This window comes from Hyalella azteca, unplaced genomic scaffold, assembly GCF_000764305.2.
Source record: "Hyalella azteca isolate HAZT.00-mixed unplaced genomic scaffold, Hazt_2.0.2 contig11774, whole genome shotgun sequence".
NCBI classification, from domain to species: Eukaryota; Metazoa; Arthropoda; class Malacostraca; order Amphipoda; family Hyalellidae; genus Hyalella; species Hyalella azteca.
In genome coordinates, this window is record NW_025941759.1 from 1 (window position 1) to 144,179 (window position 144,179).

A 144,179-nucleotide genomic window follows, 5' to 3' on the forward strand; every position below is an offset into this window, starting at 1 on the left:
GTGAAATAGAATCACGGCTCGTAGAAATGGAATCACGGCTGGCAAATCCATAAAACCACGGCTCGAAAAATTCAGTCGCGGCTCGCCAAGTAGATATATTCCATACTAGTCTGCATCTTGGGCAAGTTGTGAATTGTGATTTTTTAGAAAATAGAATCAAGTTGATTTTTTACTCCTGATCTACTTCAAAATTCACAAAGTTCAGAAAATTCAGTAATTTAATGCTTTTTTTTCTCAGCCAACAAAAATCCATACAAGTTTTCATAAACCAAATGCATGAATGGATTTTCTCCTATTTATATTGATCAATACATCAAATTCTAGCTAATTTAAAATTTGCCTACTATAGAAAATATTTTTGTTAATTAGCCCTGAATTTTAGTTCAACAGTTGTTTGGTACAAAATGCATTCAGTTGATTCTAACAATGGCAAAAACTTTTGGAAAAAATCCAACAAACTTGTGCCTGGGAGGTAAGTTGTATTCTCTTGACTCATTCTCTGCTCATTTTATTTACTGACTTCTCTTACAGGTGACAATCTCAAAACATTGCCAATTGCCTTATTCAATTCCCTAACTAAATTTAGAGTTGACCCAGCTTCTGGTAATCCAAATCAGAAGCTGCACTGTCTGTAAATTTTCACTGGGTTAGGTTATGCACTGAAATCTATTAATCTGATACAGTAATTGAATAAAGAAAATTGGCCTCCCTCGAATTGTAAAAACATTTTTTGTTCCCCTCTAACTCAAGTGTGATTTAAATTGTCCTTCATATGTGTTGACTCCTGAAACAATAAAACAAGTAGATTAGTAGAATGCAATGCACTGTTTTTGATATTGTCCTTTTTTTCAGAGCTGTTTATGGAGCAATGCATCCTCCTTTAGCACAGCCTGGCAAGTCAAAGTAAGTAATTAAAGTTATTTAATCAGAGTTCCATGCAAGAAAGAAAAATTTTGCCATAACATTAAATTAGAATTACATATTTGATGTAAAATTCATCACAGATTAATTCAATGATATACCGATATTTATAGTAAATATTTTGTATGTTGTTTTAGACTTACATTCTATTTAAAACAATTGAGACTGTTTCCTATTCATATTAGTAATAATATGTAATTAAGTTTACTGGTCTTGTTTATTGGTATTTATATTCTTGCATAGGGTGAGCAGTCCTGAGAAGGAGCGCAGCAGCAGTACAGGCATCTCCCGCAGCTCTGGCCAAACATCCGACAGCTTCCGCAATTATTGGGAAAGTGTTAATGATGCCTGGGAGTGTGAGGATGATGAATTTACCAGCCTTGCTGGTAAGCTCTATAGTCTACCTATACAATTACTTGGTATTCAATCAAATCAAGAAACATAAGACTCAACATACATTTTTCCATTTTGAAGTAATTTTTGTTGAATAAATTTTGTAATGAAACTGATTTTCAGTATTTATGTATAAATAAGGTAGTCACACAGGCAATACCATGAAAACAGCCCAATGTCAAACCTTCATCAATTATTCATTGCAACTAACTCTACAACTTTTTCCACTAGATGGCAAAATTTCCAGTCACGTGTCTGCTTGTGCTGCCTCACAAGTGATAGATCGTCATCGCTCCGGACTTCTTCCTCCTCCCCTTGCAACCAAATCTACATCTGCTGCTGACAGTGTCTCCTCTGGCCACCAAGACTCGAGACAAGCGCCTATTGTGTCCACTCAAAAAACCAGATCTGTATCTGATGGCAGCATCTACGGCCCCTTTAATGATGGCATTCTTGACAATAGAAAGCATCTTCCTCAACCTGCAGGGTCTGCTAAAAGTTTGAGAGCTGGCAACGGTGTGTGAAATCTTGTAGTTTTATTGCTTCATTCACACAAGTTTTATTTGCAACAGTTGTTCCTGATGTGTTTATTAGTGAAGATGGATTTACTTTAACCAAGATACTTGCAAGACTTATGTCAGTTTTTTTTCTGATCATCATGGCATATGTAACCTAGTGTTATATCTCTTCATTTCTGAGTACTTATAACACAATTATTTGTTTTAAATTTATAGCTACTGTGAGTCCTACTTTGAGTCCTGCCCATTTGATGCTCCCCAGCAATCATCATCAGCATAACAACCTGAGAGAGAGGCTCACTCATGACCCTGGTGAGAAAATTCCTTATATATTTCCAACCACTTCTTTATTCCACTCTGCTCATAACAGAACAATTGTTAGAGGCTTGCATTCCTGTTGGAAATATCAAGGCTTACAAGCTTCGCAATGGATTGGCTACAAACCCTATTCAGCTTGCTTACTTAGCCACTCATTTAGCCATAACTTGCTGACATGAGCCTGCATTAAGGTACCTAATCTAGGTATCTAATTTTACTTGCCTTCAAGTAACAATTTATTAATTTCTACATTACTGAAAAATAATAACTAAATAGACACATATTATATCTTCAAAATGTTTTATAGCTCATAGAAATGACTTGTTGCAGATTGAATCTATTTGATAAGCTGGAGTTGTTGCATCAATGCATCCATGTTCGTTCTTGTATCCTCTTCTTGTTTATCAGATCGTGAGCGTGAGAGTGGCCGCCTGGACCGCTTCGAGGAGGTGTTGTATGGCAGCCGCAGCGCTGATGTCGCCGAGCTCCGCAAACTATCTTGGTCTGGCATCCCTCCTAAGCTTCGTGCCGACACCTGGCGTGCCCTCAACGTAAGTTGATGGTATCAGAGATATCTTGGTCTGGCATCCCTCCTAAGCTGCGTGCCGACACCTGGCGTGCCCTCAATGTGAGTTGATGGTATCAGAGATATCTTGGTCTGGCATCCCTCCTAAGCTGCGTGCCAAAACGTGGCTGCCACACTTCTAGTGATGCCTAACTCTCCTCTTGCGTGTCTTTAAGCTACCAACTTAATTTTTTTTTTCGGTTATCTTGTTTCAGTTATCCCAGTTGTCTCGTCGGTTCGAGCTGAGTAACTGTCATTTTTAAATTACGTGGCAGTTCTCCTTCCAATCCCTAGGATCATAGCTCTTTTATTTATGGTGTACACTGACTTGTCATGTATTTTAATTATATTATATTAATATTATATTATTATTATAGTATTATATTATATTTATCAGGGCTATCTTCCTGCCAACTTTGAGCGGCGTCAGGAGGCGCTGGAGAGGAAGCGTAAGGAGTATTGGAACTTCGTGAAGCAATATTACCACACTCGGCATGAAGACCAGCACAGCGACACCTTCAGACAGGTCCCATGGCCGCTCTCACATAGCCATTTCATGATTACTATATATTATGGCTGAGCCATTTCGTGATTATATATTATGGCTGTAATTAGCCGCGTCTGCTTATAACATCATTATTTATTTTGATCATTCAAAACCCCCTCATTACCTCATGATGATGAATACCATCTACGATACCTATCCTTGGCATTATCGAGATGCGTTGGCGGCGGTATAGTTCAATTTTGTTATGCTTTTTTGTATGCAAATATTTGGTGTACAATATATGAAGCTAAGTTTGTTGCAAAATTCATCAGTTCAATTTGAACCTGAAACCGTCTCATGGTTTTCTCAGGGAAAAATAACATAGATATTCTAAGAAACTGCGGAAGATTGCTAATTTTTATGAGCATTATTTATACTTCATTCTATTAACTAAGTGAGAATGACTTTACAAGAAACGTTTTTAAATGAAGAAGTTCGTTCAAAGTTTTATTTGCGATTGATTTTTGTTTATGGCGTTGCAGATCCACATGGACATCCCGCGTATGGCGCCGCTGATCAGCCTGCTGCAGCAGCCCGTCGTGCAGGAGATGTTCGAGAGGATCCTGTTCATCTGGGCCATCCGCCACCCCGCCTCGGGATACGTGCAGGGCATCAATGATCTCGTCATCCCGTTCTTTGTGGTCTTCCTCAGCGACGTCATCCCACCAGGTACGACAAGTTCTGTGCTTGCACGAGGCGTGGGATCGGACTGGGTTTTCCTTATAAAAACACTTAAAATTAAGCCTCTGATGTGCTCTTCGATGTATCACATATCAGATTAGTCGAATTTTGATCGTCGAATTTTGATCGTAGATGTATATTAAGAAGCCATAAACAGCAGTGAAATGTTCAAACCAGCGACACCAAGAACACTCTAGACGTGTATGGCCAGAGGGATTGCGGTCGTAATTTATTGTTAGTACATATACCCTTAAAGGTGATGCTAGATAATTGATACATTTGTCTACACGATCATAGTGATGCTTTCGTCGCTTGGACAAAAACGAAACCTCTGCTGTCGTCATTGTTGCGTTAATTAAAGGCCATTTGAAGGACTAAGGCGCCACTCAGACAACCCCCTTGAGGGAAGCGCACCCAAGGCGCTACGTAATACAATAAAACACTTGAAATTTAATCTTCCAATCATTCTAGACCATATTCCCAAAGTTTCTGAACGTACATAATTAAGCACGCATTTGTCGTCATGTTGAAATTATTGAAGACGAGCTGTGTGTGGTTGGGCAGGCAAGGCGGTGGACACATACGACGTGAGTTTAGTGTCAGGGTCGCTGTGTGAGGGCGTCGAGGCGGACAGCTTCTGGTGCTTGAGTCGCCTGCTCGACGGCATACAAGACAACTACACATTCGCACAGCCCGGCATACAGACCAGAGTCACACAGCTGCGCGAGCTCGTGTCACGTATTGATGGTCTGTATTGTCGCTAGTCATGTTTCACTTAATTCATTGTATGAATGATGTTGGGCACTTCTAAAATATTTGCAAATAATTGTTAGTCGTTGCATTGCCAATTGTTTCCACCTCTATTGAGCTTATATTACGTATTGATTACATGCATTACATATTGGTGATATTATGTCATTATTTTAATAAGAAAACGTTTATTTCAATGAATCGTTTTATTTTACTTTGAAATTTTCATGTGGAATGGTTTATCACCATAAAATCTACTAATACTTATTTGTTTTCAGTGATGTAATTATCGCGTGGTGCAGAGTACGCATGCACAGTATTTTTTTGAAGCAACTTAAATGATGGCTTGTTGAGCAGAAGGCCTGCACCGGCACCTGGAGCGCCATGGCATCGATTACCTGCAGTTCTCCTTCCGTTGGTTCAACAACGTCCTCATGAGAGAACTTCCTCTCAGCTGCACCGTCAGGTAGCCATCATACGTGGCTCCTCTTATTTTGTATTTCCTCACCTGCCCTCTGTTGGCTGGGTCAGGTAGGCATCAAACGTGGCTCCTCTTTTGTGTGCACTCCCTCTCCTGCCGTCTGTTGGCAGAGGCTTTTTTCCTCAGAGTAACGAGGGCATGAGACATTTGAACTAATCGATGTGATGGTTTTTACAGAATCTTGGTTGCGCCTCACATTTCAGTTGTTGTACTCGTTGATGATGCTTGGTCTCGTCTTTACTGTTGACTCTTGCACTTGTGTCTTAGTAATAGGTACCTCAGTTTGAAAGCTAAAATTATTATTATTTATATACGTTTGACTCGTGACGTGTTCAATACGAAGTTATTTTTATGTTCAAGTTTCAAATACGTAGTTTCTCAATTAATAACTTGTTCTCGAATCATTTTGGTTGTCAAGCTTTTAATTACCTTGAATTGTTTCAAATTGCTTCAATTGCCGGTTTTTTCCGTAGCTAGCAACGTAGATGTGTTCAGAGCCTCAATTGCAAATGCGAGGTGTACAAAAATAATCTAAATATTTGGTCAACTACGCTTGAATATAATCTATGAGATAAAGGTCACCGCAGGATTTTGAAGGGTAACCACCTTGTCATCGTTTGTATTGCAAAAGGTTATAATTACAGGCTGTGGGACACTCTGCATGCGGAACAAGAAGGCTTCTCCCACTTCCTGCTGTACGTCGCGGCTGCCTTCCTCAGACACTTCTCCCCCAGACTCATGCAGCAGCAGGACTTCCAGGTACTCACGCTTCACTAATCCCTATGGACAATTTTCATCATACATTTAAATTTCGGCGAGCATTACAATGCAACATCATTTTCGGCGAACATTGCAATGAATAATGTATTTTTTTCACTCTTCTGAAAGTATTAAAATTTGGGGAAATGTCTTGTTTGAATTTTGTATGAAAAAATTTACTGAAAATTGCTACCGAATTCTCTTTATGACGATTGTAGATTCCAACAAAATTACTCGTTTTCCAGAATATTTTTCCGAAAATTAATTCAAGAAATTATTAACGAGGGTAACTAGGTTTTGAAAATCGACAAACAACTTTTGTGAGAGTAAACTGATTTACGTGCCTTGCAGGGACTGATGCTGCTACTGCAGAATTTACCAACGAGCAACTGGACTGACAGTGAAATAAGTCTTGTTGTGGCTGAGGCTTTCAAACTCAAGTACATGTTTGCGGATGCGCCCAAGCACTTACTTAACCAACAGCAAGCGCAGCATTACCAGGCCGGCGGCCACAAGTGACCTTCTGAAGCTGCAAGCCTTGCACGCGGATGAGCAAATGCTGAGCGGCTGGAGCCATGGTGTTTATTGTTAATGGCGGTCGTCCCGCGAAAATACGTTTAATGAATATGCAACAGATTGCGATGTTGAGCCATCCTAACACTGATCAGTGTTAATTATTGAGAGGAGCTAACTCTTAACGAGGGTGTTGGGTAATGGTGACTGGACAATGGCTAACACTGCGCCTTAGTCAATAGACTGGGAAAAAGAAAGGTTTCCGAACTTCCTTCCCCACACTCAAGCGCTATTTCTGAGTATGTTGACCATCTGGGTATTGTATTCGATGTACGTAGTATTTTTACATTCACGCTGAACTTAATTTAACAGTGAAATATTAAATCATAGGCAAAATCTTCAGAGCCGCCAATGGCAAGCTTGATTTAAAATTATATCTAGCGATCTAGCGAGCTCAACTCTGCAATATCAGGATAACGCCAAATCCATGGAGGAATATCATGAAATAATTACAGGTAATAGTGCGTGCGAGCAATGTAGAGATGAGCCTCGCTGTGCGTTATATTTAACACTCTTTACTTGAAAAAAACATCGACTCTAGATTTAAATGCTGCCTACTTTTTTTCAAAGAAAATGAACAAGTAATCACTTCCCATCGTTTGTGGACTTTGGTTTGTTCTACTGTTGTTTCCGAGCCACTGTGCATGACGCAAGAGATCTAACTTATACCTATAACAAAATTCTGTGAGGTCCCCCGTGTTGTGGTTAATTTCGGTTGCTGCCGTACGATTCTCTTCCAATTTTTTGTTATACATTGTATTCACAAAATGTTTGATTATTAGTGTTAAGTATTCAAAGTTAAGTTATGTGGAAGATTCTTCTTGAGATGAATATTGTTAATATATTCGTGGTTTGTTTGCGGTTACTCGTCTGATATTCGTTAAGGTGTGAGCCAACTCACGTACGGTGTAATGTACCATAAAATATCTGTGATGCCCTAGCATTTGTGCCGTGACTCTGGAGCGCGCACTCCACGAGTGTACTCGGTGTACTCTGCTTCAGATTTTAACGCAGTGTAATATTCAACTGTATGCATGAATGCGAGCTTCATTACAAACTGATCTTTATTTAAAGCTATTAATTTTTCGCTTCTGTCACGGTTGTGTTAGGAAGGAGCTAATCCCCGACTGCGATATCGTGTAAAAAGCTCCACGCCTCTCGACTAGCGACAACATGCAGATCGCTAGCAATTGTCTCTAACATAGGAAAACTTACTATGACATCTTGACGCGACTTAGTGACTTTAAATACTGATATTATGCTCGTTTTGGGAATATATTCTGTCGTAGTTGTTAGCTCGCTTAAGAGGCTTGCTGCTAGCTCTGCTCGCTTCTGGCCAGGGTGGCATTGCGTTGCCAATTCCAAACTATTCTGATTGATGATTGCGTCGTGTTTCAGTGAATGTGATGAGTGCAGGGAATGATGATTGCGTCGTGTTTCAGTGATTGTGATGAGTGCAGTGATTGATGATTGCGTCGTGTTTCAGTGATTGTGATGAGTGCAGTGAATGATGATTGCGTCGTGTTTCAGTGATTGTGATGAGTGCAGTGAATGACTATTACGTTTGTAGTTTTATGCTACTTAGATGGTGCGCAAGTACCGGTGTATGTGGTAAATTTTCTAGAGTATTAAAATCATCATTTTGGTCCTAATTTCTTGATTCCAAACTATTTCATAGAAAAACATTTTCAGGTTTTTCCACAATTTTCCACTAATGATTCTTGATTTATTAGCTCGATAGATTTCTGTGCAGTTATGGATGTAAGGCTAAGTGTGTTAATTTTTTGACAGCTTTGAGTGGGCAGCCTAACTCGCTATCTATTTTCTTTGAGAGGTCAGAGGTGAGGAGTGTAGGTACCCTGTGTACTATTTGTGGCTGGTCATGGGCTTCTGAACAAGCTTACTGGTGGGACTTAGGGAATTGAAATTGCCTAGCCACTCTTGGGCGCAAGCGTTGATAATCTCGAGTTGTTATTCTGACATCAGTCGTGCTTCTGACATCAGTTGTACACGAAGTGAGCGATCGCCTGTTATGCACCAGCGCGTCTTCCCGCTGGGTTACCTACGTTCATTGGTGTTATTGATAGAATTACTCGTTGACCATAACGTTAACGCTTGGAATAACCACGTCATAACATTTTTGTATATTCTTTAGTACTCTGCCCACCATTCCCGTTTTTTTATCGCATATCTGTCCTTTATTCTCGTTGTATCATAGAGGTTCTGGTCCCTAGAAAATTGAATTCCACTATCAGGGTCGGCTTGAACTCCATCATAGACTGCGATTTCGCTCGTCTAGAGCTGTTTCTTACAACTTCCTATTTTCAGCTACGTTGTGCTCTCAAATAATTGCTTTTTATTAAACTAAAGAATTGGGCAACTCATCTTGGTCAATAGTTCTTAACACTTGCTCGATTAACAGAGTAAGCAGAATTATTTTTTTTTTGCATGTTAAATCCGATTAATATTGTACTACGCTACAATATAAAAGATCTGTACTATGTTTTTGATTTGGGTGAAATGATTAAAGTTATCACATAACACGGTCTTGCATTTGGCCCGTAAGGAGGTATGCTGCGTGTATCTTTTGCCCAATGCTTAATATCAGCTCTTTTCTCAAAGCCATGGTTCAGTTTACCAATTATTTACTACTATACTTTTTAATATCTATGATGAGGGTGAGAAACGCTGTCCGATTTAAATTGTGCGAACAGTCATTTGGTGTGCACATGAAGCATCAAATTGAAGCTCCTGCGAAGGGTACAAATATTTTTCACAGAAGTAACTTTTGTGTTGTACTTACGTACATAGAACTGATAATGGTTTGTTAGGGCATGCACATAAGCTGCGTATTTCGGTTTACTTTATTTTCTTAATAGAGTGAATTTTATTTTGGCGTCACTTGAAAATTTGCGAAGCCGTCAATAACCGAGGTATCGGCACGTCGCAGGGTGTAAATATACTGACTATATTTGCCAGTATTTAATTTTGATTGAAACAACAGGTGAAGAAAATGTGTGTTGTATGTACGAAATCTTTGTTTCCTTTTATTGTTGTGATTGTCGTTGAATTGATGTTAGTGAGTCGAACTCGGGTTCTTTCTTAATAAGAAGCATTGCTATGTTTACGTGCAGGCTTCGACACGAAGCGACGGCTCTAAAATCAATACTGCGTGTAGTATTGTAAGTGAGATTATTAAGATAATTCTACCAACTGCCAGAGAAAAGTGCAATAAATGTCAGGACATTTGGATCTATGATTAGAGTTTAAACTGCAACGTCGGTGAAAAAGATTAGTATTAGTTAGGCACGAGTACCGACTTAAGTGGATTGAATTACGATTCTTGGCAAGTTCATTTTAAGCTTAAAATGTTATCAACCTCCGATTATGATAGGGACGTAACACAAACTTGCGATTGCATGCAAACAAGCGACCATTGTTAGCAAATAATCAATTTTTTAATGTATTATCATAGCTTATAGGGGGTCGCTCTGCGGGTATAGTTATAAAACCTCGCTGTTATCTTTCCTGTTGGGCATTCTTTCGGCTTCTGCAACACAAACCAAAATTCTTACGACGGCCTTGTGGCTTGTGACGCGTCAGTTTTTCTATAGCTTTACAGACCTATAGGTATTAATAACTACTTAAGAAAGAATGAATTTTGCGTTATGTTCACTCATTAAGCAGGCTGAGCGCTATTGAAACCTGACAGTATTTCTATCAAACTCAGTACGGCGGCTAAGAAGTATAGCATCTCAGTGGGCTTCTTTCCTCATCAATTCAAGGGTGAATTGTTGTTACTTGAAGCATCGCATCTCTTCATGCAGTTATTGTTGCTATGTGCAAAGGTTCAGCACCTCACAGGCTACGAGGTCAATTAGATTTCCAACTGATATTAGTTTATTTCTATCCAAGTATGGCCCTGTTCTGACATAGCATTTCGCATTTTCTCTATATGTACAAATGGAATAATGAATTGCGAGAATGAGAACAATAAACTGCCGACTCCTCGCCTTTATTTCTCGCTATTTATTCTGGGAACGTCCCAAAGTGAATGGTTTTAGTTCATGATTAATTATGTAAGAAATGTAGCCACTATATATTCATAAGCAATTTTCTTCATAATTTTTTATACGTAGTAGAGGCTTAGATTTTTTATTGCGCGTTGTTAGATTTTCGATAGACCAGCATTGCTGTATTTAGTCGAGCCTGAGACATTCTGCGTTGGGCACTCAGGACGATGACGGTTATTGTAATAAATTGCTGAACGACTCGACTGAATTACTGCTTATTTCCATTGTCAGCGCACGCCAAGGGCTGCTCTTCTCGTTTGTTTTTAGCCTTCAATCATTTTTGGCGGATGATCTGGCTTGAGTTGTAGCCTTCTACTAAGTTAAACTGTAAACAGACACAACCTATTAGGCGGAATTAAAATGTTCCTCTACCAAAAGGAAGTTCGCATATATATATATATGGATCACGATTCATGCTAGTATAGCTTCGAACTAGTATGTTGCTGAAGGAAGACCTCCCTTGTTTGAAATTTAATAATCATATCAAATCCGCGCAGTTAACCGATGAACAATATGTTTGAGGTTTGTACCTACCGCAGATACAAGTTTCGGTGTGATGTAAGTAAGATCGATCTCGACCACTGATGCTAATAAAAGGCGGACTTTGACGAGTTTAGGGAAACCTGAGCTCTTGCCAACCAGTGCCAATCAGCCCTTCAGAATCCGCCGGCAATGCAAAAACTTGTGTGTATTACGGTATTTATTATCTAAGATTATCGTTTTTCGTTGAAAACTTTGCCGCCCGAACTGAATTCTAGTACAGTTTCCGAAAAAAGTGACTTGACGAACGGTCAGTCGAGGCTTGAAAAACGTGCGCTCACGTCTGGCGCCCACTCGTGTACGCGCGACAATAAATAATGAGGTTCCTGCTCAGTCCATCGCTAAGGCGAACGCGTGAAGAGCGTTAATGCTATAAAATACACTTGTGGTTGCCAAGAAGACTCGACCGCTGAGTGCCCTGTACCGCAGTATGCCAACGGAGCGCCAACGAAGTGCCGTGCTTTGCTCTCTACTTGCCGTGTTACTGAAAGAGACCAACAAGTTCATATTATTGCCTCGAGTTCGGATATTAATATAAGAATGCTCAATAATGGACATCAATAATTCATGGTGACAGCGCGTCTTGATTTCTGCGTGAAGTTAATGAACCTATTGATGTGGGCTTGAAATTCATCCTGTAAAAGAAATATGGACTCTAATATGCTAAATAAATGGCAAATGGGTATATCATAGATATCTAATAAAAAATCGTGGCTCTAAAACGACAAAATCTTGATGCAAGAACGAGAAGGCTTTGTTAGTTTGACAATGTTGATACTGTTCCGAAAATTTGAATTTTCAGTGGAATAGAATAGAAGTGTCGGCATTGAAGAAATAGGCCCATGGCTTATTTCTGCCGGAATTAGCCGGAATTTGATGGTGTTGAAAAAATAACTAGCCAGTTAGAGAATAGGTATACAGTTATTTACTTTAAGTGCGAATAAGTAGATTGTACTTGCTTGTTTCTGATTCCTAAGTATAAATCGTCATTGAAATACGACTTACAGGATTGTGAAAAAGTGAAGATAAATGATCCCACTGAAATCAGAGTTTGCGTTTTCGCCTGTAGGACGAAGTGAAACCTATCTATCGACTTGCGATCTAACCTCACTTGTTTCGTAAACCAAGTTCAGAATATAGGACACATCTTTCTTCTCTACAAGCAGTAAAGTGACGGATCCACATTGAGTTTCTTATGGTGCGATGTCGTTGGTTCGTTCAACTATTGAAAGGTATTGAGTTTGTGCATATGTCGTGTGTTATTCCGATATTATGTAATGGGTTCATCGTTAGTAATTTAATTTTTAGAAAAGGTTCAAGTTTTTATGTAGGTCGTAAGTTCTTCCGCTATTGCGAAGTGTGTTGGGTTGTTGACCCTTGTCGCGCTTACCCCGGCTTGTCCGATAATCGGAGACCATGCGCGAAAGTTCCGGAAGCTGCGGCACCTGCGGCTCTTACTTGAAGAACATCCTCAAGTTCCTTTTGAGTCACATAGGACTGGTGTCGCTGGTCGTGGGATACACCATCGTCGGCGCCCTCACCTTCGCCAAACTCGAGGCTCAACATGAAGTTCTCGTCAAGAAAAACATGTCGAGTGTTCGCGAAAAGGTCAGTGAGAACTGTCCCGGACAGTCTTGGACAAGCTAGGACTGGGCTAATAATAGACAATATGGTATCCTAATAGCTAATAATATGGTATCCTGGCTAACTAATAATATATATAGTATCCTGTGTCAACTAATAAGCAATATGGTAGGTATCCTGACGAAGACAAACCAGTGACAATCATAGCAACTTAGTCTTTTCACAACATAACATAACATTGTGATCTCGGCGCTGCAGCGTAGGCCGATGTGGCCTGTCGCCGATTCTTTTCCTTTTCGTGCCTTGTTCACAGAAGATCTAAAATCGTGTCATTTGACCGTTTTTTTCATGACTGACGAAAGTTTGAAATAGCTACTCTACTTCCACCGGGTTCGATATGGTGTTAGGCATTTCAAATCTGAACATATATTTTTCCATAGCTTTATCTAGTCTGTTCTTGAACTCGTTCATACTTGGAGCGTCAACGATGTCATCGGGGAGGCTGTTCCACATGTCGGTGATTCGAAGCGAGAAGAAATTTTGTCGCGTGGAGAAGTTGCAGCACGTCTTTGAACATTCTCTTTTAAATTTCTGTCCTTTTCGAATCTCGGTGACCACACAACGTTTCCAAACTCTAGACTCGGGCGTACGACGGCAACAAACAACTGCTTCATCGCTTCTGAAAGGAATGGTTTCCGCATGGTTGAACTATAGTTCAACCATTATAGGCTTTCGTCTGAAAAATTCCGAGTTATGCGACGTGAATAATAATTTCAGTATTGCTCCATGGTCCGGGTATAAGGACCAGTATTGCTCCCTGGTCCGGGTAATAAGGACCAGTATTGCTCCCTGGTACGGGTATAAGGACCATGCAGTATTGCTCCCTGGTCCGGGTATAAGGACCAGTATTGCTCCCTGGTCCCTGTAATAAGGACCAGTATTTCTCCCTGGCCCGGGTATAAGGACCAGTATTGCTCACTGGTCCGAGTAAAAGGATGTTATTCCAGGTTTTTAAATACATTGGTGGACGGTGCGCATCAGCGTAGGTCGGAATGACGTTGCGTAACTTCTATATCCCGGTTGACGAATACTTCGCGCTGAGCAGTGCGACGAGACCGCGTCGGGGAGCAATTTTAAGATGGTTACACTTCTGGTGATTCAGATTGAATGATTTCCCGATCTCTGCATATATTTAGACGGAAACTTTGCCTTAACAATTCATACAGGTCATAGAAATTGAAATTGTTAATCTATTTCCATATTCTACGTTCTGCGTCTAAATCCATTTCCTGTATATTTAGCATATCATATTACAGTGATGTCGGCGCTAAAGAAAAGGACCGAAGTGGCTTGTCGCCGATACTTGTAATTTTCGTGACATGTTCACTGCAGGAGATCTGAAACAGGTACTTGGTCCGGATATTTTCAGAACTGATGATAGTTTGAATTAGCTACTAGACTTCCACCAGGTTCGATATGGTGCTAGGCATTTCAAGTCTCAACAAATATTTTTCCATAGCTTTATCTAGTCTGTTCTTGAACGCGTTCATACTCGGAGCGTCAACGATGCTATCAGGGAGGCTGCACATGTCAGTGATTCGAAGCGAGAAGAAATGTTGTCTCAAGGATGTGTTACAACGCAGTTTTTTAGTTTATAGCCGTGGCCCCTGGTGTTGGTTCTTGTTTCAATTTCTAGTCATCCGTCGTGAAGCTTGTATAAACCATGCGTATACTTGTATCATTCAATGAGGTCATTGGCTTTTCTTTATTGATTGTACTAGTATTCGATAAATTTTTTGAGCTGCTCTAAACATCTCAAAACGTTCCAGAAACAGATATTATGAATTAACTATAATTTTCGTTTGCTTTTAAATTCTTAGTGAACCTTCGATATCGGACTAATGAATAAAAAGCCTTTTACCAGATCATAGAAATGATCCACACTGTTATGACGTATCAGTACAGTATCTCAAAGTATTCTAAAAAATAATGAATTAATTTTAGCCAGGCTCGGTAAAGTTTTGCCCGAGCGACGTTGATGACGAAGCTCTAATGAGCTTCACGACGTGACAACTCCCAAAGTAAGAAGCAATCTTTTGTGTCTTGTCAGGCCGGGCTGTAGACGTACGGGCACGTCTGTGTGGCACAATTTAGAGTATATTACGTGAAATTCTGAACCATTTTTTTATTTACTCACACTCATTTCTGACGCAATAATATACGATTTGAATGAATAGATATGAATTACAATAATTTTATTTGGGATTGTAGACAGATATTTTCTCCTTTTTTGGCAGTGTTAATGAGTGGTCCCCCCAACCCTGACACGAACACACCTCAGCTCTTTACCGTGTCATCACCGGAGCCTATGCTCATACGTCGGTAAAATCATCAGCAATTCCTTGTAGCTATTTCTACTAGATAATTTCCATTCATCCGTAATTAAGGTTTTTCATCCCAATTATAATATTTACCTCGAGATAATTGGATTTTCATGTTATTTATCTAAAGTAATACCCATGTTATTTTTCGTACACCACAGGTGACCGACCGTCTTTGGGACATCACCAACGACATGCACATGCTCGAGGAGCTCGAGTGGAGCGAGAAGGCGCGGGAAACTCTTAAAGACTTCGAGAAAAGTTTAGTTAAAGCAATTAAACAAGATGGCTGGGACGGCGTCGAGTCCAACGAACCCAAGCAATGGACTTTTGCGGGTGCCCTCTTTTACTCCATCATTCTCATAACCACCATAGGTGAGTCAGCGTAGCCTTTACTTAGATGTCATCCATTTTATTTCATCACAAATATTATCCGTTCACCACAGCTTTTTGTAACGAAAGAGTTTCGATGTCTTCAATATTATTTCCGCAAAAGCTTATTAGGGATCCTTTTGGTCTCATTTGCACCTCTCTGTCCCTGGTACGGGAGCCACAGCCACGGAGCTACGTGCTTGCAGCTCAAAAGATTTTCGTTAAGCAGTTATTAAATGACCATCGAAAGTTACGCTGATGTGACACCTGCTGAATGTTCGGGTGAATTAAATATAAAATCAAACATGATTTACAGCGAATGAAGCTCTCATGTATGCGAAGCTAAGTTATGAAAGTTAACGTATCATTCCTATATGGCCTTATTTTCTGTGCACGTAGCAGCATAAGTACGCGCAGCGACCGATTTCCCGTCAGTGATTTATTGGTTTAGCTTGAAAAGTCGTCAGTGATTGACTGGCAGAGTACCGAACTCTTAAATAATTTTTTTACTCTTAAATAAATTTTTGACAGTCGGCGCCTGCCGCATCCACTTTGTTGAGCTTTGACAGCTCTGACCTAGAAGTAATATCATCCTCCATGTGCTCAGGCTTTTTATTAAACTATCTGAAAATGACACAAAATTATTGTGATGCCAAATAGCACAGAATTATTGTAATGCCAAAATGCAAAAGAACTTCAAGTCATCGTAGAAAATTTTTGAATATTTCTTTATATCTTCAGCTTGAGCTTGATTGATCTAAGGAAGTACAGGTACTTTGCCGATAAACGTGACCTCAAACATGCTTCGTGGTAAGTCATTTCTAAATTGTGTTAAAGCTGTTTGGCAGGGATTTTGTTTACGTTGGGGAAAAAATGCTAGGCAAGATGACTCGATAATAATTTATGGATGACAAATATTCATGTTATAAATAATTTATAGATGATGCTAATGCTATATACATACAGGAAAAATTTTTAAACAACATACAGAACACCAGCTTTTACGGTAACGAAATTAATTAATAAATCTACTGCATAATTCTAATTTTTTTATATTTGAGTTGAATCTCTAGTTTTTAACAGAATTTTTTGGGGAACGCTTTTTATTATTATCGCTTAATTTTATTAATTATTTTTGGCGTCAATAGCATCTATCTGAAACGTTTTTGAGGTTACTAAATTATTCGCACAGACGATTCTCTGTATTAAAACCGAAATAGTTCAGAAAAAAAATGTTTTGCTGCCTTTTGAACTGTTGAATACTTTTCCCGTTTCTAGTAATTCTCCATTCATTTGAAATGGATTTTAACGTTATGTGAGCAAGCAGACGTTTCTAAAATGACATTATCCTTCATGTTTTCCTCAGCCAATATTGACGTATTCCGGTATTTATTGCTGTCGAATGTTATACGTAATTAAATCCTTGTTAATCGTTGACGCGAGATAATCTTGATCAATCGAGAGATTGCAGATTTATAAGCAACCTCATCGCCTTATTCAAGAGACTGCGCTACAGGCTGCCCTACTTTGAAGTTTACATCCTACCAGCCTAAATAGCCGCAAAACGCATTTTGCCTAAGCCTGCCCCGACATATGGACGCTACCATAAGTGCAGAGGGTGCTGCGAGAAACCAACAAAGCGCGAGTAATGATGACCTCCGTATCCGTGATGCTTCACGGGTGCCGGCAAACTGTGGACCGAGTGAGAAGACCCAAAGCTGCTCAGGTCATCGAATGGGTCAGAGTGTTGGTGGTGGAAGTCATTAGAAGAACTGTAGCCATCGTGATCCTCCTCCCTGTTGGGATGCTCAGAATGGCTGTCATGGTGGGAACTTCCTGAATGCCCGAACGCTTTATCGTTTCCGAAGTCATAATCGTAATCGTCAAACCCTCCGAAATCGTCTTCCTTTTGATCGTTTTCTTTGTTCTTATCACTGTCGATACCTTCTCCGTGGTGGTCTTCATGGTGACCGCTACCTCCTCCTCCGTATCCGCTATGACCATGTCCTTTCCTGCCATGTCCATGTCCTTTCCTGCCATGTCCATGACCACCGCCATGTCCATGACCATGTCCGAAACCTGACTTGCCGGAGCCGTCGTGAGGGTGATAGACGGGCGGAGGCTCCTTGAGGCTGTGGCCGAGTTGGATGACGATGCCGCAGGAAAGTCGTCCTCCGGCGTTGCCCGTCCTCAAGCTCTCGTCATCACCTCCACGACCCAGGTCGTCGGGCTTCTTGTGCACAACGAAGCTTCGCTTGCCAATGTAGGTCTGCAAATAGTAGAAACAAAATTAAAAAGTTTAACTCAGATCTACTTTTCGGTACAGATTTTTACGGTTGTGTAAATTATCTGGAATAAGTAAAATCAACGAAATTTATAAGTTCAATAAACCGTATTATCGTGTCTATGAAATATTGACTATATTTGAGCAGAGATCAAGAAGTATAAAAGTGTGGGTCTACCTTGTCATGAGGATGCAGCGAGATGTGACCATCAAAGATGCTGATCTTGGCAACGCCGTTCTTGTCGGCGTAGACGTTACCGAGATCTCCAGCATGTCGATGAAGGTCTTTGGGCCCGGCGTGAACTTTCTGCCACAAACACATGCGTACGATTTAATTTAAAGACAATTTTGAATACACTAAGGAACTTATAAGAGAATTCATGATTATTTTAGACATTTTAATCCTAATTTGCTCGATACAATTGTTGTCAATCGGATGACTATATTTCACGTGTGCCTCCCAGAGTGCCTCCCGCGAGTAACTGCTTCAGGTTGTGGTGTAGACGGTTGGTTATATTGTGTTGTGCACTACTAGAATTTTTTTTATACGGCCGGTCAGATCGGTCACGTTGAATTGTATACGGCTAGTTAGGTTGTGTTTCATACGGCTGGTCAGGTTGTGTTTCATACGGCTGGTCAGGTTGTGTTGCGTACGGCTGGTCAGGTTGTGTTTCATACGGCTGGAGCTGGTCAGGTTGTGTTGCGTACTGCTGGTCAGATTGTGTTGCATACGGCTGGTCAGGTTGTGTTTTATACGGCTGGTCAAGCTGCATTCCTAGAATGCGTTTGACATAAAATTGTTTTGAAGAACTGTCCCCTGTCTTCAATTATCGCAATTATCAATTAGTATTATTGTTATAATTAATTATTTCCATACCGGCGTGTGGGAGTTCTTCAACAGACAACTCTTATCTGACATCATACAACTATTTTCAACAAAATTATGTTCATTTTTGATAGGTTGTGACAACGACGGTATATGAGTAACGGTGCTAACTAGCTATGAAGTATAATATAAATCGATGATATTTACCGTCCTAAGAATATTCAAATAATGATCATAAGATTGTCTTTAAGATACAGTTATCTATCAAAAACATCATATTCTGTGAGAGGCCAAACTTCTCGTTCCAATATTCCTCCGTACTGTTAGCTTTAAATGAATTAAAATATATTCGACGGCATCATGTGCTCATTCCTGAGCCAAAAGTTAAAAAAAAGCCCATCCGGTGAACAAAACTAACTCCCATCAGTCAAGCTACTTCACTCGGTGCACACTCTTCCCACTTCGTAAACACTCTCATGTTGTACAAACAAAAACTTGTTAGTCTCGCGCTCCCGCTTCACGGCTATCATGCATGTAGGAAGGAGATAGCCTCTTGGCACCACTATAATGTTCAAGTCTTCCGTCACTTTGAAGGTGCACGATTAGAATAAACTTTGCCGATGCGACTTGGTCACTGCCACACAAACTTGTCTGTGGCTTCGGTCGCAGCATTTACAGCTGCCAACATCTCCCTGCTGGGACGCTCAGGAAATGTTTTCAATAACAGAAATGATTATTTGTTGTCGAAATCTGAAAATCTCTCGTTACCTCCGAGCATGCGGTGCCCTTTTGATGCGCTTCATTAAAAAAAATTTTATGTCGCAAATTTCCGTATTTCTAAGATTATGCATGTACGAGAATCACAAGATAAGAAAAAGTTATTGACACTTATCCGTAAAATAAATTCTTAATAAGTAAAGAACTACATTCAATGGAGTTTCCCATAGCTCCCATGAATATTTCTAACAAAACGTGGTGATGTGGGCCACGAGCAGCAGCACGCCAATACGTGTAGCTCAGACCGTCGTGGATGTATGTTGATTAGTGGAAGCTTCTCGTATCAAAGAAATTTTATTATAGTTTATAATAAATAAGAATTATCCATTGTTGAATGATCAGTTTATTATGACTATTTCTATTTCACGTTAGGGTCCCCATCGCTATTGTAAGTTTTGTATCGTGTGGTGTCACATCTTTATTATTGTGTTCTGGATAGTGGTTGTAACAGTGAAGGCTCCTCAATGATGGAGGGAATTATTACTAAGGGCCTCAAAGTGGGACTGATAACGCCAATTCACAAAAAAGGTCCAAGGGACAGACCCCAAAATTACAGACCTGTGACCTAAATTACAGACCTGTGACCTAAATTACAGACCTATGTGGCTGAACTGTATAATAACGGACAACATGGTTTCCGTCGAAATCGTTTCTGTTTGTCACAGTTACTGAAGCACCATCACCGCCTTGTGGCCTACTGGAGGCGGGAGCTGGCGTGGACGTAGTATACCTAGACTTTGCCGAAGCTTTTTACAAAGTTGACCATGGGGTGATCTTTTGAAAGCTGAGGCTGTTGGGGGTAGGAGGAAGCCTGTTGGGGTGGATACACAACTTCCTTACAAATAGAGTACAATTAGCCGTTGCAATTGGAAATTCGAAATCGAGAAAAACGAAGGTGAAAAGCGAAGTGCCACAGGGCTCGGTTTTTGGACCGACATCGACTCGGAGCTTACACACGCATCCACATCGTCATTTGTGGACGATAGAAGAGTGCTGATGAGGATCACAGATGACATAGACTGCTAGAGGTTTCAAGATGACTTAGCGACAATATACGATTGGGCCCAAGTGAATAATATGCAATTCAATGGCCTCAAGTTCGAAGTAATGAGATATAGAGTCTGCACAGAGATCACCGGGATGCCACAGTACTTCTTGGTATCGGATGGCACAGAAATTAAGGAGAAGCAATTTGTTTGAGATCTCGGAGTGTTGATGCATGAATACCGAAGATGTGGTTCCGTGATCACATTGAGGAAACAGTTGTGCGAGGCAGACAACGGATGGGGTGGATCTGGTGGACATTTCGAACGAGAGAAGCAGCACCAATGATTACACTCTTCAGAGCCCTCGTGCTCCCCAATCTTGAGTACTGCTGCCAGCTTTGGTCGCCACTCAAGGCGGGCGCCTCGCGGAAACTGGAGTCAGCCCAGCGTACCTTCACGTCCAAGATCAGCGATATTAGGGAGCTGCGGCTGAACTACTGGGGTAGGTTGAAACACCTGGGACTGTATTCACTACAAAGGAGAAGAGAGAGATATATCATACTGTACACTTGGAAGATGATTACCGGACTGGGTCCCAACTTTGAAAGTGAGACCTCCAAAATAGTGACATATTACAACGAAAGGAGGGGGAGGCTGCGCAGGATTCCCCCCTTTTAATAACCGAGCCGCAGACAGAGTACGGACTCTTCGTAGGGATCACTGTCCGAGGTAGGACCGAGGCTGTTTAATGACTTGTCAAAAGGGCTGAGAGGATGATGGTTCACCCCTGCGGCATTCAAGAGACGACTGGATAAGTTTTTGAGAAAGATTCCGGATCGTCCAGTTCAAGCAACAGCATCTTGCATCAGCTGGCTCAGAGGAGAGCAGATAAACGGAGCACGTTCAACGTTACTCCCGCGACCCGAGGATGGAGCGACTTGCCTATCAACGACTTGGAGTTGGAGAAGGTGGACGACGAAGGCGGCGCATCAGCGTGACCGTGGACTGAGAAGTCCTAAACTCATCATACGGTCATAAGGTTACTTTGATTTTACTTGCCTCGGGGTGGGAGCATAATTAATTAATTAACATAACTAATAAGGATTGTCGAACGATCTTACCAGGTAACTGACATAACCCACGACGAATGTAATCGATAGCGTTAGAGAATGCATGCCTCCAGAGTAAGCTTATAGATGCCGCTTGTGTCTGCAAACTTATCAAGTACAGATGTTTCTATTTTAATTTGCGGCTTACTAGAACAGAAAAGAAGAATAAACCCTCGTTCATTTCGTTAACTCCAATGGTTATACCCGAATTTGTGAAACTACTTGGGCAGTCATTCTATGTCAAAATTGAACCCAACTTCATGAAGTCTTTATTTACATTTTATAGCAATAACATGTGTTTAGAATGTTTAGTACAGTTCGCGTCTGTCGTTTTTATAACGTTATATAACATGTATTCAACGCAATTCAATTCAAGTCTATTGTTGAGTGATGATATTGACGTCACGCATATTTACTTCACTTGTCTTTGTGTGGAAATGAAAATTTTCGCCCCCTTTTTTGATAAATCAATAAATTTGTGTTGAGTGAGCTAATGCATGAGAACTGCCACCAGTGCAACTGTCATCGGTTGTTTACACTGTGGATAGATAGGACGCGTCTGCCTGGGTGGCGAAAATCAATTGCATGTAGAAAGAATTCATTAATGACCATTCAGTGGCAAGATAATGCGATTTTTTCTATTTTCAGTCCATGCCAAAATAATTTTCTCTACCGTTCTATTGATAAAAATTGGGGTTATTTAATAAATGTATTGAACACTTTAATGTAGTAATACTAATGATGCTCGATAGACATTTGAACATGTAGTTTACTGTAGCTGGTTTTCCTGATTCACTGATTATTTTTAATTATGAGCGGCTAGAGTTCAAAACATTTGCCTCTCTTTACTTTGTACTAACTGGAAACTGTCCAATCTGATGATATTGATTTGAATCCCATGCTGACAAATATCAATACTGCACAGACTACTGACTCTGCTGCTCTGCCAAGACTAGTAGCATATCTAATGATGCTGAGCAAACAGCTCTCGAGGTGTAGTGGGCGACAGGACGAACGTAATGAGCTGTGCTGAGCCCAGCGGTTGTGAGAGTAAACATCATTGACGTTCTGAGAGCCTCTGTAATATACCTGAGCGTATAGCTCAACTTGAGAGCCCCTTGTAATATATCTGTGCGCATGACTCGCTCTCCATCATCGTACTTATGCACAGGCCAACGCGACGCTCATTTCTTATGCATCTTCTCATGCCACGATGCATTTCCCGCGAAGACGTTTATGAATGAGGCGACACTTTTTATCGCTTGGCACGACAGCTTCATGCCTCGCACAACCAATCTTGTTCAAATTTACGCGGCCTCGCGCTTCATGTTTTGTGCGGACTGCGGTGCTGCCACTGACGACTAAATATTGCACTGATCGAGACGATACCGCCACGATTCTAGCCGCAATTTATTGCGACTTATTAGCGATGAAGGAGAGATTTGTATCTCTTGACAGTTTTATGTGTGGAGATAATTTTTCAGGCACTTCTCAGGGCCGGTTGAGTTATGGCGCGTCGTGAAGAGTAACAGAGCTGAACATTATTATCATAATTCATATGCATTATTAGCTTTTCCCAGTCAATTTGTGAGACTTGCCATTTTTAAAGGAACTAATTAATTTTTCTTACAAAAATTGTGTACATTTAAAGTTTGCGATGAACATCGTAATTTGTGTCAATAAATAAATCATATTTACCCGTGTCGTTGTCAAGTGTTTCATCGTAAGAATGCTCTTAAAAGGTTGTTGTATCGTTACTCACTCTAATATAGATTCCTGTACAGTATAATTTGATCTAAAATAATTTTATCTTGCATTGGCATGCATCAGGATTCTGTCCACTATTTACTGATGATGGGAGAGAGAGAACGTATTAAGCCTCTACTAACCGTTCGCAGAGTATTAGAGTGAGAGAGCGTATTAAACCTCCACTTATTATTTACAGAGTAAAGGAAGGAGAAAGCGCATTATGCCTCCATTTACTCTTTACAGAGAATGAGAGTGAGAGAGCGTATTAAGCCTCCACTTCTGTTTAAAGAGTAAGGGAGCGAGAAAGCGTGTTAAGACTCCACTTCTGTTTAAAGAGTAAGGGAGCGAGAGAGCGTGTAAAGCCTCCACTTCTGTTTAAAGAGTAAGAGAGCGAGAGAGCGTGTTAAGCCTCCACTTCTGTTTGAAGAGTAAGTGAGTGAGAGAGCGTGTTAAGCCTCCACTTCTGTTTAAAGAGTAAGTGAGTGAGAGAGGTGTTAAGCCTCCACTTCTGTTTAAAGAGTAAGTGAGTGAGCGAGCGTGTTAAGCCTTCGCTTACCGCCTATAAAATATATAGAAGTGAGAGAGCGTATTGTGTCATCGCGCGCGGTTAGATCTTTTTTCCAACGCCGCAAGCAAGTGGTCGCAATGCTGCGGTAAATTACGATCCTGCAATAGCGCTGCAAATTCATTAATTCCATTAGCGTGATTGTCTTAAAGAGAAGAATTTCAGTAAAAGCTCGCGAACAAACAGATTAAACTGCGTCTGCTAAGTTGATGCAAAAGATTGCCGTAAGAAAATAAACTTCCGCCTTTAATTTTGCCGTCTTGTCAGTCTATCCTGCCTTGGTTTTGACATTATTTTATCTTAAGTTCTCGAACAATTGTTTATATTATTGTTCCATGTTTTGCATGTAAAATAACACGGTTCTGAAATCTTCATACAAATGTAGCATACAGAATCGTTTACCTTGAGGGGGTTGAAGTGTTCGCCGGCGTCCATACATTTGTTGCCCAGCAGTCCCTTCTCGTGTACGTGGAAGCCGTGCAGCCCTGGCTTCATGTTGTGGATGACGCCTGCGCACAACATGCATTGTCATCTCCAGTTGCACGCATAAAATGCTAGATTTTTCATTGAACTAATTTCCAGCAAAATGTCTTTGAAAAAAAAATTAATATTTTTGACAACTTCATGTGCAGTTGGGAATTATACATGAACACAAATATTTACAAATTATACTTGAGCACTTTGCCGTTTGATTATATCGCAACCTTGACCTCGAGTGCTAACGTGTCATTTGCCGCCGCATTGCGGTTTAGTTTAAAATTTACGGAAGAGTTCAATACATCAAAATTGAGGTCAACGTGACATTTTCGATGAGTCACTTTCATCCAAGTCGTTAGTTCTATCCATCATTATACGCAGTGGCCGTCAAGTTCATGGTAATTCTAATAGAAAATAACTTTCCACGTATTATCTTTCTCGATGTTCTGAATAACTGCTTCCAATTTATGAGGTTGAATTTAGCGCATGAAAAAGATGAGGGTCTCTCAACATGAAGATATTGGCAATGAACTAAATACAATGCCGTGGATTAGAAGGATCCAATGCCGTGGATCACTACGAACATGATTTTCGTATTCAAGTTTTCATTCTCCGTATTGAAAGTTGACCCTGAACTTCCTGAATTATGTTCTGAGTGTATATTAAATATCATTATGTGTGAATAATGCTTATCGTTATATGCGGAGATTATTCTTCATAAATATGTGAAGATTGTGCTTATCTAGTGCAATGATACTATTTCTTCACAATTAAACTTGGTGATGAACTTATCACCGCACCACTATCAGACCTTAAACGAGCGTCGAATAATTGCAACTTCGTAGAATAACTAATCTTCAACATATTAGAATCCCAGACCCGTGTAATTGAGCTGTCAAAAATGTAATGTAAATCACGCGAGCTAATAAATATTTTATGTAATCACGTAAGCTGATAAATCCCGCGACGGAATGCAGCCTTCGAGTTCGCGTGTCACGCATTCGCCAATATTTCCTTCAGAGACGCCATTTATCGCGAGCAGGAACCGGAAGAACGCGAATATCTTCGACGTATAGATACAAGAGTCTACTCACGAACACCGGAACTCTGAGGCCAGCGAGTTTCACATTTAAAATATTATCCTACATTTTTGCAGTGCCAGCAACGAAATATATAATAAGACCCTTAAATCAAATTAATTACAGCAAATTCACACGAATGGTTCACAGACAGTATTATTTGAAGAAAGAGAGTGGCTGAAGAGTTAAGATTGGATTTAGAAGTTATAAACGGCCGTGTTTCTCGTAATTACTAGGTGTAAATATGTATTATGTAGGTTTGGGTAAACAATATGAAGGTTCGATATGTTTATTGATGGATTAAAGAATAACGGTGCCGACTAACGCTCCTTGCAGTTTTCACACCACCATGACATGCTAGTACATGACGTTAGAGCAAGACTGGCTAATGTTGCCCGCTGGCGCACTCTAAAGAGAATTCACTACTTTTGAATGATCCTATTAGAACATATAAGTATTTATGTCGTCAACTGAATTTTTGTCATCAAGATCGTAGACGAATATTTTTCATGCTTGAAAATTGATAATATTTGCGATTTATTATCGGAAAAAACTTAATGTGAGGAACTTGCTTTATTAGAATTATTAAGGTAAAATGAATAATAGTGAACATCGAAGAAAATAGTTGAATTTTAGCTAACAAGGTTACATGAAGCTACAAAAATGGTGTTCAGCGAGTTTGGGGATTTTTTTAAAGTTGACAATTATAATTGACGTTCACAAGAAATGATAGTGCGAGTTATGAATTCGAACCACTACTTATATATAACATCGCTAAGCTACGCCATTTTTACAACACTTCTCTTTAATTTCACTTCTTGTTGTTTGTTTGTCTGTCTGCTACAAATCTTATAATCGATTTTTGACGCACTTCTACCTGTCCAATCGATCTGAAATTTTGCACACTTGCGTAAAGTCGGAGACAATGCATGTATCAATTGACAGAAAAAATAAAATCAAAAAATTATTATTTTTTTATATTTCATACTAAAATTAGAAATTCATTGTACATGTGTAACACCGGAGACACTGGATTCTTTAGAAGTGTTGTCTTTAAATCAAAATAATTAAAAATTTTCAAAATTATTTTTTCTGTCAATTGATACATGCATTGTTTCCGACTTCACGCATGTGTGCAAAATTTCAGATCGATTGGACAGGTAGAAGTGCGATAAATATCGATTATAAGTTATGTAGCAGACATAATTTTTTTCATTTTTTATTATATTTTTTTTTTGAATTTTCAAAATTATTTATTCTGTCAACTGATTCATGCATTGTCTTCGACTTTACGCAAGTGTGCAAAATTTCAGATCGATTGGAGAGGTAGAAGTGCGTTAAAAATCGATAATAAGATTTTTAGCAGACAGGCACACAAACAAGAAGTGAAGTTTAACAGAAGTGTTGTAAAAATTACTTTTTAAAGACAACACTTCTGAATGTAATTTTTAAACACATATTATTTCATTCGTTGATAGGTTTGACTACTTGGTAAATTAAACACTTGATACTTTTTGTAATACGTTGATTTCTTCGAAAAATCCCTTGTTTGTTATGGTTTAGACTTGTGGAACTCAACTTTTCGTTTATGTATCGGGCGATGCACTTGAACAACATTTCGTTATTTATGCTACTAAGCTAGCGAGTTATCTATGTGGATTCGGAAAAGAAATATTCTGTAACAAATTGATACAATTCATGCACTATCAACGCCACGAGCTGCCGTGACTCAAAGTGCTTTTGAATGTACATATTATCAACCTTGACATGTTCGTTTCTCCCCGAGTGAATGGCCGCCTGGTCCAACACGGTGTTGTGGTTCTGTTTTAATTTTCCAGCGCAATTCGTGTGACTCAATTTCATAGACTGTGTCGAACTCAGTTCTACACGTGTCAATGTCACACATCGCTGCTGCCGGCGCAGCTCGGGAGAAGAAACGTTTGGGGTCTGTTGTCAGACTATTTTGTGGACAATGCTTTCGGTGTTGGCCAATAATGTTGAATCATCAGTGTAACTATTGCATAACGGAATATTAGTGATAAGATATTTGTGGTCTCGCAATCAATGTGAAGTTAATGAGTTCGTACGCACACTTGGTGCCATATGGCGTCTATAAATGGGAAGTACGTATAACGCATGCATGGAACTTGCATTTTATTGTTACCAGATCGCTTTATATTAAAATGGCTTTGCTTGCAATAGAATTGCTCTTTCCAGCGTACATATGAAGTTCCGTTGACAGACGTGCATGACAAGCAGAAAGTTGACCTGCAGCCATGCACGGAAAAAACTTGATGTGAGGAACTTGCTTCATTATGATTGATAAGGTAAAATGGACAAGCAGAGCAGGATCTAGTTAAAGAGAGCTACGCAGTTACGCAAGGTTATGCAGCAGGTGATAATTTTGTTTGTGTATATTAACAGATTTTTCCTGATCAGGACGCGTGATCCTTGAGTATTCAGCAACAGTAAAAGATATTTTCAATTTCAACTAAAATAAAATCCCATGTGAAGGTTTCTTAATGAATAATTTCTTGGCACAACATATGCATAGTATGACGAAACGAATAAACTGACTCATCAATCATGCCATTTACTCATTTGGTTACTCGGCCGTTACTCACGCTCATGGGCCAAGGCCGCCAATTTCTGTCGAATTATCCTGCATGTGTTCTCCTATAACATCAAATGTGGTGACGATGTGAGTCAACGCTCATCAAAATACGTTGAATCTTGAGCCGCAGTCTGCATAGAAGGTAATTTTTTCACAGGTCAATGTAAGATTTTCGTGGGTGGCCGCCTTCTCTTGCACCTTAGTTAAGACTAGCGATGTTCATGTTTGTTCTCCATGTTATCTGATATTTTCAAATGTGACCGGAAGCATTAATCAACGTTTGAAGATTTTTTTAAATAAAAAAAATTAACTAGAACAGTTCTTCTCCTCTTAAAGATTTAATTTGTAAAAGAAATCAGCAAATGACCAGGAGAATAACGTTACCCGCGTCTAGAACCTCGATAGCTCCACTCCGCGCCGAATATTGGACTCTGTGAGAGCGAGCCAATTACCTTGCTGCACGGTGGGCTGGTTGAGATTTGGTAGAGACGGGCCAAGTGAAGTGAAACCATTTCTTTTGCTTTACGTATTGTCAGTTGCATGGTGTCTATTGGATACAATCAAAGCATCGTTGACGCTCCGAGTATGAACGCCTTCAAAAACAGACTAGACGAAGCTATGCAGGAGCATATGTTCAGTCTTAAAATGCCTAGCAAATTACGGACCAGGCAATAAGTCCAGCAGCTATCTCAATCAATCGTCAGCTATGGAAAGATCGGGTTCCAAAGGCCGGATCCCTTGTGAATCAAGTCACGAAAAGTTCAAGAATCGGCAACAGGCCATGGGCCTATTTCTTCAGTGCCGACACTTCTATTCTATTTTATTCTAAAGTCGTTTGTCTGAGTGTGAAATTTTGAATGACGACATCCGCGCGATGCAGTTTCGCTAGTAGCAAGCGGACTGCCTTGTGTTTGACACCAGAGTTTTCGTTATGTTTTCAGGTGTAAATACATATAGTAAATCTCGTGAGGATATTTTTGAAAATAATGTTGTTATCTGTGTTTTTCTCTGGGTTAGCAAAGATTAACTCACTTCCCAGTCACAATTTTTTTATGTTTTATGTTCATTTTTAGCTGCTTTCAGGCACTTATTTATCGCGATTCATAATCCCAATAATAATAGATATAACTATATTTCATAATAAAAATTTTTTCCACATACCTTCAATAAAGACTCCTCCATCTTTTTTGTAGAGAGCAAGTTTTCCGAAGACCTTTTCATCAATGCCGGGGACCATCTCAACCAGTGCGTCCGGTTTCTGGAACAAAAAGCATTTATGCTTCATAGATACGCTGCATTCACGCCCGCTTGTGCGGCGCAAAGTACATGGATGTTTATACGATAATTCTCTTTGGCCAAAGTGATATTCATTGCTTGAGTTCAGCAAGTTACGTTGATTTCGGAGGTCCTCGAAATGAGTCACCTGGAATTGGGTCTCACTGATTTGACGTAACCAAGCAGTGCATGTGAGGAGTATGTCTGTCTGTGAAAATAGCTCACCTATTCCTATACAATTAATTCATTTTAAATTGTATAGCTAGGAGATCATTTGACGTTTGTCTCTAAACTAAATTATTGCTCTATTAATTTTTTTACTGTCAATGATTGTCCGAATAAGTTTTAAAATCTTCGAAAGTGAAACCACTTTCGAAGTTTTGTTTCCTCACTGCATGCTAATAGAAAGCTTGTGAAATATCGCGACTGCAAACTATAGAGGACAAATTTAAATTCTAAATAAATAATTAAAGAATATAATTCAAAAATGCCAGCCGACAGTTTCTGAAGAAAAACTGCAGGTCTAAAAAGTCCCTATATAATTGCTTGATCAAGCGCAGAAGAAAGCCTGTCATTGGGGCCATCACTGTCCACTGGCACAGTAGAATCCGTTATTGGAAACATTGAGCATGTAAAATAATGTCATACATTTATGAACATTGCTAACTCTGTGCCACAACAATACCTATCAATCAATTTCGAGCATTATTTTGATAAATTTCTCGCTGCCTCATTCATCGACCGTCCCCCAACCTCCTCGGCGGTATTTGAGATTACGCCACGAGTAAAATTGAAGATTTAATTCCTGGTTTATGTGGTTATATTTTTACGCATCTTAAATACTTGTAATAAGCTAGAATTTTACATCGAGTTTAAAGGGAAATCTTCGTTATATTGTCAAAGAAAATAATCTACTACTACTTGACGGGGAAAGATGAGGCGCAGCATTTCATTACAAACGAGAGGCATGAAATGATTCTATACGGAATTCCTCACTTATTTACAAGATTTAATTAAAGCAAATGCCCATTCATCCTATTTTTTTGGTTATAGTTTTGGCTTAAAGCAGCGCAAGGTATTCTCGTGCTGGGACCGTCGAGCATGACGCGTCGCGGAGCAGCGGTGACCTGCACTCTCACTTGCACCGCCTACCCAGCAAGAACAAAGTCTGCTGAGGTTCACCTTATGCTTTAATTACTTTAATTAAGTGCAAATACTGTCTCAAGTTCCCTAATAATAATTATTCAAGTGATTATTATCATTATTAGATAGTAATTATTCATGCTATCTCAAGTTCACTAATAAGATAGTTCCTCTACTGAATGACTTCGTTACTACACTCGCCCTACCACAACAGGACTAATGTCAAGTATTTGATTCAAATTTCATAAAAACAATTTAAACTTTGTGAAAATATTAAAGTTTTTACTGTTTTCACTATCTCTCATTTATTTTTGCTATATTAAATCAAGATTTTTTTTAGTTTGCCTACGAAAATGTCGCTGATAATTTGCGCGTGCTCTGCGATACCTAAACAACAAAGGCGCTGTGGCGAGATCACGTCTTGAACGGTCGAGCGAAAAAATTAAGATTAATTGAAAATGACCGAGGACTTGCTGTTTTAATTCTTTTGTTTCAGTAGGATTAAATTTTCTTATTTATCAACAAAGTCAGCCATTCATTTAATCTAGAACACTCTTGTCATTGCCCGTGGAACTCGAAGAACAGGCGCATGCCGCTGTCGCGAGATCATCGCGCCTGCAATCTCTGCTCGTAATTTGTTGAGCAAATAAGTCTGCCTCGTAATACGGCTGATCAGGCCGTCTCATAGCTGCCACATGGCAAACGTCGCAAGCTTTTTATGGCATAGTTTGTTTAAGTCGCTCGGTATCGTTGGTGCACCTAACGTTATGGCCCCTTAACGTCAGACTTGAGTCTACTCTGCAGCCTGCCAATTCTACTCTTCTCTACTCTGCATCGATGCTGCTCTGGACATTACTTTACAACACGTTAGTACCCTGCTCTGCACACTACCGTACTATGCACCATGTTAGCACCCTGATCTGCACACTGCCGTACTATGCACCATGTTAGCACCCTGCTCTGCACACTGCCGTACTATGCACTGCTTTAGTACCCTGCTCTGTACACTACCGTACTATGCACTGCGTTAGTACCCTGCTCGATATCGTGCACTACGGGAGCCTTGACACACGGCAATAAAATGCCGCTGACTGCACGCTTGTCCCGGCAGGTAATCATGTTAATTTCTAGCGCTTCTACGTATACTGTAACTTATGTGAACTACAGCTATTGGTAATTTCTAGCGCTGCTACGTTTACTGTAAGTTATGTGAACTACAGCCTGTGTTATGTCCGAACTGCTACTCCTGCACAATACTTCTCTTGAATTCTTGACCAAAATGACCAAATGGGACAGAAGTTCAAAGAGTAATACAAGGGAAGATAATCCGCACGGCTACCGGCTCTTCATCAACATTCATACTATTGTGCGTGCCATGCATGGGAACCTATAAATAATAAGAACAGTCAATAGTCGAATAATTATAGGGAACGCCAGTGGTCATTGAGACCTCGGGCAGTACGTGGAGGTCCCAATTCTTGCTTCATCACAGCTCAGGCAGATGAAGCGTGACGAAAAAGAATCAAATTAATTCTCGTGATCATATAGAGACTGCATCTTGAGTAAAAATAGGGTTAATGAAATTAAGTTCATTCCTTCGTTGGTTTCTCTTCATTATTGCATGAATTACTAAATAGTGTTGTCTGGTTAATATTTTTGGAGGACGATCTGCTCGTTCACGAACTTTTCATGGATGGACAAATCTTTAAAAAATATAACTCAGTACTCACTGCAGTGTGTGACAGAGAGCGCATTTTCTAGTCGACGAAAACGTGGTCACGAACGGACATGACGAGCACAATAGCGCCTTTTTTCCATAAATGAGAAAATGCGCTAAAAAGGAGGCACAGTCTGATTGTCTGTTGCGAGTATCGAAGCATTCACTTATTACAACTTAAATTCAAAATTTTCTACTCAGTTCCTACATGCAAATCTTGAAAACAACCGAACTTATACGCAGAAAATGCCGAACACGCAGAAAATGGCGAACAAAATTAACAATGCCGTCTATCCGTTACCAGGAATAATGCAATTCATTGCATAATTCCTGCTTTTAAATCCATTTAAATTATTGTACACAAATGAAAGTAGTAGCTCTGCCTTCATAATTTGTAGCCTGCAGGCACGTGCTGTAAATGCAATTTCTGGAGCAAAGCAACAATGGCCGGAACGAAGTTCATGAATGTGCGTGATTTGTCCACGCTCAATTGTTACAAGCTAGCATCTTACATGTGAATGAGGATGAATTAGTGACGCTCTAATGTTACCCATCAACATCTTACGTGACCTTGCAACTGAATACTAATTCCGAAGGCTGTAGGCTCAGCAAAATTCGTACGTTGGGCTCTACCAACACTCGTTCGGCGTTAGACGCATATATTTTATCCGTGATACTCAACCAACACTCGTTCAGTGTCACATGGCCATTTTTGATTTTTATTCTGATCAGAATAATCAGGAATAAGCTTTCATCGTCAGTTAATAATTTGCATGGCAGTTTTAGGTTGTGCGCGCAGCCTTTGCCAAAATCAGTTGATATTCACTCTGTTTCTATCATCTTCCACGTGATCGACACCAAAACAACACGCTAAGAAGCTGATAATTTCTGATTCAGCAATATTGTAAATATTACACTTTTTCTTTCAGGCGCCCTTCATTAAGTTCCATCCTACACTTAAAAAATTCAGTCGAGTAATATGTGACGTCGAATTTTTGCTCTTTAGAATAGCCTATGCAGGTGATTGCCTAATCCACACTTCGTTATATACTATTGGCATCAGTGTAATACTTCCTTTCGTTCAGAATCTATTTAATAGCTTTTCAATCGCAAAAATATAAATCTATTGAATTTTTCAATTACGGTTTAGCAAGATCAAGCACACATTGCAAATATATTCAATCATTTCATAGGCAGTCCACGCATAGCTGACTATCAATTTCAATGAGTGGTCCTCCTACTTTTGGGTATAAAATTAAATAGGATAAATTTCTTAACGATACCTTACCGATGTAATCAAGTCTTAGAAATCTATTAATAACAGTTTGCGTATTGCTGAACGTTCTAAAGTTATTTACGTATCATCTGAAGTATCATGAAAGATGCAAGGTGATATCTCCCATGATTTCACGCTCTGGTTACAAGTGATGAACGCGTTTTACACCAGAGACCCTGAAGATGACTAGCCACTTTCTGGTGAGCAAGCGAGCGGAAACCTCGTGCAAGGAAGGGGTTTAGATATTGCCTTCTCTAACCTAAATAAAGTAATTATTATCATTTTACCGCTCTAAGGTCATTGCATGCTAGCTGTCATTAACTAATAAGTAGGAAACTTACGCCTTTTCCTGAACGGTGGCTGCGCGTCGATGTGATGAACACAATAAGCACCAGAAGTGCCGTAGTCCTGCCATCACCCGTCATCTCAGTATATGTGATCAGACCGCGTTATACTTTCTGGTATTATGCAAAGAAAAACCGCCTACTGTTGGATTATGCGCAATTGGATTATGCTTGTGAAATTATTGAGCTATTACTACAAAGGTTTTTATTGTGGCTCTTTCTAGTAATATTAGCACCACAACGAAATAATTACTGGAAATAAGAAACAATTTAGTTCGAGCTAGAAACTTCAATTTTGATTATCTTGACAAAATTCATAAAAGGCAATGAGAAGTAATTAATATTTGTCCTGGAAATGTTTGATTTATATTCTTGTTAGCAGTTTATTGTATACACCGGTTTTAGGTTTGATTTTATCGAAGCTTTTTTATATTTTTATTGTATACAAAGTACAAAATATCGGAAGAAAATCCTAATTGCTTCTGCACCGTTTCCTTGTCTCCTTGTCCGTATATTCGACCATTACGTCTGTTAAATATTGAATATTACGGAATATTCACGATGTTAACTTTATTTTTCTAAGATTAGATCATCTTGCTTGCCAGTGACCCCAAGATAATAATCGCGATTTTAACTTTGTTATGCAAAGTGACATCATCTTGATTGCCAGTGACTGTTAAGATAACTTCCGTGGAAAACTGTAGTTAGCTTCACTAATGCTTGGTTTCTGTCCGACCTTTTATCTGCTTTAACGTGAACAGTGTTTTTTAAGCTGTGACATGCGAACACTTTAGGGGTAAGACCCATTCTTAGTTAAGAGTTCTTTACATAGAAATGTTTGCGCAGAGCGTAAGAACTGACAATGAATTGAAACTGAAGACACGCCGCCCTACCGGTCCCATGCGCCCAGTCATAAAATTTGCACTGAATATTACTGTATTTAAATTTTAAACAAAATGCAAGAAATGCTAATAATTTTTACCAGTAGTTATATTAATTGGCGGCAATAAAACGGGTACTTAAAAGTACCTTGTTTAAATAGTCACTTTAATCATTCACACATTTAATAGTTCATCAAGTAATGTACCTATCTTATCTCTATTGATCAATTTTATTGTTTAATGTCAAACTGAATCATCCCTTGAATCTTTCTTGTAAGACTTCCCTCAAATCATGAATTACCGGCATAGAGTGTTTCTGAATATTTCTCTTTTCTAAGTTTTGGAACTCGTGCAAGAGCTGTACATGAAATCATCTCTTCAAAGCCGTACAAATTGTACAGCCGTACATCAAAGCGTTGGTCGCTGTAATTGATCTAGAAGCCTCGTAATCGTTGTTAATCCACTCCACCACCTGCCCGAACGCGCGCCGCTACAAGACTAAATGTGCGAGGCGAACAAACCTTCAACTAAGCTGGAATCGCGCAATATGAGAAAAAATTGAGGAATCAATTGCTTGCACTTTGTTCAGCTCTCAGTTGCGGTTGCTTCACTTCGAGTTTTTTTCCGTATATACTTCATTATGTCAGCGGACTGTATGAATTTTGTGACGGAATAAAGGCTCCATTTACTGAGGTTAAGTCAAAAGCTTTAATGGCCATTCATGCCTACAGGCAATTATTTTGCATAAGTATAATTTAAGTAGTTTAGTACAGAGCTGTATCGACGTATCGAAAGGTTATTGTCACATTGCATCATGGAGACTGGGCAATGCACGTATGTGATCTGCCTCATGAACACATAATAATAACAATAAAAAAATAATAATAGTGGTTTCAGTGTTTCTTAGGCCGTAGGCCTGTCGCCCATTCATAACATCGCAGAAATTCGCGGCTTGTTGCGGTCTCGGACACACAACTCACTCCTTCAATTTTGCTGTACTTAACCGCCCAGCCTTCTCGCCTTTTCGTACTAGAAACTGGCTCAGAGCTGAGATCGGACCCTCACATCTCTGGTCCAATCCTGGTATTCTGGAGCTGTAACCACTGGGCTGAACTGTATCGACATGTTATATCGTCCCATTGCGGTAATGAGACTAAACAGAGCACGTGTGTGATTATGCGGCTGATCACATACAGTACGTGCTCTGTCGGTACACTGTTAGAAAAAACGGTGAAAAAACTGTCCCACTGGCATTCTAGTGGCCGGCAAAATAAACAATTTTGCCGTTTTTATCAGATGTTTTACGGATTTCTAGTGTAAAATTAGAATAAAAACAACGACACGGTGTTTCTTTTCACGTGCCGACCGGCCACTGAAACGCCGGTAATACCGTTAACGGTAATTTTTCTAACAGTGTACATGAATTGTATCGACCCGTTATATCGTCACATTGCTCCCAGGAGACTAAGCAGAATACGAATGTGATCCGCCGCATGAATACATGAACTATATCTACAGGTTATGGCCACATTGCACCCAAGACGCCGTGGGGGAAGGTGGTGACGATATTCTACGCCATTCCCGGGGTGCCGTTGATGATGCTGTGCCTCGCTAACATAGGGGATGGCATGGCGCACTCCTTCAGGTTCCTCTACTGGAAGGTCTGTTGCTACGCCTGCACCAAGCGGCCTAAGAAACGGCGACGAACCAAGAGCTCCTCGAGGCTCTCAAGAAGGTAAAACTTGTATTTTTTTAAGTAAATGCTTGCTTCCATTATTTCGATTTGTGTTTTGAAAAAAAAACATCCACAATCAAGTTTGCCTAACAATGCACGCAGGAATGCAAACGCAATAGTCTGATTTAATTAGTTTTTTGTAGCTTAGGTCCACTGCTTCCTGAAATTTTGTCTCAATCAAAACAGAGATTCTAATTTTCCTTGTATTTCCGGTGGAGCAGCAGCAGCCACCACAGCAACATGGGTCCTCCTCGAGCGCGGCCGTCGTCTCTGCGTCGGTCAGGGCGCGGCTCTGAGCGTTCTACAGACCCCCGGGAATACGAGCCCCACCAGTACCACCCCCGCGAGTACGAACCCCACCACCACGACCCTCACAACTATAACCCTCACCAGTACGACCCCACTTACCCCGACCCTGAGTACCGGTGAGCCTTGGTGAGGCTATGCAGCTGAGTGCTCAAACACGTAGGATTTATTGAAGCTTTCCTCGTCAATGAGCCGAAGAGCATGTAGCTGGTGCGATACCAACAGTTGAGTATTTCTCTAATGTGAATAAAATTTGTAAGTACGTCATAAAAAAACTCACAGTACATAATCCGAATTTTTTGGATGAAATTGAGTATGAAGGCCCTTTGGCTTAAATTCAAATCTTGCTGATTTAAATTCTAATGACAGAACCTCCGCTTTTTGCTTTCTCATTGCTAACCTAGAGCGCTAGTAAATGTCCGATCAATATACTTACTGATTCATCAGTTCTGAGAATATGAGTGGTTTTATGTATCCCCGTAAATCAAAGAAAGCAAGGCTGTCGCCATCTATATATATCATCTGGAATAGTCGCCATCTATATATATCATCTGGAATATATCATCTACACACTATCAGTATATGATAGCTGTCCTGAACAGTACGTCCCCGTCAAAATTGTTGATTAGAATTCATACAAGAAATGTGCTTCGAGCTATCTCTGCTATGTTAGTGTAAGCCACTCTATTTTGTTACCGACCAGTAGTGCATATCGCTATTAACTCATAATAACGTAACTATATGAGCTGAATTACGAGACTATAACCGATTTTTAACCGTGCTAGCTGTGAACTTCCGTAAATGACGGGACTTCTCGGTCTCAAGCCACTAGGTACGAATAGCATTGACGACGGTAAATGTATCCGAGACGCAAGAATTAAGTGCGAGAACGAAAAGCTAACGTCTCGGTAGGCCGGCTATGGTATTCCGCGATGTGTTTCACGAATTCCTCCAGTCTTCAGCTTGTCCCATTTCCATTCGGAGCTGCGATTTCCCTTAGCTTGTTCTTTTTCTCACAAAACATCCACCGCATTGTACGGAATCAATGAAGGAATTTGTGTGCAGCTGTCACCATCCATGGACCTTTTTTTGAGTTGTCGCCATACCGCTTTGTCTTGTCGGTGTCACGCGGTATCTTGCATAATCTGATGCTTTGTGAACGTCGCGTTCTTTCGCTCGCTCATTGTGTTCTCGGCCGACAAAAGTCTGCTTTAATTTGAACAAAAGCGTGCATCTTTGAAAAAATATATACTCTTCACTTCGTTCATCATGTTCCGGTTTTGTTAAAATTTGGGATTATTGAAAGGGAATATACATAGGGAACGTCTTGATTATTTGAAGCGTTCATGCTGCAGGAAGAGCGCAGCAATAATCCGTATACAACATAAAAGTTGGCAATATTTTTAATTACGAGTACATAAAGGATTTTGGGTTCCAATAAGAGAGCGATAAAGGAAATAATGATACTATGTAGACAACTCTCCGCACTGTTCAGACCAAACCAAATCTGATTCGAAGCAAAATTCGACTGACAAACGCAAAATGTCCGAGATAAAATTCGAGATCCGAGAACGAATCAATAATTTCAAAGCATATTGATTACTATAGATACAAAATGAGTTTCTCACTTCGAATCAATTGATAAAAATTGTTGAAGATTTGCGAGAACGAGAACGGGAATAATGTCAGATTTTTAGAAAGCTACAGGGTAAATTTTAATCGGGATCCCGCATCGCGAAGCAACATAGCTCCGTTATTCGTAACGTTATTTTTACAAGCGTTCGTTTTGTTTTGGTCACGGTATGTCAACAAGACACGTGCTCGTTCAGCTGCTCCAGCTTCCTTGTCTATTGTTTTAAGAATTGTTACCGATTATATCTATTTTAAAAGCAGAGAGCACACAAATTGAAAAGCAGAGAGCACACAAAACCTTGGAGCATACAAATTCAAGGCAACGACCTGTGGTGTGACTGCACTACAGCTGTTATTACCGGAACCAACACAAGAATTATATTTCAATAAGTTACAAAATACTCTCCTCCAACCTCCTCACACTCCTCTCCTGTAATCTCCTCGCTCTCTTCTCCCCAATACTAACGATTATGGGGCAAAATATTTTGAAATAAATTCATCTCATTAAATTTTTCTCCCATAGATTGTAAAATAAATTCAAACATATTCAAAAATTAAATTATAAATCCGTTATAATGCGGCTCTGCTAGTGTTGGTCGCGGCCTTGGTTCTCGTGAAACCAAGCTACCGGCGGCACCCAAGATTTATTTAAGAAATAACTTGTTTTACTTCCCTTTACTTACCCACAATATCCCCTCATAAGTAAGTCGTAATCGGCTTGCTATGGAAATAAAGGGTGGGATTAGGGTACAATAAACGCACTTCTGACTAATGACTGGAAAATCATGGCTTACTTATTCTCCTTGAACCTTGCACTGTTTTTTCGCGTAAGCATTAATAAGAGTTTTCATTTTTGAACACGAATTAATTTTTTACGCACTTATGAATTGAGCTTCGCATGAAGTAAAGCAGAACGCTGTCAGATGAATCAAGCGAATAAATCGGTAACAGAATCTAATGAATTTCATGGTTAAATTTGACCCCACAGATCGGGTCGCGCTGAGTTCGATGAAGACCGCCCCTCGGGACGCGTCTCTCGGACGGGGTCGAGGGAGCGTCGGGCTCCGGACCTCAGGGGTGGCAAGGGCGGCAGGGACAGCCACACGTCCAGACTATCCCTCGACAGAGAAGTGAGTGCACTAAATCTAAATTATTTATTTGTAAATTAAACAATTTACAGACGTGAATTCAAATTAAAACCTTTTTTCAAATGTCACCATTTGGCTAAAGATAATTCTTGGTTTCGATTAAGTTCAACGTACAATCGCCCATTCAATTTTTACTCACAGTTGCAAGTTATTTCAAATAGTATAAAAAAAACTGGAGATTATTAAACCACTAATATATATAATTCACACTAAAGTTTCTATCAGAATTCATCACGAGGTTCCATCATTACGCTGTACGTGAGTTCACACCTCACTGTGTGCACAGGGCGAGGACCAGGTATCGGTGCTGTACAACAAATACGCTGTAGAAGATAACGACGGCGGCACCTCGGAGACCGCGGCCGCCCTACGGCCGGCAGAGCGCAGCCCCGCGCCCTCCATCGACAGGAGGGACCGCAGCAGCAGGTGCTCATTTCTGCCCACGCCTTCAGTAGTTGATTGCCATCACCAGCCAGGATAAATGACTTGAATATTTAAACACAGATGTGGGAACATAATAGTATAACTTATACACATATGTGGAAACATTATAGTATAACTTATACACATATGGGGGAACATAATATTTCCATATTTAATTTGTTCTAACTTTTCACTATGGATATTCCCTGACTTACTTCTGTGGAGAAAACCAAAAAAGCACAAATGACTGGGGTTTCGAAAAGCCAAATTTTTGGTACATGAGAAGTGCGGGGATTATTAATCGAAAGCGCATTGTTTATAATTTCTTATTCGCGGCAGTAGAGGGATATTGAAATGATGGAAGCTAGTTTTATAGGAACGATTTTCCATCGGTAAACTGTTAAGGAACATGCACTATCTTCTGTTGAAATTGTATTTGATCGCTTGATTTGATTCACGATTATTGCATTAATGAAATACAGTGATTTTACGTGGCTGAATACAAAATTGAGAAAATAATCTTTGTTCTTTTTAATGGAAAGTTTAAATCCGGAGCGTGTGTGGCATACGCGGCGCAACTTGCTATATTTTCTATGATCTCATTTGCAGCATCGCCACATAAATAATTAAGTTATTTTATTCAAAATCACGGGAATATTCACTATTGCATTGTGATGCCACGTTAATTTATTCACAGAGAAGACCGCGTGAGCGATCAAACGGTCGTTGACCAGCCAAGAGGGAGCAGGAATCGTTCTCCATCAGGTAATGTCTCCTGAACACAGAATATACATCCTTTTAAAAACTAATAAAAATTAGGAAAAATTTCCTAGCAAATCTTTCGCAATTGTGTGTCTAGTAGCATCGTCGACTTTAACACGAAATTGCCTTGCCTTATCGCCGAGGAAGATATAACTGATGTATCGCTCAGATGTAAGTGCGTAACGCGCAGTAAAGCAAGAAGAGATCAATCTGAGTCATTCAAGGTGTATTATAATCTGAGCAGAATTGTCTATATATTTACAACGTAAACTTGTCTCTAATAGCATATCCATACAGTGAACCTAGACTATAGGGGAGAGGGATACCACAATGACGTACACAATACCGGGCAGTTTCAGGCTCAGTGCGACAATCTCTCCCTCCGCTAAGTCCTCACCTGCAGCCGCCGCCGCGCAGCCCGCGGCCGCCGGCCAGACCAGATCCGGCGTACCTCGATGACTACGAATATTCTGACGGCTTTGATGAGGATCCTGTAGACGAAACTGATCCTTCCGACAAGCCCGTGCCCATTTGGCTAGGAGTGATGCTCGTTGTAGCCTATATCTTGGGCGGTGCAGTTCTCTTCTCGGGCTGGGAGAACTGGGAGTTCTTGGACTCGGTTTACTTCTGCTTCATCACCCTCACGACCATCGGTAAGAGATTTGATGTATAAAGCAAGTATTATTACAAACTTGATAAACGTTAGTATTCTTCTTATTGGGTACGTTTATTCTATGATTATTACTCATGCCGACATTTATTCGACAGCTTTTCTTTTTGTCTCAGGCTTCGGTGACTTCGTGCCAGCACAAGAAGGCAAAGAGAACCAAGAGTTGAGCATTGCCTTATGCTCGCTCTACCTCCTGTTCGGCATCGCTCTCCTGGCCATGTCGTTCAATTTAGTACAAGAAGAGGTCATCAACAACGTCAAGAACGTTGCCAGGAGACTTGGAATTATTAAAGAAGAAGAACTTTATATACGAGACTGATCTAGTATGCATTAAGAATTGTTTAATATAACATTTGGACGGTTCGACTAGTCTGGTTATTCAGCAGAAACCAAAGATCATGCATGTATGAATATCACTTGTATGCTTGGTACATTCTCTTATATTTTATACTTCATTTAGAATCTAATTTCCTTCATTTTTTGACACCATTTTAATGATATATTGTCTTTTGCAATAGAAGCATTGCAATGGTTCGATTTGAGTCAATATCTCAAGAAATAAGTACAGTATTTCAACGATTGGAAGCAATGTTCAAGTTTGTTCAAGTTTCGCCCTGTTAACGTATCACTGCCTTATATAGAGAGCTATCCGTGAACGGTACATTAACCGTGATTAATTAATGTGAATATTACACCAAATCATCTTTATTTATTAAAGTATTCAAGAGGCTCCTCGCTCTCAATTTCCCTATCGACTACAAAACCAAGTTTGGATCATTCGCTGAATGAGATTCAGAATATAAATTCAAGCGAACACGTGTCAAGTCAAATCAATGTATATCAAGCCACCACTTTCCAGAACACTTGCCTAAATAGCACGTAAGAGGCATTATAAAACTGTTCCATCAGCAGTTCTTGGGTTTTGGTTGACGAATTCGGAAGCGCATTATAGGTCCGGAAATTAGCATTTCTAAGTAATAATAATAATTTCTCGCTAACGCATCGTTTAGAAGATCGCCAGATCGTCTACAATTTCGCCCGACATTATAATTCCAACTGAAGCTATGATTATATAATTTGCAGTTACTGTAAAATATTTTAAACTTCGTGTATTAGTCATATCAGTCGGTAAAAAAGTGATTGCTCATCGCTGCAAATACTATTCTCATTGGTGCAATATGAATCAATTTTGTTTGCCCTCTACATTCGCTGCTTCGAGGCACTGGGTAGGAAACGTGGAAACGCATAGCAATGAAACATTAAAACTCGTAAACTTTACTAAACATTCGATGATAGTCCGCGCCAACAGTAGTATTTCGTACGGAGTGTTAATGGTTCATCATATTCCTTTGCTCCCCGAGTTACACGATGAAGGAAAGTGAGCTCAATTTTACGAGCGTAATTTTCAAGACAACTTCAGGTTATAACATTCGCCGGCGCTCAGCCAGCAACACTTAAACGCGTTTAAACGGTCGATGCGAATTGCGAAGTCTGTATCTATTGAAATCAACATGACTCGTTTTACCTTGTAATGTTAAAACGTGCAGTTATCGTCGTCAGAATTTTTGTATCGCTTAATTTAAATAATTCCATGGAATGCTGGGTCGTTGGGTCCTAGGTCAATTTACAGTATCAGTATTTCGTTCGCCAATTCATAGTATACGCCTGTGAATATTCAACAATGTGCTGTAAAGTAGATTTTAAACAAACTGTGGTTGGTTGATGTTTTTCGGATTGACGACCACAAAAATGTTTTCAAGTCATTGAGTAATCGAGCAACTATACTCGAGTGACGCTGAGACACTGGGAACAGGCGATAGTATCCTACCCCTAAAGGGCGTATCATCCTTGCTGCTGTGCGTCAATATCTATTAGCCAAAGGGAATAGAACCGTTTATGAGGAGTGTCTGCCAGTAGAAACTTCTCTTCTCTGTTGTTCTTTTATATTGTCATGTCTCAAATATCGATTTCTGTCGTTGTATTTTAAGGATTAAGATCTTTGTGAATTTGTAGTTTACTACAGAATTATTAATTCCGACAATTTTTTAACTTTTCGGTCAGCAGAAAATGACGTGCTTTGCTCGTGTGTAATGACGTAGCACCGCAAAATTTGTGAACAACGCAAATGAAAGGTGATGTCGGCTAAAACGATCTTACTGCAGCCGCATTGACAATTTTGTATTCAAAAATTTAAATGAAAATATATAAAGCTTTGTATATTTTTCTAAGGATTCTGTAGTAGAGTTTATGTTTGTGCAAGCAGACGACGGTCGCTTTATGACTGGATTAATTTTCGTGCAAAGTTCTCGACTGGAGCCACTATAATTTTCCCACTCATAGGTTGATTCACGGAAATTTCCTGATTTGAAAGCTCAATAAAAGAAGAACTAAGCAAGATATCATTACAATATAAATTTTATTGAAAGAAGACATTACCTGAATTTTTGCATCATTTGGCTTTGAAGATAATATCGGACAAATGACGGCCGCTATAGTCAATGTTTTCAGTGAGTCGGTTTTTGAAGTTCTGTTCAAATTGCTGAAGCATACTGCCGGGGATGTTGGCGAGGGCTTGGCATATGTTGTTCTTCAAATAATGTAGGGTCATTGGACTGTCGTTGTACACAATTGATTTAAGATAACCCATAAGAAAATCAAACGGAGCTAAATAAACGTGCATACCCACGTAACAATCGTTTTCCGAACAGGATCCTGACCTGAAGGACGAATACGGAACCAAGTACGGAATGCTCGTTGATTGAGCAGCGATAATGGACATGCCGTTAGAAAAGTACGCCTCGACAGCAAACGCACGCTGCTCACTTGTACAATTAGTAGTGGCAACTGACTAGACAAGACACAAAACTTCATGGCCTTACCTTTCTTACGAAATACTTCTCGGCTTTTTCTACAACATCTGACAGCTTGGCGCAAAATACAAAACAGGAAAATTTTGTTAATCACCCTGCGAATTTAGTCATAGTCAGCTGAAGTGGATTTGTGTAGCGGTGTCAGCGCTCATTAGGCCGTTAGACATGTCGCCGAATTTCTAAGTTCAGACAGCATTATGGTTTGATTCTTTCGAGTTAATCTGAGAAGCTCCATCGCCGGAGGTAGGAGATAGGTAGGACTTCTCTTTAACTTCACTTCTTGTTTGTTTGTCTGTCTGTCTGCTACAAATCTTATAAGCGATATTTAACACACTTCTACCTGTCCAATCGATCTGAAATTTTGCACACTCGTGTAAAGTTGGAGATAATGCATGAATCAATTTACAGAATAAATAATTTTATGAATTAATTTTTTTTTTTCATTAATAAAAAAATTAAAAAATAATTTCGTCTGCTACAAATCTTATAATCCATATATGACACAATTTGACCTGTCCAATTGACCTGAAATTTTGCACAACTGCATAAAGTCAGAGACAATGCATGAATCAATTGACAGAATAAATAATTCTGAAAATTTCCAAAAATTTTGATATCATAAAAAATTTGTGAAAAATAATTTTTTTTTCAATGTTTGAAAATAAAATTAGAAATTCATTGTACATGTGTGACATCAAAGACACTGGATTGTTCAGAAGTGTTGTCTTTAAAAAGTACTTTTTTGACGCATATTATTTTATATTCCAAGGTATATTATATTTAAGTCTGCTATCATTTGATCGTTTTCACAAGCAGAAATTGCTTGTGTTCAGTTCAAGATTATAGTTATATGCCCGGTAATTTTTTATTAATTCTAGGGTATAATGTAATTAAGTCACCTATCGTTTAATCGCGTTAAGTAGAAGGTATCGCTTGTGTTCAGTTTAATATTATAGTAATAAGCCCAGTAACGATTTAGATGATAAGGTATAATATATTTAAGTCTCCTATCTTTTGATCGTGTTCACAAGCAGAAATTGCTTGTGTTCAGTTCAAGACTTTAGTAATACGACCAGTAATTTTTAATTTATTCATGGGTATATTATATTTAAGTCTCCTATCGATTGATCGCGTTAACTAGAAGATATCTCTTGTGTTCAGTTCAAGATTATAGTAATAAGCTCAGTAACTATTTTTAGATTCTAAAATACAATATATTTGAGTCTCCTATCGTTTGATCGTGTTCACAAGCAGAAATTGCTTGTGTTCATTTGAAGACTATAGTAATATGCCCAGTAATTTTTCATGTATTTTAGGGTAAATAATATATTTAAATCTCCTATTGTTTGATCGCGTTAACTAGAAAATATCGCTTGTGTTCAGTTTAAGATTATAGTAATTAGCTCTGTAACTTTTTTATATTCTAAGGTATAATATATTCAAGTCTCCTATCGTTTGATCATGTTCACAAGCAGAAATTGCTTGTGTTCAGTTTAAGACTATAATAATATGCCCGGTAAATATAATAGATTCCAGGGAATAATATATTTAAGTCTCCTATCGTTTGATCGCGTTAACTAGAAAATATCGCTTATGTTCAGTTTAAGATTACAGTAATAAGCTCAGTAAATTTTTTTTAGATTCTATAATAAAATATATTTAAGTCTCCTATCGTTTGATCGTGTTCACAAGCAGAAATTGCTTTTGTTCAGTTGAAGATTATAGTAATATTTCCAGTAATTTTTTATTTATTCTAGGGTATATAATATATTTAAGTCTCCTATCGTTTGATCGCGTTAACTAGAACATATCGCTTGTGTTCAGTTTAAGATTATAGTAATAAGCTCAGTAACTTTTTTATATTCTAAGTTATAATATATTTAAGTCTCCTATCATTTGATCATGTTCACAAGCAGAAATTGCTTGTGTTCAGTTAAAGACTATGATAATATGCCCGGGAAATATAATATATTCCAGGGAATAATATATTTAAGTTTCCTATCATTTGATCGCGTTAACTAGAAAATATCGCTTATGTTCAGTTTAAGATTACAGTAATAAGCTCAGTACATTTTTTTTAGATTCTATAATAAAATATATTTAAGTCTCCTATCGTTTGATCGTGTTCACAAGCAGAAATTGCTTGTGAAATATATTTAAATCTCCTCTCGTTTGATCGCGTTAACTAGAAGAAATCGTTTGTGTTCAGTTTAAGATTGTAGTAATAAGCTCAGTAACTTTCTTACAAGACTTCTCTTTAACTTTACTTCTTGTTTGTTTGTCTGTCTGTCTGCTACAAATCTTATAATCGATATTTAACACACTTCTACCTGTCCAATCGATCTGAAATTTGGCACACTTGCGTAAAGTTGGAGACAATGCATGATTCAATTGACAGAATAAATAATTTTATGAATAAAAAAATCTTTTTTTCATTACTAAAATAAAAATATAATTTCGTCTGATACAAATCTTATAATTCATATATGGCACAATTTGAAATGTCCAATTGATCCGAAATTTTGCACAATTGCAAAGTCAGAGACAATGCATGAGTCAATTGACAGAATAAATAATTTTGAAAATGTACAAAATTTTGATATCATAAAAAATTGTGAAAAATAATTTTTCTTTTAAATATATGAAAATGAAATTAGAAATTCATTGTACATGTGTAACATCAAAGACACTGGATTGTTCAGAAGTGTTGTCTTTAAAAAGTAATTTCTAAACGCATATTATTTAATACTATTGAGACATATTTGGAGCATGTCTATTTTTAGTGCTCGGAGAAGTGCGAGACAGTCGTCGGTGTCTTTCATATAGGCTAGTCTCTCATATCTCAAAGGCTTAGATTGTTTCTTTGTCCAAAATCTCTGAATTAGGTTTTATAAGACTTAAATGCTTGTCAGTGATCGAGCGATGTATACGGCTGTCACTTTACGAGGTTCCACTTTCATCACATAACTTAGTCTTTTGTTCCTTGGTGGATGGTTCGAGTGGAATAACAACACTCCAGGGCCAGGAAGTGACAGGTGGTTCAATGATTTTCGATGGCAACGATCGCTAAGAAGCATGCGCTACGATAACGAACGAGGTTGAGAAATAGGAGAACTAAATAGATCAACGTCATATCTAAGAATATAGATAGGACTATATAGATCAGAGGCTATATAGATCATCATAAACGTATTATCCCAATGATTACTGGTAACAGCTATATATTAAAATTAATTATGTCAAGACTTAATACCGCTAATGCTCAATTCTAATATTTCACTATAACAAATTAATTGGCCAGCTTCGCGTGGTGCACACCACCTTTTGACAGCGGTCATATGTAGTGTTATTGGCAGGCGGCGATTGCTTAACCGGCAAGTGATAATACTCCGGTGGGGTGGTAATGCTCGTGAAATCACAACAGGGCACTATGGGACAGTGTCCAAGTCCTTGGATCTGCCCATTCTTCAAGCAAGGACCTTCCAATATGAAAAAAATTGAACTTTCGCCGCCAAATATTCTTTGAATAAGATACCAGGCTCTTTGTCATCTTCATCAGCAAAAATTCCGCATTCTACATTATCCATCTAAAGCGATGGATAAAGAATTACTGTTAGAAAAAAGTTAAAAAATCATTCAAACCATTGCAGAGGGAACCAAAGTTTTATAATTACATCCCAGTAGAACTTGCTTATGTGAGCCAAAAATACATTATGTAGTCTTAATAACAAAGCCAATAGACGAAAGTTACGTTGAGACTTGGGTCGTTGAGAAAAATTTGAACATTTTGTATTTCCTAATGCAGCTGATATTATATCAGACAGTATTGAAAACGTTTAAGTCATTCTTAGCCACCCTACTAAATGCGTAATAACAAAAAGATGAAATCCTAAGATGAAATTTGACTATAATTTTGATTATATCATAATTTGGTGAAGTGTTCAAATGTCCCTAAAGTACTGTCCCATAACCCCGACAGAGGGTATTGTGGGACAGTATATTTGATTATATATTCTCAATATTTATGGTCTATAGAACAGTTATAATTATTGCTTAGCTACTTAGCAATTTAACCAAGAATGTGATGCTTAGTTTTATAAAAATTTGTATAGTTTTATAAAATTATAAACATTTGTAGGTAAAAGGGAAACTGATTAATTTTCAAATTAACTTTTTTTTTGTCCCATTGTACCCCACTTGGACCCCTAGGTATACTGTTCGAATTAAACGGTAAGGCAGATTATCTTGCATTGAGTATTGAGTAATTAACGTTGGAAGATTAGGAATGTATATTCAAAGTTTTGTTCATGTCTGTTCAGTACTTTAAAATAAATTTCTTGGTCACTGCAAATTTTGGCCCGCATTGCCGTATAATTCAGGAATGAAGGTGGAATTGAAAAAAAATCACGAGCTAAATATCACGGTGAGGTCCTGATGAATACGTGTACAAAGTTCCATCGAACTGCGTTTATTGGTTTGGGGGATATTCCTTCACTACGCATTTGGAGATTCGCCGTGAGACATGCTGCAAGTCCGGCCGTAAATTTGTCCAAGATCTCATCTATACCAAGCATGAAATTTAATTTTACATTCGAAGAAAAACTTTAGGCCTAATACAAAATTCAACTTTTTTTAAAGATACATAGTTAGATTGATTGTTTTATTGCAATAAATAGTTCGATGTAAATAAAAACCACACAAATTCTTGACATTCGTAGTCTTTAAGATTACCTGTTGGCAACTGTCCGCAACGTTTACTCAAAGTCCAAACGTTTTCGCGGAAGTTTCGGTGAACAGTAGTTACAGTACCCAATGAAGTAAGGTATTCTTACCGAGGGTTTGTTGTTCAACTTCGCTCACTTTTTATCGGTAAACTAAGAAATTATGGTAAGAGAATTAAAGTTTAAACTCTTATAATTCGAGATAAAGCTTATTTAACCCTGAAAATTATATTTGTCTTTCTATAAATTACCAACGAGACATGAGTTGCCACACGACTCTGTCAGTGTCTGTCTAATCTCTAACACTTGCCACTTGGCATATTCCCAATTAAAAAACGTACTAAATCATAATAGGTAGAAATTTCTTCTGTTACATTAGCATGTTCCCATTTAAAAATATGATATTTCATAATTGGTTAAAGTCTCTTCTGTTACATTCCATTTACAGAAAGAAATCTTATCTTGAAACCCAGAAATTTTTTTCAAAACTCAAAAGTGACTTGATTTGTAAATTCTAAGATTTTTATAGCATTTTGCTGCCATATTTTATTTTTATTGTGCTTGAGTTTGGTGCTTGTGGCCAAACAGGAAAATCAGGTAGAGGCCATTTGTGAATGAGGCTAATATGCATGTGGATGTGAATATGTGCTAGTCTGGAAAAGTCCTATTTTTGTCTGAAATATCGCGGCTCTAATATCATATAATTTCAGTAGGTATGAAATCTCGTGGCTCGAATGTCATAAATTTTTGTTTGATTAAAAAATCGCGGTTTGCACTTCGCAAACATGTCATTTCATAAAATTTTCAACTTCAGACGCGTAGTGAAGTGTTTTGAGAGTCATGTGAAGGCAACAGAACTTACGTAACGCATACGGTTTTTTTTTATAGTTTTTCATTTCTCGATGCGTCCTTAAAGTGTCGGAATATACCGCGTTTACCCTAGCAAAAAATGGATGGCTATAAAAAATACACCGTATGCGCAACTCGAGTTCTGTTTGCTTTACATCACTCTCAAAACACTGCACTACATGCCAGCAACAATGAAAGTCACAAAATGTTGCCATATTTATTTAAAAGCCTTTAGAATGCAAACCTACCAAATCCTATACCTATATTCCGACACTGTGTGACTAAATTTGGCATTTTGTGAGAGTTGAGACTAATTCCGGCAGCGCTTCAAACTCTACTAATTTGTAATGCAGAGTGCAGACATTCGTGTTTAATTCCGATCGCTGTGTGAGCTGTATTGGAATACGACACAGCTTGGAATTAGAACAAAATTGAATATTGAACACTACTTGATTAGGCTTTTAATTAAGAGCTATTAAGCTTTTAATTAAGAAAATTTTAATTTTTGCACACAGCTTGGAACGAGCTGTGTGTGTCTAATTCCAAGCTGTGTCCGAATTAGTTTTTATGTGCCTAAAACCGTCTCTTAACTTAATCATCTATTAATTTTTTTACCACCTGAAATCAGCAAATACAAGTATATGTAAAGGATTCCTAATATATTAACAGACCGTGAGAGACGTATTCAAAGGTCTCAAACCATAATATTCTTTCTACACAAACAGTTACTCACTATTTGGTAGAGCAAGGTCAACTATAACCTTTAACACATTTTTTGATGTTCACACTGGGTGATGTGCACGGTCTCTCTTTGGATCTCAAAATTTTCGTACCAGACGGCCCAGACCTAGTGTTTTGGCAATAGTTTGGCGCGCAAAAGTATGACATCACTATTTCAACCATCAACGAATGCATGGAACTAAGAAAAAGCTTAATATATAGGAAAAAATTTGAGAAGTGTCAGAATTACCCACGATGTTGGAATATACCGCATTTACCCTATATTTTTGTTATAGGGTAAGCGCGGTATATCCATGTGCTTTATAAATTTATTAATTACCAATTTGAGCAAGGCAGGATGGAATTCTAAAATTTACAGTTCATATATTATTCCCGATACACCTAGACCAGTTTCTCGATACAACATTATTTGAGGCAAAAAAATAAACTTCTTATAGGCTTAAACACGTATAGGTAAAGGTATAAAAAAGTTTCTATAAAGTAATCACTTAACTTGGAAATGTTACGTGTCTGCAGGGCAGCTTGCACTCAACAATTAAAATTATAAAAAGTACTAGTTCATTAAAGATTTGTCTCTTAATGTGACAGCAAAGAACTTTTCCATGATGCACACAATAAACACGCAATTCATCGGAGCAAGACTACATAGAACAGCTCCCGGCATGCAACTGACAGAAACGAATGACGATCGCGGATGCGGCAGCACAAGGCATAACGTTCATATGCTCAATGCAAGAGAATGATTAATTATGATATTTTTGTTAGAGGTTTGAAATATTTTCGGAAGCCTAAAACTTGAACAAATTATTTCGTTACTCTGACATGGTTGATTTCAAAATAAATATTTTAATGCGAATTCATGAGAAGCAATTAAAATATATTGAATGATGTTCATTTATATCTATAGGTGGAAGTAAATAATTACGAATCGATTTATTATCCTTTGAATAAGAATCTTTGCATTGAAACGTCTTTATGATGTGTCTACCACAATATTTGTACAATAGTATTAGTATGGGTATCACGAGTCAACGCCGTTAACCGATCATTAAATGGCCGCAAATATGTAGCATCGTTCTACCTATTAGGCTATTACGGTCAATAGAACCTAAATGAAAATATGGTACGTGCTCTATGTTTTATGTAATGAAATAGTTTCCCATGTTAAACAACGAAAATGTTCTAAAAGACACAAAACGTTCGAAAACGCGGGATGGCAGACGAAATCATTTAGAATCTGAGGTGAAGTTAATTATATAGACAATATTGACAAAATAGGCAAAAAACATGAGAAAATGTATATCTGTACGCGTATTAATTGGTATTTATAATTTGAAACAAATTTCCATCATTTAAATGTCAGTATGGAATGTGGATCAAGTCTAATTATTGTGAAATCGAACTTCACAAGACCAAAAAAAGGTGTCTTGACACCATCTTGTCTAATGTCAACAGTCAACACAATGTTGCCATATGCCGTGAAAGTTTAGCAGTTTATCCCATCATTTCGTGTGGATTCGAGAACTTTGTGGGTATCGATGAAATCGTGAGAACTTTCTGCGAAAGATGATGTAATTTTTATTTTATTTTGGAACATATTCATTACAAAAAATTTCTCGATACGCATACACGACTAGTGTTTGCATTTGGGAAGAGTCGCCGACTTTTTATCGGTTTTTGAACCACACGCAAGCGAGATAAAGGAAGCGCGGCTGTCCGGGTGTCCGCAGTTTCTGATCTGACGAGCTCAGTGTAATGAGTATCAATTGTCACTTTGGTGGAAGGTGTAAGGTGCCAGGTGGTAAGTTTTCGATACATTTTACTATGTTAACATGATAATATATTACCTATACAGAATTCCATACTGGAGCAAGGCTCAAGATTGAATGAGGCCATGCATCCCCATGTACGGTACTTCATTTGTTATTCATCCTGGAATTTCTGGCCATTATTCATCTTTGAATTGCTGCCCATACCAGGGGTGGTGATTTTTTCATTTGTAAAAATACAAAATCAATGATTTTTTAGCTTTTTTTCCTTTTTGAAATGTTATTTTTTATGTTGCAATTAGCCTACTAACAATAACAGTATATGTATGGCTAAAAAGATCAGTTATTGCCTTCAAAAATGGCCAAGGTGGTGTTTATCACTTCAGGACTTTGTGGTAAACAATTATTGATAAGTCTATTCATTAGCTTTGTAAAGATTGTATAGCGCAAGGTAACGGGCTATATATTGACCATTTAACTAGCTGCAGTATACAATAACACTTCAGGAATGCAGATCTTCTAAACATTGAAGTCACATAACAGATAGGTAGCTGAGAGCACAGTGCACAACACTATCAATAGATCTACTGGTTGTATGTCCTATAAATCTACCAGACTCTACCCTCCAAACACACCAACTAGTACCTAGTGACAGTGACTGACTGTGCTGTTTTGCAATTTGATTCAGACCAATTAACCAATACTAAACAAACTGAATGACAACCAAACAAACCTCACATGACTTGTATTTTATATATAGTTTTATAATTGTAATTGCTTTGTTTTTTAATTATAAATTCACATATTTAAAGATTGAAAATAAATATTTTAATTAGAATACCATCAAGTGGGGTGACTTCGGCCACCACTACAACAGAAACAAATGGCAGCAAAACTAAATAATAAACGTTGGCCAAAGTCACCCTGGAGGCCAAAGTCACCCAAGGCACTTTGGCCTACATTTATTATTTTGTTTTGCTGCCTTTTGTTTCTGTTGTAGGTGTGGCCAAAGTCACCCCATCTTGATGGTACTCATATAAGAGTGGAAAATCTTTCTAAATGCCTAAAAGGTCAATACAATCTCAACCAACCCTTCTTATATAAGCTAGCTAACACATGTAAATTGTATAATGTGATTAATATATAACAAATAGTCAAATAGTTTTTTAAATACTACTTATAGCCTTATAAAAATTATCTAAGCTGCTAGCTATTTTATATTGTATAATGTATTGCAACACTTGGTGCCTCTACCAAAAACATACAATTCATTGGAATGTAATACACACTAAGATTAAAGGCAACAGGTTTATATTCCAATTTGTCATAGTACATTAATACTAAACCATGAATAACAATACCTCAAAGTAAATTGAAGACTGCCACTCAATATATTTGAATGAAAAATACAAATAATAAAAAATTTTGATTTTTTTATAAAAAATCAAGTGATTTAATCACATGATTTAATCATTGCCAACCCTGGCCCATACATTCAACTAATCTTTGTGCTCAGCACAGTAATGCTCAACTAAGAAGTAAATTAGAGCAAATCATAAATGGCACAAATATTACAGGTTTAAATTAGGCCTCTTCTTGCATATGTGCAGGGTTTAGATTGAGAAGAGGGCTATGTAAAGTGTAGTGCAAGACTCGTATAAAGCACTTGTGCCAAATGAGTTGCAACCAAAAAAAAGTACACCCATTCATAATTTTTAAATATTTTACTAGGTCTCCTAACTTGCATTCAGACCTACACAATGACATGAAGTCAAAAAAGGGACCACCAAATATTTCCTTTGGTCAAAATCTATTTAGATAGTTTCACTATTTGTTCTAAATTCTTGGGTGTTGATTTGGCCATTTTTTATAATCATTGCTGGAGAAAAAACTTAAATTTTAAAAAAATATTTTGTTAGCCCCACCTAAATTTTGATGTAGGTTTAACATAATTAATTCAACATGTTTTTTTTTGTATAATTTAGCTTCATATTTCAAAACAACAAGCATATACAAGCCTGATGATTTTTGAGCATTGGCAATAATAGAGGTGTCAAAGTCTGGGAAAAATTACAAAGTGCCAAGTCCATTTCTTCCAAAGTTTCTGAAAAAAAGCTGAAAACTGTTTCAGGAAAATTTTCTGCTATGGTAGTGAGGCAAATAAAAATTTACTGGTTTGTTTTTACATATTTAGTACTTTTTATTGTTCATTAGTGGTTTTATTGTGAAATTTCTGGGTAAAATAGGGTTTGATGTGGGATCATAAACATTTATATTTGAAGTTGAAACCTCAACATATCCTGGATTATTTGCTAATTAAAATTTTAATAAGAATAACATTATGTTAATATTTATTTTAGTGGCATGTAATTACAAAAAAGAATCTTCTAGTTCTTTGCCTAAAAATTGGTAAGAAATGAATCTATTGATGTCTGCCGCTATCACTACCGTCTATGCTGCCATGCCACAATTGGTTGTTATTCCTGTAAACTAGAGTTTTATGTTGCTTCCAAGGGAATTTTTAAAACACCTCATTGAAGGCGTTTCAAGGTATAAATAATTTGTATTGAATTCAATTTAAATTGTTTTCAAAGTATGTGTACTCTGCAGGCCTCTAGAATGGGTGAAATAACTATTTCATTAGTCATGTTTTCCTACATGCAATATGTATGGCTTGTTTATCAGTGGTATGCCTTTGCAGTTTTTTCTAATTGATCTATGCATACTTTCAACTTTTTTACAACTTTTACTCAACTTGTGTACAAGTTATGTTGATATTTATCATTGTTACCAATCAATGGTAATATTTATAAACTTGTTTGCAAGTTGACAATTCATCTCCAATAATCTTGGCTCCATCAATGCCATTGATATCTTTAATAAATCTTCTAGTAAAGAATCTCTAGTAAAACTTTTGTTACTAGAACAAAATTTGAACTTTTTTTGTTCAGTGACCACAAATTGGATTAGAGTGTCGTAAGTTACACTCCTTGTTGCTTTTTATCCTAATTACTTGTATTGTTCTTCCAGAGTGCTGAAGAATCCCGTGTTAGTCCCAAGGCTTTCCCCCTTGCGGATGCTGCCCTCAGCCAGAAGTTGCTGTCACTGACACAGCAGTGCACTTCCTATCACCAGGTCCGGCGTGGTGCTAATGAGGCTACAAAGGTCAGTTCAATAGTTTCATAAAAGATCAAAACATTCCTAACCAAAATTTGTTGATTGGCATGTTGGAATGGGTCCATTCATCCATTGTTTCATTGGGTTTACGTCATCCAATTAAAATGTTAGAATATCCGTTCTGCCTTTGAACGTTACCCATCATGCTGCTGTTACTCATCACATAACTAATTGCTATTCCTTCAGGCACTGAACCGTGGTCAGTGCGACCTGATCATACTGGCAGGCGACACCGAGCCAATCGAAATTCTGCTGCACCTGCCGCTGTTGTGCGAGGACAAGAACGTACCTTACGTCTTCGTGTCGTCCAAGGCAGCGCTGGGACGAGCATGTGGCGTCACGCGCGCCGTCGTCGCCGTAGCCATCCTTTCCAATGAGGGATCGCAGCTCAAGACTCAGATCCAATCCATCCACAGAGAGATTGAAAAATTATTGTTCTAATAAGCCTCCAAATCGTTAAATGATCTCAATAAAAAAATATTGAAGGAATTCGTTTCAACTCCAGCTCCAGTACAAGAATTTGGTTTGGGAACCTTCTTGGCTACAGTGTTTCTTATTATGGAAATGTTGCTAAGTAATAAAAGGTAAAAGTCTAAGTTGCCAAGTATTATACTAGTATAGTATTTATAACTATTAAGAAATTGAGCGTTATAGTGGAATGTGCGAAGCACCGAGAAAAACTTTCACTGATGGTGTCCATCCATTTCCAACGATTATTATTGCTAACAGAACTCTAGCTTATTGCTCATATTAACTTGTATTTTGAAAATGTGTACAATTTTCGTTCCTTTAGAAAAGTTTTATTTTTCAGCATATCAATGGGACGAATCCAGGGACTAGTTGTGTTTGGAACCTCGCCTAACAACGCCATGGGTGTCATTTATACGTTTAAAATAATAGAATTCCTTTGGTCTTAGAAATGAATTTATTGCTTGAACTGGTGCCACATCCGAGATTTTGTGTGGGTCGTGTAGCCTTTTTCTCTCTCCGTATACTATTTCTTTAATAGGACCTTGTTTTATTAAGCAGTTTCCAAAAATGTATGTTCTGGTGACATGATGTGGCGGCTCATAAGATCCTAAGTTTTCTATTCTATCGATGGTAATAAGGGTGCCGACAGTCTAGCAGCTAGCAGGTCTGGCACATGTCGACAAGTTTATGATGCAATGTCGTGTAAAGTTCCATTCTTGTATCATAACGTCAACATTTGGCACAAGGTCAAGTTAATAAAGCCAAGAAACGACTTGGACTGATCAGACGCTCTTTCGAGTTCCTAGATGCAGAAGCGATGAAGCAGTTTGTTGCTGTCGTACGCCCGAACCTAGAGTTTGAAAACGTCGTGTGGTCACCGAAACTTGAAAAGGACAAAAATTCAAGAGAGGCTGTTCAAAGACGTGCAACAAGGATAATTCCGGCAAGTCCTATGAGGAAAGATTAAAGATTATGAAGCTCAGTTATCGACGTCTGCGTGGGGAACTCATTGAAGCATATAAGTATTCTCATGGGCCATGGCTTATACAAGGCCCCTGAAGGATTACTAGAATTTGAAACAAGAACCAACACCAGGGGCCACAGCTATAAACTAAAAAAACTGCGTTGTAACACATCCATGCGACAACATTTCTTCTTGCTTTGAGTCACCGACATGTGGAACAGCCTCCCTGATAGCATCGTTGACGCTCCGAGTATGAACGCCTTCAAAAGCAGACTAGACGAAGCTATGCAGGAGCATATGTTCAGTCTTAAAATGCCTAGCAAATTACGGACCAGGCAATAAGGCCAGTAGTTATCTCAATCAATCGTCAGTTATGGAAAGATAGGGTTCCAAAGGCCGGATCCCTTGTGAATCAAGTCACGAAAAATTCGAGAATCGACAACAGGCCGTGCAGGAAAGTGTTTAAAGATGTGCAACAATGATGATTCCTGGCTCAAAGGGGCAAGTCTTATGAAGAAAGATTGAAGATTAAGAAGCTCTCCAGTCTCCGTTATCGTCGCCTGCGTGGTGACCTCGTTGAAATATACAAGTATACTCATGGTTTGTTCAAGGTCCCAGAAGGATTAATAGAATTTGAAACAAGAACCAACACCAGGAGCCACAGCTATAAACTAAAAAACTGCGGTGCAACTCATCCATGCAACAACACTTCTCGCTTCGAGTCACCGACATGTGGAACAGCCTTCCTGAAGATTTTACAGCCTTCCTGGAGATATTTTTGACGCTCCGAGTATGAACGCGTTCAAGAACAGAGTAGACAAGGCCATGCAGGAGCATATGTATAGTCTTGAAATGCTATCCTACGGAACATCTGAAATCTAGAAACGTTTCTAAAACCTACCGTCCGTTGAAAAGACTTGATCAAAAGGCCAGTCGAGTCAAGAAATATACAAGAATCGGCGACTGGCCTATCCAGGCCTATACTTCAATGCCGAAGATACTAAAATTATACTATAGTTAGTAGGCTCTCGTGAAGTTCCTAGTTTTCTCGTATGGCTATAAGTATATTGCAATCTCAAAGATATCAAATCGTCCGAATCATGTGATTGGTTTCATAGACAGTTATTAACTGTCAGCTTACGATGACAGCATTAGAAAATTGTCTAACATAATTTTTATAGAATGGTTTTCGACACAGTCAGTTGGGAAAGGCATATACTCAGTGCAATTTAGTCGGCCCTATAATTACTTTCATTCTTTCTTACATAGACCAACTCGAAATTTCACTCAGCCGTGAAAACGCACCCAAGTTACACACAACTGTCCATGTACATCTTCGTTAATTATAACCTGATCTGAGATAGAAAAATGCTTTATTAATATCAATTCTTACCTACAAAAAATCAATTATGCTCTAACTAAAGAACCAAAGGCTTTTCTTTGCTGAAAATATTCACGTCGTCAAATGATATTTCATTCATTGGATAATTTGACGTTAGTCATATAGTTTTTGACATTAACGAATTACTGAAACACATTTAGTTTATCATGGAATAAGCATTGCATGATAACGTCAAATGTTCTGTATTGCAAAAAAATACATTCAACATATTTCTCAACTATCTCGACAAAACATAGAAGTTCATGTTTGTTCCAAACTCGTCCCAAACCAGTTTGCTGCGTTCTCAGTCTTCATTTAGTGCTCTGTAGGAGCGGGTGTGGTCTCGTCGTCATTCAGTTTCGTGAACTTTTGAGACAAGATGCTGTTTTTTTTTCAGGTTAATATTTATTTATCTGTGAGTAAATATTTCTCCACGAGCGTTATTTTGTTCGGTGTTACAAATTACTCTTCAAGGTGGATAAACTTAATGATACTGAAATCTCATAACGTGATGGTTCAATAAACACTGAACTAAAGTCGTAACGCCTTAATTTTTTTTTTTAATTTGATTTGAAGGCTTCGGGTATGCTGGTAGCACACCTCCCAGCCTGAGCACAACTGGGATTTTGGTCACTCCACTTCACTTTTTGGTTCTACTTAGTTTTTATTCAATTTTAGCACTTCCACCAGCCAGTGTGGCAGTAAATTGTAAAGAGAGAAACTTTAGAAATTGAACCTTCGAATGCAAAATACCAAAAGAGATTTTGAATGTTAGAGAGCGCAAATCGTACACGTGCTTTCGCAATGAACGCAACTGACTTTCTCCGTAACGCCTTAAGTTAAGGTCAATTGAAAATTAGCCATGCGTTTCAGTTTCACTAAAAATTTGTTTCAATGCCTAAGTATATACGAAAGAACATCTTTGACTGTCTATGATTTTGATTCAATGAGTGTTGATAATTTGGTGGTGGAATGACACTCAATGACTGGCCACTGGCAGTCATTTATGAGTCAAATGTACTCGACTACTTGTACTAGGTAATAGTATGACTCATGAGTCATGACTCATGACCACTATGAGTATGACTCATCGACTATGAGTAGCTACGTATGATGATTGATGAGTATGAGTATGACTATGACTTCATTAACTATCATTAACTTGCTGATAGTTGCTGTCTGCTGAAGTGCAGTCACTGCAGTGCTGAGTGGTGAGTGCTCTGACTGCTCTCCTGGCTCTACTTGAGCTGGAGTGGTATATCACGTTATATTTTTAGCTTGATGTTGTACCTTGGGTTTTGCTTGAGGGATTAAGTCATGAAATGAATGTATAGCGGCAAAGATAGGTAAGAGAATAGGTCCTATTCTCTTTGTTTTAGAGTTTAGACTCAAATTAGGCTAACACTAACAGACTAAGTAATAGTTGACTGTTGCCAGCCAACAGCTGGCATATATTTTTCCAATAGGCTAAACATTCATTTCATGACTTAATCCCTCAAGCAAAACCCAAGGTACAACATGAAGCTAAAAATATAACGTGATATACCACTCCAGCTCAAGTAGAGGTACTGTCAAAGGAAAACATTTTTTTTATTGCCCCCTTCAAGCTCATTTTTTGTGTTGTATAAGTAGACCAAGTAAGTATCTTGGATAATGGATAATATCATACCAGCATTACCATAGTTTTCATATATAAGAAATTGCTTTAAATAACGAGTGGATGAGAAATTAAAAATGAAATGATTCTAAAAAATCTCTGGTTTGCCACCACATGCCACACCAGCATATGATAATTATGGATAAGATACACTACAGTTAGTACAGTACTGTGCAAATTAGTTTGGACAGTGGTTGAAATAACACAATTATTTGCCACATCAAAGTTTTATTTGAAAAACATTTAAATGGTGCAAAATATGATATAATTAATAGGAGATATGACCTCCTTTTGCTTTTACAAGCATTTGAACATAATTTGGCATGAATTCAACCAAAGTTGAACATATTTTAGTCACTTGCTCATCAAGATACCAGGTCCTAATTACAGCACTAATTAGCTTTGCCATTGTAGAACAGTCTTCTTTCAGGGTCTTTGTTTGATTATAGACCAAGAGTTTTTAATGGGATTGATGTCTGGAGAATTTCCAGGCCAGTCTACAATCTCCAATCCACTTTCTTCAAAGAATGTGCGCATTTTACGTGAAGTATGGCATGGTGCGTGATCCTGCTGAAAAATGCCATCTCCATCAGGAAAGTCCCTTGTCACACTAGGAAGCAAATGACTCTCCAAAATAGCCTTGTATGTATCACTATTCATCATTCCCTCTACGTTAATGAGTTGTCCAAGGCCTTTAGCATTAAAACCACCCCAAAACATCTTCTTAGGCAGATGTTTGGGAGATGGCATTTTCCAGCAGGATAACGCACCATGCCATACTTCACGTAAAATGCACACATTCTCTGAAGAAAGTGGACTGGATATTTTATACTGGCCTGGAAATTCTCCAGACATCAATCCCATTAAAAACTCTTGGTCTATAATCAAACAAAGACCCTGAAAGAAGACTGTTCTACAATGGCAAAGCTAATTAGTGCTGTAATTAGGACCTGGTATCATGATGAGCAAGTGACTAAAATGTGTTCAACTTTGGTCAAATCCATGCTGGAATCCATGTTCAACTTTGGTCAAATTGTGTTCAAATGCTGGGAAAAGCAGAAGTAGGTCATATCTGCTATTAATTCTATCCTATTTTGCACCATTGGCATGTTTTTTCAAATAAAACTTCAATGTGGCAAATAATTGTGTTATTTCAACCACTGTCTGAACTAATTTGCACAGTACTGTAGATAAGGCTGAGGCAATGTAATTATTCCATGTATATATACAGATGTAATGATACCAAAATGCATTCTCTTTGGTTTCAAATTGCATAAAAGAATAAAAATAGAGGTGTTACCTCTCAAGATGCTACTATCATATAGTAATAACAAATAACAATAACAACTTTTTATATTGTCTAAAGTTATTAATAAGGTACTTTTGATTTGTTTTAAGAGTGCCCCTGGCTTAGGCCATTGATGTCCTTAATTTGGATGATTATCTTAATTGTTGATCCAAGGTAGAATTGCTGTGGATGGCAGCTGCCAATTATATATACTTTTAAGGACAGATATATATGGCCTTTTATGGTGAATGATTAATATGAATTATTAACATCAATGCTCTGCAAACAGTATGAACATGAATGCCAAGTTCAATCTAACAAATTTATATTATATGTTAAATGTTGATTAATTGGTAGATTGTTTTTGTACCTAAACTACAGGCTACACATGATGTCAATTAAAAAAAAGGTCAAGGTCAAAGGCATTAATAAAGGTCAAGGTCAAGGCATTAATAAAGGTCAAGGTCAAGGCATTAATAAAGGTCAAGGTCAAGACATTAATGTCATGACTCATGAGCTTATGATCTCCATGCTTATGAGCAAATTAAAATATTTATATTCTATAAAATTACCTTCAATTCCATTTTACTGTGCTTAATAGAATTTTATAAGATATGCTTCCTTCCTCAGATAATTTTATTTTAAATTATATTAATTTATAGGGTTTAATTGAGTAATTACAACATGAGGAACTGGGCAGACAAACCTAGGTGCTCAATATGTCAGGTAAGAGTAACTTGGTCAAATTATTAAGACATTATTCGCACTTATTTAAATTAAAAAATTAAAGGGTGTGAATGAAAAATAATTTTTTAAAGATTGTGTTGTAAAATGATTGTGTTGTAAAATAATTATTGTTCTTAAGCCTGAAGTAATTATTGCCCCAACAATGTATCCATGTTTAACCATATCCATGTTTAACCACAGCTCTATTATTGAGATATTTTCTGCCATATTGTGTTTTAGTTTACCAATATTCAACCCAAAAATCTAACAAATTTCCCTCATAGAACTAGAATGCTACTATATAGTTATATATAGTACTGAATATGTATTTCATAGCTTGGTAAATTAGAAAGAGCATCATGTTCTCAAATATCTTATCTTCATTGGTGAAAAATTTGACTCAATATAATTTTTTGTATTTGTATATGCTTGATTCATAATCTATGTACAAATTTATCTTAATTTTCAATATCAAAATCACTACCACTCTCAAAATTATAGAAAAAATTTCATATAAAGGTAAAAACTTAGATTATTTGAAATAAATTTCATATGTGGTGCTGAGTTGTTCTCACTTCCGCAGAAGGAGTTTGTGGACATGACAATGAAGGATCAACACCTGACTTCCCTGCAGCACCGGAAGCGTGTCATGCAGGTCTTCTATACCAGGCACAGGTGGGGTTACATGGGTGCAGGTGTTATACAGGTCTCTTATACACATCTAGATGTGTATAAGAGACAGGGGTTACACAGGTGTCATGCAGGTCTTCTATACCAGGCACAGGTGGGGTTACACAGGTGCAGGTGTTACACAGGTGCAGGTGTTACACAGGTACAGGTGTTACACAGGTGTGGATCTGTTGGTAGCAAGCGTCGTCCGAACCATTATGTACCTGCGGAAACTAACGTGTACAATAGTAGCAGGTCTTGTCAGTATGCATTTTACCCTTAGCTTGCATAGACCCCAAATCCGCCTCTACTGCTGCCAGTACATATGTTCCTAGCCAACTTGTGTTATATTATGTGTTGTGCTGTGGTAACACTTATACATGGTGCCTTGGTATTGAACTGCTAATAGAATGGCTCAGTATCGCGTTCCTGATTAGCTGAATTTTGATGAACCGAAGTGGGATTCATGGAGGAAACTTACGAAGTTTGTTAGTGGGGATGATGAGATTCAGCAGGTCTCCAGCCTTAAATATTGTACGAGTAATGATTAGTAAGACGTTACGATAACATTCAATCTGACAGCAGAAGAGCAGAAGAATTTTGTGACTGTTCTTGGTAGGTTCGACGAGTATTTCAAGCCTAAATTGAACATCATAAGGCCGAGGCGTCAGTTCCATGCAGCGTGGGAAACAGCTGGTAGCTGGCAAGTCCGAGTAAAACTTCTTGAAAGGTCTTTTCGTATTGGCGGAAGATTGTGAATTTGGAACAGCGAAGAAAGCGCGAATACGGGATCAGTTCGTCGCAGGTATAGCCGACCAGAAGCTGCCTAAGAAACTTGAGCACCTTTATGTCAGCCACCAGGGTGAACACACACTAGATCTTGTCATAGTATAGTATAGTATCTTCGGCATTGAAGAATAGGCCTGTCACCGATTCTTGTATATTTCTTGACTAGACTGGCCTTTTGATCAAGTCTTTTCAACGGACGGTATGTTTAGAATCGTTTCTATAGATTTCAGATGTTCCGTTGGATACGAGGCATTTTAGGACTAAACATATGCTCCTGCATGGCCTTGTCTAGTCTGTTCTTGAACTGTCATTGAATAAACGCGCTCGTAATGCGAGGTGAGAGTCGCACTACGCCTCAAGAAAGAAGACAAACGAACCTGCAGGAAATGTGTTTGCAATCCGCGAAAACCATCGCCTGCCGAGGGTTGCGCTTCAACCAGATATAGCCGGACCGGAACTAGATAGCCGCACCGGAACTAGATAGCCGGACCGGAACTAGATAGCCGCACCGGAACTAGATATAGCCGGTCATTCCGGACCGGAATGACGGGAAATGTTCCTGCTGTGGCTTTGAGCCTACACTTTCAAAAAATGTTAAGAGATCGTAAGTTCATCAGCCAATCATTGACGGCCTTTCAAGCAAAATCCACCAATAATAGATAAGAAAATAGAGCGTAAGTACTTACGTTCACTTAGCGAGTTTTGAAAGTATGGCTCTTGGTCATGAGAAGTATAAATGTGCTGCGTACTGGAAGCAGCTCGCTACCAAGAGATCCAGACACACAGGTGCAGGCGTTACAGGTGCGGGCTATGTTTATCTGTTACTATTGGGACAATTGTAATCAACATGCAAGCCATTATTGCTGCTATGTTGGTCAGTATGATGCATATGCTATGTTGGTCTGTATGGTGCATATGCTGCTAGTTTGGTCAGTATGAGGCATATGCTGGTCAGTATGATGCATATGCTGCTATGTTGGTCAGTATGATGCATATGCTGCTATGTTGGTCAGTATGATGCATGTCATAGCATGTACTGCGTGTAGTACTGCGTGTCATGCACTGCGTGTAGTACAGCATGTGATGACACGTACACGCACCACACAGGACGGCGTGGGCGGCCAAGAAGCACGCCATCCAGGTCACCACGGAGCCTCCACACGCGCAGGCCGGCGAGAAGATCAGCATCGTCGTCAGGGACGGTCAGTGCACAGCGTCGTGTTGTTGTATATTATGTCAACGTAATATTGTTCTATATTATATCTTGTATATTATATGTAGTATATTATATGTTGTATATTATATCCTAATAAGATCTTCACAGCGTCACAGCGCCACAGCCTCATGTAGGTCCTCTTCTTCATGATGACACTAATTTTATCCTACTAGATTTCTTGAACTGTCTTCCTTATGATGATATTGTCTTCCAATAGGTTTCTCCTACTGGTAGGTTTTATGGTTTTTCCTACTGGTAGGATTTATGGTTTCTCCTACTGTTAGGTTTTATGGTTTCTCCTACTGGTAGGTTTTATGGTTTCTCCTACTGGTAGGTTTTATGGTTTCTCCTACTGGTAGGTTTTATGGTTTCTCCTACTGGTAGGATTTATGGTTTCTCCTACTGGTAGGATTTATGGTTTCTCCTACTGGTAGGTTTTATGGTTTCTCCTACTGGTAGGATTTATGGTTTCTCCTACTGGTAGTTTTTATGGTTTCTCCTACTGGTAGGATTTATGGTTTCTTCTACTGGTAGGTTTTATGGTTTCTCATACTGGTAGGTTATATGATAATAGTGTTTTCCTAAGTAAGTTTCTCCTACTTAGTCTTCCTTATGATAATACTGTCTTCTTAAGTAAGTTTCTCCTACTTAGTCTTCCTTATGATAATGCTATATTTTTAAGTAGGTTTCTCCTACTTATTCTTTTTTATGATAAATCTATATCATTATAGTAGGTTTTCCGATCTGAGTCTTCTAATCCCGCAACTCAACACTTAGTTTTTACATGTATATATACAGGTTCAGGCGATGTTAGTTGACGCCAGAAATCTATCGGGTCAAAGAATTGTCTCTTCGCATATACTCGAGTCGTCATGAGTGGATTTTTGTTGTGCTAGGTTATTTTTTGTTGTGCTAGGTTATTTTTTGTTGTGCTAGGTTATTTTTTGTTATGCTAGATTATTTTTCTGGTGATGTAGGTATTCTGATTTAAGATGAAACCATCCATTGACGCCTTATAACTTAATCAATTAGCTTGCTTCCAGGTTATAGGTATAAGTATTAATAAGTATTAGATACATTATTATTATAGGTATATAATACCTATATTACCTGTACCTATTATTATAGGTATATTATTATTATAGGAAATAAGTATTAGATACATAATAAAGTTTATTTATAGGAAACTCGCGTCTCGTTGTACAGCCTGCATCAACCATTATTATCATGATGACAGCAGATAATAATGATAAGACTGATATGGTGATGACAGCCTTATTGACCAGATAGTCGAGATAGCAGAGCGTCCTTATCAGTTCAGAAGACTTGCCATAAACTCGTGCAATGACTGTTTAAATGTATAATATATTGAGCGCTTATCTGTAATATAAAGAACATTTGCGAGCGATTCTCTGAACCTTATCTTTATCAAGAAGATTAATGCACGATAACATTTACGCGTGTCATGCGTCAGAACTGTACACGTCACAACTGCCTGGCATGTGTACATGTCACAACTGCCTGGCATGTGTACACGTCACAACTGCCTGGCATGTGTACACGTCACAACTGCCTGGCATGTGTACACGTCACAACTGCCTGGCATGTACACGTCACAACTGCCTGTCAACATATGCTAGACCAGCACTCAGTTCCTAAGCTCCACGTGAGCTTAGTTATATTTTTTTAAATACGTCATTTAAAAAAAAACTTTCTCGTGCTCAGGTTTTCGTTTTCGGTTTGAATGTTGGCGGTTTGAAGCTGATAATTAATTCAAAAGGCTTGAAGTTTTCTTGTCTCGGAAGACATCGCCTGACATTGGACGTAGGGTATTACACTGATAAGTAACTCTAAAGGCTTGAAGTTTTCTTTTCTAGGAAGACATCACCTGACTTTGGACGTAGGGTGTTACACTGATAAGTAACTAAAAAGGCTTGAAGTTTTCTTTTCTAGGAAGACATCACCTGACTTTGGACGTAGGGTGTTACACTGATAAGTAACTAAAAAGGCTTGAAGTTTTCTTTTCTAGGAAGACATCACCTGACTTTGGACGTAGGGTGTTGCACTGATAAGTAACTCAAAAGGCTTGAAGCTTTTCACTTTTGGGAATACATCACCTAAAGACTTCACTAATGGTACATAATGCGAAATTTAAACCCATCGGCGTCTTACTTGCACTTAATTAAACGGTTCGTAGCTTTCCTTTGGCATATGCGAGTTGATTCTTAACAATTAAAATAAATTATTATTATTTATAATATAAATAATCATTTCCTTATCATAGCCTATTATTAATCAGTATTCAGTGTTCATTCTTTCCATATGATCACGTACCGGACTATATTGGTTAATGTGAGATAAGACTACCAGATTCCCTCATTCATTTTCGTAGGGGATATTCTATTTGTTCGAATTGCAGGTTTCTCGGTTTTGTTGTCTTGTTGAAAACAATGTTGTGTTCATCTAAATTTTGATATATGTAATTTCCCACTGCAGATAATGCGCCTCAAGTCAACATCAAAATCAAGAACGTGACTCGAGGCAACCTCAGGCTCGAGCTCTTCGAAAAACTGCACTCCTGCAGCAACTTGATACTCAAAGACCACCACGGACTTTGCTCTTCTATAGTAAAAATTGAACTTGAACCTGGTAACTATCTGTGGTTATTGCGTCTGCCTATGAATTTTAACTGGGTTGCGTCTGCCTATGAATTTTAACTGGGTTGCGTCTGCCTATGAATTTTAACTGGGTTGCGTCTGCCTATGAATTTTAACTGGGCATATGGTTTACTTCTGTATTTAGTCAGGGAAATATTTTCTGAATATTTTGCATTTCTTTGGACTCAGCTGGAAATAAATTTCTCGAGTTGGTTGTTATGTAGGCGGGCAATGCGAGTCTCGCTTGTCACGATAAAGGATTATAAAATCTTGTGATGAGTGTAATGTTATGTTACGACCTACAGATGCTGAACTTGTGATGAATGTAATGTTATGTTACGACCTACAGATGCTGAACTTGTGATGAGTGTAATGTTATGTTCCGACCTACAGATGCTGAACTTGTGATGAATGTAATGTTATGTTACGACCTACAGATGCTGAACTTGTGATGAGTGTAATGTTATGTACAGATGCTGAATACTGCATCGAGTTCTCCGCTGTTCAGCCTGGCAAAGGCTGCTATGAGGTGCCTGTGTTCCTGCAGTTCCGCTGCTCGGGCAAAGACCGGGAGATAGAGCACCAGATGTTCTTACTCGTGAGTAATTACTTCTCAACCTGAGATATGAGCAGGATTACTCGTGCATTTGTTAATGTATGTATTTGTTAATGTATGTATTTGTTAATGTATGTATTTGTTAATGTATGTATTTGTTAATGTATGTATTTGTTAATGTATGTATTTGTTAATGTAATGTGTAACTCACTAAAAGACCGGGAGATAGAGCACCAGATGTTCTTACTCGTGAGTCACTATACTTCTCAAACTGAAATATTAGCATGTTTACTCATGTATTTGTTAATGTCAACAATTTGTTAACCCATTGATCAATGTTGGACTCGAGGAATTCTATAATATCTGGAGTAACGTACTAAGGGTTTGAGTTGTCCTATTCCTGTATGGCACTTTAGAATTCATACCTAGTGAATATTTCCTATAGACTAGAATGATAATGTAGGTGGTCTAGTGTTAGCGGTTTAGTCACGAGGTTCAAAAAAGTTTAGGTAATGAAGAATGTTCACAGTTTTAATGTATTCCCGACACCATCGTTGATTGGTGAAACTGATTGAAGGACGAAAGATGTTGGAAACGCATACGTCGTCACGGCAATATATAAACTATCACTTTACCATTAAAACTAAATTGATATGGAAATTCTATAAGAGTAAAGTGAAGATAGCATAGATTTATTCATTCTTCACTCTTCTATTGTATTGAAGATGTTTCTTACGATACTTGGTGCAAAATAGATTAAGGGTGACATTTATAATATAGGTAAGCATTTATCTGACTATTTACAAGTTAGTTAGTAGTTGAGTTTCTTAGTAGATGATGAGAGTTAATTTTGTTGTTGTTGTTGTGGTTCCCCGGTCTCATTTTTATAAGAGACCCCCTCGCGCAAGTACGACACCACCGACAGGGGGTCGCTCCAGAGCTGTAGGGTCGAGGTTTTGTGGTGGTGTTGTCTGAGGTCCTGCCAGAGCGGACAATCCAGGAGAATGTGAGTGATTGTGTGGGGAGCTCTCTGGCAGGATGGGCAGGTGTCTGTGTCTGCTTGGCCTATTCTGTTTGCGTATGTTTGTAGTGAAGGGTGGTGGCCGCAGCGTAGCCAGGCTAGGTGAATTGAAACGATATTAGATCTTCTGTGAACAAGGCACAAAAAGTACAAGAATCGGCGACAGGCCACATCAGGCCTACACTTCAGCGCCGAGATCAATATGTTATGTTATGTTATGTTATGTTACTTTCTCCAGTCTAGAGAGCTGTGTTTCTGTGCTGCTTATGTCAGGTGATGGGTGTCCAAGGACTTTGTTGTTGCCGGCCAGCTCCAGCGTTCTAAGCTAATTTTGTTGATCTGACGCTTGGAGCGCCGTTAGTGAAGGCGTTTGTTTTTCAGTGCATCGACTACCTGACGGAGGACGTGCTCAGCGTGCCTGCTGAGGTCCTCAGCACTGACGAGGAGTCCAAGGTGAGCGTCTGCTGCAGGTGTTGTGCTGCAGGTGTTGGTCCCACACTGCTGTATTGCTGCAGCGGTGATGTGGTCTGCGTAACTTAATAAACAATACCATTATCTACGTAACTCGAGTCAACCATGATCGACATAACTTGTATAGGTAGCTATCCCATTATCTGCGCTGTTGTGGCAACTGCATCATCAATATATACCTTTATCAGCCATGCATGATCAACATAACATCAGCCATGCATGATCAACATAACATCAGCCATGCATGATCTGCGTAACATCAGCCATGCATGATCTGCGTAACATCAGCCATGCATGATCAACATAACATCAGCCATGCATGATCAACATAACATCAGCCATGTATAATCAGCATAACATTATCATGTTGTTAATTATCAACGTAATCTTCTTACAGTCACCATCCTTACATTTTTTCCAATTAATGCGTTAGGTGCCTGACTAAAAAGTTTAAATTTATAAAGATGAATTTAAATGTATTGAATAACATTTTGTTCCTTGAACCACAATAGATGTTTGATTTTGAGATAAATGAGTGTTTATTTATTAAGGTTCTTGCGAAATTAACGTATTGAGACGTGAGTCATACCACCGTTACAGTGGTGTGTTGCGAAGAGATTTTCTTCATCTCCTGCGTAGTTTGCGTCTACTTATGGTCTACGAGAGTCTACTTCGTGGTTTGTGGCGTATTAAATGCATTTTTGAACTTACTGCACAATTCTTTGTCAATCGGAGGACGATATCGGAAAAACCTGCGTCTTCTTTGTACTTTTTAACGCTTAATAATTGTTTAAGATATATCGAGAGCTGTTAACATTTTTCTCAGATCGAAAAGCGCCGGAAAGCTCCTTCAGTACCAACACCGAAGCTTTATCTGCCTGGCAGAGTCATGGAGGGCGGCACTCCTTCAGCTGAATTCAAATTTTTGTACCCCTACCCTGAATATCTTCGAGAGTTGGTCGTAGTGAACTTCAATGAAAAATTTATTTCCGATGACCTTCTCAAGCGTGAATTATCAAAACTCAAGGAATTTGGAAGACGTGGTCTCAGAAAAGAAAACTATCACGAATGGTTCGAAATTCAGCTCTGGATCGAAGAAATTGAAAGGGAAATTAACCTTCAGCATTTCCACCTGGACGGAGTGACAATGATCATTAATGAAACCGATCGTATAGCCACTTTGCATGTTCCTGGAGTAGCAGAGAAGCACCCCGCTATTCTGACCGGAGACTCGGTCTTCGTAAGACTGCCCAGCGAGGTGCCGTCTGTGCCATACGAGGGCATCGTTCATGATGTCGTTTTCATTGATGAAACGCTTCATCTCGGCTTCGGTGACGAGTTCCTCTTCAAGTACAGGACGGGCATGAAGGTAAATGTTCAGTTTTGGTTCAGTAGGAGCAACTTCATCCGGTGCCACGCCGCGCTCCAACACGCCAGCAAGATTCTTCGTATTCTGTTTCCGACACCCAGTCTTACGTAAGTTCACGCTCATTATTTTGACTTGTGTTGCTTGACTCTACAAAGAATCAGGCTGTCTAAATTAATTTACAAATTTTATTTTGCATTTCTTTTGATTGCGTGTTAGATTTTAACGTAACGTTTTATTAGCGGTCCGTTTTATTCTACCCTAATGATAAAGCATAATTTTAGCAGGCGCACGTTTTTATTGATTTAAAAATCAACGTAATCATTTGTGGTGGCTCCTGACTTGAAATTATTTGATTATGGTTTATATTTTGGCCTTTCTTCCAACTACAGGATAAATGAAGGGAAATTGAAAAAAATCGAATTTTGCGATCCCCGCGTGGGCCAGAACAAGATGCAGCGCCAGGCCGTAGAGGCGATCGTGAACCGTGTGAGCGCTCCCGCCCCCTACATTATTTTCGGGCCTCCTGGCACCGGGAAAACGTCAACGATGGTCGAGGCCATCAAGCAAGTCTACAAGCAGAACGTCAACGACAACATTCTGGTGTGTGGTCCGTCCAACGCTAGCTGTGATATTCTCACAGAAGGACTCCTGAAACACATCAGCGCAAACAAAATACTGCGAGTGAACGCTCGGTCTCGCGGTCGCGCTGGCATCTCTGACAAGGTTTGGAAAGTGAGCTCTCATGAGGGCAACTTTAGTACCATTCCGACCATGGACATGCTGCGCTCGTACAACATCGTCATCGCTACATACTCGACGGCGTACCGCGTCTTGCCGCTAATGCGCGAGAAGTCAACGGAATGTGCGTATACGCACGTGTTTCTCGACGAGTGTGGGTACACTGTGGAGCCTGAAGCACTTATCCCTTTGCTGGCCTTTCCTAAGATGGTTGTACTTGCAGGTGATCCTTGCCAGCTCGGACCTGTCGTCACAAATATGAACGCCCTCAAGATTTCATTGTTCAAAGGACCAAAAAAAGATTTACAAAAAGGTTTCCGCATGGACCAAAGTCTGCTAGAGCGTCTCATGGCCTTGCCCATGTACAAATCCAACGCGGGCCATTATAACCATCAGTACATCACGAAGCTCGTGAATAACTATCGCTCTCATGCTCGCATCCTTGAAATCCCTAACAAACTCTTCTATGAAGACCAACTTGTTGCCAGAGGTGATCGTAACGTGCTCAACTCGATGCTGAACTGGAATAAGCTTGCAAATAAGAAAAGCAGGCTTCCAAATCCTGACATACCCATCGTTTTCCACTTCGTCAACGGCAGGGAGGAAAGGAGGGCCAACAATCCCAGCTTCTTTAATGTCTTCGAAGTCGCTCGAGTTGTGCAGTACGTGAGGCGACTCATGCGCGAGATGCGCGTCAAGCCTGAAGACATTGGCATCGTCACGCCATACCGAGAGCAAATGAGGAAGGTGAAGTTTGAGCCAAAATGTGTGTTTTTAAATGGGTAACGCTTGAAACGGGTCTGTTGAAATGAAGAAGGTGAAGTTTGAGCCAAAAAGAGTTTTTAAATGGGTAACGCTTGAAACGGGTCTGTTGAAACGAAGGTGAAGTTTGAGCCAAAAAGAGTTTTTAAATGGGTAACGCTTGAAACGGGTCTGTTGAAATGAAGAAGGTGAAGTTTGAGCCAAAATGTGTGTGTTTTTTAATGGATAACGCTTGAAACGGGTCTGTTGAAACGAAGAAGGTGAATTTTGAGCCAAAAGGTGTGTTTTTAAATGGTAACGAGTGTGTAGCTTGATACGGGTCTGTTGAAATACGTGATGGGTTACTTTGTTCATTGGTGTACATGAGTGTTTATAATTAGCATGGTAGAAGAGTAGAAAGCGAAATTATAAATGATATGAGTTCTAAAGAATGCTGGTGCTACGCATTCTATTATTTATTGAACAGGGTTTAGTGGGACCGCTCAAGCATACAAGTCAATCATCCTTCAAGACAAATGTCTGGCACATTTATTCTGTCATGAACAACTAATATAACTTTTACACACGCATGCACTACATTCTGTGCGTATTTGAGATCCGAGACGCTCTAGATGCTCGTCTCGGTCGCGCGACAAGCGCCCTGCGTCATTTTTGTTGACTTTATTTGTATTGTATTTTTGCATTGTGTTACATGCAATTAACTCACGGAAATTTATGAGAATTTCCTTTAATGTTTGAGAAAATAGTCACTACATTCTGAGCGTATTTCAGATCCGAGACGCTCTAGATGCTCGTCTTGGTCGCGTGACAAGCGCCCTGCGTATCGGCACGCCCGAGGTCTTCCAGGGCGACGAGCGGCGCGTCGTCATCGTGTCGACCGTGCGCGCCAACCCTGAGCGCCTCATCGCCGGGGACAACATCACGGCACAGCTGGGCTTCCTGTCCAACCCCAAGGTATGGAGGCTTCCTGTCCAACCCCAAGGTATGATGGCTTCCTCTACAACCCCAAGGTATGATGGCTTCCTGTCCAACCCCAAGGTATGGAGGCTTCCTGTCCAACCCCAAGGTATGGAGGCTTCCTGTCCAACCCCAAGGTATGGAGGCTTCCTCTACAACCCCAAGGTATGGAGGCTTCCTCTACAACCCCAAGGTATGGAGGCTTCCTCTACAACCCCAAGGTATGGAGGCTTCCTCTACAACCCCAAGGTATGGAGGCTTCCTCTACAACCCCAAGGTATGGAGGCTTCCTCTCCNTTATCAACGTGTTGCAACAAAATCAACTCGTTATCAACGTGTTGCAACAAAATCAACTCGTTATCAACGTGTTGCAACAAAATCAACTCGTTATCAACGTGTTGCAACAAAATCAACTCGTTATCAACGTGTTGCAACAAAATCAACTCGTTATCAACGTGTTGCAACAAAATCAACTCGTTATCAACGTGTTGCAACAAAATCAACTCGTTATCAACGTGTTGCAACAAAATCAACTCGTTATCAACGTGTTGCAACAAAATCAACTCGTTATCAACGTGTTGCAACAAAATCAACTCGTTATCAACGTGTTGCAACAAAATCAACTCGTTATCAACGTGTTGCAACAAAATCAACTCGTTATCAACGTGTTGCAACAAAATCAACTCGTTATCAACGTGTTGCAACAAAATCAACTCGTTATCAACGTGTTGCAACAAAATCAACTCGTTATCAACGTGTTGCAACAAAATCAACTCGTTATCAACGTGTTGCAACAAAATCAACTCGTTATCAACGTGTTGCAACAAAATCAACTCGTTATCAACGTGTTGCAACAAAATCAACTCGTTATCAACGTGTTGCAACAAAATCAACTCGTTATCAACGTGTTGCAACAAAATCAACTCGTTATCAACGTGTTGCAACAAAATCAACTCGTTATCAACGTGTTGCAACAAAATCAACTCGTTATCAACGTGTTGCAACAAAATCAACTCGTTATCAACATTGTTGCAACAAAATCAACTCGTTATCAACATTGTTGCAACAAAATCAACATTGTTTCAACAAAATCAACTCGTTATCAACATTGTTGCAACGTCATTTGACTGGAGGCGCATCAATTTCCAGAACCGAAAGATATTTGAAGGAAACTCGCGTTTCCTCCAGACTGTTTCAATTGTATTTTATTTATTTAAGTTTACTCTAAAAAATTTTATAAAGTAACAGTGAAAAACGCAGAAATTTCCAAATCGAACCTAAAATAATATTGAAATAATGATAAATTTATTCTCTACATCTTTTTGTACCGAAGAAAGTCGACGTGTTCGTGTTTGCAATTATAATCAGCTTTCGAACCAATTTTTTTAAATGTAGAACTGAGATTATAAACACACCGTAGCTCCATGACTAAACCAAGTGCTACTGAGGGATCGACTTTCTGAACCATTAACCAATTAACCTGAGCATTAATCTTATTAACTTAACGCGAGAGCTACGTATCAATGGCAGAGATGTAGAGAGATACAACACAAAATATAACAAGTATATACATATCTTCAATTATTCAATGCCACGAAATACAACACAAAATATAAGAAGTATATACTATATCTTCAAATATTCAATGCCAAATGCCAACTGATGTAAACCTGCGAATTCCTTAATGAAGAATCGGCTCGTTGTACAGGATTTTTTGAGACTCGCACTTGTTATAGTTTTTTAATTGCTTCATCTGTCCTCTCTTCTCTACTGAACAATTATTGTTATTCTCTGCACTCGAGTCTTAAAGTCTTGGCTGAACAATCTGCTCTGCCGCTAGTTAACCCATTAATAGATAATACATATCATTATTGTAGAGTATTAAATCTCCAGTGATGTGTTGCCAGTGTTGGTTGTGGTATAAATTGTGGTATAATAACTTTCATAAATTTCCTTCATTTTTCATTTTTAGAACGATTTACCTTCAAGATTTACATTTTACACCTTGCCTTGTTTTATTTGTTTTGATTAGTATACATATAAATGAAAATGACTATCCCAAAATTAGTTATATACAGCAGTTGCGTTATACAACTCCTGTAGCAGCTCAATGATGTTGGTTGCTGCCTCAATGTTGCTTCTTCTATTCCTCCCTTTTTTGTTGGTCGAATTTATATGTTACTTTATTTTCCTCATGTTTTCTGAAGATATTACCTGCTGCTGTATACCATATACCATATAATATATACCATATCCATATACCATATACCATATCCATATACCATATCCATATCCATATACCATATATCATATACCATATCCATATATCATATCCATATACCATATCCATATACCATATCCATATACCATATCCATATCCATATACCATATCCATATACCATATCCATATATCATATACCATATCCATATACCATATATCATATACCATATCCATATATCATATACCATATCCATATACCATATACCATTTCCATATACCATATCCATATACCATATCCATATACCATATCNTTTACCTAATTAATGTTCAAATACCTTTACCTTATTAATGTTTAAGATTACTGCTGAAGATGCTAACCAATTATTATTTCGACCAACAGCGTTCATTTTTCTATTAAAATTACATTTGTAAACGTTTCATTTTATTATTTATTAACGCTTTATTATGAACATCGTTGTAAATTAATGGTTCTTTATTCCGTTTCGTTGTGGCTCTCTCTATCCAATTTGATCTCGTGTGTAGTAATGAATTATCCCGGCCTCGTACTGTGCCTCTGCCGTTCATTATTTTAGTTTTAGCTCCTATCATCACCATCAGTAGCACCTACCATCACCATCAGTAGCACCTACCATCACCATCAGTTTGTCATACCGCAACAGTTTATTGCAAAATTACTGAAGAAAAATAAATTTATTTGAGATACCGGTATAATTCTGCGTAACATAAGAGTTTTTGCTATTGAATCATGGATATAATTTAGCAATTCTGTTTAGTTTAGTATAAGAACGTCTAGTTTCATACCTTTGACTCGTGGCTTTTCCACGATGTTAAAACATTGATGTATAACATTGTGGTTGTTCCACGATGAAGCATAGTTGATATTATTACATATGCGTTTTTTTATCCATACCATTATCACTAGTTCTCCCATCACTATTCTACTCCTTATATTATCAGTCTGCTTATATCGCAAGTTCACAAGGAATTTAAAAGCAATGAAAACACCAAGCAAATTCATTTTTACTTTTTCGAACTGACGATGGAGCTGGACTCCGAAACGTTTTCAATATCGATATGGTGAATTTGCTTGGTGTTTTCTTTGCTTTTAAATTCCTTATTCTACCCCTATTACATTATCAGCACTTCTCCCATCACTATTTTGCTTTGCAGCACTTCTCCCATCACTATTTCCATTACATTATCATTATTTCTCCCATCACTATTATACTCGCATCAAACTATGATGACTCATACGATTATTTTCAACAGCTGATTGGCCCTGTCCTGAGTAGCGGACTCAGCAGCCGACGCTTTTCACCTCTGCGCATCCACCCGACGTCGTCGGCTGCAGCAGCATCCATAATAGCATCCACACCCGCTGGATATCTGGCATCCATAGTAGCATCCACACCCGCTGGATACCTGAGACACGACGCACACCCGTCACTTGTGTGTGACAATTTCTATTGTGGATTGGTCGAGCATGAATTTGTCACCCTGATACCTTACAGGCATGCTTCTCTGACCTGCGAAGCAAACCTGTACTTAATTAATTAAGTTGGTCGGTATTTTGCATTTGTATTGCATTACGTAGCGCCTTAGCCCTGGCCTATGGGGATCCCATCGGCCCATCGGGGCGTCCCATGGGGCATTGTTCTTGAGCTGCCCCATTCATCTCATTATTTATTCCCGTGCAGTGGTCTGATTCATTTGTTATGTACCGCTCCATTGACCTCTATTATTTATTTCTTATTTTTTAGCGTCAATTAATTCTAGAATTTTAACCCTTTTAAACGCTAACGTTGTTTTTTTTTTCGTTTATTACATTGCTTTGTAAGTTAGAGATCATGGATAGATAAATTTATTGCTTTTAACTAGTGATGTGACAGCCGTAGCGCAAGTCCATTTTTTCTTTCACCAAAACACTCCTTCGTTTTTTTCGTACCCCCACTTCAGCCCCTCTGCAGCGTTAGTAAAAATGCTCAACCCTACTGAAGATTGCGCCATTGCATGGCGTTAAGCTTACATTTTATTTTAGCTGATTAACAAACCTCGCTAATGAATAGTCCTCTGTGCAATGAATAGGCCTTTTAATAATGGATAAACCTTTGTATAATTGATAGGTAGGTCTTTGTATAATGGATAGGCCTTGGTATAATGGATAGGCCTTGGTATAATGGATAGGCCTTGGTATAATGGATAGGCCTTGGTATAATGGATAGGCCTTGGTATAATGGATAGGCCTTGGTATAATGGATAGGCCTTGGTATAATGGATAGGCCTTGGTATAATGGATAGGCCTTGGTATAATGGATAGGCCTTGGTATAATGGATAGGCCTTGGTATAATGGATAGGCCTTGGTATAATGGATAGGCCTTGGTATAATGGATAGGCCTTGGTATAATGGATAGGCCTTGGTATAATGGATAGGCCTTGGTATAATGGATAGGCCTTGGTATAATGGATAGGCCTTGGTATAATGGATAGGCCTTGGTATAATGGATAGGCCTTGGTATAATGGATAGGCCTTGGTATAATGGATAGGCCTTGGTATAATGGATAGGCCTTGGTATAATGGATAGGCCTTGGTATAATGGATAGGCCTTGGTATAATGGATAGGCCTTGGTATAATGGATAGGCCTTGGTATAATGGATAGGCCTTGGTATAATGGATAGGCCTTGGTATAATGGATAGGCCTTGGTATAATGGATAGGCCTTGGTATAATGGATAGGCCTTGGTATAATGGATAGGCCTTGGTATAATGGATAGGCCTTGGTATAATGGATAGGCCTTNATTTCCCTTCTCTGTCTCTCTCGTGCGGGCGGCCGACGTCCCGTGTAAGCGACCTCTTGTTCGAGTGTCTTCGTTTCTGTTGCTTTTCACCTGTCCCTCCTTGTCACTTCGTCTCTTTGAGATGCTAACGCTGCTTCTCTCGAGCCAGCTTCAGCGGGCTGTACAAATGAGACCTTCCGCTCCTTGTGGGTGATGAATAATTTGAGATATTGAATAATTGAGACCTTCAGCCTCGCTTGCGATGTTACATTTTGACCTCCGGTGCGAAAAAGCTTGATAGCTGAAGCGATAGCAAACCATTCCACTACTACTACTTATTAAATTGCGAGGAATTCTATCCGATTAACCGCTAGAAATTCGCTCATTGCAGATATTAGCGCGTGATGATGCGAGGCCGAGCTTCGTAATCCCTTTCCTAGCTTAAGCTTAATATTGCAATGTTTTTCGGTGAAAAGACTTAATTTTAAGAATCATGGCAGTATTCTGGACCACATTTCTCCACCAATGTAGTACATGAGAAGAAATCATTGTTTAATACCGACACAAGAACGCGGACGGTTTTGACCAGCTTCTGGCGGGCGAAGTCTTCTGTTGACCTCCTATGTGCCTTGGCTGTTGAAACACACTGAATTGCAACAGTTTGCTTGAATCTTCTTTTCTGAACTTCTAAAAATGCATTCTTTCCGAGTTGATAATTCAATTTTCTGCAATCAATGTATAAAAAAGTTCCCTAGACACCACTGTTATAGGTATCGTTTTATAGTATTGACTCCGTTATACCGACATCGCCTGTGGCCGTATTCGTTCTATACCACGATCATTGTCTTAACTGTAAGTTTGACAGAGTGTATTACTGTTATGGTGTGTTACCCACGTAATGGATGTGTCCGTCCACGCAATCACATAACGTATGTCATATTGATATGAACACGAGAGTTTACGCCTCAGAGTGCCTTACGAACGCACCCACTTTAGTCCTTTAGGTCATTTTCCACTCGAATATAAGTGCTTGGTGCAGTGGCATTATACTAGGGGCTTTAACTCTAGAGCTAACTAGTAGACAAAATAGATGATCGTTTTAACTGAGTTGTGTTGATTTTATATCTTGTGTTGATTTATATATTTTAAGTGTTTTTATATCATGTAAAAGACCAATGTTCTTAAATACTTCATTATGAAGTTACTTACAGATTATAAATCAATCTAATTCATTCCTGACTGTGATAGGGACGCATTTAGGAACAAGATTAATGTAGCTCTTAGAAAAGTTTGATATTTAAGACAGAGGAAAATATCATGTCGAGTGATAAGTTCCCTCGTTGCCTGTATACGAATACGCTTATTACCAAAGTATTCGCTTATTACTGCTTAATTGGTATCTTAAAGAAATCTAGGCAATATATCAAGTCATAGGCTCTAGTACGTCTTTCATGACACCAAATCGTCGCCTACTCTAAACGATTTTAATTTTGTTTAATATGTGGAAATGTTTTCATTAATATGTTCATTCCATTTAATTAGTGAGCTTATTTTAGTTGTAGCTGCAGTTTTCTCCGCACTTCAGCATAGAACTTGCCATTATTGAGCACTTGGAATTGAAGTGTTACAGTCTAAGCACCTGAAACTAGGCTTACTTGTGGATGATGTCCTTGCTGACAACTGGATGTGCTAGTTTATTTTATGGAGAGATTTTATTTTAAACGAGCGTCATATCTTATTTTATTATTAACCTTCCTTGGAACTTGCTTGTGTTCTTGCATATTAAGATGATCTTGTTCGCCCTGCTGATGCGCACCATAAGATCTTCGTAAATAGAATAGAATAGAAGTGTCGGCACTGAAGAAATAGGCCCATGGCCTGTTGCCGGTTCTTGAACTTTTCGTGACTTGATTCACAAGGAATCCGGCCTTTGGAACCCGATCTTTCCATAACTTGACGATTGATTGAGATAGCTGCTGGTCTTATTGCCTGGTCCGTAATTTGCTAGGCATTTTACGACTGAACAGTTAAGCACCAGCTGTTAATAGATCAGTGTTGCATCTTTCGTTACATAACTGCGTGTGTCAGTGTTACACGACTCACTTTCTCTAGCACACCCTAGCATCAATGCGGAAAAGTGCGTCTAAGATCGTGGCTTTCTCCACTAAAGCGTTGTGACAGTGAAGCTTGGCTGTTAGTTCCGCACTCGCGTGTCTATCTTTCCTAATTATGATTCCTAAGTTATGTTCAAACCGCTTTTAACCTCACAATTCTCACATTAATGGCTGATTTGTCTCAAGAGGCGTCTGTCTACAAGTTCGGTATGAAATAACAAGTGTAGCTAAATCTCCCGTTCCTTCACAGCGTCGAAGTTGCATATATAGTGGTTACGATAAATCCTAACTCTGTGGTAAAGTCCTTGCCTAAATTCGTGCCTGGGCCAATATTGGCAGAACTAAACTAAGAAGAGAATTTTTATGGCGCTCGCCGCTCTGGAATGTTGACAAGAGTATATGACAATGTAACGTGCAAGTTAACTTGATCATCTATAGTATCTGTAATTATATTATAAACCAGTGTTAATATATTAAAACACGTTAATGTATTAAATACTAACTCAAGTAAACCGCGACGAATTTCGTCAACAATATCTCCTTTGCTCTGATTAAAATTATTACCGCTTATCGCGAACTCCGGATGATTATCTTCCTAGGCGAGGCACCGGGATTAAGGTTCAGAGAAGGAAAATTCTTGTGTTACAAGAACGCTGAGTACAAATCAAAAGACGCTTGCGGTGCGAAACAAATAGGATGATGGCCCAGTGCTTGCCATTCAAAGTAACAAGACTGGAGCAGGGAGTTGTGGGTCCAATCCCAACTACCTGCGACTGTTCTGGTCATCAGCGAGGTGGCCTGGGCCTATCCTATACCTTCGAAAAAAGTTGAGAGATCTTAAGTTCATCGGCCAATCATTGACGGCCTTTCAAGCAGAATCCACCAATCATAGACAAGAAAATAGAGCGTAAGTACTTACGCTCACTTAGCGAGTTTTAAAATTGGAGCAGTATGTTGAGTGTTCGGGACGACAAAAAGCAGTGAATGTTCTGCGATGTTAATGATCGGTGACATATCTAACGGCCTAATTAACGCTGACACCGCTATACTATACTACTTTCAGGATTTGTATCTATTTATCTACCAAAAAGATCTCAGATGTCGGTAGTTTTGCATGCTTCGTGGGCATCGAGCGACCTTGTGAGCTACCACGTTATTAGCCATTTACCGTCAGTAACCGGCCCACAACATTTATTTGGTTTTAAGTATTCTGTGCTTTACACCACCAAACGCGGCAGCATATAGCCCCGAGTGTAATGAATGTACAGCACTAAACGTTTCATCGAAGCATAACTTCATCATCTTGCCAGTGCTTGAACTGTACCGCACGACGCAGTCCGATCAATCAACTTAATTCGCTTCTTAGTAGTTGCTAATTGGATGCAAAGGGTAAATAATGACAGCTGGTAGGTAATGAGAATTAAGCTGGAACGCTACTGCATGCTTTCTCATCAGGATGATAAAAATTTAGTGCAAAGCGTTTAAGAGTTCTGTCGTGACCGTAATGTCCCATATTAGGAGGATCATGACAAGATTTGATGACGTCAGTCAAGAATTTGTCTGGTACGCAAATTGTGATATGTACGTCAGACAAACCAGCTCGTACAACGTGTCGTTTATGGTTAAGAATGTCATTTTCCACAAAGAACTTGCTTAATTGAACTGATTTCTTTCGTTTCTTCACATTTATTGAAAGAGAATCATCATGACTCAATAGGCGTGAACGAATGTTTCGCCATGTGGCGCACTCAGATTGTGCCACAACAAGCTGTGCGTCATTCTGCCAAGGAATTTTCCCATAGAGTTGAGGTTCAGAGGTCGGCATGCCATTAATCACGCGGCCTCGAGTTGCGTAAACACGGTCTTCGAACGCGCTCTCTATTTCATCCAATATTGCTTCATCCACACAAGCCTCAGGCTGGATGCGCGACAAGGCATCAGCGGGACGCAGTATAGACCCCTACATTGCCCTTGCCCACAATTCAATATCTATTCCTTTCCGCTCGTAATCACGCTAGAGGGCATATTAGCCAGTGTGATTAAGTGCCTAAAGCCATAGGTGCCATTTCCTTTCCTGGAAACTAATTTCAGACGGAAAGGATTAGGGAGCGGCAGGACGAATTTGGTTGGGAGAAAAAAACACACAAAACACAATCAATTAATAAATGGATTTATTGGTTCAGCTCATGTGACCTGCTCGATGTGATGATCCAGAAGGAATAAGTAGGCCGGGCCAGAGGTGCAGGTCGCCGTGCCAGCGTGGTTGCGTAGTGAGTCGTCGTGGAGACGTTGAAGACTGAGCTGATCGAGCGATGCCGAGATACGAGAAGACGTTACCCGAAACACGTGGCGATGCGGGCACGTATGGAGATGTTGATGCAACGCCGTAAGCACGTTTTAGTGTCAGTGAACGTACGTTGATGTAACTCACAGAATATGACCAGCGAAAGATCACTGAATGAGTTCATCGAAAGTTCGCTGAATGAGTTCACTGTATGTACGCGGAGTAGCGTCGGCACGCAGGGAAGGCGTAGGCACGCACCGCTGTAAGATGGCGTCGTGCTTGGCGGGAAGACGCGGGCTTGAGACGCCGAAGCTACAGGCTGCAGGTTGTTGGTTGCGTTGCAGACACTGCGAAATATTGCAATGTTAATACACAATTTACCACACATTCCACAAATGAGCTATATAAGTCACGTGAGATACGTATACTGAATATTTTATTGTTTAGAAACTTGCAACTAAACTTGAATAATAGTTAGAAGAGACCCTACTTGTTAGAAACTTGAAATAGGCCATGGGCCTATTTCTTCAGCGCCGACACTTCTATTCTTTAACGTCTCTGTCATGACTTTACTCTTACATTTAAACCTGAATAACAGCTATTCTAAGGCAGGGTTTCTAAGTTTGGGAGCTTACGCGAGATGTTGATAGTTCGATGTCTGGAGGCAAAGGGGCCGCTAAGGTTTTGAGAGGCTATAAAGGAACAGGGCGTGACGGAAGTCTATGTTGCCATACTGATCGATTTGCTTTCTCCGATTATTTTCATGATAATTTATAATTATTTAATAATATGATTTTTTTAATGTGTATGATCTTAATGTATATTGTAAGTATTAATATTATTATGAACATAAAAATAATTAAATCAGTTCTAGGTAGCGGGATATGATATTCATAATTAGTTTTATGTAGCAGATGTCAAGGTTACCGAGGTGATTTCTGTACTTGGTTGGGGCTTTGTTCAGTCGGTTTGATATGAACGTTTTCACTAACCGCACTAATTTTAATAAGTGTAACGTTACAACCGGTGTCCAAAAAACTTTCTATCTCGCTATTGTTGACAAGGAGCTTTACGATCGGTATGCGAACTTCGTCGCTATCACCATGCTCATCGTATAAATCGAGACATGTTTGCACCTCGTTTACAACAGAAAGCGAACATGTCCCCCATTTAGGAGCAACGTCATTGAACTTGACAAGATCACTAGCAGTAGAATTACTATCAACAGTACAATCCGTGTCTGCGACATTGGAAATATCAGTCACATTACTGCTATCAGCAATATTATCAGAGAATACATCAGTGAGAGCGGGACCAGAATTAGAATTGAAATGTTCAAGTCTTGATTCTAACCTTACAGGATTAATATTGTGACTCTGCTCAGGAAGAGTCATTTCTTGCTTTGTAACAGAATTCGTCAGTTCTTTTACTCTGCCTAATTTACTTACATCAGCTGCAAGCATTTTTCTCGTAGAACTTCCGTGTTTTACAATACTAGTGCTCTCAGTTGACGCAAGGAACTCAGTCACAGATTCTGACCGCTTAACATGCTTAAAACATGAACAATGCTTACGTTTAATCTTATGATTAGAACACATGCATTTGTTTATGGCGTCAGTTATAGCAATTTTGTTAGACATTTTGGTCTTACTTCCTGTAGCTTTAGAATCAATATTATTTCTAATATGGTTTCCATTATTAGAGTACTCAACTTCTGGTCGTGAGGAGTAGCTTCCACGGCCATTGTTGTTGTATCGTCCGCCTCTTGCGTTAGGAGTGTTGCTAGCTTGTGGTTGACCTTCCTTATGGAATGAGTTACCACGTCCACTCGACGCGTATCCTCTTTTACCGCGGCCTCGACGCTGGTTTCCACGGTGTTTGAATCGAGATCCGTAATCTGATTCAGGAGATGTTGGTGTCTTGCCGAAGTGAAGTTTGTGGGTTGATGTCGTTGTTGGTTTCGGTTTGCGATAGACATCTTTCTCGGATGCGTGGACGTGATGTGTTAGGCATTGATACGCGCCCACTATACGCATATTTTCTTTGCGTTCGAGCAAAGTCTCCGTCACTACGCGTTTCGAAAACACTAGGCTTGAACCCATGGCGAAAGCGAATTCAGCCAAGAGGAGCGAAGCTTTTCTATCCTCTGCCTCTTCGTTGAAACATGGTCGTTCCACGAAGGTCTTAGCCAGTTTAAGCGAAGCGTCACGGAGCTCCGAGATATTGTTGGTTGCATTTTGCCTTCCACGTGGCGCAGATTGCGCAACATCAATGAAGTCTCTCGCTGCGTCCACAAAAGAGATAGTGCCGACACTTGAGTATGTCTTCAACAAATCATCTTTGACCTCCTCATAAGTGATACCTTCGCAGTCTTCACTTATAAATTTTTGTACAAAAGCGCGAGCATCTCCCAGTTTTTTATTGGTGTGCTGCACTAGTTGTGTGATTTTTCCCTCGTCATCTGACAGTCCCGTAGAACGGGAATGAGCTTCAAGTAACGCTATCCAGACTTGTACGTCTGTCTGTCTCAGGGGTTCCCACCGCTGCTGGCGGTTCCCCGTCTAACACATTACCTCGGAATTTAGGTAATTCTTGAGGACTAGGTACATACGTTATCGCTGGTCTGTGTGTCACCGTTGATCCCGTCGATGCCGGCGCGGTCGCTGATGCTGATGCAGGCTGAGTCGAATCGGAAGGCGGAGCAGGCTGTTGTGTTGCACGGACATACATCTTCTCACTCTTCGGTTTTACACTTTTGTCAAACTCACTGTCACTGTATCGTGTCGGTACACGCTTTGTACGACTTGATTTAGGCCTAGTACTTCTTTGGCTTTCACTGTCTGAATCACTCATTTATACAGTCACTCTGCTAGCGCAGTAATCGGGCGCCACTGTCCAAGTCCACTTTTTCTGAGTGGCTTGGTTATTGTTTATCTTTGATTAAGACCTGAAGGTTCGGGATCTTTTATTGTGTTGGCTATAGCAGGAGTGAAAGTCTAGTTAATACAGAACAGTTTACTCGCTAATGACTTTACAATAGGCACTATGAGGATACAATCTCAGAGAGGGAAAGAATCGGCCTGCTCGATAGAGAAGCTTATCGAGGGCCGGAGCGTAGGACTGAGTTGTGGACGCTCGGAGGTCTCTCCTACAACTGCCTCAGGGCTCCCAGCCAATAATTTGAGAAAAACTTAGATGGTTGCTGAAAAACACCCAGATTCTGCAGATTTTGTGGGAAAAAAACCCAGACAACAAATTTCATCAAAAACATTGTAATTTTACTGACTTCTGATGGAATTATAAATCTTCGGCTGCTGCTAAATTCTGTATTTTGTGAGTCTCTGTCTTGGTTAGCTCTTGGATGAGCGTAAAATCCATATTTCTCTTACTACTACGGGAAAAATAGAAGATAATATTCTTTAAAAATTATTCGAGATATTATGGCAACATTTTCACAGCGTGACTTACGCAAAGAGCAAAAGAATGGCATACGCAACCCATAACAAAAACCATGGAATGTCTTTCTTCAATAGGGTTCGAAAGCCACTCATGTTGCCCATCATAGTAGAACAATTATCGCTTCGGCGCTTCCAAATCCAATAATGTTTCAAAAAGTATTTCTTTTTCTCATTCAGAGTCGTTTTAACAGCGTTGTATAAACCACTGGCACTTCCATCTTCAACAACAATCGAATCAAGCAAACTATCACATACATCATTTTTTTCAACATCAAAATAGCTAACGACAACAGCTAATACCTGTGAAACGGACATGTCTGTGCTCTCATCGATTTTCAGACTGAACTTTTCATTTCTACACTAATCAACAATTTCCCGTTTTTCATGATAAGTAATTCCTTCCTGAATAAGATATGAAGCTTTTGTTGCATGAAGTTTTACATTTTTAGCAATACTGCTATCATGAAATGCTCTCCTGCACACTTCCACTAGATGATCTGCATGCGCGAATGGCACATTGTGTTCAGCAATATAAGCAGATATAGTAATTCTGCCTTTGCAACTTCATCACTCTCCATGGGAATCTGTTTCTTAATAAATGAATCAATTTTAGTAGCTGCTTTAGCTTCTTTCATGTTGTTGATATGCTTCGCAGTCTTACAATGTGCCATCAACATGGATCTATTAGCATTTTTTATTTGAGTTTTACAACATGCGCAATAGGAAATACCTTTTTCTTTCGAATCTAGTTGCAGCTACTCCTTAAAGTCTTTTTCATGTAACCACTCTTCTTTAAAAAGACTGTTTATACCACTTTTTAGCTACTTTTCTAGGAGGACTTGCCATTTTCGGGGCCTTCACTGTTCACTATGTTAATTTAACAGCACCGATAGTTACAAAAGCAACAGTAAAACTTAACGCACGACACAACTATAACTTGTCACTTATCAATAGCGAGCGCGGTACTGCGAACTGCGAAGTGTGCGACGAGAAGTTGGGAACCGTTGCTTTGACTGGTAATGAACGCGTTCAATACTGTAATAAACGCGTACAATACCAGTACCTTCTGTCAGCTAGGGAATTTATACAATTTGACGGTTAGTGCGTTGCTCCATTCAATGTGTCTTGACTTTGCATAATCAAATTTAAGGCAATGAGAATATTTCAATTATATTATTGGCTGAAAAGAACTTACTTAACGAAAAAACCCAGATTTTGCCATTTGAAAGAAAAATACACCCAGGTGACGGCCAAAAAACCCAGATCTGGGTGGAAAAACCCAGCGCTGGGAGCCCTGAACTGCCTGACTCGTCACTCTTGAAGGGCTATCGCGGTCCACCCGCGTAGTATTGTAAGCTGCGTATGACAAGACGTACGATCCTTTAAAGCGTCAGTGAGGGTGACGTATGATAGATAATTAGTCACTGAAGGCGACTGTCAAGCAATACCTGACAATAAGACTTGCCCTTTAAGCCTGGAATTATCATTGTTGCACGTCTTTGAACACTCTCAACTAAATTTTTGCCCTTTTCAAGTCTCGGTGACCACACAACGTTTCCAAACTCTAGGTTCGGGCGCACGACAGAGGTGGACAACAGCTTCATCATTTCTATATCTAGGTACTCGTAGGAGCGTCTGATCAGCCCAAGCAGTTTATTGCATTATTAACTTGCGTTTCAATATGACCAGAAAATTTTAGCTCCTTGTCGACCCAAACTCCAAGATCTTTTTCCACGCAAGATTTCTCAATCATAACCTCGTTGCAACCGTGTCTTCTCATGGGGTACGCAGCCGTGCACCACCAAATTTGTGCACCAATCAGCCTTGAAAGGAACGCCTAGCATATTTCCGGATGACCACCAATCAGCCGCGGATTGAGCCAACCGTCGGTAACCAGCCCGTGACCTCATATTGCTTTAAATATTAGGAGCTTTACGCCACCATATTCTGAAGCGAATAGCCCAGATAGTAATGGTTATGCACCTCTGAACGTTGCATCGAATCATCACTTCATACCCTGACTTTAGCTCGAACTGTAACTTGCGGACAACGGACTGTGCCAACCAGCCCAGGTCGCCAGTGGAACTGCGTGCATCCTGCCGTGCACCACCAGACGGTCACTTTTAGCTCACAGCATTGGAGTTAGTTTTCAGAAAGCATAGTTCTGTTCCAAAATCTATCGTCCTTCGACGAGCGACTTCTACAGCTTCGCTAAATTGCGTAACTTGTAGCTCACAGCATATGGGGTTAGGTTCCAGATAGCATAGTTCTGTTCCAAAATTTATCGTCGTACGACGCGTGGCCGTTCGACCGTGGGCTGGTTCGACACACGGGACAGGTACGGACGGCTCCGGCGCGCTTCGTCCGGGTGGTGTAAAATTTTTTCGCGTGTTGGCAGACGACGCTGGGCCATACGACGCCAGGCTTATTTTCCTGTGGGCTGATTGATCTAATTCAATGGATATGATCTGTCTGGTGGCGTGCGGCTGATAACGTTACTGTCAAGATGTGTTGTAGGCTACGTTCTTCAGGGAAGGGATCATGACAGTCCATTCGAAGCACGGCAGTGGTGGTCTCCGTCAGGCATCCCTTCTCATGTTGTAAGCTTGCTGTTCATTGTTTTTGCCGAGGTGAAGTACTTTACATTTGTCAGCATTGAAACACAGCTGCCACGCATCAGCCCAGTCAACTAAACTATCAAGATCATTTTGCAGTTGCATTTTATTTGACGTATCCTTAACTGTATTAAAAACTTTTGTGTCATCGGCATACATGGAGCACACGCTTGACACTACTTCTGGTAGATCGTTTATAAAAGCGACGAACAAAACAGGTCCAAGAACGCTTCCTTGCAGTACGCCACTGCACACAGTTACCCAGTCTGATACGGTTCCGTTAATGCTGACACGTTTTCTTCTGCTTACTAGGTAATTCCTGATCCATTGGAGTACATTTCCCTCTATTCCCAAAGAATTCAATTTACGTAACAGTCGCTCATGCGGAACACTATCAAATGCCTTGGCAAAATTGAGGTACAGTGCATCCACTGGCTTCCTTTCGTCCAGCAGGCGAGTCCAGTTATCCAAGGTAGACAGGAGATTAGTGGTGCATGATTGCCAATAATAAAGCTATGCTGGCAGTCTGATAGAAGATGGTTAACAGTCCAGTTGTAGCGGATCTCGCTACATAGCACTAATATTATGCATAACATATCTCTAATTTTTATGTTTCTCAAACTAACACACTATAACTAATTTTTAGGTTTCTTATACTAACATTAATATTAACACTTACAATACACATTAAAGTCGTACATTTTAAATCATATTAAATAATTATAACATCATCACGAGAGTTTTGGAGAAAGCAGCTCAGTCGATGGCAACAGCTCTAGCCCTTTTTCACTGGTTCTTTTATAGCCTCTCAAAATCCTAACGCTCTGTTTGCCTCCTGACTTTGAGTCGTCAACATCTCTCACGTAAGCTCCCCAACTTAAAAATTATTCTGCCGTAGAATAGCTCTCATTCAATGTGTTAAGTATAAGAGTAAAGTTAGTTCAGAAGTCGGAGTCATTGCAAGGTTAATGAATTAAATTAGCGTGTTTTCATGCCATAAATACAGCTCACGTGGCTTTAGCTCATTCGTGACATGGTGTCGTGAAATGTGAATAGCGTATTAACAAAGGCCTTATTTCGCAGCTCTACAACATCTATTTCCTGCAACGCATAAAATCAAGATCACGCGCAATCTCCCGAATCTAAGGCCATATCTGTCAACAACTTCTTCTGTATCGGCCATCACCTCTATCGGCGGCTCAAGCCAGCCTTCCCGCCAACTAGCAGGCCGCCATCTTGCCGCACCCAAGCCGTTCCTGTTCACCGACGCTCATCCGTGAATATTCAGTGAACATTGCTGTGAAGTGTGATATACTCAATTAACTCTCATTCTGATAGTCAGTGAACTCTAGCTGTGAACGTAATCAGTTAATCAACTCAGTAAATTCTTGCTGTGTACCTATTACGTTGACTGATATCATGTGAACTCAGTTAGAGAACTTTCGCTAGAGACTCTCTGTGAGCTATAGGCACAACGAGCACGTCCAGTAAAGTATATAGTGTGTGAGCTTTCTACGCGCGCGCTCAGTTAACTTCGTCAACCTCACAACGTGCATCGAATAACGTCCCCAACGTCTCGCCACTCAACCACGTGTATATCAATGCAACAACCCAACAACGGTGGCCCGTGGACCCGCATCAACCTCCTGCATCAAAACGAGCAGGTCACGTGAGCTGAGCTAATAAATAACCTAACAATTCATTGTGTGTTCATTTCTCCCAACCAAATTCGTCCTGCCGATCCCTATGTTTCTATCTGTCCCTTGGCGAATAATTCAAGTTAACTAGCTAGGCCATTCAAGTTCCTGATAGGAGTTATTGACTTAATGTGGAGTGGTTAACAAAACCCCAACACAGTGATCAATAATCCTGTCCCTCTTAACCGATTCCATCACCTTACACACAACATTTATGAGACTTACAGGACGGTAGTTACCGGTGTTACTTTTGTCACCTTTTTTGCACAGGGGTGTCACTTGGGCTTCTTTTCCAGTCGGCCGAATAAGTCCCTTCGATCACAGTTTTGCGAAAGAATACTGTTAAAGGGCCGGCCAGGACGGTTGCTAATTCGTTGAGTAATCTATTGTGGAAACTGTCTGATCCAGATGACTTGTTGGGATTCAGGGAGACCAAGCGCTTGAGAACCTCCTCTTCATGTATCTCAAAACTAGTTAACTTAGAGCCCACTGGTCGCTCCTCAATAGCTGGAATACTGTTCAAGTCCTCATCTGTGAAGACGCTGCTAAAGAACTGATTTAGAACATTGGCCTTGCCCTCGTCAGAAGATATCTTCCGTTGATTTACATTCAAATCAGCAATACCGTCCCTTGTCTTACACTTCGAACTAGCATACAAGAAGAAGGCTTTCGGGTTCTTTTTCGAGTTTTTGGCAACGTCTTTTTCAAAATTTTTGACTGCGGTGCGACAAGCTTTTTTAGCTTGATTTCGAGCTCTAGCATACAGGTTATACTCAGCATCGCTACGAGTTCGTAAATAACGCTTGTAGGCTTCCTTCTTTGCTTTTAGCTTTGCTTTAACCGTATTGTTCATCCACTGTGTTTTTCTGACTCCACCGAGCTTTATCTTAGGTACACACGCATCAACTGCAGACATAACCGTGTTCTTGATGAATGACCAAGACTCCGCCACATTCATGTTCATGATACAGTCCGAAATGTTCGCTGCACTCACTGATTCACGAAGTTTAACATAGTCGCCTTTCGCAAAGTTGAAACGTTCACGCTTCCGAGGCGTCTTTTCTGTATAGCACTTAATACTGAAAAACAATGACTGGTGGTGACTTTTGCCCAACGGAGCCTCGTGGCGAAGCTCTTCTACCATTTATTCTTCACTAGTAAACACTAGGTCTAGAGTATTTGGAGTCTGATTACCTCTAAAATGGGTTGGCTTTGTGATGTGCTGGTATAAAAATGAGTCTCTCACAGACTCCATGAACAAGGATGAATGGTGATTCTCATCCCTTGGAGAGGATTCATGTGCCCAGTCTATTTCTGGATGGTTAAAGTCACCAACGATTAACGTATGCGACCTGCTGAAAGTCATGCTTGGTAGAATACTGTTCAGTACTTTATCGTTATCAGAGGAACTTTTGGGTGATCTATACAGGACACCTAGCTATTAGGAGGCTATCCCTACTTTTTAGAGAAAGCTCACACCACACTGATTCTCTAGCTGATTGGTGCTCTGCTGATAACTTAAGTACTTAACTTGTTGGGCCCCATAAAAGATTCTAACCCACAAAGCTACACCTCTACTACACTGCTCTTCGTTTATATTATAAAAACAATCAAAACCTGGCAACCACTCTGTGTTAGAGTCAGAGTGGAGCTGCTCATGCTGTATTACTTTTTTATTGCGGCGTAGTGTGTGGTGGAGCAGCGGCTTCCATCTTCAGCCTGATCGACTGAACTCTGGCTCTTGCAGCTGTAAAGCTGAGCTCTTCGTCTGCCGTGAGGTGGCAAGCGCCGATTTCGGCCAAGTACATTGGGCACTTCCTGGCTGCAGCATCGTGGGGAACTTTGCAGTTTAGGCATTTTGGTGGCATGGAAGTGTCATTGCAGTTTTCTCTAGTGCGTCCCACAGGCCACAGTACAACAGTGGCTGCACGAAGGTTAAAGTTTGTTTCAGCACCTCGGGCGGGAGTGCTCAAATCTGGAGCAAAGCCCGCATTTTAGCGGGTTGGGTGTAATACCTGTCGACTCTGACGTAGCAGTTTCCCGACTGTTTTTTGGTAGGCGGGGTTGGATTTAGAAATGTCAGAACAAAAAGGGGAATATCGGATTTTGCTGGATTAGATAAAAGTTTCCTTGCGCCCACGACATTGGTAGGCCTCAGAATGGACAAAAGTTAACCTAGGGACTCGTCTTTTAGTTCTAAAGCAAAGATATTTCCTTATGATAATTGTGTTGACCAGGCTACTGTAGTTTCAACAGGGATTGGGATATCTGCAGGGGTGAATTGAGTTATTTTCATTATTGTTCTAATGTTTTGGTGTTGTCTAGCAAGGATCCATTACGCACGTGCTTAATTTTTTATATCGGCCCACAAATCTTGTCAGTGGCTTTTGCGCTGCGAAATTGATTTAGCTTGGTTAAGTTAATTAATCCATCCTTGGAACTTATCAAGATTTGCCGGATGTCCTTTCTCGCATTGTCAAGGTGTTCAGAGCAGTTCTGGTTCGCTCTTGCCTATGTTGGTGCAGAGCCTGAGAGTGCAGAAATTGCGAAATTCTTGAAGCTTGAGTTGTTTAGAGATACCCTGTGTTAAAGGGTTTCTCTGTGATAGTTGGTCAAGTGGACTGGTGCTGGTGGGGGTTGTTGTATCTCCATTTGTTGCAAGTTCTGGTTGGTGTTGCACTGTATCTTCTTCGCTCTCTGACAAAACTCCACTAATAATTGAGTCTGCATTATTTTCTTCCGTTGAATGTGATCCAGCAACAGGTTTTGGGGCCATGGCAGTGTGCCTGCTTGGGTTTGTGCTCTGCATGAGACCTGCTGCAGCACTTCTTCTTTTGGTGTTGGGAAAAGTTGTTGGGAAGGCCATTCATTTTTGCGACAGGCTGGGTTGATTCTCGCTATTTGGAGGTGATAGTGGTGCGGTCGCTTGCCTGCCGCTTCCGCGCCTTCCAATTAGATTGGGTTCTTTTGGCCTTAATTGTGCCTGTTGAAGCTGAAAGGTTGCCATTTCTTCTTAAATTCATACCTCTGTAGCCACGCCTCATGCGTCTCTAATTTTTGTACCGCGATTTTCTGGCCCTTTTTTTGCGATCATTTAACAGTTATTTTTTATATATGTTCGGTTAAATTTGTACTAAATTTTTTTTAATATTTTTTGTTTTCGATTTTACTTGCATTTTTATTTAGAGAAAATGTCTGTTCATCCTGATCATCCGAAAGGGGGCGCAGCCGTAGGCCACAAATTGTACTCTTAAATAAGCGCTGGAGCCAACGCCCAGCTTCACCATGCTTTAACTTTACTCAGCCTCAGAGTAAGTAGTCGTAGACTCCGCTTGAACTCCGTAATCCAGACAAGCGACATACTGCCGAAAGCTAATAGCGCCGTAGGTCTTCAGCCAATGCTTAATAAGCATGCTCGCGCATAAGCAGGCAGTTCCTCATCCGGTTGTACCTACTCCGGCCTAACCTATTAACGCTGTCCCAGCTCACAATCTTCTTGTAGCCAATGACTGTTTCTACCAGCACACTCGGGCCGCCTCTCTAACTTCCTTCAGCCAATGAGGTTAGATTAGGTCCTCTCAGGTTTGTTTTGTTCGGAGAAATGTTGCAACTTGTTTAGGTTAGGCCGGAAGTGGTTTGGCCAGCTGCAGAATGGCCATGCTTACCTTTAACAAGCTTAAGTTGTGGCTGTGGACATCCGGCGCTATGGCTTTGAGCACTTGACTTCATAGGCTGTTATGCCCTCTAGCGTTCTTACCTACGGAAATAAATATGAAGTAAGGGTGAAGTTTGGCATAGCTGGCTTCCGGCATGCGCCCCGACCGAAACGACGCGTCACTTTCATTCTGTCCCTCGTGAAGCACTTAGCACTTCACTGAAGCTTTGGTAGATAGTTTTATTGTGACATGTAAATTTGTGTGATATTTGTGAATAATTATGTTGTGATATTTATGAATAGTAATTTTGTTAGGAATAATAAGGATTAAGTATTATTGCTACATCTTGAGCTTGTTATTCTTTATTTACAGAACTCATTATCACGATCAGATAGATTCAGTACGAGCCATCTGCTGGGTTCATTTTGAGTTAATTTTGTGTTCAATTTTGTTCTTGCTGTATTCAATATTCATCATCAGTATCCACCACTGCCTTCGTATCAATAAAGAGTCCAGACTGGCAAAGTTTACTTCCCTGCAAGGATAAAGTTTCGTTTGTCTGGTCGGCGCTGAAGAAAGAGCGGCAGATATAGCAGTCGTGCTTACACCTCCATTTATGAGGTATCAACACGAGTCTTCTGGATAGCAAATTTGATTCTTGGATATGGTAAGAAAATCTAAAGTTTACGATCAGTTAGGCTGTAAAAACGAACACCACATGAAAGCCGACAGATTTTGTCACTGAAAAGCTGTACCTGAACTGGAGAACAATAATAAGTGCGTGATTAATTTAAAGTTCTCTGGATGTAAATGTAATTGATATGCAATGCTTTTATAGGATCAGGAAATTGTTGCGGCTTTGTTGCGGTGTATAAGCCTGATGCATTTGTAGATAGATGCCAATAAATTTACCACGATAGTTAATTTAACCATTTAAATGCTAGCGCGTTTGCCTCGGCCAACATTTCTTCCTGTATCAGAACTATTATTTACAATTGATTGTGCTATGTGATTAAAAACATTGTTACCTAACATCTTTGAGCCGCTAAAATTAATCATTATATTAAATTCTTCAAATTACGTCAGTAAGTTATGCCTAGATTCTACTATGATCGTAATTTAATTGTGATTTGGGGAGGGAATTTGGTGCTTGAGTCATAAACATTCAGAAGCACCCACAGCAATAACATAACACGGCCTCAACCTGCCACGGCCAAAACCACGGCCGCAAGTACCCCACAGGCATAAATATTGCACGGCCACAACCTGCTTAAGCCTTAAAAACGGCTGCAAGCAGATCGCAGACATAAACATTATACGACCGCAATCCGCCACAGTCATAGGCACGGCCGTAAGTATCCGCAGGCATGGAGACTTTACGCCTTAGACCACCTGCACAAGAAAACTAGTGCTCTTCCTCATGTTTGCACTCCTTGACTTTGTCTTTTCGCAGTAACGCGAGCTATGCTTCCTCTAGGCTATAGCTAGACTTTGATTTGCAGTTATTTAACTAGTCTTTATTGCAACTTCTACTACCGAAAGTGCCTGCCTTTTCCTCTGGCAAAGGCACCCATGCAGGTATTGGACACTCATTTTGTGAACGGTATTCATTGACTCCTTCCCCCATCTCCATCTCGATCTCCTGCCCCTATCAGTCAATATATCATTCACAGCACGTAACAAGCCAGCCGCTGCGCAAATTTCGATTATTAATAATTAGCACTGCAAATATTCAGATTGAGACGCGGTGGAGATCAGACGTGCCGTGTAGTCGCTCCATGAGCCTGACCGACTTGTTTCCTGCTTTGAATTGCTTCCGGAACTTTATTACCGCCGTGCGGTTGTGCTGTAGTTCCGGAACTTTATTACCGTCGGGCGGTTGTGCTGTACTTCCGGCGGTTGTGTTGAACAGGCTTGTTTCCGGTGATTTATTGTTTCCGGTGACTTATTGCTGTGAGAGACCCTAGCTAAATCTCAGTGAAGGAACCCGGAAATCAATGAACAATTAAGAAAGAAGATATTTCGATGGCTGGGAAGAAAGTAAACAAGATTGTTAAGAAGGAATGCGGTTCTTGGAAACAAGATGCGCTGAAAAAATCGAACAGGAGATCGAAGTGCGTAGTTGAAGATGCATGCAAGTTTTGCAAAGAGACCTCGTTGAGAGAAGATGATCAGATGGTCATCTGTGAACACTGCGAGGATTTCATTTGCATCAGTTGCGCAAAGCTAAGCTCTGAAGAATATTCTTTCCTACAGAAAACAGTCTTTTCACTGGTTTTGTAGCGACTGCGAGAAACCGACTCTCTATGCCAGGAAAAGCGAGAAGCAGATGGAAGAGAATTGGTTCGCTCTGTTCGCAGCATTTCGAGCTGAAATGGAAAACAATTATCGGAAAGATATGAACACGTTGAGTAATTTAGTTGGCTCTTTGAGTAATGAACTGAGCTCGTTGCGCAAAGAGCTGATCGAAGAGAGATCTCAACGGAAAAATACGGAAAACTTGGAAAAGATGGAACTGAAGAATCACAACGTGGACATAGCCGAAATTGCTAGCGAAAGCTCCCGCGAATTACTAGACAGAGAACGAAGAAAGTGCAACCTTGTTTGGTTCGGCATTCCCGAAAGCACCGCATCTGAGACGAACGAACGTGTGATGGCCGACAATGAGTATGTGTCAGACTGTTGTAGTAAAGCACTAAGCACACCGGTTGATATTGCATCGTGCAAGAGGCTGCGCTCCAAGAATGCTGCTATTAACGCATGCAGACCACTATTGGTTACTGTGAAGGAGCCGGCCCAGGTTTGGAGCGTGCTGAAAGCAGCGAAAAAATTAGGAGAAACTGTTAAATTCAAGTCTGTTTTTGCGAAAAAGGATTCCACCCCTTTAGAGAGGGCGGAATTCCGCAAGTAATGACAGGAGCGAAACAGACGCAGAAACACGGAAAACCACGTCAACACCATTCAAGACCGCACGAGGACTCCGACCGCTCGCCGACAGTCACGGGAGAGGGAAGACAATTAAATAGTGGAAATCATGTATATAAATCCAGTTATGTAAATAATGTAGAAAGTTTACTCATAAATCAAGATGGAAGTGCACAAAAAGTTTTGAAATGTTTCTACACGAACTCTGATTCCGTTTTGAACAAAAGAAATGAACTGTTAACTGTGATCGGAAACGAGTGTATAGACATTATTTGTATTACAGAGACACTCCCCAAAAATCACGGGGGGAAAATTTTACCAGCCGAATTTCAGTTGCCAGGTTTTGATTGCTTTCATAATTTAAACGAAGAGCAGTGTAGTAGAGGTGTAGCTCTGTGGGTTAGAACTAGACTCCTGCGTTTGGTATTTTTTTTAATCCGAGACGAGACGAGACGAGACAACAGGCTCTGTCCCGGTTCGCAATAAAAACCGGGACAATTTTCAGCCCTCCGTTGGAATTCCGGGACGATACCGAGACGAGACGAGACATCCCGGTTAAAATAGGTACCTTAAAATTTCCCGGAATTTACAGCCATTTTAACGAGACATAACGAGACTAATCAATTATTGAAGTGGTATAAACTTTGGCTTACCGTCATACATTTATACAGAGCTGGGCAGCACTACTTTGAAATGTAGCGGCCGCTACCGCTACATGCTCTAAATGTAGCGGGCGCTACCGCTACCGCTACAATGGCTTAAATGTAGCGCCGCTACCGCTACCGAAAATGTAGCGACCGCTACATGTAGCGCGCTACTGCCCACCTCTGGTAACAACAAACATGTTGACACTATTAACAGGCTGAGGTTGACAACATTACACCGAAATCTTTCGTAGTTTTATTCTGTAATTTATATTATGTATGTATCATGCTGATTTTTAAATAATATTTAATACTATTAAGTAAAATCTAAAGGCTTTATCAATAAATGTAGCGGTAGCGCTCTAGCGGCAAAATCTCGTATCGCTACTTAAATATGTAGCGGACGCTACCGCTACCGCTACAATTGCTTAAATCAACACGGTTGGTTAATGACCAGAGAATTCGTCAAATTAAATTTTCAGGGTCGAACAATATTCTTCAGATACATTAGTTGATCAAAATGCAGGTTCAACTAATCAACTAATGTATCTGAAGAATATTGTTCGACCCTGAAAATTTAATTTGACGAATTCTCTGGTCATTAACCAACCGTGTTGAAACAAGCTTATTCTGCCTTCTGATACTAAATTGCTTAAATGTAGCGGCCGCTACATGTAGCGCACCACTGCCCACCTCTGCATTTATATAATAACTTGAGACGTATCCTTTTACTATTCTGATTGGAGCTCGGCAATTGAAATGATTTTTGCTACGAATACATGTTGTGGTTTAATATTGTAGTTAATCTAGACAGGCAAATAAAAATGGAAAAACACGTTTTTTTCAAAAATTGTGTTCTATGATGGTTTGGAGGAGGCCATACTAGCTGTAGCTGGTGACATCGGCTGACTGGACAGACTTTAATTTGCCTCCAGCTCTATCACAGAATCAGATTCATCGATCTTGCAGCTATAAACTAAAAAAACAGCAGTGCAACTTATCCACGCGACAACATTTCTTCTCGCTTCGAGTCACTTAGACGTCTTATTTTGAAGTTGTGATAATGATCCCGTCTACATTCTTAACCAAGTACAGATAATACTTTTGAATTATAGATTGAATATTTTTATTTTTTCTGCGAATAATGCCAATTGACACATCACCCGAAAAAATGTTGGGTCACCTGTCTCGTAAACAAATCAAGGCACCTGCTAATCTTTCAGCCTTATTCCTGTGATTCAGATAATTATATCCTGCTATTCAGATATTCATGTTGAGATTGCCTTTTTTATCCACCTGTGCCTCTGCTTCTTTTAAGATAGTGATATACCGCTTGTTATTAATAAAACCATTTGAGATGCACACTATAATTACAGGCGTTTCACCGTTAAATTTTTTGTTCCTTACACCCTTTCACGCTTATTTTAATTAAAAAAAATAGATTTTAAATCTCAATGTTTCCTGAGCAGCTGAATTTCGTGGTGAGTGCCGCCTTTCAAGGTCGCCATCACCAACTTTCATCCCTCTCCATCCTCCGGTTATCGTACTAATGTCGGACTTGGAGGCAGATGAGGATGAAGTTAAATCTGAGCCCCAGAAAACCTTCAGTCATTAAACCATCACCAAAGAACAAGTCCGGGAGATGGAAATCATTATGAAGATTCAAAAGGAAGAAGCAGACTTGCTGGGCTATGTGCTGGAAGACAAAGATCCCGCACCAAGCATCGCAGTGGCTTCTGAGAAGGCAGCACCTATCAAAAACGAAGAATTTAACGTATATCAGTTATAATCAGACCTCGGGTGACAGCAGAAATCAATAATTAAGAAAATTATGTTGAAGTTGACACTTGATCACGTCACGCCCATCATGGCGCCCAGCCACGCGAGCGCAGAATTAGGGGAGATGGCGACGCCTGCGTCGTCCCCGCTGAGACGCTCAACAGCAAGCCTCTTCTTGCTTTGAATAATTACTGCACTGAATCATTTACTAATGCTCATATTGATGACTATCACGATGGAGAAGTTTTTTCGGCTAAAGGCGATGTTTATAGTAACTGTCCGATGCAAGACACTGTGCAGTGGTTCTCACCAGTTCATTCTAGAGAATACATCATCTGTCTGTTTCTAGTGAGAACAGAAAGAGGAGAACTCTCACGCAGGATAAGTTACTATTGGAAAATAATGGCAAAAAATTCTGCATCTCTGAATTTGTATATTCACTTCTCGGTGACACTTCTTCAAGAAATCATTTAAAAACCTCCAGCGAGAATGGCGGCCATTGGAGGAATCCACCCGAAAGCGGCGCTCGTGATCGCTGCCAAAGAACAAAACCCGCCTTAAAGGAACTTAAGAGATCAAGTCCAGATGATTTTTCCAGGAGTATCGTCATCAAGAACATTGACAACATACTACGAGAAAAAGCTCATAGAATAAAGGCTCATGTCTTCAATTGATTAAGTGTACCGGTTGCCGTTCAGTTTCGGTTCGATTATATCTGTGTCGCTGTACGTTCGTTTTTCTAAACAAGCCGCTGGTCAGATGTTAACTATTATTCATATCAATATCATATTATTCCGCTATACGACTAATATGCCATTTAATTACGTGCAATTCGGGGATACACCGTCAAACTTTACCAATTATTTTTGACTGGAATTATGATTAGCAATGGACGTCTTCGCACGGAAAAATAATTGACGTTTCCTTGTGCTTTCCATTGATAATTTCATAGATAAAATATCAAATTTTCTTAGCTGTAAAGTGTTGAGACGACGATCAAGTTTCGCTATTACATCTACCTTGTATTTATTTTCAACGTCGATGCTCAGTTCTGATAAATGTTCCTTAACATATTCGTAATTCATTTCATTTACATTTGTTAGACTTTCCTACTAAGGTTAGACTTTTATACCATGTCCTGCAACTTTCTGTTGCTCTCCAAGGTATCTCTGGAGTAAGGAGTCTCTCTCTCCTTCACTTTTGTAAGAGGTTCATACATATCAATCTTTCTCGGAAATCCGCATCGTTTTATCAATAAATGTCGAATAAACTTATCTGAGTCTCGGATTTAAACCTAACCAATAGTTCGTCTAACGCCTACCCAGACAATGAAAGAAAATCTATTCTACCGATTTACCTCAGAGGATCCTAGATCACTCATAGAAAAGAATTAAATCCTTTCAGCCTTTCTTTTTTATCATTAATTAATCACATTATTTGTGACATTTAAATAAGAGACTGTAATAAGAGCAACACAAATGTTGGGAATGTTATAGTGAGCAAGAAAAGCCTCATTAATCGGACCCGCAATAAACAACATCTTGTGGAGGTTTACATCCGTGTCTTTCTTGCCACGCAATTACTAATAAAAGGGATAAAACTTCATTGCAACCTAAATAATAAAGCAGTCATGAAGAGAACCTGGCAACCGCACGTCGCGGTCCTGACGAAGGCGTCAGCAGTAGCGTTCAAGAACAGACTAGACAAGGCCATGCATGAGCATATGTTTAGTCTTTAAATGCCTCGTACCCTACGGAACAACTGATATCTAGAAGCTATTTTAAATCTACCGTCCGTTGAAAAGATCTGTTCAAAAGGCCAGTCTAGTCAAGAAAAGCACAAGAATCGGCGACAGGCCTATCCAGGCCTATTCCTTAAATGCCGAAAATACTATACTAAAAAAATATGAAAAAAAGCGCATGAAATATAAATTACTTTGAGCCTTGAAACATTCCTTGCTCAATTAGAGGTAAAACTGTAATTACCGTATACAGGAAGATCATATGAGATAAAACTTGTAGTGCATGAGCTCAGGAGGATCCTTTGAGCAAAAACTTTGGGTACGGGAGGATCGACAGAATAGATCATTTGAGACAAAATTTCAAATACCGGTGACAAAAATGGAGTTTTTATTAGTTGCACGTGAAGAGCGTGACGGTGCGCTGTAACTAAAAAACTCAACTGACAAAAAAAACGTAAGTGGCAAATTACAAAGGGATGAGCAAACCTGCATGAAATGCGGGCATGTTGGCAGGAGAAAGACGTGGCCTGAACACCAGGCGTGGCCGTGGACAGCAACACGCGGGCATGTTGTCAGGAGGAAGACGGCATGACCACAAGGCGTGGCCGTGGACTGCAACACGCGTGCATGTTGTCAGGAGGAAGACGTGGCCTGAACACCAGGCGTGGCCGTGGACAGCAACACGCGTGCATGTTGTCAGGAGGAAGACGTGACCTGAACACTAGGCGTGGCCGTGGACTGCAACTCGCGGGCATGTTGTCAGGAGGAAGACGTGGCCTGAACACTAGGCGTGGCCGTGGACTGCAACACGCGTGCATGTTGTCAGGAGGAAAACGTGGCCTGAACACTAGGCGTGGCCGTGGACTGCAATTCGCGGGCATGTTGTCAGGAGGAAGACGTGGCCTGAACACTAGGCGTGGCCGTGGACTGCAACTCGCGGGGCAATGCTTGAGTCGTCCAGGAATTGCCCAGATTTCAGTCCGGACACACACGTGTCCAATCTCCACTTTTCAGTGTGGTGTTGGATTAATTTATTGTCTATCGTTGATGATGAATATAATGTCTACCTGAATGAAGCGTCACGCTAGAACCACGGGTGCAACGATTTCTGCCCTTAATTTTTAAAGTACTTTTTAGGTGCCTTCCACTTAACATACGCCGCGATAATTTTACCAGGCTTTAGTATAGATTATTTTCTAACAAATGCAGTCTTTAAACGCACAATTGTGAACTCAAATCTATTTTTAAAATTACGAGAACGGAAGGACCGAAATTCTGGTCAGAATACGTGAACGACAACTGTGGCCGGTCGATATTCTGGTGGTGATCCTTACCGATGGTGAGACTGATTTTAATCATCAACAATGATGATAAAGTTGACATCATCATCGCTGCTTACTACAGCGATACTGTACGCTGCTTTTTTCTCTCATCGTCAGTCAGTTTGTAGCTCGCCATCGCATAAACATGCAAGAGAGGGAGCGAAGACACTGAACCTCTCATCTCCGTAGCTCGTGGAACACTGCCAAGCACCTCCGGACTCCGGAGCTCGCTGCCGGCAAGCGTCATTGTGCGGAAATGTTTATACGTTGCTTGCTAAATGACTTACCTTATTTTTATGGATAAAAAAAGCTGAAATATTATTGATCCAACACCAAGAATAAGTCTCAGTTGAAGAGTATCTCGACAGACAAGGCCGTCAGTTTTGTGGTTATTTTTTTTTTTACAGCGGGTAGAAGAAAATAAGGGCTTTTTCCAGTCAACCCGTTGCGAATAGGGTTAAAGCGTCACTAAAGCCCCTTTCTCACAGGGCAGTAGATACTGCGCGCGTCAAAAATGCCGCGGCAGTATTTACATCGCAATCTTTCACACGAGGCGCTTTTTACTGCTGGGATCTATCAGTCTTGCAGTGCTTTATGCTTCATCAGTCCATCTTTATGTTTATGTAATAACATTTCTATATGGAAATCTATCTCTACGTGAGAATACTGTAAATACATCTCTATGGAAATACCTATATATTTTATGGAAAATATATCTTATATGAAATATATCTATCACTTCAAGGATATATATATTTATCAATGTATATCTTTATGTTTATGTAACATTATTTATGTACCGATATTTATGTAATAATATTATGCTATAATCTATGTCAAGCAGTGCTGTTTATTATGAACCTAAAATACGGCACCACTGTCTGCTAGGATGTGGCGTCAAAAACCACCCAGTGTGACGCACTGTCGGACGCTGGCAGTATTTACTGCCGAACCTTAGCGGGCATACGAAATGTGCACTGCTGTTCACACACGACTGCTTTTACTGCGGCGTAGAAATTGACGCCTGACGCCAGCGTGTGTCAAGCTAAAACTGCGGCAGTAGATTTGTCGCGACAGTTTAGCTTGCAATGGTATTCAATGTAATCTTTCACACTGGGCGGTTTTTGACGCCAGATCCCAGCAGACAGTGGGGGCCGTATTTTAGGTGCATAATAAACAGCACTGCTAGACTGATAGATTATAGACTGATATTGTAACATAAATATCGGTACATAAATATTGTTACATAAACATAAAGATATACATGGTTAAATATATATTTCCTTAAAGTGATAGAGATATATTTTATAAAAGATATAATCTCCATAAAATATATAGGTATTTCTATAGAGACGTATTTACATCATTCTCACATAGAGATATATTTTCATAAAAAATATTGTTACATAAACATAGAGATGGACTGATGGTGCATAAAGCACTGCAAGACTGATAGATCCCAGCAGTAAAAAGCGCCTCGTGTGAAAGATTGCGCTGTAAATACTGCCGCGGCATTTTTGACGCGCGCTGTATCTACTGCCCTGTGTGAAAGGGGCTTAAGGGTGACGTACGGCATTTAAAGATTCAATGAAGGTGACGGTGCATGAACACCTGACACGTCCCCCCCTTGCGGCTTGAAGCGTCCTCGCTTCAATAATGCGAAGTATGAAAAGCGTTAACAATATACGTTACGGTATTATTATTACGTTACATTAAGTTTTAGGAACAAGGCTCTAAACGACTTAGATTTTTAAATTTTAGCCATGTCAACTGACATTTGGCAAATAGCAAATAACTACTAATTAGCAACTAGAAAACTACTTAATTATTAAAAATTCATCTTCAGTCTTCCACCTTCTGGTTTCTGATGAACTTCTTTCGTCAAGTCTCGTGGCATGAAAGTTAGAAAGAGAAAAAAAAACATAGACATTAGTTTCCGATTAATAGAACAAAATGTAATAGTCTTATTCACTAAGATTTTTATTTGAACTCTGTTTTGATAACACCATCATCATTTGATAACACCATTTTTATTTGAACTCTGTTTTGATAACACCACGCGAACACCATCATCATCCCTAGATGATGATGGTGTTCGCGTGACAGGCATGGGGTTTGGAGTGACACTCGACTCCTTTTTGGGAATCCGTTTTGGAAGACTTACAGGTTATCCCGGTTTCAGTAGTGCCTCTAGTGTATGTATAATGTTATACCAAACAAAAGGAACATCATTTCCAGTGGCGTTCTCTGGTGATGTCCTATGTGCATAATATGTGGAGTTTTAATTTAGCGCTACACAACAAATATTAATTATCTAACAAAAATCAAACAAGTGATTGAAAAAATGTTGATTAAAGCCTGTTTCAAAGAAAACATCTTGCAATATAAGTTTTCAACGTGGTTTGTCAGGTAGATTCGTTAACCTGTGCATCACTATGGCCTTTTCCCAATTTCTTACTGAAAAATTAGATTTTTCTGCAATTTTTACATATACGTGCAAAGCAATCGTTTGCGCATGGGAAACTCTTGGGGAAACTTCTGCCCAATATTCCAAATTGGCGGGTCGCCTGCCGAAGACCACCACTGCCCAGGATGTAATGGACTATCATGATTCCTGCCTTCCGGAACGCAGCCTTCAACACTTCAAGCCGTCTGCATCTAGGCCGTGGGTCGAACCAGCCCTCGGTCGAACGGCCACTTGTCGAAGGACGATAAATTTTGGAACAGAACTATGCTATCTGAAACCTAATCTCAGATGCGGTGAACGTAAAATTACGTAATTTAACGATGCCCGGAAGTCAGATTCGATCCGCGGCCTGGTGGTGCACGGCAGGTTCTATGCGAGGCCGGAGGCAGACAAAGCCGAGTGGTTCACGGCTGATTGGTGGATGTCCGGAGAGATCCAAGGCGTTCGATTCAGGGCTTATTGGTGCACAAAATTGGTGGTGCACGGCTGCGCTCCCCAAATTGGCTTCAGGTCTTTATAGTAATAATACTAATAATAGGTCTCAGTAGTCAGCATAGAAACGGAAATTAAAATTATATCTATAAAATTGTAAAGATAGATTTTCTGGTTAGTAAACTAATTAGAAACAGATGAGAAAAATATTTACTTTCTTAGCTTTTCAAGAAACTGACTTTTCAAGAAAACTTTTCAAGAAACACTGACAGTTTCGGTGCCAAAAGAACCTGCAGTGTGGAATTCTAGAGGGATATTAAATTAACCAGTAGAGTATATTGGAAAGCAGGGCCTGAAAGCTCGAAAAGGCTGGGAACTTTCCACTTTCAGTCCATTATATGCATATCCTATCCCCTTCCCAGCTGTGATAGGTTGATGGGATTGTGATGTCTTTTTTTCCAGTTGTGATTGGTTTTGCCCAAAAGCCCCGCCCCCAAATATGGTATATGTACTACAGTACTGGTTACTTAATACTTAAAATAACTCACCTTAGGTACTCATATCCTTAGTCTGCTTGAAACGCAAGTTAACAAGGAATTTAAAAGCAAGAGAACGCCTATCTATATTGAAAACGTTTCGGAGTCCAGCTCAATCGTCAGTTCGAAAATCTAGAGAGAATGAAATCAATCATTAAATTTCAAACTCAAAAGTCAGACATTAAAACCTAAAATTGACAAATACGAGAAAAAGCAACCCTAAAATAGAAAACAAATAATCGCGGAGCATTAGAAAATAAACACTAGAATAGAATGGAATTGAAAATAAGATACTTAAAAAAACACGTTTTTCATGTGGACTAAANTGGACTAAAAAATAGAAAATAAATTATGGCTCGCCCCAAAAAACGTGTGTCGGGCAGATTTATGATTAAAGCGAAAAGCACACAACACACGAATTTTGTAAATTTGATGATGAACGTACAGCCCGACCCACGTCATATTGGCAGATTTATGATTATAGCGGAATGCACAAAACATGCGAATTTTGGAAATTTGATGGTGAACGCACAGCCCGACCCACGTTTTTTGGGGCGAGCCATAATTTATTTTCTACTTTTTAGTCCACAAGAAAAACGTGTTTTTTAAGTTTTTTAAATATTTCATTTTCTCCTTTTTAGTCCGTTGCTACACATAAAAAACGTTTTTACAATTTTTTTATATTATATAGTTTATTTTCTACTATATCTAATGACTTAAGTCAGTATGACCTAAGCATTAAACTATAAAACATTCAAAAAAAGAAGCTAAAATGAAACTAAAATGATTAATTTTGCTGTGCTCGATTCTGGGGCTGATGGTTCCGCATTCTCTGCATTTCACTGATAGCATCTTCATTGTAAGGTTTTCTTTCTGCTAATTGAGCGAGATCCAATTCTTCGATACGCAATCCTTCCAGGGCTCCCAGCGCTGAGTTTTTCCACCCAGATCTGGGTTTTTTGGCCGTCACCTGGGTGTATTTTTCTTTCAAATGGCAAAATCTGGGTTTTTTCGTTAAGTAAGTTCTTTTCAGCCAATAATATAATTGAAATATTCTCATTGCCTTAAATTTGATTATGCAAAGTCAAGACACATTGAATGGAGCAACGCACTAACCGTCAAATTGTATAAATTCCCTAGCTGACAGAAGGTACTGGTATTGTACGCGTTTATTACAGTATTGAACGCGTTCATTACCAGTCAAAGCAACGGTTCCCAACTTCTCGTCGCACACTTCGCAGTTCGCAGTACCGCGCTCGCTATTGATAAGTGACAAGTTATAGTTGTGTCGTGCGTTAAGTTTTACTGTTGCTTTTGTAACTATCGGTGCTGTTAAATTAACATAGTGAACAGTGAAGGCCCCGAAAATGGCAAGTCCTCCTAGAAAAGTAGCTAAAAAGTGGTATAAACAGTCTTTTTAAAGAAGAGTGGTTACATGAAAAAGACTTTAAGGAGTAGCTGCAACTAGATTCGAAAGAAAAAAGTATTTCCTATTGCGCATGTTGTAAAACTCAAATAAAAAATGCTAATAGATCCATGTTGATGGCACATTGTAAGACTGCGAAGCATATCAACAACATGAAAGAAGCTAAAGCAGCTACTAAAATTGATTCATTTATTAAGAAACAGATTCCCATGGAGAGTGATGAAGTTGCAAAGGCAGAATTACTATATCTGCTTATATTGCTGAACACAATGTGCCATTCGCGCATGCAGATCATCTAGTGGAAGTGTGCAGGAGAGCATTTCATGATAGCAGTATTGCTAAAAATGTAAAACTTCATGCAACAAAAGCTTCATATCTTATTCAGGAAGGAATTACTTATCATGAAAAACGGGAAATTGTTGATTAGTGTAGAAATGAAAAGTTCAGTCTGAAAATCGATGAGAGCACAGACATGTCCGTTTCACAGGTATTAGCTGTTGTCGTTAGCTATTTTGATGTTGAAAAAAATGATGTATGTGATAGTTTGCTTGATTCGATTGTTGTTGAAGATGGAAGTGCCAGTGGTTTATACAACGCTGTTAAAACGACTCTGAATGAGAAAAAGAAATACTTTTTGAAACATTATTAGATTTGGAAGCGCCGAAGCGATAATTGTTCTACTATGATGGGCAACATGAGTGGCTTTCGAACCCTATTGAAGAAAGACATTCCATCAGTTTTTGTTATGGGTTGCGTATGCCATTCTTTTGCTCTTTGCGTAAGTCACGCTGTGAAAATGTTGCCATAATATCTCGAATAATTTTTAAAGAATATTATCTTCTATTTTTCCCGTAGTAGTAAGAGAAATATGGATTTTACGCTCATCCAAGAGCTAACCAAGACAGAGACTCACAAAATACAGAATTTAGCAGCAGCCGAAGATTTATAATTCCATCAGAAGTAAGTAAAATTACAATGTTTTTGATGAAATTTGTTGTCTGTTTTTTTTTCCCACAAAATCTGCAGAATCTGGGTGTTTTTCAGCAACCATCTAAGTTTTTCTCAAATTATTGGCTGGGAGCCCTGAATCCTTCCAACGAGCGAACTCTGCTTAATGCGACGTAAGCCTGTCCATCCGCAAAGAGCTTGCTTCCTAGGTTTGTGACCGGACGTTCACTACCTTAGCTTCAACGGATGGCCGCCTAAGGTTGCACGCTGGCCACGAACTTATTAAAAAGCTAGTTTTAAAGAATCGATAATGAAAACAACTTTCCAGTTCACCACTGAAGTTTCAAACGTTTATTCCAATAGAAATAAGCACTTTAAAATGGGCACTCTACAGTTAAAGGTCACAGTTAGGAGCAGCACAGACACTGGCAAATAATTAATCAGCTCAGTCAGGGAGAGGGCTCGCTGCAAGACAAAAAGCTTCATGCCAGATCGGCAGTTACTAGCTACCACTAGGAAGGTCAGAGCAGCAACTTAACCGATCGGCTAGCAGGACACAACTACTGTCTCATATAAAAGGAATCGCCCTCGTCACCTCTCTCTGAAACCAATCTTCCCTGACAGGGTCGGAAGTCTAAGCTACTTAACCGGCCTCGCTAAAAAACCCATACATGTAGAATAATATATTACCTAGCTCAAACAAAATTGAAATTGGTAATAAGGCCTAAAAAGATCGTGAACGATTCTCATTCGTTCACAGGTTCAACACAGCTTTGTCCACGGTACAATCGGTACATCCTTGCATTTTGTGAACTGTGCACGCCCAGCACAGAATCAATGGGAGCTGTCGTCGTTCAACCTTTCCTTTATTTCTTACGGCATCAAACTGAACAGACTTTGGTTGAACTATTTTCTCACCGTACGGGGGACCAAAATCGATTTTGACATCTGGAATGTCTTCCTCATACATTTGCGTACGTCGAGTGTTGTTGCCCCACTGTATTTCGACGATTTGACCCATCGCTCCATTTACGAGTCCTTCTTCAATACAAAGGTTATAACGCAGCATTACTCGAGCGCCGACAAATATATCAACGTACTGCTGCAGGCCTCCAGTTTGTCGGTATATTTAGAAATCATGTCCTCAAATTTAGGGTCCTTAGTGTTTTTAGGAGCTTCAATGATTTCATCATGTGCCTTAATTTTGTATACCCGAGTTCCGTTGCTACGATTTAGTTAAAGTACAGCATCGTTGTGTTTTTGAACTTGCCCCTTTATTGGGTTGATCCGAATCGCCTTGTCGACGGCAAAATCACTACGAAGATCCTCATCCGTGAGCATTTTTGACAAGAGCAATTCAAAATGAGACGCGTTAAGCTCTCCAACTCGCAGGGCGTTCAAAAGATCGGCGAATATAGTGTCTCCTCGTTGTCGCATGTTTTCAGTTAATTCCATCAAAGTGAATTCTCTCCATAAGTGTGAGGCAGGAACATATGACAAAGGCTGATGAAATACTTGTGCACCTCTGACTGGCGGCAGTTGCATCAAATCACCAAACACGATGACATTCAGACCTCCAAACACTTGATCTGGGTTATTCTTCAGCTGTCTTAATCGTGTGTCGATTTTACTCAGCGTTTGATACGAGACCATGCTGATTTCGTCGATGAAGAGAAATTCAATGTTTTTCCATTGTCGCATTACCTTCAAGTATCTTCCCGTCAGCTGATCCATATTTTTTGTTGGAACTCGAGTCTTCTCAATCGGTAATTTGAGGAGACTATGCAGTGTCGATCCACCTACCAGTAAAGCAGCAACTCCAGTTGGTGCAGCAACTTTGCATTGTTTTCGAAGCTTCGGTTTACTAGTTCCACCAGAATTTTGAATGTAAACGTCTGTCCAACACCTGCTTATCCAGTAACAAACAATTTCAGGCGATTTGGATCTCCGCGCTTTTCTGATTGTCAACGCTTTCGGCTACCAACTTGAACAGCTCTGTCTGTTTCAAGTTCGTTGCAGACTTAGCATTCTCGAAGTTGTTGTCAGTCATTCCTTGGAGCTGTTCATCCTCGATTTCTTCATCTTCCTGCAACTGTCTGTCGGTTTCACGAAATCTTTCCATAAATCGGCTGTTTGTTCTCATTTCTTGTTCACGTGCAAGAAATGCTTCCTTTGGGCTATCAAAACCTTCTAAAAGTTCACTTTCTTGATAATACGGACAATACTGAAGAAGTAAGCTGTACAAGTAATTATCCGGATCTCGATGCATTACAAAGAACGGACTTCTCACAGCAGCCTCCTTACTTCGCTCAATCATTTTGTTCCAACGACATGAGTGATGCGAGGATTAGTTTGACGTCCTGTCTCCACCTCAGCATCCACACTTTCGTCCTCAGGAGAATTTTTCTTTTGTAGTCCGGCTTGAAACGTATAAAGAATTCAACAGTGGTCATCCTTGGAAAGTCTATACCATCCATTATTTCTCTGGGGCGTTTCTCATATCTCTCGAACATATTGGTGCAATGGCCAGTTGCATGATTGCCTTGAAATTGTAGAACATAATATCTCTATTCAGGCTTTCGCGCATCGAGAAATACACATTTTCGTGTGTGCTTCCATGATAAGGGAGATGGCAAAGTCGCCATACACAATCACATACAGAAATTTGTCGTTCATTCACAATTCTCATACATATTCTGAAGAGCTTGTTCGGCAAATTTCCATCCTCTCGCTTGAATAAAACTTTGGTTTGTAGGTTTGTTATAAAGTCTAAGACTTCCTAATTCTCGCTAATATTGAACTCTGCTCGAGATCTTTAATCACTTCTAACGTTGCCACGAGGTTAAATCAGAATTTCAACTTCCGTATTAAAATTGTTACGTTAATTTATCGATTTTCTATCATCTGATACAAATTAGGAATTGGTCAGGTACTTTGGTCAGAGTGGCTATACTGGCACGATGATAGCATGATTGGAATTTCTCGCGGCTCGTTCAATCCATTTTTTCCATTCGGCAGGAGAAAATAAAACGCAAATTCCTCTGCTTTTTTCTCGTGAATAACATTTACGATGTTGTGTCCGGTTTTGCGTACAATTTCATTTAAATTTGAGCTTTCCTCAATCTCATCCTCCTCATTTGGCTGAAGGGCATCAATAGGACCCATTACCGAAGTATACATGGGTATGTATTCAGGTGGCGCATCGAAATTGGTTTCCGGCACAAAGTTAATTTGTGGACCTTCTTCTGCCGGAGCTTCATTGCCAATTTCATCCATACATTCTCCAAGATCATTCACATCAATGTAGTGAATGGAAAAGTCCGGCAGATTGTTGTTTTCTTCATTTCGAATAAATCCGCGAATAGCTCTTGTTGCTACATCCTTTAACTCCTGAATGGTATCACACTCAATAATGCAGGCCTTTCCATTTCCCGCTGGAGCACCAGAATTTCCACAAGAATGGGAATCCGCAAAGTAAAACTTTCCATCATAGTGCATGACTGCTAAACATTTGGATCTTCCAATCAAAATTCCAGAGTTATGCTCCGAGAAAAGATACTGAAGAGCAGACTGCAAATTTCTCGCATCGCCGACATTCTTGGATTGCTGCAAATATCCTTGACAAATCCATCCGGTGTTGTAATCCAATAAAATTGAATGATTGAACATGTTGAATGTATAATCAATCACATCCAGGTTCTCAATCGTCAAGTATCCATCATTTGGAATCTGCAATGCTCTTCCATTTGCATTTAGCTGAGTTTCTCGGTAAATTTTCATATAAAATTTATCTCCTGCAAGTAAATTGGAGTCCAAGATAATTTTATTCCAAAGACTTGGAGACGCAATAGCTGCTCTAACAATATTTGCAAGTGCCATGGCAAAGCACTGAACACCGGGAAAATTGTACACTCTTGCGTCACCTTGATTAAAGGAAGCATGTATAATTTTCGTATTTTTCTTTCCCTGAACTTCGTATGCACTTTGATTTAAATCTTGGGCAACTTCTGCTGGATGAGCAACTTCTGCTGGCTGAACAACTGACGGTTGTGCAGCTGGAATCACGCGGATGATGTCTTGTGTTTCCAGTCTTGCACCATAGTTGATTATTACATCTTTGTACAAGGGGTTGTTAGCTTTAAGCCATTCGAGTGCAGCAAAAACACGCGCGCGAGATATTTCATAATCACGCGAGATATTCAAATTCTCGAGCGTCTCCGTAACTACCACAATGTCGGCGTCATCACTAGGTCTAGGCAACATGTCTGGTAATTTTTTGCTAACTTGGAAAATATCGAGAGCGAAAAGAATTGCTTGACCCTTAAATCCGTACTGACCAAAGCGACCGTCGAATTTAATCACCTTTAGGAATGCCTTTATGCGAGATAAAAGCTTTCTCTCAGGCTCTTTCAGATCCTTAATTACATCTGGAATAACGCCCGGATCCAAATTATTCCAGAAAGCTTTGGACGGAATCTTATTCTTCTTTAGATGTGCCTTGCATCTATCGCAAATCAATAGAAGACTTTTGTCTTTGAAATCGTCTGGCCAAGATAATTTTGAATCTTTTTGATAATTTCCTACCTGTTTAGGATAACATTGTTTCAAACAAATCTCACAAGATTCGGTGCAATGTGTGTTAATTTCCTTGGAAAATTCTTCTTCTTGTGCTGAACGTTGATTGTAGATGTAATCCCAGTAACACCTAGAACCAGCACGCCGTCGTAACCTCTGACCAGAAGACTCATCCAGCCTATTTAAGAACTTATCCCTGTGATTTTTCTACCCCTGCTTGATTTCCTACGGACACAAAATTCTACCCAACACAAAAAAAAATAACAAACCCCATAGAATATACACAATTACACACCCAAAAAAAAAAAATCTCACACCCCGTTTCACTACAGGAGTCTATTTTTTTGCTAGCTCGCTTATGATCGTGAGAACAGAAATGAATTCTACTACGCAACCCAAAATTCGCTTTAAACATCCTAACACATAAAGAAAATTTTTCTGTACCTCGAAAACTTATTAGAATAAAAACTTATATTTATATATCCATCGAGGCGTTGAATTTTCAATGTTAGACGACCGCCCTCACACGCAGTCCTGGGTGTGACTTTACGAAGGTCGGTCCTCCACGGAAACGGAATCGCATCTATTCCAGGATTTGGGGCTCAGATTTTGAAATGTATTTCGCAACGTACTGCGCAATCGCTTCATTCGATCCACAAGGCTGAATGTCCATGTTTCCATCCCACAACTTGAGACAAGTTTCGTTGTAGTTATTCACTGATTTTTCGTGTGGCTTTCTCTTTAGACTGCAAATTCATCCGCCATTTCTGATGAATTCGTCCGAAGTTTCAGAAACAATTCGACTTTCGAATACGGAGGTTTGGTTCATCTTCTTTAGCTCTTTCGTCGTTGGCAGACAAAAGTAAGGCTTTAATCATGTACGGCCAATTAAAATCGTTGCAACTTAATGTGATAAACCACGTTGGTGGACCAAAGATCCGAATGAATCCAATTAGATCGTTGAGGACTGATTTCTAATATGCTGCTGAGCCTCTCAGATTTTGCAGATTTAGATGTAAGTCCTCAACAGCACCGTGTCGGCCTTGAACTTTTTTGAAGCAGGCATTTATCGTCGATCGAATCTTGTACAATTCAGTCATTGAAAGCGCATAGAACAAATATACAATAAGTTGAAAGCGCGGATCTTTTCCAATAATTCTTGACTGAAAGTAATCCAACGGCATGATTCGAATTTCTCCGGCTCGTTCAATCCATTTCTTCCATTCGGCAGGAGGTAATAAAACGCAAATTTATCTGCTTTTTTTTCTCGTGAATAACATTTACGATGTTGTGTCCGGTTTTGCGTACAATTTATTTAAATTTGACTTTTCCTCAATCTCATCCTCCTCATTTGGCTGAACTGCATCAATAGGACCCATGACCGAAGTATACATGGGTATCATGTATTCAGGTGGCTCATCGAAATTGGTGTCCGGCACAAAGTTAATTTGTGGACCTTCTTCTGCTGGAGCTTCATTGCCAATTTCATCCATACATTCTCCAAGATCATTCACATCAATGTAGTGAATGGAAAAGTCCGGCAGATTGTTGTTTTCATCATTTCGAATAAATCCGCGAATTGCTCTTGTTGCTACATCCTTTAACTCCTGAATGGTATCACACTCAATAATGCAGGCCTTTCCATTTCCTGCTGGAGCACCAGAATTTCCACAAGAATGGGAATCCGCAAAGTAAAACTTTCCATTATAGTGCATGACTGCTAAACATTTGGATCTTCCAATCAAAATTCCCAGCGTTATGCTCCGAGAAGTTACTGAAGAGCAGACTGCAAATTTCTCGCATCACCGACATTCTTGGATTGCTGCAAATATCCTTGACAAATCCATCCGATGTCTGACTAATCCATTCGGTCGGTCCTTGACAAATCCATCATTTGGAATCTGCAATACTCTTCCATTTGCATTCAGCTGAGTTTCTCGGTAAATTTTCATATAAAATTTATCACCTGCAAGTAAATTGGCGTCCAAGATAATTTTATTCCACAGACTTGGAGACACAATAGCCGCTCACAATATTTGCAAGTGCCATGACAAAGCACTGAACACCGGCAAATTGTAAACTCTTACGTCACCTTGATTAAAGGAAGCATGAATAATTTTCGTATTATTCTTTCCCTGAACTTCGTATGCACTCTGATTTAAATTTTAGGCAACTTCTGCAGGATGAGCAACTTCTGCTGGCTGAACAACTGACGGTTGTGCAGCTGGAATCACGTGGATGATGTCTTGTGTTTCCAGTCTTGCACCATAGTTGATTATTACATCTCAGTCTTGCACCATTGTTGATTATTACATCTTTGTACAAAGGGTTGTTAGCTTTAAGCCATTCGAGTGCAGCAAAAACACGCGCGCGAGATATTTCATGATTACGCAAGATATTCAAATTCTCGAGCGTCTCCGTAACTATCACAATGTCGGCGTCATCACTTGGTCTAGGCAACATGTCTGCTATTTTTTTGCTAACTTGGAAAATATCGAGAGCGAAAAGAATTTCTTGGCCCTTAAATCCGTACTGACCGAAGCGACCGTCGAATTTAATCACCTTTAGGAATGCTTTTATGCGAGATAAAAGCTTTCTCTAAGGCTCTTTCAGATCCTTAATTACATCTGGGATAACGCCCAGATCCAAAGTATTCCAGAGAGCTTTGGACGGAATCTTATTCTTCTTTAGATGTGTCTTTCATCTGTCGCAAATCAACAGAAGACTTTTGTCTTTGAACTCGTCTGGCCGCGATAATTTTGAATATTTTGATAATTTCCTACCTGTTTAGGATAACATTGTTTCAAGCAAATCTCACAAGATTCGGTGCAATGTGTGTTAATTTCATTGGAAAATTCTTCTTCTTGTGCTGAACGTTGATTGTAGGCTTCACGACGACGTCTTAACTCTTCTTCATGTTGCTCGGCAGATTGCGCGGCTCGAGCTTGAGACTGTCTTTCTCGTTGCTTCTCAAGGCGCGAATTCCGCTCTTCCGCGGACTCAACGGCCAGACTTCGTTGTTGAATTTCTCGTTGACTTTCCAGGCGCGAATTCCGACCTTCCGCGGACTCAACGGCCAGATTTCGTTGATGTCTTTCTCGTTGTTTCTCAAGGCGTAAATTCCGCTCTTCCGTGGACTCAACGGATAGATTTCGTTGTTGTCTTTCTCGTTTTTTCTCAAGGCGCAAATTCCGCTCATCAGCAGACTCAAAAGCTCGAACTTTTTGTTGACGCTCTTTTTGTTTTGATAATCTCTCAAGACGATGTTCCTCGCTTTCAATACTGGCTAGCTCCTGTCGACGTATTCTTTTAGCTTCTCTTTCTTCCTCGGTCTCAAGCGAACTATCTCTTTGGCGCCTCAAGCGAGCTTTTTCTCGTTGACGTTCTTTTTGTTGACGCGTTTTCGACATTTCTTGAAAGCTAAAAAAAATTTTGAATCACCTTAATTGGATGCGTTCTTACCACCTTCCTTCCAGACTAAATGGCTCACTTAGCACTATTAAATAATCTTAGTCAGTATCTTATTTACTTTTAAATTAGAATTTCCTTCTTTACAAAATATTCCATATATTTCCTTATTATCACTATTATCGGTTGGATTTTGGTGCTTTCTCTAATCACAATCCATTAAATCACACTTATTCTTCTCACTTCTAAGTTTCACTACAAACTTTTCACTAAATTCCGAGATGACTTTTCCGGCTAGAAATTGCTCACGGAACGGCTCAGCTGCCGTGACTCGATTCGAATGAATCGATTCCACGTCTCTCCTTTGTCTTTTCGGCGAATAATTTGGTTCTGCGATTCGTTGATTCGAGTGGCTCTGCGTTGATGGCACCCTAATTATATAGTTTATATTCTACTTTATCTAATGATTTGATTAAGTATGACTCGACGTACGTATCGATGATATTACGCAGCGTCAGAGAAGACGAAGCAACGAAATGCAAAGACGACGCAAGCGATGACGACGAAGGCGCCACCTCCGAGCCTGAGCCTTCCCCCGAGCCTACACTCCCGCCTCCACGTGAGATGACAGAGACCACTGAGTTACTTAGCTGCTTAGCTAGAGAAAGTATCTAATAAGTTACTTAGCTGCTTAGCTAGCGACAGTATCTACCAATTAAGTTACTTAGTTGCTTAACTCATCCACTAATCTACTTAGCTGCTAACACATCCATTAACCTACTTAGCTGCTAACTTCTCTGCAAACTAACTTAGCTGCTGACTCCTCCACTAAGTTATTTAGTTGCTTAGCTAGAGACAGCAGCTACTAAGTTAACTAGCTGCTTAATTCATTCACTAATCTACTTAGTTGCTAACTCATCCACTAAGCTACTTAATTGCTTACCTCCACCACTAAGTTACTTAGTTGCTGACTCCACTAAGCTACTTAGCTGCTTACCTCCTCCACTAAGTTACTTAGTTGCTGACTCTAGTGAGTCAAAGAACAAAAGTGAGTCATAGAACAAAAGCGAGTCAAAGAACAAAAGTGAGTCAAAGAACAAAAGTGAGTCAAAGAACAAAAGTGAGCCAAAGAACAAAAGTGAGTCAAAGAATGAAAGAGAGGGAAAAAACAAAAGTGAGTCAAAGAACAAAAGTAAGTCAAAGAATGAAAGTGAGTCAAAGAATGAAAGTGAGTCAAAGAATGAAAGTGAGTCAAAGAATGAAAGTGAGTCAAAGAATGAAAGCAAGTCAAAGAACGAAAGTGAGTCAAGGAATTAAAGTGAGTCAAAGAATGAAAGTGAGTCAAAGAATGAGAGTGAGTCAAAGAAGGAAAGTGAGTCAAAGAACCAAAGTGAGTCAAAGAACCAAAGTGAGTCAAAGTACAAAAATGAGTCAAAGAACAAAAGTGCAAAAGAGAATGAAATGCATCAGAGAACAAAAGTGAATCAAAGAATGAAAGTTAGTCAAATATGAAATGAGAGTGATTCAAAAACAGAACTGGGTCAGAATACATGGTGTCATGAAGAATCATTCTACTCTTAATTCAAGCCTTGAACTTGACCTAGTAATCGCGTCTCTTTCACGATTATGAGTGGTGGTAAATTGTGCAATTATATGCAAATTATGTTGTGATTACAATAAGTGGTGCAGCCAAACAAAAGAAGAGAATGTGTGAGCGGATATTATTGACCTGACTAACAATTGTTTCAGAAACTAACAACAAATGTGTACAATCAAAGTGGCCACTCAAGCCCTCTTGCAAAATATGAGGCTTTGCAAGAATTAATCCAATGTATTTGCATGAACTTAAGTTGACTTAAAATGCCCCAAAACTGTATTGGTATTTGATTTAGCGCCTGATTCTATTTTGCTCAGATGACAGGACAAAGGCCACCAAATGGATTTGAGCACGAGATGTGATGCCTTTGAAAAACATGTCATTTTGCTACTTTCTTAAGTCATGAACATGATATAACAGCATAATTAAGGATTTAAAGGTTACACACTTTGGAGGTCAAGATGGTTTGTTGGCAGAGATGGAAAGATGGATACAAACAAAGGCTGTGTTACAGAAGAATTGTACAAGTAATGTGATTGAAAATTGCACTTCGTGCAACTACAAAATTGAGCAAATAGCCAAAAATTAATTTTTATTTTCATTCTTGATATAGTTTTGATAATGAGACAGTCTTTGATATAGATGAGGCTCAACTGACATTCCATATTATTTCCCTATGTTTCATGAACAGTGTTTAGTTACAACTTGAACAACCAGTAGAGACCGTTTACTACAGTAGGGATGAACAAACTTGAGTCTTTGCAAGCCTTTTGGTATTGTATCAAAAGTGAAGTGAATAGAAAATTTTTTTAAATTCTGCTTGCCCTGTACTTCAGGTGACCATTTTATTACAAGGAAGGTTTTATAGATGACGGCAATTTAAAGTCAGTCAAAATATGAAGACTGCAATTTCAATTCCCATCAGATACCAGTGTAAGGTTGAGGTAGCTGATGAAGATCCTCCAAAGATGCTGATCATGCATGGTGGCATTCTAAACGACAATGTATCTTTGTAATTGAGGAGCGCAGTGGCTAAAAATAGTAGGAGTGCGCTGACTGCGCTCATTCCCAATAGAGCGGGACGGCTGCATGCTCCAATACAAGTGGGCTGGCAGCAGCACACTCGTCCTGCTACAATAAAATCAGTATGAGCGCATGCTCCAATACGAGTGGGCCAGCAGCAGTGGTAGCGCGCTCATCCCGCTCCTATTGTAGCAGGATGAGAGCGCGGCCGTCCCACTCCTCCCCCCCCTACTCCGCAAGTGGGTAGCACTGGAAGGCTCCGGCCATCCTGGTGGATCAAAATAACCAATCATTTACAAGAATTTGACCATGATCCAATTTAAGCATGGAAACATCTACCTTTAGGGCCACTACTAAAGCTTTCCCGACATTTCCGGATCTGCGAGATTAAGAGCAGATGAATTAGCCTACCTCCTAATTAATTGTTAACAAAAGTGCATGATCACAATTCACACCACAAGATTCCAAATGTATTAAAAATTCATCCTGTTTGAGCCGCAAAATTTCGGAAACAAGTAGGAAAATTCCAATCCTGATCTAATGTAAGGTCAAAGTGGCTGAAGAAGATCTGCGTTAAGATGCCAATATCTTCCACACTCAGGATGATGTATGTTTTCGGTGAATTTTCCCGCGCATTTTCACTTTTTTTAAGCTATTGCTGTGCACAGTTGGCGCAATGTAATGTATTTTTTTACCAGCATAGTACGGCGCACCGCGCAGGTCGTTAAAATGACAAAATAAATTCCCGTGCACCTGGCACATCTTCCTGACCATGGAATATCTTAAGCTAAACGGCCCTACTCTACAGCCTGGCTTGGCTTGTAAATGCCGGATTAATCCATGGAAAACAGCACCATCATAAGTTTAGCACAAGATTTCAAAAAATAATATGTTGAAAATTTGACTCTTCAGAACTAGAATATATTATTAACAAGTAGAAAATTTTCTGGCATTAGCCTCAATTCTTAAAAAATATATATATAAAATAATTTTAAATTTTTACCAGCAATTTTCATAAATTACATGTAAATAATAGGTTTTACCTGTCATTTCATAAAATTTGGCTCAATATTCCAAATTATAATTAATGGTTATTGGTTACTAAATATACTAAACAAATAATTTGGAACATTGTCTAAAAGTTTCCTAAAATTACAGATAAAACAGATTGACTTGCAAGGGATTTTTGAAACTTGCAGGTAAAACTAAACTGTATTTTCTTATTTTTCACTGAATAAATTGAGAAAAGATCATGAAAATTAGTGAAATTTATCTGCTTCATATTCACTAACAGGCAGTCAGGCATTTTTATCTGATTCATCATTTTAGGTGTGTGTAGCTTCTTCCTAATTTTCCACTTTACTTATCCAAAATACTACACTACAATTTGCAAAATCCTACTCTGCAATCTGCATTAGCTAGCCATTAGTATGATTAGTTTAGTTATAAACCAAAGCAATTAAAAGTACTTCAATTAAATAAACTAACCGATAGAACATCATATTTTCAGTACCGGTATGATATTATTCATTTTTATTATATATTAGAACAAAGACAGCAAATTAAAACTTGTAAGTTACAGACTTACAGCAAAATTACACTGCTAGTGCAGTAGTAGTGATAATACTACCTACTAATAGTTACTTACTATTTTCACATTCTTCGTCTAAATTAACCGATAATCCAGGATTTAACAGTAAATTTCTGAACTTTGAATGGCGAGACATTTTTATGACGTTAATTTATTTTACCCGAATAGCCGCTACTACGTTTGAAAACTCGCAATATATGGGATCTGGCTTAGAAAATTAAATGGTACAGCCTCGCAGGCGTCAGGCGACAACGCTCCACTCACGTGCTGACGTGCATTGCGTGGTAGTGGTTTAACTTCGAGTGACGACTGACGAATTGACGATTGCTTCTTCCGTGCAAGCGGAAACTTCTCGTCTTCTTAGGGGTTGAAGTCCACTTGTTTCACATTATTGGCAATACTATTTTAGTTTTTTGACTAATTAACTAATTACAACGTAGACTTATTTATAATAATCATTCTCATTTGATTAAGTTATTTTCTGCACTGCTTTCAATCGCTCGATATGAGCAAACTGTGAGCAGACGCGCTCTCTACAGGTAGATGAGACGTTTCGTTCATATTGACATCTAAGCAATTTTTCTGCCAGTTCTAATCTCCTCACTTTGACTATTGGTTTGCATATAAATTAAAAATCATATACAAAGAAAATAGGGAGTTTGACGGATTGGAATTTTTTACACAGCGTGGGAAAATCCAGAAATCGCTGCTTCATCGTGTGCGTGTTTTAATTCGAAAGAAACATAGGAAGCTCTATCTATCCCCAATATTTCCTCAGCTATTAGAAAGTATGTCTATATCGACATTTTTGTTCAATAAATATTTAACTGGGAATAAATCGCTTTGGACTATCTAATCAAATTTGCTCCTCGTCAGAATCAGGAACAGCTTGGCTCCGCTCAGCATATCTGCAAGAGAGGATTTTCTAAGCATTTACAATGGCTTCAAAGTCGATATTAAAAAGGCCCATAACAAAATGTTGGTGCAATTGTCTAAATTTGAGGCAGCTTTTTATAACATTGTTTGTCATTGAGGGACGCCAGGTGAATGGTGGCAAGGTATAACTATAGGATTTTTCCATGCAGAGAGTCAATTTACTGTTTTGTGCCCGTTGTTGCCAGCATGTAAGCAGTAGTCCACCAAAAGATAAATAGACCCACTTTATGGGTCTTTTTCAAATCAATTAGAAATTTTTTATCCATCCTTAAAAAAACTGAACTAATGGATGGTGGGTCTGGTGAGCATTGGCTAGATGATACTGGGAGTAGGTGAAATCTCAGTGGTTGAACAGGGGATGGAGCATTGGCTGAGTGATGGTGATCAGTAGATGCATTTTGAAGTAGCCGATGACGAACTTCAAGGATGAGTTCTAAATGTCTTCGCTACAGAGAAGCGGAAAAGTTTTCTTCATGTTGTAGCGACAAACATTTTCCGTTAGCAATTTTTTCAACTTTGAGTTCTACTTAAGATGAGTTTTATGTGTTTTTGATAACTTGTAATGGTCTTTGATGAGAAGATAGGCGGCAACCACTATCTGTCAAGGCAGCGGCGGTTGGTCCTACGGTTGCACTGCTACAGCCGCTGCTCTGGCTACAACGGTTAGGTTTTGCCACGTACGAACGCCCAATGTCGTCAAATTAAAACCAATAATAAGGAATTCGATAATACGCCATTTAATGAAAAAATTCCCGCGCAGAAGATTTGTATCTCATAATTAAAATAAACATGTTCCACTGGAAAAACCGTGGGGTTACGGATGATTACAGCAACTTTTGCACGCGGAATCTCGTAAATTGGCATACAATAGCAATTATGAAATTAAATGTAAACACTTAGAGCGCAGTGGATAGGATTTTTCTCATTTTTCCTCACTTCATTATACATTAAAATGGCAAAACGGGGGTTTCAACAACTTACGCGCACGACTATGAGCAGAAAAACTCAATTCAGAACAATCTATTCGAATTGATGCAACTTTTTTGACAGCCATTAGTTCTTATACTGCCGAGTACGATCATTTCACTGAGATAATATGAAGTGTGACCGGCGATGACCTATAAGAGAAACGGGCCTACGGGCAATTTTCACCCAGTTTTTGTTTTTCGTATTTGTTTCCTTCAGAAAATATTTGTCACTGACGTATTTGACCCTTAATATTTGTCACTGTCACAAATAATATTTTATTTTACCCCCTAATATATGTCACTCCCCTAACACACGCAATATGCTCGCCAAAGGCATGTGAATAACTTTGGAGTTATTGATGTTCATTGGAAGCTCAGAAAGGCTCTCGAGATAACTTTCCATGCCATTCAAAAGAAGAAATAGAACAACTTTTTGCTGAATTTTGAAAATCCTGAATAGCTTTTAGAGTCAAACAAATATTCATATTCTTCATTTTGAAACGTCTAAGGAAAGTAAAGGAGTTAAACGCCCAACCCTCCTACCAACCAACCGAGTAACCGAGGAGGCCTCGTGAACGGGTAACTGTTTAGGTTATCAATGTGATGAGGAAAGCTTGTGTACAGACCACTTCTGAATGGCATCAAAGAACCTCAGGCGGTCCTCACTCTGGCACGCTAGGCTGTACTCAAAAGGCCCTTGTTTCTGAGGTGTATGTCAGCTCTTAGTGTGTCATTGAACGGTACCAAGAATGGTTGCTCTATACACCGTTCCTTGGGTTACAATTTCTGAGATTTGATAATTAACTTAAGCTTCTTAATAAAAATTTTATTTAACAGTAAGCTTCTTGTTTAATTGGAGTCAGCCGGCATATTTACTGGTTCATTAAAGTGGGATATGAAAAAAATATTACACGAATAATGGTCAAATGATATATTACTATAAATTTAGGAACAACTGATTGCTCATGATTGACACTCAGTTATGATTGCGTTACGCTTTTCTAAATCAAAAAGGGCCGTAAAATGTCTGTTGCCTCGAGATTACCCGGAATTAATTGAGCATCATTAAAGCATGCAGAATTAAGGCCTCTGATGCCTGCTAGAAAATCGGCTTTTTCGTTATTTCCTTCTTTCATTATTGCGCAAGTCATTTATTGTTTATTTCAGCATGACGAATACTGCATGAAACTTTTAGAGTTTTACTGAGTACTCATTGAGGTTGCAGATTTGCTGTGTTCACAGAATATAGTCAAATTGAGTGCGATGTTAGCGTTAAATTTGAGTGTGTGTTTGGTAGTGGGGTTGTTGGCGACGGTGAGATCAGCGGCTGTGGAGTACAAGGAACCGCAAATTGAAGTGGACACCAGCAAGGACGTCGCAAACCTGGAAGAAATAAAGACCACGAATGTCGGGGGCTCCATGCCAGACAAGGACATGGAGGCCTCAGGAGATGGAGGCTCCATGCCAGATAAGGACATGGAGGCTTCGGGAGACGGGGGCTCCATGTCAGACAAAGATGTGTCGGAATTGAAGGTTTCTAAAAACAATAAAGAACTTCCAACTTCGTGTGATGAAAAAGGAGAATCTCCTATTACCGCCCTGGCTGACCTTGTGAAGGAACTCACGGAAGAAATTAAGGTTCTAAAAAATACTATATCAAACACTTGTGGCGTTAAAACTGAAAACAATTCAGATATAACTGAAGAAGTCGGAGAAGCAAGCAACGAAGACAAAGGCGCAAAATCTGAAGACAGCAACGACGAAGGTGAGTATATGTCTACACGGAGCGACTTGTGGTAAGATGACATGGGCAGTAAACCATTAATGGCTTACTTTATTTATTTATTATGATAGCAAGTGTGTCGTAAACGTCTACAGAAATCTCGACTGGCTGACTATTGTATATTAGACATGTACGAGTCTTAATTAATATACCAGTCACCACAGTTTTAAAATCGCCAATCAACGTTTAGTGGATTACTGCGCTTTTTGGAAGCAAATGTCACTATATTTTGTTGCACTGAAAGTTAATAAAAGTAGGAGTTTAAAACACGTTTGACATGTCTTTCGGTAGAATGTTGAATTCTTTGGTTAAGGTTTTATTACCTTTGGCTATGAATTTTCCAATTATATACGTAAACCTAATCTTTGCCCCCACAGAATTATCGCCAGTGACAAAAGATCAAGTCAATAGTCAATATAGTTACTCATAGCAGGTTTTAGTGTGAGAATACTTGTAACACTCGGTCAATTGCAATCAACATTGATCATTAAAATTCATTTAAATTGAATTCAAAGTTACTAACTGGGTTACTAGGTTTCTTACTGTTCACAGGGGCTGACGCGTTCGATTCCATGCAACGGAATCTCACCGATTGTTTCTTTTTCCCTAATTTCGATCATAAATGAATTAATTTCCGCACTGCCACGCGCCCAGTAACATCAAATTATAATCGCTAACGGCAGAGCAAATACAGACAATGACCATATCAATTAAATTATACTTGCTGGTCAAAATCGGTTGGTTTGATCGGGCAGATTAGCACAGCAAGTTTGGAGAAGTGAGATGCGCGTTCGAGACCCACAACGAGCTGTGAAAATTATGCGCGGAGTAACCAAAATTTCATTCCAATGCACTTCAACTGCAGTTCCTTTTGACTTTGCTGCAAATAAGGAACAAATTTGTTGATAAGATTCTGCTACATTAGTGCTACTAGACTTGTATATGTGAACACATAGAACATATAGAGGCATAATTACTAACACTGTGCCCTGCTCCTGGCTGTGTTATGCATCCATTAATGAATCAATCGATGTCAGTGTAATGCTGTATAGTTTCTTGAATAACAATTGGTGGATGGGAATGTGTAATAGGTGTATTGTAAATTCGGCGGTGGCTTTGTAGTAATACACCAGATTCTGAAAAGCGATGCTGAGATGTACACCAAATCTGCTGCTCGTGCTGATGTCAGTCCATTACCTTTGCTGCATTGTGTAAAGGAGGATCAGATGAATTAACTTCATACCGATGCAGGTGTTGGTGATTCTTTTACCATATGATTCACACAGAAAATTGTATGGGTAATATTGTCCAAAAAGCGAAGCACTTTTGGTACGTCACTCTATTGCGTCAGACCAAACCGGGTCAGGGTGACCCACTTAAGAACAAAAAAGGCATTGCTTTTAGGACAAGCTCACTCATTTTTCTGAATGTACTACCCATGTGATTGATAAGTGAGACCAACTAAAACAGGAAGCGCTGTAGCTCGTTGCTGTACTGCAAGCAATGCTGCCTGCCATGCTGCTGCCTAGACTTAATGCCTATCACAGCAATGATGCTGCAGTATTGATTGCTTACAGTCGAGTTTTGGCCTACATGAAGCGGCGGTGAAAAGTAAGGGCTAAGCAGCCAGCCCTTGGAATGAATGCGACGAAATTGTAACTTCATTGTCCCATGTTTTATTCATGTGGCAGCATAGATGGTGGCAATGCCACTTCTAATCTAATGGGATTCACTTCTAATGAAGGATCACTTAGCATAATAATCAATGAAAAGCACTTCTGTTGCATCCAACTTCTATACTTTTCTTCGTGATGCTATTCAAATATTCAAAAATTTGATTTGCTGCACACTGTATATATATAAGGTGAATTCCCTTTGATATAAAGATGAAAATATTGTTATTGTAATAAAAATTATTTACATGGTTGTGAAAATTATTTGCATAATTTTTGTGATAACTAAAAGAGAATACATAGATAACCGGTTTTTCCTGTATTTTTCTTATGTTGAAAAAATGCTATTTCTTATAGATTTAAGAGCGTGGTTTGAGCCGTGTTCTATATTCTGATAATTACACACGGTTGAACTAATTCAATCATGTAACAATATGTAGCCGTGGCAGTCAAGTGAGCAGCGCAAAGGACTACATAATGAGTCTCATAATGAGACTACATAATGAGCCTCATAATGAGACTACATAATGAGCCTCGATCATTATGAAACTACATAAAAGGCGTTGTGTGGGAGGAGGCGTTGCTGAAGTGCTTCCATTATCTCAAGTTCGCATAAACGCAAAATTGCGCATAAAAACAACCCACCGTTGTACAAAATTTAATAATGCAATGTTTATATACTAATAATGTTATATAACAACAGTACGCAATAATACCGTGATAACATTCTTAGTGTTAACGGAGTTAGTGAGCTTTATTAATTAAACGCATTAATTAACGCTACAGCACGTCATTCTAGAGTGATATCACGCCATCGCAAGTATTTGGTTCGTATCGCTGGTTTCGTTTGCGTATAATTTTCTGTTTTTGAGGATGTACAATTGTTCACTTGAGAACATAACTTTTAAATCCGTCTGGCTGCAATTTAACTATAAAAGTATCTACATAGCTCAATTTTGTATAAAATGTTTTCAATTGGACAATTGAATTGGACAATTCAATTGTCTATTATTTGGATCTATGTATGAAGATCATATCTGCCAACTACCTTAACTAAGTTATTTTTAGTTATTTAAGTTACCAACTACAAGCGGTAATCCAGCTCTCGATGATGCAATTTGTTAATTCATATATGAGTTGGTAATTCATAGATATTATTGATATATCATATATACCGTCCTATATTAATTTGAAGTAATTCTGTGACTAATTAATCCAACCTGTTATTAATTAGAAAATAAAGAAAGAGATATAACAAACGGATGCACATCGGTGATTTTCAGTCCGAATCGCACCGGCAGCTTGACTTGAGAAGTGTTCTGTGTTCGCTAAATGATGATAGAAATTATTGTCAACGTAACCAATGCATCAAATAGGCAATAATTTTCCGATTAATTGGTTAAAAGGAAGATTGGTTAAAAGGAAGATATGTCAATTTCGCAGATGTTAACGCATTGGACGAAAATTTAGTGTCATGACTGTTATCAATGCATGTTTGTATGTGTTATCAATGCATGTTTGTTTATCTAATTCCAGCATTTTTTCTTCTTTTTGTGACAGAATCCGGAGCGACCAAGGAAGAGCCGTCAATGGAGGATAAGGTAGATAACAAAGACGAAGAGAAGGATAAGCCTGACGAGGGGAAAGAAGACGAAGCAACGAAATGCAAAGACGACGCAAGCGATGTTGCTTAGCTAGAGACAGTGACCACTGAGTTACTTAGCTGCTTAGCTAGAGACAGCAGCTACTAAGTTACTTAGCTGCTTAGCTAGAGACAGCGACCACCTAGTTACTTAGGTGCTACATTCTCACTGAGAAAACTAATTTAGGAAGACATAAGCTGAAATAAACTCATTAGGCTCTCCTGTCGCATATCGTTGCGGCTGATAGGTTATTTACATTACGTACGGCGGTATGAAATCTTCAAAGTAAATTATCAAATGAAAACCATTGATATCACCATACCGCATTATTGTTACTTTATGATCAATTTATCCATATTTATTTCAAATTACTTCGTGAATGATAACAGTTATAATATTTTTGCGACAGCGGAGACGTGTCCAGCGCCGTTCCAGCTGCTGGCCGAGAGCTGCTACTACATCCAGACAGACCCGCGGGAGTGGAAGTCCTGGGGCGAGGCGCAGAGTTTCTGCCAGCAGCAAGCGGGCACCCTCGCCGCCCCACACCGCCCTAACCAGCTCAGAGACTACCTCAACACCTACTATTGTGAGTACCACCAGCTCAGAGACTACCTCAACACCTACTATTGTGAGTACCAGCTGCTCAGAGACTACCTCAACACCTACTACGGTAAGGACCAATATACCAGGACCACTTAAATGACCTTAGCTGAGAGTTAGAGGGGTCCACATTCAACTTACTTACTAACATAAACCATAAAAAATCAAATTCATGAAACGTTAATCCAAAACAAAGTTCTTATAAAACGCAATATTCATGGCTATGGTTATAATTTCATTAATTACAAGTTTTACTTCGCACTCGAGCAGTTCACAACAGCNAAACACCTACTACGGTAATGACCACCATACCAGGACCACTTATATGGCCTTAACTGGGAGTTAGAGTGGTCCACATTCAACTAACAGAAACCATTTAAAATAAAATTCATGAAACGTTAATTAAAAATCTCGTTCTTATTAAATGCAATATACATGACTATGGATATAATTTCATTATATTACAGGTTATTCTCAAAATTCGAGCATTTCACAACGGCATTTCTTTCGCGTGTGATCAAGCAGCATAGAATCACCAAACATTTGTTCGTTCGTGAATTAGAAGGATGACTTGAAACTCACTCAGCAAAATGATTGGGTCATGTTGTCCAAAAATTACACTTTTTCTTACCTACAGCACCAACAGAAAAAAATTTAACACTGATCCTTTTGCTGGGCCAAACTGGGTTAGCATGACCCACACAGAGAAAAAAATGCATCGCTATTTGGAAAAGGTTTCGCTCATTTCTGTGAATGCTGTTGGTTGTTGCGTACAATAAGATACAAAGGCTCCTTGATACGACGATAAGTTAAGACTTAACATTAACTGCTGGCCGTCAGAGGCCCCATGCCGAGTCCATGCATATGACTCATCAACTTGATAACAGCTATACAACTCGGTAGGGTACGTTGCAGCACCAGAAAGTTTTACCGGTATCCATCCGGTCATTTTTTTTTAATTTCGAATTTGTTCGGGAGGAGGGGGGATTTTCCAAAATTTTCCCAAAAAATTTCAAATTTTTTCCCCTCCGCCCCCCCCCCTTTTTGCAAAATACAATCCAAACTATAATAAAAAGAACTCGGTAGGGTACGTTGCAGCACCGGAAAGTTTTACCGGTAGTACAAAATTCCTCGAATTAAGGGCATAAATCATTTACTTTTAATTCTGACGTTTCCCTGTTTAATTATAGAACCAAGTAAATTTTCGTCAGCTGTTTTATTTCTACATAATATTTAAGAAATGTCTACCAATCAGTTGAATCATGTTAATTAGTTTTGTTGAAGACCAGACTATTAATTTTACTACTACTTATTTTTATTATTATTATTAGTTTTGCAAAATCTTTAATTTACGAGAAAATGAATATTATTTATGCAAAACACGCACAAAAAAGGGCTGATGGAAACTTTATCATTGAACTACAAAACCGAACTATAAGTCTAATTTGTATAATTTTAAAACTAATAAGAGAATTAAGAACTGAAACTCACTCTTTTTTTGATAACAAAACTTTGATTAAATATCAGCATCGGCCTAAAGAAGCAATATTCAATTTAAATGTATTAAGGGCCAAAAACAAATGCACAGTAGTGATGGGAAACATAAAATGAAAAAATTGTATATTTTCTCATGAGAATTACACTTATTTTTATACAATAATAAGTGCTGCTTCTTTCCCTCTTGTCGTAATTGTTTTTTTTTTTATTGTCGAAATATTAACATTTTCGTGTGTGTGCCCGCAGCCAACGTATTTTGGGTGGGCGGCCGCAAGGACAGAGGTCAATGGGTATGGCTCAACGGCAACGGCTTGTCTGACGACGACTGGAAGACGGGCAAGCCGGACAGACATCCTTCCAAAATGTGCCTGCAACTCGACGCTTCGAGCAGCTACAAAGGCGTCAACCACTTCTGTGGCGAGAAGTTCTCTTTCATTTGTGAACATAGACAAGGATAAAGACGAGGACTGTGCATGTAAAGAATACCGGCCACAGGCAAATACTTTCGAGCAAAATAACAGACAAGCATATTGAAAACACCTTTGTTTTGTATGCCATTCTTTAGAGATTAAAAGGTTAAATTGGAAACTACAGTGTAAAAGAATTAACTCTTACGTGGTTAATTAAAAGGAAAACGAAATAATGGAAATTGCAGGAGAAATGATGTTTTATGCTGATGAATGGTAACTTGAAAATTTGTATTTTTTAAAAAGAACCCGTGTAATTCGCAATTCTCGGGATCTGGGAAATCATCGCCTGATGACACTTTGTCACGACATAAGCAAACTATTAATATTTTTGTTAAGTTGCAGTAAGCAATTCGTTCTTCGTTGAATCACTTTAAGTACGTAGTGCCGATGACACAATCTCTCAGAACTGATGCTCAATTTTCTCGTCGACTACTAAACGGACTAAAGTCGAAAATATTTGATTTATAAATATTTATCCTGTTCTTAATAATCCTACTTGTAATTACAATTATTTATAAATTTTTAACTAAAATTTTATCTTACAAAGACTGCTTTGAAATAGAACCCGATCTTCTAGTTGATTCGAAAGCATTTTAAATATTTATTAATACGGCGCATCATTGTTTGCTTTTTTATATTATTTACAAATAAATTATATTAATGTGGTTCTCTACTTCTACCTATAACTGTCGTATGAATTAAATATACTGCCTTGAATGATTTCCGGAATCCGGTGATACGGAACTACATAGCACGAACGCGGAACGCATCCAGGGTTTATGCCGTGCGGTAGGAACATAAATGAAACAAATGATAAACGTTTTGTCTTTAATGAATAAATCAACTCTCGAGATAAATACAGGCGACTTGCATAGGAAAGCATGGCGAAGAGAATCATTAAATCTTTCGCGACGCTTTAAAAGTTACTAGATTTCAAATGGGAATTTTTATTTCTGGCTGGAGTTACTTAGCTAAAAATTGAGTTTAAAGTCTCGTGATTTAATCATTGATATGCTCGTCCGGCAAGTTCAACTCTTGCCGAAGTTTTTTGGCACTTATCAGGATTACTATAGAATTATATTCGCTCACAGACATAATATACGGAATAACTACACGATTCAATTAGTATCCAATTACATTTTCCATTGCTGAAAATTTAGACTATATTTAGCGGTGAAAATAATGCTTTCCAACTCAAACTTTCAAGTTTCTCGAATAAGTGAACACGTTTGGAAGCATAACCATCGATTTGGCATTTAATTACTTGAAAAAAAGCTTACAATTTTAAAGGAATATTTACAATACGTATTGCCGAAAGACGCTTATTGTCTTTATTGCCCTATTAAACGCTTACCTAGTGCGAAGATCAGCAATGGAAAATCAAACTGAACTTCACATGGCGCTAAGCGGTGGATAAATTCCATTGTAGGCGAGAGGTTAAATGCGTATAAAAGTCGCCATACAAACTAAAATTTTTAGAAAGGAAATGGAACAACAAGAGCTTTAGCAGTTCATGAAGGTCAGGGGCCGGATTATCAAAACTTCGTAACTCTTTGTACTTACGACAAAAAAGTTCTGTGGTAGGTAAATACACCCTAATTTTGGCAATATCAAAACGTTCGTTCGCAAGTCTTAGCTAAAAGCCTAAATTTTTTTCCCGCGCAAATGTTTTTATAATACCACCGCTAGTATTACGTTGTCATAGCAACGCCACTCGTAAGTCGATTTTGCGTACTTACGAAGTTTTGATAATACGGCCCCAGGCTCACAAACAGCCCCACTTTACGACGTGAGAACGTCCTAATTACACGGGCTCGGGCCAAATAACAGATGATCGCAAGTTTCATATTAAAATGTGGTTCTCTACTTCTACCTATAACTGTCGTATGAACTCAATGTAATGCCGTAAATGATTTATGGTATCTGGTGATACAGAATTATATAGAACGAACGCGGAACGCATCCAGTGAATATGCAGTAAGGTAGGAATATGAATGAAACAAATAATAAACGTTTTGTCTTTAATAAATAAATCAACTCACGAGATAAATACAGACGACTTGCATAGGAAGGCATGACGAAGAGAATCAATAAATCTTTCGCGACGCATTAAAGTTACTAGATTTCAAATGTGTATTTTCATTTCTGGCTGGAGTTAGTTAGCTAAAAATTGAGTTTAAAGTCTCGTGATTTAATCACTGATATGCTCGTCCGGCAAGTTCAACTCTTGCCAGAGTTTTTGACACTTATCAGGATTACTATAGAAATATATTCGCTCACAGACATAATATGCGGAATAACTTCACGATTCAATTAGTATCCAATTACATTTTCCATTGCTGAAAATTTAGACTATATTTAGTGGTGAAAAGAATACTTTCCAAATCAAACTTTTAGGTTTCTCGAATAAGTGAACACATTTGGAAGCATAATTATCGATTTGGCATTCCATCGCTGGAGAAATAACTTACGCTATTAATGGAATATTTACAATACATATTGCCGAAAGGCGCTTATTGCCTTACTAAAAGCATATCTAATGCGAAGTTCAGCCACGGAATATTCAGCTAAATTTCACACGGCGCTAAGCGATGGATGAATTTAATTGTAGGCGAGAGGTTAGAGGTCTTAAAAAGTCGCTATGCAAATGAAAATTTGTAGAAAGGAAATGGAACAAAGACAGCTTTAGGAGTTAATACAGGTCAGGCTCATTAACAGACGCACATTATGACGTGAGAACGTCCTAGTTACATGGGCTCGGGCCAAATAACAGATGATCGCAAGTTTCATATTACCGATGGACGACAAGCTAAATTCACTACACTGACACGCGGACATCGTTAGGGCAAGTGTCCGTAGCTGGCGGACATCGTTAGTACAAGTGTCCGTAGCTGGCGGACATCGTTAGTGCAAGTGTCCGTAGCTGGCGGACATCGTTAGTACAAGTGTCCGTAGCTGGCGGACATCGTTAGTACAAGTGTCCGTAGCTGGCGGACATCGTTAGTACAAGGACTCAATTAATCAACACAAACGTCTGGGAAATCGGTAGATACAAACTGAAGACATCAACTTCCAGCAAGGAAGGCAATCGTTACGTCAAATTATATAAATATAAATCCGTATAAAATGATCATATTAGTTCCGATATTAGTTCATACAATGATCACATTAGTTCCGATATATATTAAATATATAAGCACTCAACTCGCCTAAAAAATGTGCGTTATTATTTTTACTCGATAACCTCATACCCACCTTAAAATTTACATTCACAGTATCACGAATTACGCAAAATTTAAGAAGCATGTTTAGGTTTAGGATATTGACAGGAAATGAAAACCGTAGAATGAATCCATTCATACCCGATAAGCTTAGTCGTAGCTACAACTAAGACTAGTCCGTGATAGTATTACCACTCGATGGAAAACAATTTGTAGAAAGTATAATACTAAGTGTACAAATTTACAGATTTCAAATACTTACAAATATTTCACAATACCATTTCAGAAGACAATTAAGAAACATACAAATGTATTTTATCGATGCAATATTATTTTAAGTAATGGACGACGTATTCAGAATCAATACCTACTTATCGATATAAATCAGTTCTGTATTTGATCGTACAAATGTATATATACTCCTATAATCACTAGTCGGGATTGAAATACGCCAATATAATTTCATTCTATACAGATAATTATAATATAAAATTATCAGTCAATAACTGACGCATTCTTACTATTATAAAAATCGAAGACACTACATTGATATTGGCTTATTTATTTATTAGCAAGATTAACAAAGTTCCCTTACATTAATGCATAGATTTTAACATCAAAATGCAATCTGCAAGCCATGAGTCGCGGCCAAGGGAAAAATTAAGGCTAATCACCTATGCCCCGCAGACCAATGAGCGTTTAATATGAAAACAAGCATGCAAAAGCACGCGCTTATTGGGACCATATAATTAGGATCAAATAATGTTGTGTTACTCCTGAGAAGAATATGGCATATGAATAAATTTTTCGATGGAACCATAATCAGAAATTATATGGATTTTTACAACACATGGGGAAAGCAGAGCATAAATTGTAAAAATGACAGCTACGTTAACATGAACATCGGACGTAAAAGTAAAAGGATACGTAGAGCACATTGCATGACACGTACAATAGGTATATATCTCAACAGCGTACCATAAACCCAACCACGTCAATAAAGTAACAAAATTTACCATGCATAACAAGAAAGGACCACACAAAATATTGACTAATTGATCAGAGTATAGGCAGTTTACTGCGTGTGAGATGATAAATTGAAAACACTGCCGCGACTAGAAGCTTTGTTTAGGTTGTACATTTTCTCTTCTGAAATCATTTTCTATTTCTTTCTGGTTGCCCCAAGACGTCATTGGAAATTATGTAAATATTGTTGACCAAATGCTTAAGCTATAAAGGAACTCAGCAGATACAGGCGGATCTTGGTATTTGACCAGTTCTATGTTGTTCAAAATGACGTTTTGGTCAATGTTATTGTAAATATAATTGGAACACAATCAGGCCTAACAGAAACGTGCGCTGCTATGTCGCTGTGATGAAATATTGCAATGGTTGTCTTGCCTAAATGCTACCTAATGTTAAGGTTTGTAATAAATTATACAACGATCATAACGTTTAAAGTAAGATAAAAGAAATCAATAGTTTCAACCACACTCTGATGAGCATCATTAAAACCTCCTGCCTCATACTTAACGGAGGCAATCCCTAGTTGGTTGCTAAGATTTTTAAAGATTTTCATTCAAATGGGCCTAAGGTTTCAAAATAAAAATTTTAATGGACGACGGCGCCAAGCTTGAGCATCTCAACTAATAACTTGATATTCCACGCATGCCGTATACCAGATACGAGTTCAGCAATCAGAATCTAGATATTTAAATGATGAAGAATAATAATGACTTGCTTTAAAGTCAGTAGACATAACTGATACGTAGATATATTTACATGCTCGTACCACCAAGTTACTTGCATAGGTAGGTATCCATATCATGCTTCTCAATCACCTTAATTTATTTGGAATATTACCTACCTTAATATTAGATCATGACGGATATTAGATCATGACGGATATTAGATATTTCATATTACTTTTAATGAAAAAAATGGCAACGTTCATAATGCAGTAGAAGTAAGAAACTTAAATAAATTAGTCTTCTCACTATATACATAACAAGTGTCTTCCAAGCCAACAATCTGAACAAAAATGAATGGCCAACAATAGAAAATTAATTTATAAAAAAACCCATACCATAAAAAAATGTCTCACTGGGCACATTTGATTCACAACCAGAATAATTTATTTTATTGAAGTTTAAAATATTGTTTCTACTACTAGAAAAAAATTTTGCATCTAAACTTCTGCCTACAATTCTGAGCAGTATTGGATCAGACATATCTTCAACAATTAGATAATTTTTTTTGCTAACATTGGCGATATTTTTCCCTGGATGGCGAAATTTAATTCAGTGAGGATCTTGTCACTTGTTTATTCTATTTCCAGCTAACTTAATTTAGCTTTATTACTTAAATTATGGCTGCGTTATGTCAGTCACCAATCTCTTCAACTAAAATCTTAGCCATGCCAGGCCCGTGGTTGCCACAAGAGTAAGAATCTTGTGAGAAAAATCTTTATAATAATTCATGAATGCCTTCAGACAATATGCATGCCGTTCACGACTCGAGTCTCACCACCATCATCTGTCTGCATACTTGCAACAGAATGCTCTTCACCTTCAGTAAACCCATGACTGGACTGAGAGAGCATGTGATCGAACAAATTAAGGCGGCTGTTGATCACACGCTGGTAGAACTTGTAGATCACTACCAGGAAGAGCAGGATTATAGGTACCAAGACACAGGTCGCGACGTACGCAGACACTCGCGATACCGGGTAGAACTGAACCCACACGATCAGGCCGATCTCCATCAGGAACAGCATGATGCCGAACACAGTAGAGCACATCCACGCCAACTCAATGTATCTGTTATAAAATTTAAATATATTATTGATTTATGAATACATTATTGTGACGTCTGGTAGAAAACTTTGGGGGTATGTCACGTACGAGGGCACATGAGCAACAAATAAGACATGAAAAAGGATATGATTGAATAAAATCAGCTTTGTACAACATGGAAATGATCTGCAAAAATTGAAACTAAGCAAGAGAAATGATACTTCAACTGCTTTTAAATGTCATTAAAACAAGAATGTTGTCATTTTAAGGATTTTAAATCTTCTTAATTTTCACGTTTGACTAATGACTTATTTACTTTAAAAATGAAATAGTCATATCATCTTAGCTAAACTGTTATTCATAAACTTTCTGGAAAAAACTATTAAAATCTTGACTACTTCTTACAATCAAAATTTTAGCGTCTAAGATCAGCATCTTTCTCATCAGAAGGCGATCATCATAATTTAATCCTTAAAAGTAGTGTAATTACTTCCTCATATGAAGATGAGGCTGATAAAGGCCTTCCTTGTTTTTCTCTGGTGCATATTGTGGCAAGAGGGGCCCAGTTGCAGTGTTGTCCAGAGTGTGGCCCGCTGCCACCTCTACGTGAGGCAGCAGGCACGTGGAGATCATCAAAGCAAGAAGATGAACAGATACCAGCACCACAGTGCATACACTAAATGCTATCAGCAGGCCAGGTGGTAGGCCATTTTTCAGGTCCATCTCAACCATTGCTACCTGAAGGGAATCATATGTTAACTTTACTTGATACTGGAAATTATACTGTTGCTGGTGCAATGGGATGGTAATGTTAGGTTCTTCATATAAAATTATAAACTATAAAATAAATGAAACATTGAATAACAGATTTGGTTTGCGATTAAATGTATACTAAAATAACCACCCTGTCTACAATAATACCAGGTACAGTATTTTCAGATACAATGTTCACAAGAATATTTGATCGTTATTTATCAACACAATTTATATACAATTTCACTATATTCAAAGCACAAATAATCTTATTGAATTATGTCTAGTTAAACATACTTTGAAGTCAGAAACATTAAAAAAGATTTATTCAGCAACATTCACACTACCATTGCAAATCCTGATAGCAGTGCAGATGTTCGTGATGAGGCCTTGAGTTTGGATCTTGCCAGTAGAAGAGTAGTCTTCTCATAATGATCCTGAGGGCTGAGGTAAACACCAGCAGCATCCCCAGCTGCGCCATAAGGAGAGGCCATCATAGCTTCCTTCTCACTAGCTGCTCACGGAGATAATTATCAATTGCAGGAAAAATATTTATTAAAGAGATAAAATAAATTCTCAATGCAAAATAAACAAAAATATACATCTGTGAGAAATTCTAAATTTCTTAACAGCTCAATTCTAATTTCTCACCAATAATTTCTAAATCCATGCCCAACCAAGTCTTCTAAATTTCTAACCAAAATTCTAAATTTCTCATCAATAATTTTTGAAATTTCACCTCTAAATATTCTTCCATGATACTACTGGGAATATGAAATAATTTAGTTCTAGCACGCAATGCAGTTCAGAGCAGTGGCTGGTTCAATCAGACTTATGTTATGAGCTTCCATATAGATTTTCTCTAAATTTCCAAATTAATCAAAAAGAAAGTAAATACACTGGGCACCAAAAACCTCAGGTTAGTTGCTGCATCATAGTGAATCTATATCATGACAATAGACATGGTAAATTTGTCTTGAGAGACATGATTGGCATGCAATTTAATCTTGACTAGTTTTTTCTTATTTTCTGCAGTATTAACTTCCTGAAGACACATACAACTTCATTTTCTTATCTTTCTGTGTCATTATAAGTTTTAACCATGTAACGTCATGCCCTGTAACCATGTAACACAGTAACGTCATGCCCTGTAACCATAGTGACAAACCAGAGAATTTCTAGTATCAGTTCATTTATAATTTCCTTATTTACTCAAAATTTAAACCAACATCTCATGTATGATAATGCTGGTATGATGGTATCCATGATAATTTACTGGTCCACTTATCATGACTTATGGGACTCAAAAATGAACTTGAGGGAGAGTCTAAAAACTCTCTACTTTGCCTGTTTGCCACTATGCCTGTAACCGGTTAACATCATGCCCTGTAAGTGGCTGTAACCATGTAACGTCATGCCTGGCCCCTGAGCCAACTTGAACGGCTGAACCCTTAATACTTCATGCCAGGCTGCCTTAAGTGCAGGCTGCAGCTGTAATGCATTGGCCCTATTGGCTATTCTTTCTACCTGGACTGGGAAGTGGGAACAATACTATCATTATTTTTCAAAAAACAATTAAATTTGGTTTTTGATAAATAGCAGATTGATAAAATAGTAAAGTAGCACAAATACAAACAATGAGCAGATTCCAACTTTCCAAGATTTTAATCAACAGTTATCCCTTGCCTTTCTTTCTCAGTTATTCTTTCAAGATATTTTTTCTCCTCTTTACCTTTTAATCGGTATTCTTTAGGGCTTAGGTGACTCCTGTAATTTTGTATTAAAGTGTTATATATTGATTATGCATAATAATTCTATGATAGAAAAATCAATAATGTATATACAAGACTAAATTTATATTGTTATTAACAGAAATTCTCAGAATAAAACATCCTCACTAAATTTCTTTGTTTAACCATTCAAATTAAGCAATCATCAAACAAAATTTATTTTAATTTTATAACTTAATTTGAAAAAAACTACCTAGTCAATTTATTTATGTGCAAATTCTACAAAATTAAAGTATTACAATAACATACTTAAGTTATAACTTACATAGACTGCTACTGAGTACAGACAATTGCAAGAGATTTGAGATGAGTACAGCAACCACTAGCTACCTAGGAACCTAGCTAGCTATTGCTTAGTAGGCTACGTTGGTAAAAAATAAATCCTGGTAACACTTTATAGAAAAAAATTATGCATTTGAACTTTGAAGAGATTTTAATGCAATTCTGTTGCAAAATTCAATATATACAAAGCAAATTTCAGCTCTTCCTCTTACAAAAATGAAACTTTCCTCAACTAAGTGCGCATATTTGCAAGACGGGTCTCATTTATTTCGCAAGCAAACTTGCACAACCTCAGTCATCTAAACATTGGTCATCGCATGCAACGGAGTACGCAATGTCGGAAAAGTGATGCTTACCCATTTCCGTGCGAAGCAGGCCCATATTTGATGCTACCACACCGAACTGGATAGTTAAAAAACGAATATAACTGAGTTAACACTGGTGAAGCTTCAATATGTTATATTACATTACTGTCTTTTAAAAATAATAATGAAAGAGTGCGAAACGTAATTAAACTAGCATGTCCTTTGAACTGAACAATGAAATTGGGACAACAATTGTTTAACTAAAGTTACTTATCAAGTTGTGCTCGCAAGTAACGTTCCTGACATCTGGTGGCGGTATGGAAGGCGATGATTCAATTCATGTCACATGTTTATCGTGTAGCGCACAATGCTCAGTACGCCACGCGTCATTACTATTGTGATCGCGTCGTCTCCAAGCAGCTGTCTAGCGTGTATAAATCTGTAAACGGAAATTCCGTTCTCGGATCACATTGTCAGTAATTTGAAGAAAAACATATATACGACCAAATAATTGGTACTACAATGTACAGCCGCATTCCCGCACATATACTTTTGCCGGTGTAATAGCTTTCACCCCTCACATGATCGCAATATTCTGGACACAATGAGGGTTTTTAACGAAAAAAATGAACTGAATATTAATATTTACAGAATTATTTATTTAGATGCCATCTAACAACTGACAAAACCGTGTGAGGTCATTTGAGATCACAATGACCTCAATGAAATGCATTATACCAGTACCATCGCTCAACACTTGTTATACCCATATTATATACCAGTACCATCGCCCATGATTCTTCAGTCATCAACGAGTGGGCTCGTTACCACTGCAAGTGTCTGACCAAAAATTTATTATCAATTAATGAAAAATAATCACCTGCTGTTTTTTTTTTTCATTCATATCATAAATCGTCCATTTTTAGTTTAAAGGAAATACTAACTCCACTGTTACGTATTTACGTATTGATCAAATTAGAGTAGAACTACTATGCTGTCAACAGTAGGTCATGTAAGGCCAGCAAGCCTTTATACTTCAGTGTATACCAGATTCCACCAAATACAGTTCCCCAAACCTATAGTCTCGTCTCTGCCCATCTTCCTCCTTAGCTAGCTTGGACTTAGAAGTCATACGACTAGCAAACGTAACACGTACAAAGGTTAGCACTCATACATTGTTTTTCAGACATCGATACCCGTATCATCCAAGATACAATGCAGTTGTTATACACGGCTCATTGGATCCGTATCGTTGGATCCGATGACAGCGTTGGCGCTCCAAGTATGAACGCGTTCAAGAACAGACTAGATAAAGCTATGGAAAAATATATGTTCTGATTTGAAATGCCTAGCACGATATCGAACCCGGTGGAAGTCGAGTAGCTATTTCAAACTTTCGTCAGTCATGAAAAATACGGTCAAATGACACGATTTCGATCTTATGTGAACAAGGCACGAAAAGAAAAAAAAAAGAATCGGCGACAGGCCACATCAGGCCTACACTGCAGCGCCGAGATCACTATGTTATGTTATGTAAATAATTAATACCATGCGATGCAATACTACAAGCGTAACTGCTTCAGGTGCTGCATGATGAACTCGAACGTGGAGGATTCCATGCTTAAAACAACGTCGCATCAAGTACCCATTTTCAAATTGAATGGCTAAATATCTCGAAACAAACATGTCGGCCTCCGGAGATGACATAGGAGTCTTCTTTTCTATCCTAACCCAGGCAGAAATCGCCGTGGTCGGGAAGCCAGATGCGGGTGATCATTCTTTCCCCAACGGTTGCACCAGTGCAGCCTCAAAGTAATAAAGGACCAGGCATGTCCAAACGATCGAAACAATCGCTCCTGCTTGCAAGAAACGTCCAACGCCCATGCTGTGCCGGACCGAGTCTGAGCAAACGGCAGTTATGTGACATAAGTTCGACATTGACGGATGACGGTCTGTTTACGAAGGTATTTGTGCTAAACGACCTAGGTTCGTGCTGGTAAAGCAAAACAAGTTCTCAATGTTTTTGTAGTTTGTGATCGGCTCTCCACCGATGAAGAACTCTTGCTTTGGAAGAAAACCCTACAAACTTTTATAGAGAATTATTCTGTATTTGCAGCTCCCTGTAGGTCTATTGCCTTACACAAGACTTCCGACCAACTCTCTTGCTTGGCCATCGAACGACGTGACGACGCACCCCTTTTCACTACATAGACACTTTAGGAATAAATTTGTAAAATGAAGTTCCATAGCAGGTAACCACGCAAGAGTTTCTCAAGTCGAAACAGATCTTGACTAAATTAACGACAAAGTCATTTACTGATTTTACGTCCGAAAAAGTGCTGTCAGAATTTTTTTCTGCTTCGATTTTGATAAGCGCGCTTAGTGCTACTTTTTTTATAAGTTTTCTGCGCACGAGTTTGTAAAATTAAAATATATCTTGACTCAATTTACAACAAACATATTCATTCACACTACGTTCCTGCAAGCGTTAACCATTTTTTTGCCCGCTACGTTTTTAATTAGCATGCTAAACGCCAAGTTTTAGCACGTTTTCCACCCATACGTTTTTCAAATAGAAACCGATCTTCACCTTAAATAACAACGAAGCAATTTATTAGCGACACATTTCTTCATGCGTTGTCAAAAATTTTTCGTCTGCTTCATTTTTAAGTTGTGGGTAGTAGTACCTTAATGACATGAGTCTATAAATACTCTCATAAAAGGTCGTTACAGTTTAAACAAGTCTGATTAGAAAGAAAAAAAATACAACTCGGTTACACAAGAACGACTCACATTAATCTCAACCGAACCTGGTCGAAAACTACTATTTAATTCCACAATATAGTAGACTAAGCCTTAAAGGCTCATTATACATGTGAAAATTCATACTGACACCTAAATAAATAACGCTAACACAAAATGTATATGTTTCCTTAAGAATCTGAATGACCCTGAGCTCACGCGTCATTCGACATTTGCTGCAACGTTCTGAGTGAAAATGAGACAAAAAACTAAGTATTCTTGCTCCGAGACAGCAGAGCATTGTGGACGGTTTTTGAAAAAAAGAAAAAAACGATGCACTGAAAACATAAATCTTAATATTATAAATTGCACATACGCGTCAGTCCACTAGAATTATTCATCTAGTACTCCACCCACCCACTACATAATAATAATAGCTGTTTCAGCGTTATATAGGCCGTAGGCCTGTCGCAGATTCTTTAATGTCGCAGAATATTCAGAGCTTGTTGCGGTCTCGAACGCGCAACTCATTGCTCCAATTCTGCTGCGCTTATAACCACCCGGGCCCCTTGCCGATTCTGACCAGAAACTGGCTCACAGCTAGAGCTGGGATCGAACCCGCACCTCTCTGCTCCAATCTTCGTACTCTGTGAACTGTAACTACTGGTCCACCCTGCCCATAAGTACATGAAGAAGAGTTTTTATTGAATTCTGAATTATCTACTGTACCTTGATGAAAGAAAGAAACAAATATGATATTCTAAGCATTCTTCACTATGCCAAGAGGTGTGAAATTGCTTGCGCGGGAGGTAATTATCTTTAACCCGTCATTCCCATGGATGTCCCCGTTGGCACTCGCAATTCAAACATTCCAGTTTCTAAGGGGAGTGAAAATCATGGTTGTATTAATTCAACCATGAGTGAAAATTATTTAAACATAATTTTAGGTTCTAACGTGCTTAATTATTCAGCAGTCAGAATATTTGGTATTACTTTAGATTAAGTGCATCCAAAAAAGGGTGTTTTTTTGTTTAATTATATGTTTTTTGGGGTGTAGATAAAGAATCTGAAATCCGTTTTTGGCGGTCGGCATCGGAAAACCGATTTTTTTCCCCGACGCTCTAATTCGTCAAAAAAATATCGGGCAAAAATCGGCAAAATTGGTGAAAAACCTAACCTAACCTAACCTAACCGTGGCTGCAATGTCGTGGTTGCCTGCAACGCCGTGGTTGCAAGAGTATATGGGTCACCGAGGCGGAGTTAAAAACGCTATAAGTCCACGGATATCGGGGCCAAGATTTAACTTGCATTTTATCGTACAAAATATATAAAAATCGGCATATATAAAAATAAGTTTTCCGATGCCGACCGCCAAAAACGGATTTCAGATTCTTTATCTACACCCCAAAAAACATATAATTAAACAAAAAATACCCTTTTTTGGATGCACTTAATCTAAAGCAATACCATAAATGGTCTGCAACACAGCACGCTACAACTTATAATGACATGTTGGCAATTTGGCAAATAATGAGAATGTGGAGTTTGTATGAACAGTCACATTCTAGATGTGAATGAGCTACACATAGGCATTCTATGCAAGACACTTGCTGCCACTGCCCGCCCACTCACTCCCTGGCCAACATTTGATTGTTAATGGTTTGAAATGTCACCNCTGTCTCTTATACACATCTAGATGTGTATAAGAGACAGGTTTTTAATTGTGTGAAATATTTTAATGAATTACCTGATGATTTTAAATTGAGTGTTCTAAATTCAGTTTGAAGACTAAATTCCGCGATTTTATTCTTACTCGTTATTAATTTGACTCTGATTAGTTTCGTAAGATTTTTGGGATTTGTCTTTTCTCAATAATATTTTTGAAAAATAATATGGTGTAAGACAACATTGTTTCGACTTTTCGTCTTAGTTGTATTTAATTATTTTAGGTAGGGTTGTTATTGCCGTTGTTGAATATCATTTTTATTCGCCATGCTAGTTATTCTTATATCAGTTTTACTAAAGGTTAGTTTTTATCAGGATGTTTTCAATTTAGTCATTTTCAGTTCCCTTTTGTCTTATCCCATCGTCATTATATGTTATTGTTTTTCGACTGTAATATCGCTAATGTCGCCTGTGAAGCTTTTTAGCTTATATGGGCATTCGCATCGAAGCATTTCGTATTTTTTTCTCCAAATTTTTGCCATTTTCTTGTTATGAATTTTTTTGTATGCTCCTGTGTGAATAAAGAATATATAAGCCGATTTTTATATAATTTCTTAGATGAAATGCAAGTTACATCTTGGCCCCAATATCCGTGGATTTATAGCGTTTTTAACTTAGCCTCGGTGACCCATATACTCTTGCAACCACGACATTGCAACCACGGTTAGTTTAGGTTAGGTTAGATT

At 39.1% G+C, this 144,179-nt stretch overlaps 7 protein-coding genes across 11 annotated transcripts; 5 read left to right on the forward strand and 2 right to left on the reverse strand.

The window, feature by feature from the left end:
* Nucleotides 1-243: 243 nt before the first annotated feature.
* Nucleotides 244-10,783, forward strand: LOC108680337 (TBC1 domain family member 22B). 2 transcript variants are annotated; one of them, XM_047882992.1, is made up of 13 exons: nucleotides 244-472; nucleotides 853-903; nucleotides 1,165-1,307; nucleotides 1,546-1,830; nucleotides 2,049-2,144; nucleotides 2,559-2,652; nucleotides 2,730-2,778; nucleotides 3,113-3,241; nucleotides 3,745-3,931; nucleotides 4,508-4,690; nucleotides 5,051-5,159; nucleotides 5,819-5,933; nucleotides 6,285-10,783. In XM_047882992.1, exons 1-13 carry the CDS (start codon nucleotides 405-407, stop codon nucleotides 6,450-6,452), a joined length of 1,677 nt encoding a protein of 558 aa, XP_047738948.1. In that variant the 5' UTR covers nucleotides 244-404; the 3' UTR covers nucleotides 6,453-10,783. The 2 variants fall into 2 exon arrangements, with proteins under 2 accessions (XP_047738948.1, XP_018024627.1); XM_018169138.2 differs by lacking the exon at nucleotides 2,730-2,778 and having other exon boundaries at nucleotides 2,559-2,701.
* Nucleotides 10,784-12,376: 1,593 nt separating this feature from the next.
* LOC108680332 lies at nucleotides 12,377-41,958 on the forward strand. Of its 2 annotated transcripts, none has more exons than XM_018169133.2 (9): nucleotides 12,377-12,727; nucleotides 15,246-15,459; nucleotides 36,077-36,293; nucleotides 36,515-36,718; nucleotides 39,220-39,361; nucleotides 39,666-39,805; nucleotides 40,500-40,567; nucleotides 40,918-41,217; nucleotides 41,351-41,958. In XM_018169133.2, exons 1-9 carry the CDS (start codon nucleotides 12,536-12,538, stop codon nucleotides 41,551-41,553), a joined length of 1,680 nt encoding a protein of 559 aa, XP_018024622.1. In that variant the 5' UTR covers nucleotides 12,377-12,535; the 3' UTR covers nucleotides 41,554-41,958. The 2 variants fall into 2 exon arrangements, with proteins under 2 accessions (XP_018024622.1, XP_047738950.1); XM_047882994.1 differs by having other exon boundaries at nucleotides 40,924-41,217.
* LOC108680341 (filaggrin-2-like) lies at nucleotides 16,547-33,930 on the reverse strand. Of its 2 annotated transcripts, XM_047882995.1 has the most exons (6): nucleotides 33,675-33,930; nucleotides 29,084-29,180; nucleotides 24,155-24,261; nucleotides 17,919-18,047; nucleotides 17,509-17,725; nucleotides 16,547-17,469 (listed from the first exon to the last, which is right to left on the reverse strand). In XM_047882995.1, exons 1-6 carry the CDS (start codon nucleotides 33,756-33,758, stop codon nucleotides 17,057-17,059), a joined length of 1,047 nt encoding a protein of 348 aa, XP_047738951.1. In that variant the 5' UTR covers nucleotides 33,759-33,930; the 3' UTR covers nucleotides 16,547-17,056. The 2 variants fall into 2 exon arrangements, with proteins under 2 accessions (XP_047738951.1, XP_018024632.1); XM_018169143.2 differs by having other exon boundaries at nucleotides 16,547-17,725.
* A 6,915-nt stretch (nucleotides 41,959-48,873) lies between the features above and the next one.
* On the forward strand, nucleotides 48,874-55,847 carry LOC108680336 (NHP2-like protein 1 homolog). The gene is made up of 3 exons (XM_018169137.2): nucleotides 48,874-48,991; nucleotides 55,215-55,349; nucleotides 55,548-55,847. The coding sequence occupies exons 1-3, from the start codon at nucleotides 48,989-48,991 to the stop codon at nucleotides 55,800-55,802; spliced, it is 393 nt and encodes a 130-aa protein (XP_018024626.1). The 5' UTR covers nucleotides 48,874-48,988; the 3' UTR covers nucleotides 55,803-55,847.
* Nucleotides 55,848-61,791: 5,944 nt separating this feature from the next.
* LOC108680333 (putative helicase MOV-10) lies at nucleotides 61,792-76,752 on the forward strand. Its single transcript, XM_018169134.1, has 10 exons — nucleotides 61,792-61,848; nucleotides 62,432-62,523; nucleotides 64,414-64,508; nucleotides 67,019-67,171; nucleotides 67,653-67,777; nucleotides 69,138-69,209; nucleotides 70,054-70,703; nucleotides 70,986-72,081; nucleotides 72,868-73,302; nucleotides 76,588-76,752. The coding sequence occupies exons 1-10, from the start codon at nucleotides 61,807-61,809 to the stop codon at nucleotides 76,750-76,752; spliced, it is 2,925 nt and encodes a 974-aa protein (XP_018024623.1). The 5' UTR covers nucleotides 61,792-61,806.
* Nucleotides 76,753-116,597: 39,845 nt separating this feature from the next.
* On the forward strand, nucleotides 116,598-130,508 carry LOC108680334 (type-2 ice-structuring protein). Its single transcript, XM_018169135.2, has 3 exons — nucleotides 116,598-116,718; nucleotides 127,723-127,899; nucleotides 129,657-130,508. Exons 1-3 carry the CDS (start codon nucleotides 116,598-116,600, stop codon nucleotides 129,866-129,868), a joined length of 510 nt encoding a protein of 169 aa, XP_018024624.1. The 3' UTR covers nucleotides 129,869-130,508.
* A 1,379-nt stretch (nucleotides 130,509-131,887) lies between these two features.
* Nucleotides 131,888-139,337, reverse strand: LOC108680339 (calcium release-activated calcium channel protein 1). 2 transcript variants are annotated; one of them, XM_018169139.2, is made up of 4 exons: nucleotides 139,078-139,337; nucleotides 136,997-137,163; nucleotides 136,387-136,634; nucleotides 131,888-135,920 (listed from the first exon to the last, which is right to left on the reverse strand). In XM_018169139.2, the coding sequence occupies exons 1-4, from the start codon at nucleotides 139,100-139,102 to the stop codon at nucleotides 135,590-135,592; spliced, it is 771 nt and encodes a 256-aa protein (XP_018024628.1). In that variant the 5' UTR covers nucleotides 139,103-139,337; the 3' UTR covers nucleotides 131,888-135,589. The 2 variants fall into 2 exon arrangements, with proteins under 2 accessions (XP_018024628.1, XP_018024629.1); XM_018169140.2 differs by lacking the exon at nucleotides 139,078-139,337 and adding an exon at nucleotides 138,705-138,836.
* Nucleotides 139,338-144,179: the final 4,842 nt, after the last annotated feature.

Bases quoted from the DNA above. Each gene is read 5' to 3' on its own strand.
- LOC108680337 (XM_018169138.2), top strand. From the start codon at position 405: ATGCATTCAGTTGATTCTAACAATGGCAAAAACTTTTGGAAAAAATCC. The intron at 1,831-2,048 runs GTGTGTGAAATC...TTAAATTTATAG, and splicing joins AAGTTTGAGAGCTGGCAACG to CTACTGTGAGTCCTACTTTG. The intron at 5,934-6,284 runs GTACTCACGCTT...CGTGCCTTGCAG, and splicing joins TGCAGCAGCAGGACTTCCAG to GGACTGATGCTGCTACTGCA.
- LOC108680332 (XM_018169133.2), top strand. From the start codon at position 12,536: ATGCGCGAAAGTTCCGGAAGCTGCGGCACCTGCGGCTCTTACTTGAAG. The intron at 12,728-15,245 runs GTCAGTGAGAAC...CGTACACCACAG, and splicing joins TGTCGAGTGTTCGCGAAAAG to GTGACCGACCGTCTTTGGGA. The intron at 39,362-39,665 runs GTGAGTGCACTA...CTGTGTGCACAG, and splicing joins GACTATCCCTCGACAGAGAA to GGCGAGGACCAGGTATCGGT.
- LOC108680341 (XM_018169143.2), bottom strand. From the start codon at position 33,758: ATGACGGGTGATGGCAGGACTACGGCACTTCTGGTGCTTATTGTGTTC. The intron at 24,262-29,083 runs GTATGTGGAAAA...TGTTGTGCGCAG, and splicing joins TGGAGGAGTCTTTATTGAAG to GCGTCATCCACAACATGAAG. The intron at 17,726-17,918 runs GTAGACCCACAC...TACTATTTGCAG, and splicing joins CGCTGCATCCTCATGACAAG to ACCTACATTGGCAAGCGAAG.
- LOC108680336 (XM_018169137.2), top strand. The intron at 55,350-55,547 runs GTCAGTTCAATA...CTATTCCTTCAG, and splicing joins GTGCTAATGAGGCTACAAAG to GCACTGAACCGTGGTCAGTG.
- LOC108680333 (XM_018169134.1), top strand. From the start codon at position 61,807: ATGAGGAACTGGGCAGACAAACCTAGGTGCTCAATATGTCAG. The intron at 62,524-64,413 runs GTGGGGTTACAT...CGCACCACACAG, and splicing joins GTCTTCTATACCAGGCACAG to GACGGCGTGGGCGGCCAAGA. The intron at 67,172-67,652 runs GTAACTATCTGT...TGTTATGTACAG, and splicing joins AAAAATTGAACTTGAACCTG to ATGCTGAATACTGCATCGAG.
- LOC108680334 (XM_018169135.2), top strand. From the start codon at position 116,598: ATGATATTACGCAGCGTCAGAGAAGACGAAGCAACGAAATGCAAAGAC. The intron at 116,719-127,722 runs GTGAGATGACAG...TTTTTGCGACAG, and splicing joins GCCTACACTCCCGCCTCCAC to CGGAGACGTGTCCAGCGCCG. The intron at 127,900-129,656 runs GTGAGTACCACC...GTGTGCCCGCAG, and splicing joins CTACCTCAACACCTACTATT to CCAACGTATTTTGGGTGGGC.
- LOC108680339 (XM_018169139.2), bottom strand. From the start codon at position 139,102: ATGGGCCTGCTTCGCACGGAAATGG. The intron at 137,164-139,077 runs GTAAGCATCACT...CTCCGTGAGCAG, and splicing joins CCTGCTTCGCACGGAAATGG to CTAGTGAGAAGGAAGCTATG. The intron at 136,635-136,996 runs GTAGTGTGAATG...GATTCCCTTCAG, and splicing joins TGCTATCAGGATTTGCAATG to GTAGCAATGGTTGAGATGGA.